At 35.6% G+C, this 144,179-nt stretch overlaps 1 protein-coding gene across 4 annotated transcripts; it reads left to right on the forward strand.

Annotated features, from left to right (window-relative positions):
- The first annotated feature begins 13,203 nt into the window (after positions 1-13,203).
- On the forward strand, positions 13,204-96,791 carry LOC131154455 (MAP3K epsilon protein kinase 1-like). 4 transcript variants are annotated; one of them, XM_058107248.1, is made up of 26 exons: positions 13,204-13,306; positions 13,461-13,669; positions 14,456-14,590; positions 17,918-17,938; positions 18,502-18,575; positions 18,689-18,779; positions 18,859-18,942; positions 20,725-20,826; positions 21,480-21,611; positions 21,895-21,966; positions 27,338-27,441; positions 40,404-40,518; positions 40,678-40,852; positions 40,925-41,091; positions 53,156-53,485; positions 53,577-53,621; positions 58,409-58,588; positions 58,728-58,811; positions 60,204-60,295; positions 60,376-60,459; positions 74,039-74,913; positions 75,279-75,667; positions 75,806-75,940; positions 76,842-77,248; positions 77,715-77,829; positions 96,271-96,791. In XM_058107248.1, the coding sequence occupies exons 2-26, from the start codon at positions 13,610-13,612 to the stop codon at positions 96,445-96,447; spliced, it is 4,245 nt and encodes a 1,414-aa protein (XP_057963231.1). In that variant the 5' UTR covers positions 13,204-13,306; positions 13,461-13,609; the 3' UTR covers positions 96,448-96,791. The 4 variants fall into 4 exon arrangements, with proteins under 4 accessions (XP_057963231.1, XP_057963232.1, XP_057963229.1 ...); XM_058107249.1 differs by having other exon boundaries at positions 13,205-13,306; positions 40,931-41,091; XM_058107246.1 differs by having other exon boundaries at positions 13,214-13,306; positions 40,678-41,091.
- The last annotated feature ends 47,388 nt before the right edge of the window (positions 96,792-144,179 follow it).

The following is a 144,179-nucleotide window of genomic DNA, read 5'->3' on the forward strand; positions in this document are numbered from 1 at the left end:
AAATAAAAATAATTATAGTAAAGTAAAAATAAAATAAAGAAAATAATAATAATAAAAATGATAATAAAAATACTAGCAAAATAATAGTAAAGTACTAATAATGTACGAAAATAATACTAATAAAATAATAATAATAATAATAAATAAAAATAAGAAAATAATAAGAATGGACCCCTTGTTTTATTTAGTTATGGCAAAAATAGGGTGTCTACACACTCGTCGACGAATCCCTATATTCGTCGATGAGTCCTTGAAATTTCTTGAGTTTCTTTTATTCTCCAAAATACAATGTCGTCGACGAACGCAGAGCGTTTGTTGACGAAGTCTACAGCCTCCTTCTGTTTCTATATCTATTTTCCTCTCTCTTTAATATTTGAATATCAATATTTTCTGGGTCGTTACACTGATTTACAGAAGAACAACAGATATATTATATTCTTATCAACATGAATAAATAGAAAACTCAGATAATACAATTGTATTTTAAGCCATGTAGGTGTGAGTTGCACAGTATTTACATGATATCTCAGTTTAGTTATTTATCAGTAAATTATTTATGTAGACTTAGTTGTCACACACTAGTAATAGCATGTTTCTTTTTACTGAGGGTTGTCTCATGCCAGTAAATTAACATTTTTCAAATGATCCAGTTAGACCAGCAGATCAGGCTCACAGGTAGAGAGGTCGTTTACACTACCCTGTCTAAATGGTAAGTGTTATCAGAGGATAGTATTTTGAGTAGTATTCAGGAGTGTTGGGTAGAAGGTACTGGGATGATGTATAATTATGTATGTATGCTTTGGGTCAATACTAGATTCTGGTATTGTAATTATGGATGTATGATTTTATGCTTTCTGCTGCATAGGTGATTTCAGGGGTATTAGAGTAAAATGATTATCAATATATTTTATATATTATTCTAAAAAAAATGGTATGGAATTTCAAGTCGTTACATTTTGGTATCAGAGCTTAGGTTGATAGGTTCTGCAAGCTTTAGTAAACAGCGGAATACAATACTAGAGTATAGGAATGGATTGTGAGAAGAATAGGAAATGGGTAGATTGAGATATGAGTCAACTGTTGTTAGAGGATGAGATTGGAATTTAGGGTTCTATCTTGCATCTTGGAGGTAGGAAAGTCCATAATTGTTTCTGTGATTTTCCTAGGGTGACGACTTTAGGAAAATCATAGTAAACTATTGTTGGGTTTGTTTCTGAGGGGTAGGACTGAATCCTAAATTGGGATTGAGGATGATAAAGTGAATGGTCATAGGAGATTATTTTTGGATCCTATTGTGTTAAGTGTATTAGTGGTATTACGTAGAGTTACCCAGTAGGTGATGGTAGAAATGACTACGAGTTTAGGGGAACGGAGCTGCACGATTGAATAGTTCACGTGTATAAAGCCCTGTCGTTTTTTGGAGGGGCCGACTCATTAGTGGCTGAGAATTGGGTTCAAGATATTGAGGACATATTTGCAGTGCTCCCTTTTATTGAGGAGCATAAAGTGTCCTTTGTTGCATTTAAGTCGACTGGGGAAGCAAATGCTAGTGGAGATCAGAGAGACTAGTAGAGGAGCAGAGGCCTGAGCCTGTAGCGGTGACCTGGAGCTGCTTCAAGGAGTTGTTTTTTTAGCAATACTTCCCCGCTACCATTGGAAATGCAAAGGTGGCAGACTTTTGCATTTGACGCAGGGGCATATGACGATATAGCAGCATGAAGCTGGATTTATCGAGCTGTTCTGGTTTGCCTCGTATTTAGTGTCAGATAAGGAAAGAAAGCGAGGAAGTTTGGGGAGGGCTTGAGTCAGGGATTTTATGAGCAAGTATTGTGCGGAACTTTAGGTGACAGAATTGCCCACTAGTTGACCTGGGCTACTTTATCGAGCAATTTACTTATATAAATCCTCTGACTTTTACTAGAGGAGCCAATGCAATCGTTGCGAAGGAATGGATCCAAGAGATGGAGGATATATTGGCAAGTTTTCCTCTATACAGACGAGCAGAAGGTTTTGTATGATGTTTTTAAAATGACTGGGGAGGCCAAGCATTGGTGGATGTCGGTGAAGTTACTTGAAGAACAAAGGCCTGATTCAGCAACCCTGACATAGAACCGTTTTAAAGAAATTTTCTATGATCGATACATTCACTATCCCACCAGAGATGCCCAGGCAGAGGAGTTTATGAACTTGAAACAGAGGAAGAGGCCTATGCCTCCTGGATTTCGGGCAAGTACCAGTTAGGGGCCTTGGAGAAGGCATGGGGGCAGTGGAGGTTAGAGACAAAGAATGGGAGATCGAGCTAAACAGAGTAATCCATTGTACTCTCCTTTTCCAAGGTGTTATTGGAGACATTCAAGGGAATGCCGAGTTGGAAAGAATGTCTGTTGCTGGTGCGGTAGACCTGGTCACATCGCACGAACCTGTTTGGTGCCACTTAAATACACCTGCAAAAGACCAGTTTCGGGGAACATCTAGGCACCCCGTGGTAGTCAACAGAGGAATACTGGCGGGTGCAGGACTATGCATTGACACAGGGAGATGCTAAGGCCGCGGGTGATTTCGTACCAAGAACTATCCAGTTTGAATTCAGGGGAGATCTTTACTAGCTAATTTGGTAATTTTAGATATATATGAGTTCGAGGTAATTTTGGGGGGATGGACAAGCTAGTTGTTATCTATGCCAGCATGGACTATTATCAAAGAGAGGTAGTATTGAGACCTCTAGGAGGACAAGAGTATAGGTTTGTGGGATCACATATGCAGACCCCACAACAATTGTTACCCACCATTTAGGAGAAGGTGTTGTTGCTAAAGGATTGCCAGGGATATTTGGATTGTGTGAAGGCGGTAGCAGAAGGAGAGTTGAGGATAAAGGATATCCCAGTAGTGAGAAATTTTCCTAATGTGTTCCTCGAGGATTTGCCGAGAATACCTCTTAAACGTGAGGTAGAATTTGCTATTGATCTAATTCTAGGGACAGCGTCGAATTCTATAGCGTTTTATAGAATGACACTGACAGAACTAAAAGAGTTGAAGGAACAGTTGCAGGAATTGTTGGATAAGGAGTTTATCGGGCCCAGCGTGTCACCCTGGGGGGTGCCGAAATTGTTTGGGGAAGAGAAAGATGGGTTGATGAGAATGTGCATCGGCTACATATTTTCATATTTCCATAAGTCAGTCATAATAGTGGAGACAGTTTAATCCTAAAATTAAGATACCTATAAGAATGTAAGATACTAAGTGGGCAACAAGTGGACTCCTATGTTCTGTGGAAATTCTTTATTCCCTGGGAAGTGATGTTATAACTGTAACCTAAAAACAAACATGAGAATAAGATGTCATGGGCATCACATTGCCAAGTAACTCGAAGGATCCTATGAACCAAATAACACCTAACAGAATCATCTTTTGCAACTTATTTAGAAAAAAAAATTATAATGATACTCGGATCTTTAACAGTCTTCTATCCAAAAGGAAAACCATGTATGCTAGGACCTGAAGTTTTATTTATTCGCTCTATCCGTGTGAATCCTACTTGACAATGGGACCAATTTAACCGCGTAGGCATCGGCTCGGTTGGGATTTAACTTGTAAACAACTTCATGTGAAATATTCTATGGTTATTTGCAGTTGATTATGTCTTTTGAAGCCATCTTCAAAATCTAATCATTCTACCATTGGCAACTCTCTAGTATAAATAAATGTCACCATTTCCTTCTTAGTCTATTTTACACAACATTTATGCTGCTAGACAATGTTCGATTACTGGTCATAGCTAACTAAACAAATTCAGTAGTATTGTATTCTGTACCAAAAACCAAGACACATGTGTATTGCATATTTGTCCAGCCATTGGAGCAAGATCAGGGTTGGCTTGAGTCAGTATACTGGGACTTAGACTTGCCATAATTGCAGTCCATGTTTTTTATTAAGGATATTTTCTGACTATGTTTTGATATTCAACGTGTGCTACCATAGGTTAGAAGTTGAGTCTTAAAAAAAAAAAGAATTTAGGAACCAATTTGGTAGGAAAATGATACTTTACCCTGATTTAAAAGTGTAAGTCTGTGTATTAGTTTGACATTAAAAAGGAATTGGATAATTACAATTTTAGAGAATGTTTAGAAGCTTATATAATTTTTACTCAAATGAATCACAAGTTATGATGAGAGTTTGAAGTGCTTTTATACAATTGATCTAACTGGTAAATGATTACACATTCTGGGCTAAGATGTCCCAGCAGGTATGGTACTTGATGAGTATGAGTCATTATTAAAAGTTCTCTGTTTAAAGACAAGGCTAACCATTGGTGGTTATCTATTGATCATACACCTAGTTGTTAGTTTTTAAAAGAAAATAGTATTCAGAAATCCAAATGGAGTGAGGATTTTTTTTCCAACTAATAAGCTCTCATATTTGACATCTTGAGTACTTATGAAAGGACAGAATTTGGGCACATGTCTGGGGTTGTAACATCAATGAAAGAAATATACGAGTTAACGAATTCCAAACTTCTTTAACCTTGCGAGATGAATTTCTAGATATTTTCCCCAGATGATTTATCAAAGCTATCTCCAATAGGAGATTGAATTTAATATTGATTTGATGCTAGAGGCGGAGCCTATGCCAACTGCTTCATATAGAATGACATTAACTTAACTAAAGCAACTAGAAAATTTCCTCGACAAGGAATTTGTTCGATCTAGTACATCATCATAGGTTGCACTTGTGCTCTTCACTAAGAAACATAATGGGGCCTTGAGGTTATGTCGGTGTTAGATTTTTAGAAGACTCGAGATGAAAATTGAAGTTGTTGAGTGTTAGTGCTGAAGTAAAGTGCATTAGAATAGGATATATAATCCATCAATTTATGTTAGTTATCAGTTCTAATGGACTTATTTAAAAGATTAATTCAAAACTTATTAGGTTACTGATGAATTTTACTTGGAGTTATATTCAACAAATTTTGAGGATGAAATTTTTGTAAGTAGGGGAGAATATAATGACCCTAAAAATTGTGCGCATGGAAATGTAAATAATAATAATAATAATAATTATTATTATTATTAATTATTAATTAAGTAATTAATTAATTAAATATTCTTAAACTAGATTAATTAATTAAATATTATTAAATTGAACTTATTAAATAATTAAAATGATAAGATATACAGATATACATATACATATATATATATATATATATATTATATGTATAAGGAAGATTGAATCTTCTTGAAGAAGGAAAGAAATTTCCATTCCTAAACTTACAGAGAACTCACACCCTCTACGCTCAACTCTCGTCTTTCTCACTCCTTATTCCCCTTCCCTCTCTCCTTAATTTCTTCTCTAATATTCGGCCTATCGGAAAACCAAATATACCATTAGATTCCTAACTCCACCACCGATATTTCTACTCGAGCGGATTTGTCGTGAGGGCTGCGTAGGCCCACTTCTGGGGAAAGGTATACCCTCAGTTTTTACTCAAATTTTCCTTAGATCTTCAGTTAAGTCAACGATCGGGCACCACCACGGGGTCCTAGTCTCGATCGTCGTCATTTTGGCCGGAGTAAAATTTCAATTTGGGTATCCTAAGCACCACTCCAAAGCGAGAGTGAGATTTGGGGAATTAAGTAAATTTGTTATATTTAAAAGTTTAAATGTTTACTAGGAATTTATGGGCTTTGGAAATGTTAAAATAGTATTTTATTTATGGTTGATTTGATTAAATTAGGGTTATTGAATTCAGGATTCGGGTGAGCGCTACGGGTATAATTTTGGGATCCCTGCAGGCGTAGTTCAGGAAACTAGGTAAGGGTGTTATTTGGGTATTTTTGGATTGATTATTAATTTATTTAAGGTATAAGCTGAGATATGAATGTATTTATGAGGTTAAATTGAGAAATTGGGATTTTATACAATTCATGGTTGGTATATACACGGTAGGCACACTAGGTTTTTAGTGGGTGTTCCCAGGAATCCAGGTAAGAAAATGAAGAGTTTATAATTCGGGAAATGTGAGTATGAGATTATTATGTGAATTTAGTTATTTGAAAGGAATATATATGATATTTTCAAGGAAATGGAATTATGAACGTCGTGGGCGTGAGTTAGAATTCCTAGACGAGTTCAATTAGCCAAGGTAAGGGAAATATGTTATGCTAGGAATTTCAGAAATATTATCAATAATGTATGTGCGTTTTTGGGATATGCTTTATGGGGTATAAATTATCTTTATTATCAGAAAATACAGATTTCAGTACAGGGAGTTTTTATTTAGTTGTGTGGCATGAGTTAATATCAGGACAGTTCAGGATTTATGCAGTCTTTCAGAATACTATGATTTACAATATTTTTTGCACAAAAATATGTTGTACCAGATTTTACAGAATTATAAATTATAGTGTATATATATAGATAGATATTTTACAGACATATATTTTACAGACATATATTTTACAACATTTACAGAATTCCATGATTAACACTCAGACATTACAGATTATTCAGTTAGATATTACAGATTATTCAGTCAGATATTATAGTTATTTCAGTCAGATATTTCAGTACTTCATATCAAATTTATAGTGTTATGGTTATTTTGGAATCATGATGAAACAACAAGATAATTATATATATTTGTATTATACAGTATCAGATCTCTGATGAATTATTTCAAACAGATTCAGTCAGTAGAGTACGGTACCGTTGCTATTTTCATATTAGAGTACAACCACATATCCCGGAAAGTGTGTGGATTCCATCAACCGTGCCTATAGAGAGATTACAGTCTCCTTAATATTCTGGGTTGAGGAGGCCGATTCGACGAGGCAGATACCAATATCGTGCCTTTTGAGAGATTGTAGTGAAGGCCAGACTGAGGATTGGTAGAATATTTAGGTGAGTTATCCTGGTAGGCCAACTAGAGTTAAGTCTAGCCTACGGGCCGCACAACCCTGTCATGATGGGTTAAATCATGACATATAGATTTTCAGGGATATTTCTTCGTTATTTATATATATATAGATTTACAAAAGAACAACATATATATTATATTCTTATCAGTATGGATAAATAGAAAACTCAGATAATACAATTGTATTTTAAGCCATGTAGGTGTGAGTTGCACAATATTTACATGATATCTTAGCTCAGTTATTTATTAGTAAATTATTTATGTAGACTCAGTTGCCACACACTAGTTATAGCATATTTCTTCTTACTGAACGTTGTCTAATCCCATTAAATTAACATTTTCAAGTGATCCAGCTAGATCAGGCTCACAGGTAGAGAGGTCGTCTATACTACCCTGTCTGAAGGGTAAGTGTTATCAAGGTATTGTATTTTGCGTAGTATTCGCGAGTGTTGGGTAGAAGGTACTGGGATGATGTATAATTATGTATGTATGCTTTGGGTTAATACTAGATTCTAGTATTGTAATTATGGATGTATGACCGTATGCTTTCCGCTGCATAGGTGATTTCAGGGGTATTAGAGTAAAATGATTATCAGTATATTTTATATATTATTCCAAAAAAATGGTATGAAATTTCAGGTCGTTACAAATATTAATAGGGTTTAATTAAAATTAACACATTTTATCCGCATTGAAATTTTGCCAACTCGAGAGGTTCGGTCGCCCAACACTTAGGGTCGGTTGCCCGAACACTCACAATAGTTCACAAACAATTTTCCAGTTCAGTTGGTCGTGGCCAATGGCCAGTCGATTGGGCCAAGAGATTTCCCAAAAGCTACGTGGTTTTGGTTTCTCGGTAAGGGTTCGGTTTGCCAAGATTGAGATTCAGTTGACTAGGGTCAATTTGAACTAACAGTTTGGTTGACTGAGGAAGGTGGAGATGGTCACATCTAAGGTTCGGTCGATCGTGGGCAATATGTTCAAACCATGTTCAATCGGCCGAGGCTAGGTATGTTGACTTCTAACCTATTCGATTGACCAAGGAATTTATAATGCAAAGTGTTCGGTCGCCCGAGTCTACACAAAAATGGCATTTATGTCTTGTTTGGTCTCCTTGCAATTTCAACCCTGGGGAAAAAGCATGTGGCATTTAAGTTTGAGGGTCATGGTTCCTATTGGTCATTCTGTGGCCTCTTTGAGCATACATGTCTACTATGCATGAGATGCAATTATTATAGACCATAATAATTATTACATACCCAAAAATCAAATGTAATTACAATAAAGTTAATTGTTTTCTTCTTTCTTCTTTTGCTCATCTGTCATTCTTGGAAAGACGCCACATGATATAAGCTTTAAAACCCGTCTTGGCTTGCATTTTCATGTCCCTTATGTGCGAATTGAGATATGAACCTGTTTACATGCTAAATACACACATAGGTAGCTTTTGCTTTGTTGGCATCAAAACAGAGATCGGATTCAAAAAGTCAACAAAACTAGTGTAAGAGAACTAGGTGGTGGAACTTAAAGACAAAAAATATAATAAGTTTTAAAGATAAAATGTTCCAAGATGGTGATTGAACTATAAAGGATGGGACAGATACAAATACTCTTTGGAGTAAGATAGACTCTATTAAATAGGCAGCAACAAAGATTTTAGGTGAATCAAAGGGAAGAATCTCAAATATTAAAGAAAGTTGGTGGGGGTATGAAGATGTCCAAAAAGTCGTAAAGATGAAAAGAAACTGTTAATTTAGGTGTAATCCCAAGAGGGGGGGGTGAATTGAGTATTTAAAAATATTTTGGTACTTCAATCCTTAATTGAAAACCCAAACTTACAAGTACAAGTTTGGATACGCATAGATTTCAGTATTATACAACTCAATTGATTTAATTCGTGGATATCTCAATTAATTAAGTATTACCCAATTATTCTCACATAATTTAGAAATTCATATATATCAATATTTAACACATACACTGCAGATATAATATGAATATAAGTGCCGAAATATAAAGAGAGATAGAGAGATAGAGCGCAGACACCGAGTTTTTAACGAGGTTCGACCAAACCCGGCCTACGTCCTTGCCTTGGGCAAAACCCCCAAGGATTGCGCTAATCCGCTTCTTTAACTAGGACAGAGCTTCCTGTTACAAACCTGCTGCTTACAAGAGGCACAACTTCCTTCTACTCTGTTGTTTACAAGAGGCGTAGCTTCCTCCTACTCCGCTGCTTACACGAGACACAACTTCTTCCTTCCCTGTTCACAACCAGAACCGTCAATACAATAGATAGATGAAATTCCTGAACGCTTAGATGCTTTTGAACAAGCTAATGAGTACAATAAAAATTCCTAACACATATTTATATGATAAAACTTGAAGCTCAATCTGTATGTAACGATAAGATCGTTATACGAATGATATGCTTCACAAATTTACCTTTTAAATCAATATCTCCCAAAAATGATTTTATAAATAAATGTTCTGAAGAAACGTATGATTCGATTCCAAAATACTTTATGCAAGATTAGAAAATAAGATCCTTTAAAAAATAATCTTTAATAATACACAGATCTATGTTTTTTCTATCAATAATTTTTCAAGTTTAACCTTTGAATAAATATACGACCTTGAATATTGGAAAGATTTAAACACTATATTTCAAAATAATATCCTTCAAGGATATGTATTTAGAGGCTCTTAGTATTTGCAATCAAATGATTCTAATCTCTCAAAATGAATATTCAAGAATAAGTTTGTGAGATGAAAAAATCTTTGAGTATTATGCAGATCTAAGTTCTTGCTATAAAATAACTCGTACGATTAAATATTCGAATTAAAATGTAACTTTGAATATTTCAAAGATTTAAATAATATTTTTCAAATAATTTTTGCACCAATAAGATAGATCTCTTTGAATAAAAATACAACTTTTAATATCACCAGGATTCAAACTTCAGAAAGTTATTCCCAAAAGTTTTTTCAAATAAATATCTATGGGAAAATAAGTTTCTTACTCCCAACAAGATTTTTCAATAAATGAATAATGAAGAAGATGATTGATTAATAAAAAATTGAAAGCTCAATAAATTATTTTTCCAAACCTCAAGATCAAATCTAAATTTAACAGAAGTTGCGCGTGTATTTGCTTAGATCTTGAATATGTGAATGCCCAAGTAAAAGTGTGTTCTTTGTAGTGTAGGCAATGATTCTTAGCAAGAGTATTCAAAACTTCTAAAAAAGATGTGCAAGAATGTTCAAGTCTCTCGATATTATGCAAAAAGTGAGACATTAGGGTTTCTAGGTTAATTTTATGAGAGTTCTTGGCCTTAGATGAATTTCTGGCCGTGGGATCAATTTATTTAAAGGAAATTTCGTGCGTAACCGCGCTGAACCGATGTTGTGCGCGAGCAACCTTCAGTGTTTTGAACATAACCTTTACTATATAACTCCAAATTGGACATTTTTTATGTTAACATAAATCTAAGAGAAAATCCCACAACTTTTATGTTAAACACAATTTAAGATAAGAAGTTATGAATTAAGAAAAATGCCCATCAATGTGACATAAGAAACATGAAGGGAATTTTTCTGTTACGTACATCTTTCAATGTTTTAACCATAACTTTTTCTATATAACTCCAATTTAGATGTTCTTATTATAAACAGAAAGCTAAGAGAAAATTACATAACTTTTATGTTGAGCACTTTTTAAGATAATAACTAATTGATCAATAAAATGGCTCATCTTTACTGTTTGGTCGACTAGCCGGTTAACTGACCCATTTGTAAAAATTAGTTTTTGCCTTATTTTAACTTCAAAACCATTTTAAAACCTTTGTATAAGTTAAGTGTTTTATGAAAAAGATTTTTCATGTTATTTGGAGGTCCTATGATCAATCTAAGGTCATATTTTAATTTCAAATTTCTTCATACGACATATGTAAATACATTCAATTTTTAAATACCCATTCCCATGAAGATCTTGGACTTGATGCTTGCATCTTCATTCTTATATACTTCTAGTTCCATGAATTGAGCCAGATGGTATGTTCTTTAGGTTTCTTATGACTTCCATATCATGCTTACCATTCGTATCATTCGTGCGTGCTAAATAATGATCCTGCTAAAAAGGCTCAATGCACAAATGAGAAAATTGTGTTTTGTCATTATCAAAACGGGATTGGACTCAAAAAGTCAACAAAAACATATATAACTTTGAAAAGTATAAAGAGGCGAGAAAATATGCAAAAAAGGTTGTTAATGCAGCTAAATATAAATCATTTAATAATTTATATGGTAGATTAGATACAACAGAAGGGAAAATAGATATATTTAAACTTGCAAGAGCTAGAGGAAGAAAGAGTAAAAACTTAGGTAATATAAAATGTATAAAAAGTGAGAACGATTGTCTTGGTTAAAGAAGAAGACATACAAAAAAATTGGCAAAGTTACTTTAGAAAGCTATTTAATAAAAACCAAATAGAAAACTTAAACTTAGAATTGACAAATGAGGAAAATACTAAAAATATGAGATTTATTTGCAAAATTAGATTAACAAAGTTAAGTTTGCACTCAAAAAATGAAAAATGGAAAGGCTATAAGACTGGATAATATCATAATTGAAGTTTGAAAATACTTAGGTGATAACGAAATTATATGATTGACTACTTTATTTAACACAAGTATAAAAACTAAGAAAATGACATATGAATTGAGGAAAAACGCTACCATATACAAAAATAAATGAGATATTCAAAATTGTAATAACTATCATGGAATTAAACTTGTGAGTCATACGATGAAACTGAGGGAAAGGGTAGTTGAACAAAGATTAAAGTTATAAATGAAAGTCTCAAAAAATCAATTGGTTTATGCCTAGGAGATCTATTATAGAAATTATATATCTTTTACGAAGATTAATGAAAAAGTTTAGGGAAAATAAGAGAGACTTGCATATGATATTTATTAACTTAGGGAAGTTTTATGATGAGTTTTAGAAAGAGAGAAAAAAAAAAGGTGTATATAGTTGGTATATTGATGTCATTAAGGATATGTACAATAGAGTAATGACTAGTGTAAGGATAGATATGGAGAGACCATTAATGATTTGTTTTGAGCCCTTATCTTTTTTACTTTAGTAATGAATCAATCAATTAAGAGTATCCAAAATAAGGTTCCATAGTGTATGTTGTTTGCAGATAATATTGTATTAATTGATGAAACTAGGGACAGAGTAGATGTTAAGTTAGAATTATGAAGAGAGACTTTGGAATCTAAAGACTTTATAATAAGTAGAAATAAGACATAATATATGAAATGTAATTTCAGTAATAGTAAGGGGAATATTAGAAAAAAAGTTAAAATTGATGATGAAGAAATAAATAACATTTATAGATTTTGATACCTCAGATCTATTATGCAAGATGAAGGAGAAATTGAAGAGAATGTAATGCATGAAATTAGAGTAGGTTGGGTAAATGAAAGAAGTGTTTCAAGTGTGTTTTGTGATCGTAAAATACTCTTAAAATTAAAATGAAAATTTTATAAGAGGACAAAAAGACTAACTATACTATATGAATCAAAATGTCAGGCAGCGAATAAATAAAATATCCAAAAAGTTAATGTGGCTAAGATGAGAGTGCTTAAATTGATGAGTGATATAATACTAAAAAATAAATTAAGAAATGAGCATATTCGTGGTAAGTTAGATGTAAACTCCTATACAAGATAAGATAAATGAGAGAAGATTAAAATGATTTGGATATTTGTAACGTAGGCCACATAAAACATTAGTGAAGAAGAGTGAGTTAGTTCCTGTGAGGAGTAATAGAAGAGATATAGGTAAACTTAAATAACTTGGAATGAGGCAGTGACTAAGAAATTAATAACTTTGAATTTTTCCAAAAAAAAAAAGTTCATGATCTTATAAATTAGCGGAAAATGATTCATTATAACCGATCTTACCTAGTAAGACTTAAGACTTTTATTATCGTTTATTAAACTTATATATAAAATAAATATTTTGATCTACAAAAATTTGATATTAAAGTAATGTATGAACATATTATAAAAATAATTAAAAATCATAAAATTTAATTTTTAGTATTTTCAGAAAATTTTAAATTAATAATAAAAACAAAAAAATTAATAACATAAACAAATTTATAGTCACAATCTATTTTATCATTGTACAGAAACTAAAAATAATATCAAACAATCCCTCAAATACATGACGTCCTCCTCCGACATTAAATATTTACGATTCTACATACATTCCAGTCCATTATAATATGTTTTTATACTATTATTTTAAGAACTGCGGCGCACAAGGCGGCACATCATCCACGCACGCCGGCATTCCTTCCCCGGTGGGCACCATTTTTTGTGAGCTCGAGCCCTCTGCTGCCCGTTGATTTTACTCTTTGCGCTCTCCATTTTTTGTTCCTTCCTTTCTTCTTGTTTTAATACGTTGTAGATTGTTTTTTATCAGCTGAAACTGTTGTTTATATATTTATTTATTTATTTTTTGGGTCAAAAGAGCTGAAATTGTGTTCCTCGGAGCTCTCTCTCTTTCTCTATCTCGGGTTGGGAGATCTTTCCGTGGGGATCAAGGGGAACTTCCCTGGCTTCGGACAATGGGATAATTCTAGGGTGTATCCAACCCTATGCTATTGTAAAGTGAGAACCATGTCTCGCCAAGCAACCTCTTCCCATTTCCACAAATCCAAGACCCTCGACAACAAATATGTAAGTCACATTCTTCTCTCTCGGTGCGTGTGTTCTTGGTGTTCCGAATTTAATTTAGTGCATTATCCGTTGCCCTCTGTTGATTGCTGAGAAACGAAAAGATATGGGAAGAAATGAAAATTTGGCGATGTTTGAGTCGCAAGGAAACAATGGAATGTTCCTGGTGCAGAACTATTGCGTAGGGATACCTAATTTTCTTGTTTCCCAAACTGGGGTTGACGGTTTGTGATTATTCTTTTTTTTTTTGGGTGTGTTTTGGTTTCTTTTTTCCCCGTGACTGAATGCTGGGACGCTCAGGATTCAAAAAATAACCAAAATCTAGAATTTAAAATTTAAATAAATTTTCAAGATATGAAAAACTTGGAACTCAGCCTTGCAAAATGATTGTTACTCGGTAATAGGTTCAGTTGCGAGCGGGGTTTTGTTTTCTCTGGTCGGAGACAATGAAATATTTTCTTCTAATTACTAACACATCCTTGGTAGCCAGACAAAACATAAATGTTCCAGTCTTTCTTTTGTTTTAAGCTGGTCAAAAGGGAAGAAAATAAGAGATGAAAAGGAGAAATTCAAATCTGTTGAACAGTTGTCCGAACTTCAACTTAATTGCAGTTTTTGTTCTCGTAGCTTCTCAATAATGTAAAATATAGGTTTTTATTTTATTTTTAAATTTATTTGTATTCTTGCGTATTCTTGGTTACCAAATGAATTATTTATTTTAATTTGTGGATTTGCAAGTTTATGATTTTGAATGTGCGGTTTTGGTTTGTATTTGGAAATATGGTGTAGATGCTTGGAGATGAGATTGGGAAAGGTGCATATGGACGAGTTTACAAAGGTTTAGACTTGGAGAATGGAGACTTTGTTGCCATTAAACAAGTTTCTTTGGAGAATATTGCTCAGGAGGATCTCAACATTATAATGGTTTGCCTTTTATTTTGTTTATTTGCTTGTTTGATGTGTAATTCTAACTGTTGGACTAATAAATGAAATCCCACTGTGGGGAAAGCTCTGTTGCTTTTTGTTTGGCTGTTGGAGATCATGTGCCCCAGCTTAGCTATTTTTTTTTTTTTAAATTTAAAATAAATCCCTTGACTTGTGCAATTCTTAAAATCTTAAATAATGCTGGACAGAAAATACAAACAAAATAAAGAAAGGCAGCACACAATTGTCATGTGGAATTTATGTCTTTCAAGTTTCAACCTTGGGAACTATGGCGAAACGCAGCAATCCTTTTCATAAAACTCCAGCAAAAAAATTATCCTTGTAGTGTCATTGCGGCTGGTTGCTCTGCTGTATCATTGATTATCAAATTGGTTATTGTCTATTGACATTTGTTTTGTCTACGTAAATCAGTGCAGCCTTAGCCTCTTTTCAGCTGATTTTTGTGCGTGTTTTTTTACACTTGGTGTGGAGACAAAAATGCTTTCTATTGCTTTGCATTATTGCTCTTGTTTAACACATTCTATATTTTATTTTTTGGATGACGAAAATTCCATTAAAGACTAAAAGAGTACAAAAGATGGCATTATACATTTTAGATTTCCTTTATATTTATGACTTCTTAATTTAAATTTCACTTATAATCAATAAAGTATTGAAAAGTAGTAAAAATACATGCTTCTTCTTGCCAATATCTCTAAAGCAACCAATATGACATCCAATACTTATAGTATATAATATATTATATATTTAAATTGATTAAAATTTACTAAAAATCATTTAAAGCATTATTATCTTTGATTCTAGAATCAAAACATGTGAATCTATATGTTTCTAAGAAGTTTGCTATTGCAAAAATGAATTCATGGATGTGGTGTCCGTTACCCTTGTGTGATGTTTGCGGTCACAACCATCACATTGCCGTTACCATACATGACCTGTTGCCATTATTTAAAGCCATGATAAGGATTGTAAATCCTACTCCCTCGATCTCTCTTTCGTTTGTTTTGTATGTTTCTAAATCCCCCTTCAAATCTCATGTTTGAGATTATGAAGTCACTAAATTGTTTTGTAACCTTCTTTCGTAATTCCATTGTCAAGATGTGAAGATGATGAAGACTTTTGACACATGATGTGAGGCTATAGGACTTTACTACTTTGGTTCACTCTTTCCTTTTATTGCTAGTGATGCTACTACACCACTTCCAATCCATTGTCACTTGGGTCAACCTTCGTTGAACGAGTTAAAATAGCTAGTTCCTACTTTGATTTCTGTGTCCAATCTTGAGTGTGAGTCTTGTTAATTGGGAAAGCATCATGTTCCCTTTGCTTATTGAGTCAATAAATGGGTGGTCAACCCTTCATGTTAGTCCATTTTGATGTTTGGGGTCCTAGTCACGTCATGTCAAAGTTGGGATGCTTTATTACATTCGTCAATGATTGCTCTGAGATGACTTGATTGTATTTAATGAAAGATTGCTTTGAATTGTTTAATATGTTTTGTGCCTTATGTTCTCAAATGAGAACTTAGTTTGATGCACTAGTAATGCTGGGTTTCTAGAAATGAGGAACTAGCAGACAACGCACACACACACACACACACACACAAGGTGGACTTAGAAGCCCAAGATCTTTTGGATAAGTTGGATTTAAAATTGAGTGATATCGTTGAGAATGAAGTTCACTTCGATGGGGACAAAATTCATAAATTGAAGGGTCAAAGAGAATTAGCTAATTTGAAGAGCTCAGTAAATTATAATGGAAAGGGTTTGAAAAGGAGTTTTCTTGGTTTAATTTTATCTAGTTTCTTGGCGTGGTCTTGGTTTCTTTTTTTGTTCTTTCCTTTCTTTCTTTTCTATTTATTTTGGTGGACTCCTTGCCCCTGCATGTTTTACCTTCTTTTCTCCCTATCTAATATACTTTATTTTATTATAAAAGAAAACATATAGTTGTCTGACCCACAACCTAACAACTTAAGCTTCTAGGTAAAGTGGTTGTTTGACATGGTATCAAAGCTAGGTTGTCAGGAAATACTGGGTTCTAGTATTGTTACCTGCGTTATTATTTGTTTGTTAAGAGTTATTTTATTCCCTCTAATGGGTGGTGTTTATCATTTGTTTATCTCTCCACGTGTTGTCAGACTACAGGTGCAGGGAGTGTTAAAGGCCTGATATACATTGTTGGCCCTTAACCTAATAGCTTAAGCTTTTAGGTGAAGTGATTGTCTAACATTTATATAGGGAATACAAATAAACACATAAAAAGCTTAAATTGGCAGACTACACACTAAAATTCAAACAATCATAACTTCTAGTAGACAACTTCAGTTGGTGTCTAATTTAATCCATTGAAAAAGGCACTTCTTCAACTTTAATTCCATAGATGATGTGCATATTTTTAAGCTCTAGAACATTAACAGAAAGGGGCTCTCAAAATTGGGCCAAAACTTGCCGGTCCACTTAACTGTATTTGTTTGCATCATTAAGTCATCTTCCAATAACCCAAATTGAACTCATTGAGCACACTCCTATGTCAACCATTTTAGATACTTCGTACTGATAATGCTAAGGAGTACTTCAATACCTAATTCACTACCTATATAATTAACTCTAGACTCTAGTATGGTCCATCAATTGTCCGATCCATCAATCATCTCGTGCACATATTCCAAATCAAAATGGTGTTGCAAAGTGGAAAAAAAAAAGAGATAATTCGAAGTCACTCGTACTCTATAGTATAAAATGAGTAGCCCCAAAGTTTTTTGGAGTGATGATGTGCTCATTGTTTGCTATCTCATCAATAAAAAGCCATTCTTTGTCCTTGGTGGTGAAATCCTATATTTAGTTATCTTCCCAAATAGGTTTCTAGTTTTTAGTTTTAGTCTCTTTTTGTGGCTTTTATTTTTGTTTTGATTTTCATTTTTTTTAATTATTTGATGCCAAATGAACCTTAAAGCACAATTCCTGTCAGTATTATCTACACTGCAAAATATGCTATGAAATATGTCTTCCCCATGTTAGATTCCATTGCAGCTATATTTAGTGAAATTGGAATCACAATTATTGTGCATGTTTATGTTTATATTTTTTATTATGAGCTATTTTTTTTTTCCAGAATTAGTTTTGTGCCTTATTAGTAGCATTATTGACCAAAAAATTCAAATTAAAACTTTCATATAATTACTTGTGTATTAGATACTAGATCTTTGCATGGCAAATAATTTTCAGTCTCTGCAATGTAAATCTTCCTGACTAGTTGCTTCTTTCCTTTTGGCTTACTCCTCCGTTGGTGGAATACAATAACGTACAGCAAGAGATTGATTTACTCAAGGTACCTTTTCTCCTTCTGTATTTTTTTGGCCATTTATTTTTTGAAATCCTACACAGTTTTTGAGTGGATCCCTTAAGTATGTTTCGTTAGTGCATGCTAGTGCCATGTATTAGGGGTTGGGGTTTGCAGTAATTTGAGTGCTCTTTTGAGATTCATCTAACTTATTTACTAAAATTTTGGTCTGGCTAAATTATTTATCCATTTTTCGCTTTTCATTATTCCTTTTAATTTTTGGAGAAAGTTGAATTATTCTAAATTCTATAAAACCATGGTTTTTCAAGTTCTTATTGGTTATAATTTTTTCAATTATTAAATGGCATGTTTATGTGCCAAGATCTCATTTGTTTCATGTGTTCTATTGTGCTTGCTTGCTTCTAGCATCTATGATCTGGGGCAGCCTTTCAACTTTTTGTTTGTTAGTTTGTTCAGTTGTTTTTATTTTTTTCTTCTTGATAAAAGGGGTGTCCCTTTGTTTTTGCCTATGTTACATTGTTTACAATTAACAGCAAATAGTTTGTATTTCTAGTTTTTAATTTTTATCATTTGAATTGCTATTCTTACAGAATTTGAATCACAAAAACATTGTGAAGTATCTTGGGTCTTTAAAGACTAAAACTCACCTTCACATAATTCTTGAGTAAGTATAATTCGAACTTCCTTGCTATGCAATGATCTGTGCATGAATTTTGATGGAAAATTTGCACCATCTATTTATGTAGAATTTTCTGTTGCTGAATGTTGTTTACATAGATATATGGAGAATGGCTCATTAGCCAACATTATTAAGCCAAATAAATTTGGAGCCTTTCCAGAATCATTGGCAGCTGTTTACATTGCTCAGGTTTGCTTATGTCCTTGGAGTTCATTGCCATTTTCTTGAGTAAGTTTTCTTGACTTCATACCTATTTCTTTTTGACAAGGTCCTGGAAGGCCTGGTTTATCTGCATGAGCAGGGTGTTATTCATCGGGATATTAAGGGTGCAAATATATTGACAACCAAAGAGGTAACTCTGTCTAAACATATATTTTATAATTTAAAAACATTATATTTTTAGCAGTTTTATAAATCACAATTTACGTGTTTTATGACTATAGGGTTCTATGCAAATGACCATTTAAATTGCACATGCACACAGACATGCTGTCACTTTTTCTTCCACCCGTTCTCATTCATAACTCATTTTTTTCTTCTCGTTATGAATTATTATAATTTGAAATTATTTTTTTCTCATACTTAAGAAAAGGTCTAAACTTGTTTGTCTGAGACGTACTCCTTTGATACGCATTTGTACATTTATTTCCTTTATTTCGAACGTGAATGCTTTTGTGTGTAGCTACCTTTACAATTTTATACATTGTTTAGGTGTACAACTTTATACGTTGTTTAGGGATTCAATTTTATGCTGCCTATTCCTTAGCTTTGAAAGCTAATAAATTTTTATTAATTAATTGTAAGCAATTGTGTTTGTAAACTTCTTTTTATGATCCTGCTACTCAAGTTGGGGATTTGTAGTTTAACAAGGTAAACACCATGGTGTCATTTGGTAAAATTAATTGATGAGTTCTGAACACTGAATTCAAATTTGAGTAGGCAAACTGTATCTGTATATAAACTTGAACCAGAATGTCAAATTATTTTTTGTGTTCAACCCAAAAAAAACCTCTAAACTGTCCATAGAAAAATAGTTTGGTAAAAATTATGTGGTAATTGCATAAATAATTTTTTTTTCTTTTCTAATTTAGTGTTTTTCCTTTTTGTTTTTGATAGAAATGTGTCCTTTGCTGCCCCCAATTTTTTTAACCCTCTGAACTGTCCATAGGAAAATTGTTGGTGAAAATTAACTGGTGATTGCATAATTATTTTTTTTTCTTACTTAAGTATAGATAAGACTTCTCATGCAATATTTTTTCTTACAATTATAGAAGTTAAAATATAATTTATTGTTATATTCAGCCAAGTCCAAGAAACGGGCCTTCAGTATTTTTGAGGGAGATGCCCAAGTGGTCCATGTTTTTTTGATCTTCCTGCTGCTTGCTTAAGGGAAATAGACAGCATCATCTTTGACACTTGAAATCTCTTAAGTTTAATGGCCAGTGGAAAGTGGCTCTCTCTCCTAGAGCTTCAGTCGGTGCGTTTCACATATTAGGCTGGTCTCTTATTAACTCTGGGGCTCTTGATGATGCCAACTTGATGGCTTGGTTTTTGTAGCTGTCAGTCATGATTTGTTTCCTTTGTTGAGGTCTTTTTCTTTTTGGCTCTTTGTTTCATCTGCTGTTTTGTTCCTTTGGCAAGCTTGGTAACCCACTTCAGTCATAGAGTATGTTAATCTAACCCCTGTATCTAATATATACAATTACAAATTATAAATATAATAATAAAATAGTAAATTATGAAAATTAGCTACAAAGGTTCAAAATACATAATAGTTGCTAAATTTTTTGATAAAATAATAGAACACTTGGAGTGCATTTCATTTATCGCTATCAATATATATATAAAATGAGGAATTATGGATATTGAAATCAATTGTATAAATCCTTAAATTAAAATTTATAATTAAAACAATAAGGTGCTTGAGTTAATGAACACCGGGCACTTTTTTCCTGACATGGGACCAGGGTGGTAAGCTAGGTCATGCATTGCTGTCTTAACTTCCTATATGCTCCAATTGTTATCTTATTTCTTTTTGATGGTTGCTTGTGTGCTATTTTCACTTTTGTGCTTGACGTGGGAATGTTTTAGCAATTTTATGAAATATTTGCCTTGAATTAGTTTATGCTTTCAGGGTCTTGTCAAACTTGCTGATTTTGGGGTTGCAACCAAGCTGACTGAGGCAGATGTTAATACCCATTCTGTTGTTGGAACACCATATTGGATGGCCCCTGAGGTACTACTTTAGTCATCATTCATTGTCCCAGTTGTCTATCTTTAGTTGCCATTTATCTGTATAGTAAGGATGGTTCATTCTTAATGGTAGAAGAGCGTTCTCTCTACTTGCATATTTTGTTGTTTGTTAAGTTAGTGGCTATTGATGGTTTTAGGAATTTTTATTCATGCATTGAACAAAGCACAGCTTGCTGTATGTGTCTGGATTTCATCTTTAGTCTATGGTAGCAGTATTCAACTAATGGCGTTATCTACCTAACTGACACATATCTTCCATCTCATCTCTCCTTCTCTGTTTTGTTTTAGTTCATTCATTCATTACTAATGTATAAATATATATATACATATCTTTTTTGGGGGTCGGGTCAAGCCTGTACTCTGTGCAATTAGGAATCCTGTTTGTAGGAAATTAGGATTTTATGCACTCAGTTAATGTACTAAGTAGTATGAGTCGGTGGATTCCAAAAAATATGATTCTGCTGGCCTTGGTTTCCATATGAACGACTCAAAAAGTCTTTGCTTTTTTAATTAGTTGGATATCATGCATGCCTGCAGCATGCAGATTGAATGATTGAGACATTGGAAAACCTAAGTGGCTGATATTTATGGACTTCGAAGGTGTATATGGTTTTCATATTTTGAATTATGTTTCAGGTGATTGAAATGTCGGGAGTTTGTGCTGCATCTGACATTTGGAGTGTAGGCTGCACAGTTATTGAGCTTCTTACTTGTGTACCTCCTTACTATGATCTCCAGCCTATGCCAGCTCTCTTCCGTATTGTGCAGGTTTTTGCTGAAGCCTTCCATTATTGTTATTGTTGTTAGTTTATTATGATTAGTTAATTTAATTTGTGAGTCCTATGCCGCTTTATCGCTGACTTGCTGTTCTTTTCCCCTTTTTGCTATTTTCTGTTACTGAAAGTTGTTTTTATGTCTTATTTTTGTTTAAACTATGATACTGAATCATAATCTAAGAGTTTGTACCTCTGGATAATGACATTAATGGACATTTTTTTTATTATGTTTGTTTTTTTTTTTTGGCCTCTCCCTTCCCCCCAAAAATAAACAGGATAGTCATCCTCCAATACCAGATAGCCTATCTGCCGAGACCACTGATTTTTTGCGCCAGTGCTTTAAGAAGGTGAGTTGGAGAAGGTTTTAGGCTGTTACTCATGAACATTTATAATTATTGTTTTGAAATTTAGTTTTTCTATGGTATTCCCTAAAATTTGGTTTCAAGAGTTTCCACATGTGGTTTCCACACACTCAGGAGACATACAACCTGCACACACATGCGCCATACACACATGCTTAGAGAGGGATATATATTTGTGTGTTTTCTTTTTTATTTGCTCGTGTAACTTTGAGTACCTATAATGAACATTTATGACTTTTGGACATGGGCATTGGGGTTGGTGTCTCCCAGTCTCTCTTTGTGAGCGTGGAGTCTCTGGACACAACAGCGCTTGTAAATTTCTTGCATGAGTAAATATGTGTATACTATTCAACTTTACAAACTGATGCATTTTAATAGTAGTAAGAACAACAACTAGGTAAGGTTAGTTACATGAATCCTTTTATGCCAATTTACGCAATCTTGGGCAATATCATTTGACGAATGGAGGGCTGTTAAATTCTTACTCACTATCTCATTCCATGTCATTCTAAGTCTATCTCTACCCCTTCTATTACCTCTAATATTAACTAGCTCATGCCTCCCTAGTGATGCATTATTTGACCTACATTGCATGTTATCAAACCATCTTGCTGCCACTTCCTTTTTTATTGACCTTGAGAAAGCATATGATAGGATACCTATGGAAGTTCTATGGTGGGTTTTAGAAAAAAAGGGTGTATGTTGTAGGTATACCGATGTCATTAAAGATATGTACGATGGAGTAATGACTAGTGTAAGGACTATAGATGGAGAAACTAGAGAATTTCTAATTACCATAAGTGTACATCAAGGATCTGTTTTGAGTCCTTATCTTTTTGCTTTAGTGATGGACCAATTGACTAAGAGTATTCAAAAGGAGGTTCCATGGTATATGTTGTTTGCAAATGGTATTGTATTAATTGACAAAACTAGGGACGGAGTAGAGGTTGAGTTAGAATTATGGAGAGAAACTTTGGAATCTAGAGGCTTTAGGAAAAGTAGAAATAAAACGGAATATATGAAATGTAATTTTAGTAATGACAGGAGGAATATTGGAGACAAAGTTAAACTTGATGATGAAGAAATAAATAACACTTGTAGATTTTGATACCTTGGATCTATTATGCTGAAGGAGAAATTGAAGATGATGTAATGCATAGAGTTAAAGCAGGTTGGGTGAAATGGAGAAGTGCTTCAAGTGTGCTATGTGATCGTAGAATACCTTTAAAATTGAAGGTGAAGTTTTATAGGACAGCTATAAGACCAGCTATGCTATATGGATCGGAATGTTGGGCGACGAAGAAATATAATATCCAAAAAGTAAAAGTTGCCGAGATGAGAATGCTTAGATGGGTGAGTGGTATAATATTGAAAGATAAAATTAAGGAATAAACATATTTGTGGTAAGTTAGGTGTAACTCCTATAGAAGATAAGATGAGGGAGGGACGACTCAGATGGTATGGATACTTGCAACGTAGGCCACATAGTGCACCTGTGAGGAAGAGTGACTTAGTTATTGTGGGGGCAGTAGAAGGAGTAGAGGTAGGCCTAAAATAATTTGGAAGGAGATAGTGAGTAAGGATTTAATATCCTTAAATCTATCAAAAGAAATGGTCCATGGTCACATAAATTGGCGGAAAATGATTCGTATAGCCGACCCCACTTAGTGGGACTAAGGCTTGGTTTTGTTGTTTCTTTTTTGCTCAATATTATGATACATGTCGTATAGAGTCTTGTAGCCATCTTGTAGAACTTTATTTTTAATTTTTTTTTATTTGCAAATGAAATTTCTTAGAGAAAAATTAGGTGTCAAGAAGATGCCTTTCAATTACAACGCAAACAACAAAAAACTAAAACAAACACAAGGTACATCCAGAAAATCAAGAATAAGAGGGAAGTCCCTCTCGGGCATCTCACTATGCCAACTAGATATCATAGAAATCTAGTTATCTTTGACAGCCTGCAAAGAAGAGGCTATCCCATCGAAAGTCCTTTTGCTCCTTTCTTTCTAGACTGCCCAAAAAATAGCAAGGGGAATAAGAGAAGGGCTCTCCTTTTGAGCTGGTTGGCGCAGATCCCTTTCCAAGCCCAAATCTCACTCTCCCATTTTTGATTGACCAAGGAAATGGCCAAGCTCTAGAGATTCCTGGTCTAGGGGCAGTGAAGAAGGATGCGATCCATAGATTCTGCTTCTTCGAGGCATAGGAAACGCCTATTTATGGTAGGGATGCCTTTTCTTTGAAGGTTGTCAAGGGTGAGAGGGAAGTCTCCAAGGTGAAAAAGCAACCTTGGAAGAGGCTGCTGTTTTACAAATGGGCTTCCAAGGAAAAGATCTGATGCACTCCATTGGGCAGCTAAGGTGGTTAAAAACTTAAAATAGGACTTGACTGTCAATGTTCCCTACTTGGTCAGGACCACTCGGGACTGTTGGAGGAGCCCAAGCTTTGAACATTGTAAAGGCTGTCGTAAAAATCAGTATGAGTATCAATCTCCTAGTCATGTTCGATCAGGGGAACGTTCAAAATGGTCCCATGGGTTGAGCATTCCTGTTGTTGGCAAATGAGGGCATTTTTATTGTAGGCAAGTCTGTAAATTGAAGGGAATGAAGCTCGTAGAGAATGTTTTCCAATCATTCTTGTGTGCATCGAGACTATCCAACTTTGTAATAATCTTCCTGCTGCGAGTAGAGATTTTTACCAATGGAAGCTTTGACCAACTTGCTGGAACTCAAGTTGGGGAAAGTTAAGGAATTTGATTTAGGATCACGGGTTCGAGGTGTGGAAACAGCCTCGTGCAAAAATGCAAGATAAGGCTGCGTACTATAGACCCATTGTGGTTCACTCCTTTCCTGGACTCCGCATAAGCGGGAGCTTTATGCACTGGGTTGCCCTTTATCTATGAAAAAAATTGTGAAATAAGTAAAATTAGGCAAAAGTAGAGATTCAACTCTAGTTCAGTGGCAATTATTTTAAGCAAAGGATATAAGATAGCACAAAACTCTTAGCATTGACATTCACACTAATAGGTTCAAGGAATCACTTAGCAAAGTCTCTCACTTTCTAGGGTTCAATCGTTTGCAACAGTTGTAGACAAATTTTTTTAGTTATCTTGAGAAAGTTTTTTATATGCCCCTTTTCGTAGGATAACTCTAACAGTGATGGATCTTGACTGTCTGAACTAAACTAATTTTGGAAATAAAAATGAACTAGAGGAAATAAACTAAAACTCTAGAAATAACTAAAAATAAAACCCATAAGACCTTTAGAAGATGATCTATGGAGAAACATAAAAAAATCCCAAAATACCCTTGTAAGCAGTACTTGTACACAAAATTCATGCTGCGTTATCCTTTTGATGGTAGTTGTTAGACCCTTGAGTAGCTTGACATTGCCAAGGCACATGGCATGGGTAAACCATGTGCCAAGGTAGTAGCTTAAGATGGCCTATCATGGGCTGTCTTGGCACTTGGTGGTTGGTTAATCTAAGTTGCTAAACGGGGAGTACATAGATGTTAAGTTGCCTACTTGACATGTCAGGGATGGACATGGTTGGGGCTATGGTCCTTGAGAAGGTTGTTTATGGTGATTGGTTTCGGTTGGATGGATAATTTGGTTATGTCAAGTGCCTCATTGACATTTGCTACTGTTGGGGCGTAGAACAAGTGATGGTTAAGGGGAAACCATGCTTGATACAAGTGTTGACAAGTGGGAGTTTATAGTGTCAATGTCAATTGCTTTCAGTGTTGACATGTTGACCAGACAGGGCAATTACTGGGCAGTTTATCCTTGTATGGCTGGCAGACAGACTTAGAATGTGGGTAAATTTGTTGGATGACATTTGGGCATGTTTTTAGCCATTTACTTGTGAGCATAACTTGTTTTGGCCTTGTTGGCAAATGCTGGCGTCCAACACAACCTAGGGAGTTGGGGTTGTCAACTGCAGACCTTAGGTAGTTGGGGGTGTCAGCTGCAGACCCTTGGTAGCTGGTGATGTCAATTGTGTATCAATTTAACATGTGGGTGGCATGGGGCATAGGGGGATTTCGTGTTGTGTTCCTGCATATGTTAAGAGTGTATGTTCCTTGTCTTTGAATAAAAGAAAAGCTTGGGAGGCGTTACTCTTGTAAATGTTGTTGCTTGTGAATGTTGTTTCATTTGATATACACTTGCAGGACCTGACTGACATATCTGTGTGTGTGACATTGGCTTAACCAAGTGTGTTGCTTGGTGCCATCGCAGTGTCAAGTTGTGTGCTGTGAACTTAGATCCTGTGACAATAGTCCACTTCAAAACTCAATTAATCAATTTGATTCGCAAGTCAAACTTCCTTCCCCATCATCCCGATAAATCAGTGCTTGTGGTTGATAATTTTGCTTTCTCTTGCTTCTTTCATAGACTTTGAATGACTGATTTTTATCAAACCCAAACATTCTTACCTTCCACCACTCCCAAAACAGGGAAACTTTCCTGCTGAATATATTATCTCTGTAATCTGGGCTTAATACTGTTCATGGTTTTTTAATTATTTATGGTTGGAACCTAGTGAATAGAGGCTTTATAATTTTAAACATTGTTTTTTTCAAAGGTGAAGGCACGAGGTGAGGCGTAAGCATTTTGAGAATTTTAGTTTTTAGATAAAATATGTAATTTATTATTACATGTATTTTTAAAAACATAAAAAAACTTAAGGAAAAAATTACAAGTAAAGTTTAAAAAATGAAAAATAATTTATAAATTACTTGTACTATCTTGAATTCATTAGCTAAATCACGTCAAGAGATAGTTGCAACAATACAAAGTACAAACTATTTTCATGGCCTAAGGTGCACCTCTCGATTCCTTGGTAGGATTGAGGTTCAAGAGTTTTGCATCAATGCATATTTGGACATTCGTTTTCATATGAGTATGTGTTTTAAATTTTCTTGCCAAACGTAACTTGAGATTCACACACTGTGTAAACCTGAACTGAAAAGGTGCAAAAATCATGTCTTTTGTACAAATGTGTAAGCTAAGCCGTAGTGTATGATCTGTTGTCTTTTTGTGATTCTAGACTGAACCTCACGGTGTTTTGGGCATGCCTCGTCTTGAGGTGTTCCTCAAGGGAAGCCTTGATTGTGCCATTTAAAACATTAATTTTAAATATCATCATGAGAATTTATATTACTGATGATGTAAAATTAAATATTAAATTCTGATTTGAGGCATTTGAAGTAGTTAGGGGAGTAATCAATTTTATATGAGAATCAAATTTATATAAGGATCAAACTAGACGTGATGTGATGGATAAGCTCTTGATTTTTAAAATCAGAGCCAATGCCCTGTGATGTATTAATGATACATTTATACCATATCCCAGGATGCTAGACAGAGGCCTGATGCAAAGACATTGCTTTCGCACCCGTGGATACAGAAATGTAGGCGTGCTTTGCAGCCCTCTCTCCGGCATGGTGGAGCAATGAGGTAGGTGTAATGAACAGTGCAATATTTTTTGAAGCTTCTGTTTTGATTATATTTAAGTTGTGATTGTCAACAATATGCTGCTATAATTGTTCTCAATCATCTTTGTTTTGGCAGGCCAAGGCTTTGACTGACCAAAAAATAAACATAAAACTGAAACATGAAATATTCATTTTTTAAATTTTATAAAAAGTAAGATTTCTAAAAATGTGGAATTTTTGGATGAGGTATGATTTTGGATCCCTTTGACTATATCCTTTATTGGAGAAAAGATTAAATTTGATGGTCAAGAAATTAATAACACTAGTAGATTTTGATGCCTTGGATCTATTATGCAAGCTGAAGGAGAAATTGAAGGAGATGTAATACATAGAGTTGCGTTATGTGATCGTAGAATACCCTTAAAAATTTAAAGTGAAGTTCTATACCAGCTATGCTATGTGGATCAGAATATTGGGCAACTAAGAAACAACATATTCAAAAAGTAGAAGCTGCCAAGATGAGAATGCTAAGGTGGATGAGTGGTATAATGTTAAAAGATAAGGAATGAACATATTTGCGGTAAGTTAGGCATAGCTCTTACATAAGATAAGATAAGGGAGTGGCGGCTTAGATGGCATGTGCAATGTAGGTCAAATAGTGCACTAGTAAGGAAGGGTGTGCTAGTTATCTTGAGGGGCAGTAGAAGGGGTGGGGTTAGATCTAAAATAACTTGGAAGGAGATAGTAAGGATTTAAAAGCCTTGAATTTGTCGAAGGAAATTGTCAATGATCGTGTAAATTGGCTTTAAAGGATTCATATATCTGACCCCACCTAGAGGGACTTATGGCTTCTTGTTGTTTTGTTGGGATTCTTAACATCACATTTCATATGGCCCAATTATTGGGTAATAAGCCAGTAGCATTTGATGGAGATCTGGCCCATTTGCAATTCATTGGGTTGTTAAGGGAGCTTTTAAGGATTTTTGACATCTCTAATGCACAAGAGATTTTATCAGGCCAGAATGGGACTGCTGCTTTTTCACAGGCCCATGTTCCCGGGGCTCAATGTCCAAGTGAAGAGGCTGTACAGTTGAGTACGCCTTAAGCCCAATAGTTATTTTGATAGATTGGGTGTGACATTTTGGGCTTTGAAAAGTAGGGGAATAGCTGGTCTGATTTTGGGCACATCAGCAGGTGGAGGACATAGCTTTGTGGTACATCCTCTCCATCTAGAGGGGTTTGTGGTTGGGCTGCATGTGTCTTCTCATGGTAGGCCAGCTGGGGGAAGGGAATTTTTGAAAACTGATGAGCCTTTTGGAGGGATGTCTTTGGAGGATGCATGCCACAATGTGTAGATGTAGGATAATATCATTGCTGATCAGGCTGTGAATCGTGATAGTGTGACTAGTAACAGCAAGGTGGGGATGGATGGGGAGACAAAATCTCAGATTACCGGAAAGTCACCATTATCACAGGTTTATGATCCTTGGTTGATCAGTGCATGGTAAGAAGGGACTTATCTATTTAGAGGGATTTTAGCGCAGATGCAATGAAATTTAAGTTTTTGAAAGACATACCAAAGGCTGATTTTACATCGAGGATAATTCTATTGAGAAGAAGAAATGGGTTGATGTTTCAGACGAGGTGGATGAGGTGTGCAGTGATTCTGATTATGATGGAGGGGTGTTATTAATGGGGTTTGTGAACAACTCAGGTTGGGTAAAGTTAAACTTGATGATGAAGAAATAAATGGCACTTGAAGATTTCGATACCTTGGATCTATTATGCAAGCTGAAGGAGAAATTGAAGATGATGTAATGCATAGAGTTAAAGCAGGTTGAGTAAAATGGAGAAGTGCTTCAAGTGTGCTCTGTGATTGTAGAATACCATTAAAATTGAAAGGGAAGTTTTATAGGACAGCTATAAGACCAGCTATGCTATATGGATTGAAATGTTGGGCGACGAAGAGACATAATATCCAAAAAGTAAAATTTGCCAAGATGAGAATGCTTAGATGGATGAGTGGTATAACATTGAAAGATAAATTAAGGAATGAACATATTCGCTGTAAGTTAGGTGTAGCTCCTATAGAAGATAAGATAAGGGAGGGACGACTCAGATGGTATGAACACTTGCAACGTAGGCCATATAGTGCACCTGTGAGGAAGAGTGAGTTAGTTATTGTGAGGGGTTGTAGAAGGGTAAGGGTAGACCTAAAATAACTTGGGAGGAGATAGTGAGTAAGGATTTAATATCCTTGAATCTATCAAAAGAAATGGTCCATGATCGCATAAATTGGCGGAAAAGGATTCATATAGCTGATCCCACCTAATGGGACTAAGGCTTGGTTTTGTTGTTGTTGTATTCTTCTAATGTATTGGGCAAGTTTTCCTTTAAGCCTCCATTTTTGTTCGAGGTCAAAGAGAGAGTTTCTGGTTTTGAGAAGGATGGAATAGGCGAGGAAAGAGACAAATTTTAGCAGACTGAGTCTGTTCCTTGCTCTTGTTTACAACATTTGCTGGATAAAATGGGTTTGCGGTTAGCCAATTGATAGGGAAAGCAAGTCTGCTTGGATTGTGTTAAAAGTAAGGCTTAGAAGGGACGGCGGGATTTGGCAAAATTGTAGTGCTCTGTTAACTATGATGGAAAGGCACTGAAAAGGGGTTTTCTTGGTAGTGTTCGTTAAGTTTTTTGGTTCGTGGGCGGTTCTGTTTGGTGTTGTCCTTCATTATTTGTATTTAGATTTCTTTTTTGAGGACTCCTTGCCCTCTTTTGTTTGCATTTTCTTTCTCTCTTAATATATCTCATTTTTTTATTTAAAAACAATTTTCTTTACTGGTTTTGGGAAATGTAAGGACAAAAAGAGGTTGTGGAGTTGCTGTCTGTGCCGTGTTATGGGGATTATGGCTGGAAAGGAATGCTATATTTTTGCTGGAAATAGATTATCGATAGGTGTTCTTTGGGATAGGTTGGGGTATTTGGTTTCTTTTTGGGCTTACAGCGTAGGATGTTTTTAGGAATGCTGTTTTCAATATGACAACTGAGACTTGGTGGCTTTATTAAATTGATTTTTTTTTTAATTTTCTTTTTGCATGTTTTCATGAGTGAGGACATCTTTTTCTCCTTCATTGCATCTATTTTTCCTTTCTAATTCAATAAAGCTTCTTGTTTTTATTTTTTAATTTTTTAATTTTAATTTTAATTTTAAAGATTGGAAAAAAGATATACAAAGTGTGATGGAGAATACAAGCAAAAGATGGCAAGAAATCATAAAAAAAGAATGCTAAAAACATAGAATAAAGGATAACCCCTAATCGAACAGCCCACCATCCAAAAACCTAACAAGCACTAATGAAGAAAACCCCTTTCCAATCTCTTTCCATCACAGTTTATAGAGCACTGCAAATTTGCCAATTCCTGTTGTACGTTCTTCACTTTTTAACATCATAAAAACAGAGTTCCTTTCCTTCGAAATTAGCTAACCCCATCCCTGTTTTATTCAACTGATGTCGAAAATGAGAGCCAGGAGCAAGCTTTATCTAATCAGGCTTGTCTATATCCTTGCATATTCCAACATTCTCCGAAACCTGAAACTCCCCCTAAGACCTCTAATGGAGATCTAGGATTAACACAGAAGTCGCTTGAAGAGTCTGATTCAAAACCTGGTTGTTCATAAACATCATGCGTGAGTAGCCTTCATCATAATCAAAATCACTATCCAGCTAACCTTCCTCTTCTGAAACATAATCCCGTTTCTTCTTCTCAATAGAATATTCCTCACTAACCACCTGTGTCTAATCTATATATGGCTTTAGCGGAAGGCTCCTCGATATAAAAACTGCCATTACTGTGTCATTTCAAATACTTAACTTTCCTAGTCTGAGGAGTCCTTTGGTTCCATGCTTTTCTGCCCCTGACGGGTATAAACCTGTGGTGATGCTGACATTCCTGCAATCTGAGATTGTCGCCCCATCCATCCCCATTTTCTTGTTACTAGAAAACTCGCAGTATCGATTTCTGGGCTGATCAGCTATTATTCTATATTTACAAATTGTGGCAGTCATCCTCCATAGGAACCCCTCGGGAATGCTCATCAGTTTTAAAAGCATCCCTTCCCTTTGAACTCTGCTCACTAGGCAAAGACTTATGCTGCTCACTTAGACATACCACTCCTGCCAAAGTGGATGTACTACGAAGCTGTCTCCTCTCCACCTGCTTGCTTTGCCCAAAACTTAACCGGCTAATCGATTCATCCCCTCCTTTTTGAAGCCCACCATGCATGAGCCTCACTACTCCTGGACTGTGAAATAATGTTGGGCTTTAGATGTATTCAACTGTACAGCCTCTTCAATTGTATGTTTGGGCCCCCTGGAACATGGACCTGTGATGAAGAAGCAGTCCCACTCTGGCCTGATGAAGTCACTTTGTATTAGAGATATAAAAAACCCTTAATAGATCCCTTAAAAGCACAATGACTGGGCCATATGTATTGTGATGTTAGTAGTGTCTGGCCGAGTCCATTCGAAGCATACTCCACTCTTTGGTGCATTCGTGATCATCCCTTTCACTTCACCACCCTACTTTCTTAAAAAATACCTGGACCACCAGCTGCCGCCACCCCAGTGCTCACCATTTGGGAACCTCCTCAATTTCTGCATTGCCACCACCCACTCTTCTCCAAATTCACAATTGCCTGCAACTCTTGCAAAAACTTTTGCCAACCCTCCCCTTCCTGAACTCTAGGGATGAAGATTGAATAACCCTTGCCATCCGATTGTAGACCCACCCAACTCCAAAAAATTGTGATTTGATATTGTTGCCACCCAAAATTTTACCTTGCCAAACTTCTTGTAATGAGCGACCTTCAATTTCAATAAAAGCAAATGAGAACGTTTGCGTACCCATCTAACAGCTCTTAAATAATTCTAATCCGTAACATTCTGAGCTCTTTTCTTCCAAGAAAACAAAACCTGATACTGCAACCGTTTCCAGTTGCAAATTTATGGATTTCTTTCAATCTATTCTGATTTGCGTAGGTTCTCTTCCATACCTGTTTATGAACAAATCCATCAAAATGAACAAAAACTAGAGAGAACCAGAATTAGAGGGAGAGTTGCCATCCTCTTAAAGAGAAAGAGGGCTTTATTCGTTTTTATATATTTATATATTTTTTTAAATAAAAAAGGTAAGCTACTGTGGCTATATTGAATTAGTCAAGTGACATAAAGTCAGCAACCCAGAGATACATGTTGAAAGAAGGCATTTGTTGAGGGAAACGCAGCTCTGCTTCAAAGCAAGTTAATAGAAGTGGCAACTCCCTTAAATATTCTAGCATTTCTCTCCAACCAAATACAAGTAATAAGCCAGAATGGTGGGCAGCCACAAAGCTTCCCTCACTCTCCCTTCACCAAACTCGAAACATAGTAGTGCAGAAATCCTCCAAACAAGAGGGGCATGCTCAATTTTCCCCAAAATACCAAACGAATTATTCCAAAGACTTTAAATGAAGGGACGATGTAAAAACAAATATGAGCAAGTCTCCGCACTCCTAAAGCAAAGGACACACACTTCTAAAGCAAGTCATTTTTATTGATTTTCCACGAGGATCCCATGCCTAGATTCAGTTAAGGCATCTCAAATAATAGACATATAATCATCTAATTAAAGCATAATAAATAACAAATGTATAAACCAAATAGGCTTTTAGGATCAAAGCATAAACTAAGTTTAAATAACAAATAAATGGAGGAACAATTAAACAAGGAAAATAACGGAATGATCATATACCATTGATGGAAATAACTCAACTAGCATCAAACACTGATTCAACATCTAATCATAAATTAAATAAGAAATGAAGAAACAACATTTAACTAATAATGTAATCTAAAAACATGCAAGAGGGTTTTGGTTGTATGGTTTGGGATGCATGCTGCCTATTCATCCCTGTCTTGAATGGGTATCAATTCGTAGAAGGCTGTAATATGTTCAGTTTGGTTTAGGGCAAAATGGAACACAAACCATTAGGCTAACAGTTCAGCTTGGTTTTTTTATAGGTTAAACCAAACTTTTTCTTTTAGATGGCAAAAGAAATTCATTAGATAGAAAGAGGATGTACAATCAGGAGAAGAGACACCTCCTTAACAAAGTCTGGGAAACCCCTGGGAGAACTAAAATAAAAAAAGAAAACCAAAAGATTTAAAAAACAACCAAAACCAAAAGAATTAAAAAACAACCTGAGAAATCAGGCACATTCTAAGAAGTCAACGGAGCAAGCCAATCCCGCCTAATATCTGAGAAGCATATCCCCTTGAAATTACCATTACCCACGCACCACAGAGAAGCCAGAAAATGAATGTTCTCCCACACCAACAAAAATGCTAATTACTTCCCTAAAAATACACGCGAGTTATGTTCCTTCCATAAACCTCGAAATACTGCAAATAAAACACTAATCCATAGTGCTTTTCCTTCCCTATTCCTCCCAAACCCAACAAAAGATATTGTCAAAAACTCCTCCATTCTCCCTGGATAAACCCAACTTTCTCCAAAATAACTGAATAACTTGTTCCAAACTTTCCATGCAAAATTACAATGCAAAAAAAGATATAAAGCAGATTCTGTGCAGTTAAAACAAAGCACGCAGATATTTGGAGAGCGAGCCTTTAAAGGCCATCTAATCTACAATATGTTATTAGCATTTATTCTATTAAGCACAACAAACCAAATAAAAGCTTTGATTTTAGGGGGGTTTTCGGCCTTCCAAATAGTTTTATAGAGAGGGAATAGAGCTGACCAAGAATTCACAAAAAAGATTTGCAAGAATAGACCTATGAGGGGTCCAAAAGCCAAGATCTATTAGCTTTTGAAGATACCCGACAATTATTCAACAACACCAACAATGAAGATAACTCATTTGTTTTCCTATCATTCAAAGATCTCCTAAAATATAAATTCCAAGAAGGTAAAGGACCATTCAAATCAACAAGGAAAGAAGAAATGAAATCATTTTGTCTTGAGCTCAATTGGAATAGGTGAGGAAAAGAGGTGGATAAGACAATATTCCCCTCCAATGGGGACAAGTAGGGAGAAAGCTCAAAATGAAATCTGAAAGGCTTTCATGTAGGATCATTGAACCATTTTGAACTGTTGTTTAATCTCAAAAGTATAGGCTTAACCTAAAAGGAAGCTAGGCATCAGGTGCTATAGGAGGATTGAGGGGAGAGTGTTGCTTTTAATGGTAGAAGGGATGGATTCCCTTTTGCTAAATAGTTGATATGGGACAAGTTGAAATGCACAGCAGGCAAGCAGTGTGATATTTGTCCCACATCAGCTGGGGAGAAAGATAGGAGCGTCTTGTTTTTCTATAAAGCGTTCAATAATCCCACTTTCATTACAATTTATGCCTAAAAAAATTATAAGATAATTAAGATAAAATATAAACGTATTTGTACTATAAATCTGTAATTATAAGGCTAAATTGAATAATAAATACATCTTTAGGTTTTTTTGGTTGGGATTCCTTATAAAATCAAAACTGAAACCAAAACCAATTTTTAAAAAAATTTTAAAGCCAAAACTTAAAACCAAAACTGAAAATCACACCAAAAAGTGAAATGCTGGAACACTGTACAACAGTAATTATCTATTCCCATCTCCATATAAAACTAATACATGGGATGGGGGCCTTCTATAGGGTTACAATGCCTGAAAGATAAGGAAACTAATTAAAAAGCCTAGTTAAGCCAAAATACTAGTTTCTAAATGACAATACCTTAGAATCTTGCTTCTTAAATAATCATATCCTAGAATCTTGAAGATATGACCCTAATAAAAAGAAATGAAAATAAATAAAGGTTATGGAACTTAATTAGCTTTTGTTTTCAGGCTAGCTTTTGATTTCTCATTGATATTTGTACACCCCTATATTCGTAGTAGTTCAAAATGACTTGAAGAAAGGGCGGCCATAATACCAACATGCACATGCACACACACATATGAGAACCATGCATTCATCATGTGATGAAGTCATGCATAATAAAGATGCAGAGAATAACATAACATGATTGCCATAAAATAATTAGCATGCTTCTCTCTATTAATTAATGATAAACATATTTCTTAAACGTATCTCTAATGAAAAAAAATTCAAAACATTAGATATAAATGCATCAAAATCATGCTTTGAATGAAACAAACTGAATCCTAATCATGCTTTTCATTAAAGAAAGTAAATCCTAAATATACTTTTCTTAGCAATAAGTGGAATTCCTAATCATGCTTTTAATAGCAAGAAAATAGCCCTAATCTTGTTTCATTTTAATCATGCAAATGAATTGAAAGAAATAACATATCATTAAGAAAATGGGAACATCCTAACACATACTCCTAATCGTGGATTGTTTGAAAAAATTATACCATTACAACAACAACAACAAAACCAAGCCTTAGTCTCACTAAGTGGGGTCGGCTATATGAGTCCTTTTCCGCCAATTTATGCAATCATGGACCATTTCTTTTGATAGATTCAAGGATATTAAATCCTTACTCACTATCTCCTCCCAAGTTATTTTCGATCTACCCCTTCTACTGCCCCCCATGGTAACTAAGTCACTCTTCCTTACAGGTGCACTATGTGGCCTACGTTGCAAGTGTCCATACCATCTGAGTCGTCCCTCCCATATCTTATCTTCTATAGGAGCTAAATCTAACTTACCCCAAATATGTTCATTCCTTAATTTATCTTTCAATGTTATACCACTCATCCATCTAAGCATTCTCTTCTTGGTAACTTTTACTTTTTGGATATTATGTTTTTTCGTCGCCCAACATTCCGATCCATATAGCATAACTAGTCTTATAGTTGTCCTATAAAACTTCCCTTTCAATTTTAAAGGTATTCTACGATCACATAGCACACTTGAAGCACTTCTCTATTATACCCAATCTGCTTTAACTCTATGCATTACATCATCTTCAATTTCTCCTTCATCGAAACTACGAGTGCTATTTATTTCTTCATCATCAAATTTAACTTTGTCTCCAATATTCCTCCTATCATTACTAAAATTACATTTCATATATTGTGTTTTATTTCTACTTATCCTAAAGCCTCTAGATTCCAAAGGTTCTCTTCATAATTCTAACTCAGCCTCTACTCCGTCCCTAGTTTCGTCAATTAATACAATATCATCTGCAAAAAACATACACCATGGAACCTCCTTTTGAATACTCCTAGTCAATTGGTCCATCACTAGAGCAAAAAGATAAGGACTCAAAGCATATCCTTGATGTACACCTATGATAATTGGAAATTCTCTAGTTTCTCCATCTATAGTCCTTACACTAGTCATTACTCCATCGTACATATCCTTAATGACATCGATATACCTACAACATACACCCTTTTTTTCTAAAACCCACCATAAAACTTCCATAGGTATCCTATCATATGCTTTCTCAAGGTCAATAATTATCATATGCAAGTCCCTCTTCTTTTCCCTAAACTTTTCCATTAATCTTCTTAAAAGATAAATAGCTTCTGTGGTAGACCTCCCAGGCATAAAACCAAATTGATTTTCTGAGATCTTCATTTCTAACCTTAATCTTTGTTCAACTACCCTTTCCCATAGTTTCATCGTATGATTCATAAGTTTAATTCCACGATAGTTATTACAATTTTGAATATTTCCTTTATTTTTGTATATAGGTATTAAAGTGCTTTTGCTCCATTCATCTGACATTTTCTTAGTTTTTACAATTGTATTAAATAAATTAGTTGACCATATAATTCCGTTATCACCCAAGCATTTCCAAACTTCAATTGGGATGTTATCTGGTCCCATAGCTTTCCCATTTTTCATCTTTTTTAGTGCAAATTTAATTTCGTTAACTCTAATTTTATGAATAAATCTTATATTTTTTATCTTTTCCTCATTTGACAATTCTAAGTTTAAGCCTTTATTTGGTTTTGTTAAACAACTTACTAAAGTAACTTCGCCATCTTTCTTTAATATCTTCGTCCTTAATCAAGACAATATCATCCTCACTTTTTATACATTTTACATTTCCTAAGTCCTTGCTCTTCCTTTCTCTAGATTTAGCAAGTTTAAATATATCTCTTTCCCCTTCTTTTGTATCTAATCTATCATACAAACTATTAAAAGATCTATATTTAGCTTCACTAACGGCCCTTTTTGCATCTTTTCTTGCCTCCATAATTTTTTAAAGTTATCTCTATTTTTACATTTTTGCCATGTTTTATACCAAATTCTTTTTGTCTTTATGATTTTTTGTAAATCTTTATCCCACCACCAACTCTCTTTGCTATTCGAGAATCTTCCCCTTAATTCACCTAAAATCTTTTTTGTTATCTTTTTAATAGAGCTAGCTAATCTATTCCAAAGAGTATTTGTATCTATCCCATCCTCTATGGTCCAATTCCCATCTTTGATCATTTTATCTTTAAATTTTATTATATTTTCTCCTTTTAGGTTCCACCATCTAGTTCTCCTACACTGGTTTATTTTATCCTTTTTCTTCCATTTTTTAATACATATATCTAACACTAAGACTCTATGTTGTGGTTAGGCTTTCACCTGGAATAACTTTACAATCCTTGCATGATAAATGATCTACCCTCCTAGTTTAAAAAAAAATCTATTTGACTTCTATTTTGTCCGCTTTTAAAGGTTATTAAGTGTTCTTCTCTCTTCTTAAAGCAAGTATTCATTATACTAAAATCATATGACATAGCAAAGTCTAAGATTATCTCCCCAGACTCATTTTTGTCTCCATATCCCTATCCTTTATGTATCCCCTCATAATTTTTATTATCTCTTCTAACGTGTCCGTTCATATCTCCTCCTATAAATATTTTATCAGTCCCTGGTATGTCTTGTATAATACTATCCATATCTTCCCAAAATTGTCTATTAAGATTTTCTTCTAATGATATTTATTATCTCTTGTCCTAATACCATCTTGATTTTTATAATTTTATCCCTTACTCTAGTTACATCTACGACGCTATCTTTTAGGTTAATGTCTATAATAATGCCTACTCCATTCTATTGTTTTTCTTTTCCAGTGTACCAAAGTTTAAATCTTGATTTATCGATTTCTATAGCTTTCTTCCCCACCCACTTAGTTTCTTGAAGGCAAATTATATTAATTCTTCTAGTCATTGTATCCACAATTTCCATACTTTTACCCGTAAGTGTCCCTATATTTCAAGTTGCTAATCTAATCCTAGTTTCTTGAACTAACGTCTTTACCTGCCCACGTCCAGAATGATGCAGGAACCCTCGCATATTTGATACCGTACCTGGGCGCCAACACGGCGCATCGCTTCGTGGCGACGACCTAGCCCACCCTCGCCCACTTTTCGCTACACCCCTTGCGAATATTAGGTAAGAATTCATATCATAGTGATCTGACAAATTTTACGCTAGCTGTCAGCTACCTAACGCAACCCTCCTCCTTTACCTGGGCTTGGGACCGACTGTGTGTGAAAAAATTAGGACATTAAGTGCATCACAGGCGGAGTTAAAAAATTATACCGTTACGAAAATGAAAAATCTTAACCATGTTCCTATTCATGCAAAATAAACTAAACGGCATATCATTTATTAAAAATTGTAAGTGTGCTCCTAATCATATGAATTAATTAGAATACATTCACACATTTGGAAAGCATACCTCTAAGTGGGAGTGGAGAGAGTCCCAATTATATGAGAAAGATTCAACCTATAAAGGAACGAAAATCTGACAGGGTTCAGGGACTTGCCTCAGGGAATGTTCGCTGACGCTTTCTTTGAGAATCCCTCTCATTGTATATGTGTGTGTGTGTGTGCGTGCGCACGCATGCGTACCCCGTCTGAAAGGCAACCCATAAGTGTCCTATTTATTGACATGGCGGGAGGCGGGGGAGGAGCTCTCTGGATAAGACTTTTTATCTCTTGGGGCTGATAAGACCCGAACTTGGGGATAGAGTCCTCCTAGGAGAAGATGATATCCAGTGATCCAAGTTTCTATGGCCAGAGATTTGGCATTAAGTTGTAAGAGCTCAAGAAGAGTGGTAATAAAATAAAGGGGAAGATTGAAAAAGACAAAAAAAAAAAAAAGAAAAAAGAAAAAAATAAGTGAAGCTGAAAAATGCAGGTGGGCTGTGGGTCCCTAGTGCCATCCCTCCTTTAGTGCTAGAGTGGCAGTTGAGGCACCTAAGTGGCAGCAGTGCCTAGAGCCTCTTTCTTGGTGCCTTTCTTCTCTTTTTTTTTTTTTTTTTTTTCCTTTTATGATTTCTTCTGTTTTTCCTACTCTTAAGGTTTTCTTGAAGCTTTATACCTCTTCTACATGAATTAACTTGGAATAAAGGTGGGATTAGTTTCTCTATTTTTTCTATCCTCAAAATGCCCTTAGACGAATGGTCTAATTTCCTAGATGTACTTTGCATTCCCAAAATACCATCATGAAGGAGAAGTAGTTATAAAATGACGTAACTCGTTTTATTCCTAAAGCACCCTCAAGAACGCAATTTATTTTTTTGGGTAACAAAAGAAGATTATTTCATTAAGGAAGAAAGGAAAAATTAGTGCTAGTAAAAAATTTCACAAAAACCATTGCAAGAATAAACCCCCAAGAATCCAGAGGAAACACAGAAATTATCCAACACCGACAACAAAGATGAGAGCTCATCTGTCCCCTTATTATTAAGAGGTCTGCTGAAATGGAAATCTTAAGAGAATAAGACCGCAATATTTTATTACCAGTAGTTTTATTCTTTTTGTTTTAATTTTTTTTTGGTTTTTTTTTTCTTTCAAATTCATGTAACTAAATGTGGGTTTTCAAATTTAAGGATCTTTGAACAAAATGTGCCTACACTACCGCTTTCATTCAGACTAGTGGCTCTTTCTGGGTTAGTGTTAGTCCCAGATCTTTGAGGAAACTTCTCACCTTAGACTATGCTAATTTGTTCTTTGGCAGAAATATACAGAAGGATGTTTCTGTGCATGCTGAGATGCCAAATGGAGATGAGCAGAGCATTGTTGGAAGCCCTGTTGTAGAGAAAGTTGAAATGGTTGACTCCGAATTAGGAACTGTGAGAGCTTTGTAACTGGAGCATTTTTCATTGTGTGAATTGCAGCCATTTATATTCCTCTATTCCTGTGCCTGTTTAGATTTTTTTTTTTATATATATCCAGATTAAAACTATTTGTTTCTATTTTATGTTCTTAATGTTGAGTTCTCTTAATTTCAGGACTCCAGAAAAGAGTTATCACTAACAGAGGTGGATTTGACCAAATCTGACAAGGATCACAGTTTCAACTGTAATATTGTGGAGGAAAGAGCAGACAATTCAGAAGATGATGCTTTGTCAGATCAAGTTCTGACTTTAGCCATCCATGAAAAATCATCCATGCAAACTAATTCTGGTAGACTATCTTCTTGTGATAGGGATGGCGCTTTTATGCCCCCTTATCCAACTGGGCTTAATGATGTGTCAGATGCAGGTGACCAGGAAGAAGCGCTAGTGAATGGCGAAATGGGATCTCCTGAGTGGGGTAGGAAAGTGATTGTCAGTAGGAAACATGAAGGAAATGGAAGTTCTGTCCATGTTGAGAATAGATTACTCAGTTTCAGATCAGGGAACCAAGATGCTAGTGATCAAAAGGTATTTTTATGTTGATATCTGTTGGATTTTCCCATTTGCTTACTGCACAAGTGGTGTTGTTGCAAATGCATAAAATGCCTCTCTTTATCTTCGAAAGATTTGTTGACTATTATGTTATTTGCGGACATGCATGTGTGGGAGCGCATGTGGACGCTATGGCCATTTTGAATGAAGGAAATGGAAGTTCTGTCCATGTTGAGGATTGATTACTCAGTTTCAGATAAAAGGACCCAGACTGTAGTTGTCAAAAAGTATTTTTGTGCTGATTTTGTTGAATTTTTTCAATTTCCCTGCTGCAAAAAATGATATCGCTGTGAATGCATGCAATACCTCTATTTATCCTCAAAATGCTCGCTTGACTATCATTTTATGTGGATATGCGCTGGCGGCTGTGCATGTACATATGCATAGACAATGAACGCTGCGTTTGTGTCCTAGAGAGAAATTTTCTGTTGTCGACAGTTAGGATTTTAATTTATTTGTTCAAAATTTTAAAATTTATTTTTCTTTATTTTTTAAAGTTTGAGCTATTATTTATATACCAAAAAGTTTGTAAGTCTACCTGGCTGTATGCTGAATTTTGAGAGAAATTGGAACTCTTGACCTTGATAAAAAATATATATGTTGAGATTTTGATTACAATGAATGATCTAACTTGAAGATAGGTCTCTCCCACTATTTATAATACAAATCAAATATATTCTAATGACAATACTACCTTTACTCTCACTAATTAACATACTAGTACACTTAATAATAATAATACTAAAAGACATAAATAACCTCTAACACTCCCCCTCAAGCTGGAGCATAAATGTCATATGCTCCTAGCTTGTTACAAATAAATTTAACATGATCATCCCCAAAGCTTTGGTAAACAAATCAGCAAGATGCATATGAGACTTCACATAAGAAGTAGTAATGAGCTTTTGAACAAGTTTCTCCTAGACAAAGGACAATCAACTTCAATGTGTTTCGTCTTCTAATGAAAGATCGGGTTGGAGGCAATATTAAGAGCAGCTTGATTGTCACACATCAACTTCATAGGCTAAGAATGTGCAAAACCCAATTCTTCTAACATGTTCTTCAGCTAGACAAATTCACAAGTAGTGTGAGCCATAGCTCTATATTTTGATTCAACACTTGACCTGGCCACCACAATTTTCTTCTTACTCTTCCAAGAAACCAAATTACCACTAACCAAGATACACTACCCGATTGTGGATCTCGATTGGAGGGCGACTGAGCCCAATCTGCATATGTGTATCCATGAATACAAGTGTGACCTTGATCACGATATAAAAGATCTCTTCTAGGTGCACCTTTGAGATATCTCAAGATGCGAATTACTGCGTCACAATGACTTGTTCTCGGAGAATCTTGAAATTGAATTACAACACTTGTTGCAAAAGATATATTCGATTGAGTGACTGTGAGATAATTCAACTTTTCAACAAGTCTCTGGTATTGTCCAGGATTAGGCAGCAAATTACCCATATCCGACACTAACTTGCTGTTAGGATCCATGGGTGTATCAATTGGTTTGGATCCCAACAATCTAATTTCACCCAACAGATCAAGAACATACTTCCTCAATGACAAAACAATTTCCATACCAAATCTAGATACTTCTATTACCAAGAAGTATTTCAATGGTCTCAAATCTTTAGTTTGAAACTTAGTATGTAGAAAAAGTTTGAGACTTTGAATACCTTTATCATCATCACTTGTAATAACAATATCATCCACATAAACAACCTGAAGGATCATACCTGATGAAGTATGAGGATAACACACAAAATTATCCACTGCACACCGTCAAAGATCAAACTTAAGTACTACAACACTGAAATGACCAAACCATGCTTTGGGAAACTGTTTTGAACCATATAGTGCCTTCTTGAGCAAACACACTAAGCCTAACTCCCCATGAGCAACAAACCCAGATGGTTGCTCCGTATAGACCTCCTCCTCAAGATTACCATGCAAGAAGTCATTCTTCACATCTAACTGACGTAGAGGCCAATGACAATAGTAGCCAAGGAGATTCCGGTGAGGGTTGCTAGCAAGCTCGAGAGGATTATGAGAGAGTTTTTGTGGCCTGATAGTGTGGAGTCATAGGGCCCATATAGTGAGTTGGAATGAGGTTTGTAGATATAAAAAGGAGGTGGGGTATTTGTCTTGGCAAGTTGGTGTCTAAAAACAATGGTCTTCTAACTAAATGGCCATGGCACTTCCCTCTAAAAGAATTGCCCCTTTGGTATAAAGTAATAAGAAATAAATCTAGGATGGATGAGAATGGGTGGGATACCAATGCTAATTTAAGATGGTCTGGGGAGTTTGTGGAGATCCATTTCTCAAATTTATCCTTCTTTCATCCCTCACACTAAACTTGAGGTGGGGAGGGGTTCTCATATTTGTTTTTGGAAAGACTCTTGGCTGGGAAATGCACCATTTTCAACTTCTTTCCCTCTATTTCATCTAAGTTTCGAACAAAATAAAGTCATTTCTTTTTTTGTTGGTGAATTGAGTAGTCCTTTGGTTTCCTAGAGTCTTCATTATAGGAGACCTCTGAATGATAGGGAGATGGTGGAATTGTCATCTTTATTATCTTAATTGAGTGGGAGTAATCTTTCTTCAGCGAGGGACATTTGTTCTTGGTCTTTGGATCAGTCAAGTGTATTTTCTTGCAGATCTTTATTTGAATTTTTAATTTTTTCCAACTCTTCTTTCTTGCTATACTCTACTATTTGGAAGGCTAAGGTTCCCCCTAAAATAAAGGCTTTAATTGGTTGGTTGTGCTTAATAAGATAAATGCTAATAACATGTTGCGAATAAGGAAACCTATGAAGGCTCTCTCTCCCGAAGTATGTATGCTCAGTTACAAGAACTCTAAGACAACTTCTCACCTTCTTTTGCAATGTGGATTTGCATGGGGTATTTGGAATATGCTTTTTGGCGTTATGGGAGAAAGTTAGGTTTGCCCTCCCTTGGTGGAAGAATTTTTAGAAATATCATTTGCAGGTTTTGGTCAAAGAAGGGACAGGGCAACTTTATGGAGGTGTGGCTTTTTTATTGGTATTATGGGGTTTATGGATGGACCATAATACTCAGATATTTTCTAGGAAAAAGTTAAATCAGATGTTGGTCTGGGAAAGTATAAAGTATTTGACGTCTTTGTGGTGTGTTAGTGTCAATTTTTCAAAGAGGCAAGCTTTTAGGAGCTGCAAAGAGATTGGAGGAACACATTGACTGGATTATTTTTTTCTTGGGCATTTTAAATGTTTTTGGTTTAGTCTTGAATTGTCTCAGGTTATCACGGGGTATTTCTCATTCTCCCTCTTGTAAATTCTCTTTCTATTAATGATATCTTCTTTTGTTATTAAAAAAAAAAGAATATTATGCTCTCTGCAACCACATGCAAATGCAGATATGCTCGCTAGCTCAGTGCTGTTATGATTTCCTTAGCGTTATCCTTCTTGCTACTTAAAGAGTCAGGAAGATCACTCATGTGGGAGAGCTAATATGAGCCCTGTGACATTATTAATTTGAGCCCAAGAGTATCAATCATGCAACCACAACTATTAACAAAACAATCCACCAATACAATGTGTGAGGCACAGCAAAACTGTCTTTGTCCATGGCATATTGTTCAAGCAAGTCAAATCCTATTAGGATCCAGACCCTAACACTAGTTTGGACGTTGGAGTACACCTCATGTTCCTGGTTAGTAGATCAGCTGCCATCAAACTAGTTGAGATATGCCTAAGCACAATATCTCATTGCCTAATAATATCTCAAATGTAGTGGTAGGTCTTGATGTGCTTGATCCTCCATTGGGACTTAAGATCCTTTGCACTCTGACTGCCACGTTGTTACTGTAGCCTAATTATAGCAGTGCAGCTATCATTGGCTTTGTCTTGTTTCTTTGTTTAATTGCAGTTCTTGGGAGGTTCAGTTGGATTGGGTGTGACATGCGTGTGACACCAAGGTGCATGGAAGATGATGATGTGAATATTAGATGCATGTTTGTAAAGCTTACAAATCCAAAAATGCTTATCTTGGTGGTGTTGGAAAGCTCTTTCAACAAAGAATCTAGGTGTATATATTTTGTTGATTGAAGAATAAACTTAAGAATGGAAAAATGGGTTTAAGTTTACGGATTCCCAAGCAGCTGGAAATTAGAATTTGCAGTATCTTTTAAGGCACTTATCCCTTTGACATTGTACATTTTTGTTTGGGGGTGGGGAAGGGATGGTATTTTATGCCCCATGAGAAACATTGTCCATAAAAAAAAAATACTAGGAAACACTCATAGCATTGGTTCCGGTGAGTGAAAGGCAAGTGGAACTTACCTTGAGCAGTATCGAGATCCGTATACTTGAAAGGCATAAATTTGAAGATGCTGTTTGATCTCAAGAGAGAGGAAGAAGTAAGAGAATGTATGGGAATGATGGGGAACGTGAGGAATCTATGGATTCTCTATTATTCAGCCTCTTATTGTCCTATCTGTCCTATTTATTAGCATGGGAATCCCAGTTGCAATCAAACAAGGTTTTTGAGATCATAATCTTAAATTTTCCTAAATTTGGGTCAGAATTCTGATTTCAGGAGGGTTCAAAAGGAAATTCGATCTCAATTTCTATTTAACAAAATTTTGGCTGAGATTTTTGGTATTTTTGAAATTACAGCCAACATGCCTTAAATTTTCGGCAAATAATGCTGAAATTTTGAACAAATTGGCAGAAATTTCAAAAATTCAAGAGAAAATTTGGAAAAAAGTGGAAAATTAAGTTTTTTTTTTGTTATGTTTCTAATTATTCGCAGTCTTCCTTCCTTAATTCAAATGGGTCTACTTCTTGGAATTTCACTTTTGTAGGCCTCTAAATGATAGGGAGTTGGAGGAACTATGTTCTTTGTTGGTTCTATTGAAGGGCTGTCTCTTTTCATCTGAGAGGGGTAGTTGGGGTTGGAGGTTGGATTCCTCAAGTTTCTAGTCTTCTATATCTTTGATTGAGCATTTGGTCAAATCTTTTAAATTCTTTCCCCATCATCAATTCATCTGTGAAGCTAAAGTCCCCTCTAAGATCCAGGCTTTTACTACTTGTTCTCAATAGAATTAGCACCAACAATCTACCCTACTGTAGGAGGCCTTTGAAGGCGTTATCTCCGAATGTTTGTTTCTTGTGTTTTGGCAGCTCATAGTCTGTTTCACTTCTATTTTTGCATTGCCCTTTCGCTTGGGGGATTTGTAATAAGTTATTTGCTGATTTTGGGGAGAATTGGCTTTGCCTGGTTTTGGAGGAGAAATATTACATATCTCTTTTATAGATTTTGGGAATAGTGGTGGTTTAGTCTTGTAGACTTGTGGCATCTTTGCATTTTTATGGGGAATTTAGATGGAAAGGAATGCCTGTACATTTTTCTGGAAAGAGGAATTCTGGAACTTTGCATTGGGATAGGATTTGGTTCTTGGCTTTTCTCTAGCCTTTTGCTGGCGGTTTTAAAGGGATGCCTTCCTCAGATCTTCAAAGAGATTGGAAGGTGGTTTGTTTTGATTGTTTCCTTGTTTATTTTGGTTTCTTTTGTTTATAGAAGGATATTTTTCTTTTCTTTGCTCGTTCTTCCCTCTTCAATGAATCTATCTTCCCTCTTCAATAAAACTTTTGTCAAGCTTAAAAAAATATTAGTCTTTATTCAATACTTTTTTGGAAAATCTCTCTTGGATAAGGTTTATCCAATGTAAGGATTGTCATAATCTATGTTTTAAAAGGTTCAATCGAGGCTCCCCTCATGGCAAGTCGGGCCTAAAATGCCTTGATGCTCAATCCTGAATAATAAATCCCAGAAAGGCTAATGCTTTACGTGCTGAGGCTTACATGTTTGTACAAAATCCATGACTTATGCGCATTTTTAGTTGAGGCTTATGCATTTTGGATGAGTAATTTTCAAGGTAGATTTGGCTTGAAAATTTGAACTCCATGTTTATACAAAAGGGATGTCATAATATGAGTTGACTTTAAAAACTCTTGAACCTCAACCTTTCCAAAATAATTGAGGGCTGTATCTTAAATTTTAAAAATAATTTGAAATTTGTAATGTTATAGCTATCTCTTGTCATCATTTACATAATTCATTCAATTTAGCAAATTTTGAATGGCCGACAAGTTGTTTGGAAATATATTTGATTTTTTTTTACATTATATTATGATTTTCTTTTCATTATTTAAAAATATGTGTAATTTATTACATTTTTTTGTCCAAAAATAAAATTCTCAAAAGGCTTATGCCGAAATGCCTCGCCTCTTTAAGGGTTAAAATACCTAGCCTACGCCTTTGACTTTTAAAACATTAGTCCTAATTCATGTATTGCTAAGACATTCCATACAGAGCATCGCCAACTCATGTGGTGCCCTAATATGTCAGTCCAATGGCTCAGTCCAGTTCATGCATAAATAAATAAATAAATATATCATGTGTACTTGTGCACAAATGCACACACACATTGTTGAAGTGTTTATTGTGAGCATGGTATCGAAGTTATAATTATGAGTGACCAAATGTCTTTGACAGTGTTTTCATTTGGAAGAATGGGAAGCAGCTTCCTTGTAATTTTTGTTTTCTTTAGTTTGTTGGACATCTTGTTCTCTAGCTTTTGTACCTTTTGCTTTTTCTTCATATGTATGTATATGTGTGCATCTGGATGCATGTATGGGAAAAAAAGGTTTGTTTCCTTGCAAATGGTCAAATATTTTCTATATCCCATGTTTTAGCATGAAATAATTTTCGACAAAGTATTGTTATTATTTCTTCCTTGACTGATTGGAAATTGTTCACTTTTTTTTTTCCCCATTATTCTTTAGACTGATGCTGTCGCTTGCAAATTTTTTCATTGTCACCAGGATAAAGGATTCTATTTTTAACTTTCTTGTTGAAAATGTTTCCTAATAGGATACTTTTCTGTTGAAATGAAAAGAATTTTGAAAATCATAATTCACAAGTTTTGAATGACTTGTGCTGGACTGGGAATATACATCTTTTTTAATTGAACTCTTAGTAGTTGGGAAGTATTAGCCAGGTGAAGACGAAACATTTATTTTCAGAGAATCTAAAGTAAACTGACCTTCTAAAATTCAATTAGCTAATTGAGGTTCTGAGGTTTTGAGTTGGCATTGTACTAAGTTTGTGTGTTTGTTTGTATTTAATTGCAGCCATAAAAGAAGTTTTTCCTTGAATTATTAGTGACTTATTCTGTTGTTATGGGTTTAGCCGTGTGATGCAGGATCATCCATGTCTAGAAGTAAGGCCAAATATGCCAGATCCCGAGTTACTGTAGCAATTATTATTTACTCACTATAGCAATATTGTTCATTCGATTGTAGCAGTTCATTACTTTAGGGGCTTTTATGTCTTTTGAGTCTTTTTATTTGCGGATGTTCTTGCCCTAGCCTTTCATAATAAACTAGAGGGCTACGATTACTAGCTCTTGTGGGAGATTAAGGTCTGGGATATTAGGGTTTTTAACTTTGTATAAATCCTCTCCTAAAGGTGTCAATTTTTTTCCCTCTGAATTTAGTAATAAAATTTCAGATGTGAGTTCTCTCTTATTGTCATAAACCCTACTCACTCGTCTATTTTTTTGTTCCACTTCGATTTCCTACCATTATTTGGCCTTTTTTTTTGTGTTTGTAATGCTGCTGGAACTCTGTGTTCAGACACCAGAATGCAATTTTTGTGGCTCAACACTGCATCACTGACTGGTAATGATCAGTAGTAGCCTTTTCTCTCTTTTTGTGTGCATGTGCTTATGTGCATTTGATCATCCGCCTCTCTCTTTCACTCTCCCCCCCTTTTCTGAGTGTGTGTTTTTATGCTACTTAACCTCATTCAACTTGAATCATTCCCTTTTTACTTCATGGGATTTCATCCATAGTCACTGTAAGGTTCCTGCCAATCTTTTTATTTATTTATTTTTATAAACTTAATTTGTTTTTGAAGCTTCTTGTTGTTTCTGTTAAAGGCTTGCGACCCCCTCTTCTTGGCAAGGTTGGTTTCTTGAATCCATGGGCATCAATATATTTGCTAAGTGTTGTTTGTTAAGTAGTGAGGGAATGATCTCTCTTCTTCACCATGCGATTCTCCCTCTCCACTATCTTTTTTCTGTGCTTTAGTGTTTTCTCTCATCCTTTGTCATGTTGATGCTCTTTGGTTGCTATAATGGAACATAATCTTTGGCAAATGATTCTACTAGAAGGGAGAGGGATTGGTTGTTTTGTGGTTTTGATTGAGGAGAATGTTTCCAAGAATCAGTTGCTGAGGGCACCTGTCATTTTCCTCTTTTTGGTATGTGACCGGTTGCGACTCCGTCCAAAGCCCAATGGTGGCATGAGGCCTAGTGTCATGGGCAGAACACTTCACACCTTGTGAAGGCCGTGCTACTAGCTAAAGCACTCTTGCTTAACTAGTTAGCAAAAAGTATACAGAGGTTTACCACAAGAACACATTCACAAGCAATGAATGCAGAGTTAGCGGAAGCAGTTTTCTCTCTCTTCGTTCCCCTCTATCTCCCTCTAGAACTAAGATTTACTGAAAACTTTTATTTTTCTTGTGTTGCTGCTCTGTATGACTGGAAATGGATAAGGACAACAGTTACTTGCTGCCATCTGTCTGCCCAGTGTCCCTTCTAGCCTGGAAACCTGGCAGGAAGCAGCGGTAGCTGGCAACAAGGGCCCTGCAGGGCTGCCACCTGTTTACAAGTGTCCCGTCCTGGTTTCACCATGCCAATTTTTTTTTTAAACCCCTATTTCATTGTCAAAACATAATAACATAGGAGTTGGGTAACATACAGAGGTTGGCTTCAGCTGAGGGCAATAATACTCCTGGTAGGGCAAGGAATTTCGAAAAGGTTTAGGTTCGCTGGGTGGATGAGCAAGATAATTCTTCTAAGAAAACCAGGAAAAATGTAATAAACAATGTTGTAAGCACTTCATGTGTTGTGAAGTCCTAGAACTTTCAAAAGGGTGTTACAAATGAGGGGAGTATGAAGGGTACGGAATAGGAAAAATGGGGTGATGTGTCAGATAATCATAGAAATGATATTAGTGACTTTGCAGATGAGGGTGGTTTGCTCTTGGATCTGGTTTGAGATTGGTGTGGCTATGCTTCTGGTTCATCTGATTTACTTGGGGATTTATCATATGTGGCGCTGTCTCTGATGGAAAAGTTTAAAGGGCACTTTTATATTTGAGGAGGATGGTTTGGGTAAGGAGCAATAGTGTAAGGGATTCTGCCCACTCCAGTTGTTGAGGTTGATCGAAGAGACTTAGAAGCTCAACAATTAGTGGATGAGATGGTTCTCTGGTTTTTTGGTCCTGGAAGTAATGATTTTTTATTGGATGGAGATGAGAAGAAATTGAAGTAACGGGCACAGTGAACTAACAAACTTGAAGTTCTTGGTGAACAATGAGGGCTAGGGTTTAAAGAGGGGGTTTCTTACGTGACTTGTTACTTAGGTCCTTTTATTTATTTTATTTTATCATTATTTATTTTATTTTATTTTTGAGGATTGATTGTCCTCTTTATCATTGTATTCTTCTTTTTCTTTCTTAATATATCTTCTTTTAATATCAAAAAAGAATTTTCCAATGCCAATTGACATTACTTAATTAATGCACTACATGGTCAGTATCACTGTCAACTCATTAAATATAAAGTTAAAGCAACAACCATGAAAATTTATGAAAGTAATTTAAATTTACCATGGCTTAAGGGGTATGGTTACTGCGGCGCACTTATCAGCACTACAGTGGATGGTAATTAATATGAACTAGTTGTGATTTCATGACTTTCTTTTGAATAGATTTGTTTTGAGGAGAAGATTTGATTGTCTCAAGTTTGTGGTGGTGATTGGCCAGTATTGATGTATTTCCTGAGGTGGGTGTTAGCCATATCCATTTGATTTTTATTCCTGGAGGTTTGATGGGAGATAACTGGAGACTTTTGTGAAGGGTTTCAAGATCTATTGCTGTGACTGGATCTGTATTCAACAGGGACAGACCCTCAGAAAAAAAAATATAAAGGTTAACTGTCCATAAAGTGATGTTGTCAATGGTGTCATGGTGAAGATTGTAAGACTGGTGGGGCAAGTGTGGACTTGGTTGGGCCTGGGATGATTCAAGTTATTGTGGATTTTGGTGCTTTATTAGGCTAGTTTGGCTGCGATCTGGGCAGAGAAGGAGACTTCAATGTGAATGTTTTACCCTATAATCAACTAAGAAGTGCAATAAGAAGGATGAGGTAAGACTCTGTTCCTCTGGGGGGCCAAATATCAATGCCACAAAAGGAGGTCAGATTTTAGAAGTCTGTAAGAAGTTGGCTGTTTGTTCTGGTAGGCCTGGTATTCAAATGGACCACTTACATAAAAATGCCAAGCTCAGAACTTTATTTGCAGTACATATGCAAATGGAGATGTGTCAAGCAATGGGGTCTTGTTTGGTAGGTACTGGTGGAAGATAATTCTCAACAAGCTGAGAAGAAGGTACTGCAGAGGTATCGGTAAGATTAAATCAGGATACTACTTGAATAAGTGACAAAGTGCAGCGAAAACAGATTGAAAATGGTGTAAATTCTGATGGGGGGTGATTTTTAATGCTGATCAAATTTATAAGGTGGAAAATTACAGTGGGAGTCATCCAGCTAGTGGGGATAAACAATGTTCAGTTCCTGGGACAGAGTATGGAACATGCACATCGTAAGGCTATGGAGGGCTGATTTAGCATGGCACAGGGTTTTAGAGGAAAACCGATATAATTGGCAGGTTTGTACAAAGAAAATATTAAAAAGGAAGGATGATGGATGTTTTACACTTTGGAGATCCTAACTGAGATGTGAGACAGATAAGGGAGAAGGTTGGTAAGGGCAGTCTCTCAATGGCAAATAGTGTTTGGGGTGATTGAGTGATAAATTTTGTGAGTAATGCGGTTTGCATGTGCTAGCATCTCCTTTAGATCTTGCAGATATTCCTTACTTCGGGGATGATGGGGTGGATAAATATTTTCAGAAATATGGTTCTAACAGTATTTCTTATGCTTACTGCTGTCTGTCCAGCAGATGAGATGAATGAGAAGGATATTGAAGCCCAACAACTAATGGATGAGATGTGATTATGACTGTCTGCGCCTGAGGGACATGAAGTTATGGGATTGTGGTATGAACCGTATGAGAAAATGGCCTACTGAATAAGCTAATTTATTGTGTTATATACATTATGATAGAAAGGTGTTGGGATGGGATTTTTGAATTATTTTGGATTAGGTTTTTCATTTCTTTCTTGTTTTGAGTTTCTTTCGTCTTTCTAGTAAAAATGTTCTATATTATTGCATTAGCAAGTCTCATTCTCATATTTTTCTGCAATGTTCTGTAGCTTGGTCATGGTGTATTTGGTGTAAGCGGTTTGGTTGTTTTTGGTGGAATTTGTTCTATCAAGATTCTTTGGAGGCTCTTCTTTTAATGGTTTTTGGGGGGATAAGTCAGTTAAATGCTTGTGGAACCATCCTTTTTTTGTACTGGTTTGGTTCTTGTAGTTGGAGAGGAATGTTTGTTTTGAAGGGCCAAGTTTTTTTCCCATTGATGGAGGACAGTGTGTCCACTAATTTCCCCTTCAAAATAGGACGCTTTAGAAGTGAGCTTTTTTTCCATTGTTTTTTTATTTTTGTTTTTGTTTTTTTTTTTTTTTTAAATTTTGTTTTGCTATTTGTTCATCTCTCTCACTTCTTTCCTCTGCTGTCGTAGTTTTCTCTCTTAGGATAATTTCTTTTCTATTAAAAATGGTGATACTATGATTTTCTGAGGCTCATCTGTACATGTTATTTAAATTAGATAGAGAAATTATCATGATATATGATGTCTATTTTGACTATTCTTTCCTGCACCTGACTTGTCCTTCTTCCTATTAATTCATTATGTTGTGTTTTTCATTCATAATTTCTGGAATATATTTAAGTGTTGGGAGTGGTTTTGCAATATCAGCGATTGATTTTGATCTCATGAAATGGCCGTTTTGAAGGCTACAAAGATGCCAAGCATTTTGGGAGCAAACGAGTTAAGTAGATTTAGTGATAGTCCAGGAGATGCTTCCCTAGATGATTTATTCCATCCACTGGATAAACATCCAGAGGATGGGGCAGCTGAGGCTTCAACATCTGCATCTTCATCGCATGTGAACCAAGGAAATGCTGTTGCAACTGATGCTGGAAAAAATGACCTAGCAACAAAGTTAAGGGATGCAATTGCTCAAAAACAAATGGAAAATGAAATGGGGCAGAGAACTGGTGGTGACCTTTTACGGCTAATGATGGGCATTTTGAAAGAGGACGTGATTGATATTGACGGTTTGGTATGTTTAATGTGATAGGTATGCTTGGTTGATGTTTCATTCACTCACTGCATAACAATTTTTTTGCATTATTTTTCTTTTTGTTCGTCAGGTTTTTGATGAAAAATTGCCTGGAGAAAACCTTTTTCCCCTACAGGTACTCATCATTCTTTTCAACATAAGTGTGCTGTTGCAATTTCTTTGTGTAGGGTGTGCTCCTTACTTTACCCGTGGCCCTCTGTGGTTTTGATGTTCATCTTGCATATTGTTTTCCACTTGGTTTTGAAAAGAATTCTAATATTTGCTTGACTTTAGTTGACAGTTAGATTTTGTAAACAAGTTTGTTAAGAGGGTAGTTTTGAGATTGTGAAACTACACACGTCTGTAGATTCCTAATGCTTTGTATATCTTGTTGCATTGTGCTCTTTGTTTAGGAAATCTATGTGTGCCCTCCTATCTAAATGCTAGTTGGGCATACATACTTTAGTTGTGTTGAAATATATTTCAGTCTTTGGCATATTTTAATTCATTGGTTACCCTCAGTTCTCAAAATATAATCTAGCGGCAGTTGGAAAGTTTTCTAATGCCCAACATTAATCTTCCAAATTGGGACTGGCTTCTCATGTAAAAACAGTCTTGCCCTATGCTATTTTCATATGATTTGGAGAACATATATTACTGGGAGTAGGAGGTTTATAGGTCAAAGTTAAGCCTTACAATTTTGTTTGGAATTATATTATTTAATTATTTATTTTGCATTGAGGTAGTGTTTGGGAGTATGAATTTCGGACCTTGGATTTGGATTTGGATTTGAGTGGATTTTGAAAAATTTTAATACAATTTTATATTACATTTTATTCAAATCGAATACAAATCCAAATCCAAGGGCTCCCCAAACAAGGGTGAGTGTTTTTGTTCCTGCCGTTTCTATTGTTGCCTGATGAGGTAATTGATGTTTCAATTCATCTATTCTGGCAGCTGGCTATTTTTGACATTTATTCTTTTACATTGTGTTCTTGTGTCATCCTTTATGTAGAAAGTGTCTTGCTCCTTTATGCTATTTTGCTGTGACTTAGAAAACAGTTATTACTGGGATCAGGAGGATATATAGGTCAAAAACAAGGTTTAAAATTTGGTATAAATTGGTTTTTTTGGGCATTGCATTGAGTGTTCTTGTGCCAGTCTTTATGTTGTGGCCTGATGAAGTGATTTATGTTTGAATTCATTTACATTAGCACTTGGCCTTGAATGTATCCAATATAAACTAGGAAAGTTGGTGGCTTTGTGTCTCATCTCAAAAATGAATTCATAGGTGATGCTGACCTGAGGCAGTATCTCTGTATAGTGACCTGAGGCAGTAACTGTAAGCGTAGCCTCATAAGTTTTTAACCTTTTTCATTCTTTCTTTCACCCGTTTTGTAACACTATCTCTTTTGCTCTTGTGAGTTGTAGTTGGAAAACCTTTTGCCTTCATTGGAAGTTTTGAGATATTTGTCTCACCTGTTGATTATTCTTGTTTTATCAAATGATGTAGGTCCCTTTGGGTAATCTATTTCAAAATTGTCTTCTGGAGCAAGTTTTTGTTTATAATGGCAATCTTGCTTAGACAGGTGCTTTAGATGCTTGTGAAACTATAAAAAATAAGATGAAACTGGTGAATGGAAAATTCTTAGAAATTGCAGGATTGGAGGAGGAAAAAGAAGGAGATAGAAAAATAGAGGCTACATTTGTAAACCTGAAGTTATCTAAGAAGAACAACTCATAAAACAATTTTGATTCATTATAGAAATCTAATCCAAGGTTTTGCATTTTGATTTTGACTAAAGTTTTGAGGCTTGAAAAGTACTTAATTTTCGAAGTTGATGTCAATTTTGTTTCAGTTTTTAAAAATTATTGAAATTTAGTGAGGCATATAATTTTTTTTTAGTGGAAATTACAATACAATTAATAAATATAGTAATTAGAGATAAGCTCGTGATTTGTGGCAGAGTGAATAAAACTTAGATGCTGTTTAATAAATTTATGAAGTTTGATATAATAATGATTTACAATTGAAACTGCATTGATGATTAGGAAGGAGTTTGTTTACACCGAGTCATTATTATTAATGGGCACAATACGAAAATATTGATAATGATCTCAATTAATGTTTTCTTCTTAATCTCAACTCGTTAGATTACTTGTAAATCATGTAATGTTCTAAGGCTTATGAAAAAAGAATAAGGTGAATAGATTAATAATTTTGAAGGGTATTTTCATGCTAATTGAAGATTTGTTAAAACTTAAAAGCAACACAATAGCCAAAAATATTAAGAAAGTATATAAAACAAAATTATTATTATTATTATTATTTTTATTAACTGAACGGGCATGCGTATTTGTTTTGTGTGATGCATTTATTTTATTCACCTAAGGAAAATATATGACATTAATTTATTATGCTTTGTTCACAGATACCCATTTGCAGCCTGCTAATTAATTGGATAGACATGGGAATTTGTCTATTACCTGTTTATAAATGGGTTAATTTAAATTCAAACCTGTTTAACACTGACCCAGATCTGTTTTTCTACCTTTATGGAAGAGAGATTAAAACTTGGAAAAGTTTTTTTTGAATAAAATTCCTAAAATATATGGACACATGGAAAGAGAGTAAAATGAAAAAAATTGACATGGGGCTGAATTGCACCTAAACTCACTTCTAATATCAATGTAAATGCATGATTTGGAACCACAATTTTGTAAATAAAATACATTAATTACCAGTATGTGGTGTGTATGGCTATAATAATCGCATTAAACATATTTAATTAATATAACTGAAATCCATTAGTAAATTAAAAGTTATTATGCAAAATACAGCTAATTCGGACATAAAACATCGAATAGAATGTTGTGGGTAGTATCAACATTCAATTTTGCATAAAATTCCAGTAAAATTTGTCATTCATATCCTTCTTGTATTTATCTCTACTTTTGGGGATAGTGTTGTTTCTAAAGAAGAACTGAAGGTAAAAGATGAAATTCTGCCCAATCCAGTTCAATAATCTGCTGAGAAAGGCATTCAAACTCAGAATCTGTTGGACAGCTTGGGCCTCATGTTTTCTGATCATGGAGGAAATGAAGTCAGGCTTGGTGGTGGTAAATCTAAGGCAAAGAAGGATCAGAGGGAATTAGCAAATTTGAAGTGTTTGGTGAACTATGATAGGAAGGGATTAAAGAGGGGCTTTCTTGAATAAGTTCAGTGTTTTTTTTTTTCTATTGGAGGATTTAGTATCCTTGCTGTGAATGTACATTCTCTATCTTAATATATCTTCTATTGTTATAAAAAAATCTCTACTTTTGATTAAAAACAGAAGATTTATTAAGAGAGAATTTTAAATTTTGGAGTCTGATTCTCAAATTTCAGTTTCAAGGAAATTTTGCTCCATAGTCAAATTTTTGAAATTTTTTGTATAAATTTCAATGGAAATTTTGAAAGATGAAAATGGACTGCCATTTGATTTGGAGGGCATTGTAAAATGGAAATTTGGATGGAAATTTTGAGAATTTTGTGAAAATTAAGACCATGGGTTATTGACTAGTGGGTTACCGTAATGGTATGGATATTCTTTTGCTTTAGGTGGACTTAAAAAGGCATTGTTATGGTTAATTCCAAATACACTGTAATGCTGCATTTGTGAGAAAGGATTTCAGACCTTGGATTTGGATTTTGGTTGATTTGGACAAAATTCAATATAATTCTGTGTTTCATTTTGTGCAGATCTACACAGATCCAAATCCAAGGCCTCTCCCAACCATGGTTATATAGCTTCTGTTACTCTGTATGAAAGTAGTCTGAATCTCACGATTCTCACTGATTTGTTAGTTTTTTATTCATCATCTTTATTTTATGATGAGTTATCACACTACATGCATGAGCATATTGCCTGACAGAAAAATGTGCCCAGTGATTAAATTGTTCCCTTATGGAAAAAAGAAAGTTTATTAAGAGAAAAGGATAATTAGAGGAGGAGAATATGGCATCCTCCTTGGAGAAAACAGATGAAAAGGAGAAGAGGAAAAAAGAGAATAAGTACACACATCAAGACAATCAAGCTAAAAACATGAGGCAATCCTGCCGACAATCGGAAAACAAATTTCTGACAACAATCTGATGAAATGGTCCATGGGGAAGCTAGAATAATAATTCTCTCCCATAGAAATTGCGAAGGCTGCCCCATTAAATGTAGTAGCATTTAGCTTTTACCAAATGCCCCAAACCACTGCAAATATCCTTACTCTTGAAAAGAACCTTGGTGTCAACACTTCCATTGTTAAAGATGAAAATTGGCATGATTAGGTGGTTTTCAACTGTATGAAGTTTTGTGTTGTTTTGGTTGAAATGTCTAACTGGCTCAAAGCTCATTATGTGGTGGATCTGTATGATCAAAGGATGACTCCTTATGGTGCTTGAGAACACATGCTTGTAGTCAAAGACTAAAAATGAAATAATTCCTTTTAATGTCAGTTTTACAGTAGTTTTTCTTGATGTATTTTATTAATAAATTAGTGTATTTTTATTGATCCTTTCTTCAATTTTATATTGTTCTATTTGTGTGTTCTATGGTAGCCCTTTAGATTTCACTTTGTAATTTATTGATTTTAGGTTACACTTTCAGCCCACTTGTGTCCTTTTCTCTTTGTTCCTCCTCTGCTTTCTACTGTTGCTATCGTTCTATAGAATCAGAACTTTTGGATTGAAATTTGAAATCTTACCTTATCTTGAGTGGCAAGTTTTATCCAATCCTTATATTCTGTAACTCATCTGCAGCTGTTATGTTTTATTGGCTGATGCAGGCAAGTGAAATTGAAATGCTATTTGTATGCTTAAATAAATAAACTTTTGTATTGTTATCTCTTTTGGTTGGGTAATTTTTGTGGCCTTTCTATGTTTGCTTGCAGGCTGTTGAGTTTAGCAGATTAGTTGGGTCATTGAGGCCTGAGGAATCAGAAGATGTGATTGTGTCCTCCTGTCAGAAACTGACTGCTTTCTTTCACCAACGACCTGAGCAGAAAATTGTATTTGTTAGCCAGCATGGTTTGCTTCCTTTGATGGAATTACTTGAAGTTCCTAAAAATCGTGTATGTGAGCTATTACATTGCTTTTCCGAATGTATTAATGTTCTAACATTTATTGGATTTTTTAATGCTCTAAGATTATTTTATTTATACTATTTTTAAGAGTTAATGTTAAGGACCAGAAGATTTTCTTTGACTGCAGATTATATGTTCTGTGCTTCAAATTATTAATCAGATAATAAGAGATAACACTGATTTCCAGGAGAATGCTTGTCTTGTTGGCTTGGTAAGTGCTTTCCTCTTCTATATTTTATTTTGCTTTAGTTTCATGTCTTCTTCTTGGAAAGGCCTTTTAAAATTTCTGATGGGCCTGTTGCTTGAGGAGGCTTAAGAGCAGAATTTTGATTCTATATTGGGCCAGGTTAGAGAGGAGAAAATTCAGCAGGATAAATCGTAGCTGGGCCATTCGAATGGGCAGGCCCAAATGCTTAGTCAGGTGTCCAGTCAAAAAGAAGGCCTTCTTATGAAAACCTGCGAGGATATGGGAATTAATCTCTCTTCAGAGCAGAAGGAAGATGTGTCAGGTTTAGTGCTTTGATTATCTTCAAACATGAACTATGGTGGTTATGTCGAAAACAAAAGGGAAAAGGAGGTGGAATCAGATAGGTGGGTTGCTAAAAATTCTTCTAATTTTCTAGGGAGTGGTGCATCTATTCTGGAGAAAATTATAGTAGGCAGGATTCCAGGATTGAGTTCGGAGGATCTTCTTGTAAGGATTTTAATTCTTGTGGAGGTGAAAATCAGGACTTTATTGTTGGTTTGGAAAGGAATTCAGGTGATAAGGGAGTGAATTTAGATAATTTGAAGAGTCAAAATGTTTTTTCTTGTCCTAAGGAAGTGCTGTTGGGTTTTGAAAGGAGAAAGCATTTTGAAGATAATTGGGATTTGTCTGGTGAAAAAAAAAAAAAAAAATCTCAAGAGAGATTCTAAAGGTGTTTTAAATATAGTGTAGGAGCCAATCATTGAGAGGGTTAATACAAGCAAGGATAGTAAGAGATGGGGGGAGGAGGGTGTTTCAGAGGATGATAGTGTAGTAGTGATTTTGAATCTGATGAGGGTTTACTTTGGGATCGAATTTTGGGGCAGGAAGGATATTCTTCCAACTCTTCTTCTGATTGTCTCCTGGATTTATCTTTTATGTGCCACCTCCTCTAGAAGGTTTAGATGGAATTAATATTTTTCAGGATGATCTTTTTAAAGAAGAACTGAAGTTAAAAGGTGGAATGTTGCCTACTCCAGGTCAAGAATCTGCTGAGAAAGACATTCAAACGCAGAATTTTTTTTATTGCTTGGGCCTCGTGTTGTCTGATCATGGATGAAATCTAAGGGGAAGAAAGGTCAGATGCGATTAGTGAATTTGGAGTGTTCGGTGAATTATGAGGGGAGGAGATTAAAGAGGGGTTTTCTTGGATAAGTTTAGCCTTTTATTTTATTTTATATCTTTGTATTTTAATTTTTTCTTTTTGGTGTTTGCTTTTGTTTTTCCCTTTTTCCTTTTTAAGGAATTAGTATCCTCTCTATGATTGTACATGCTCTTTAATATATTTTCTTGTATTATAAAAAAATTATTTTATTTTATTGTCTACCTAGTTCTAATTATTGTTAAGTTACATGGCAGATCCCTGTTGTGATGAGCTTTGCCGTGCCTGATCAGCCTCCTGAGATTCGTATGGAAGCGGCATATTTCTTGCAACAGCTTTGTCAGTCCAGGTATAAGATTCTTCGTGGTCTAGCTGTTGTAAACTTGAATTAGGGGTGTTGGATTAAGCATGGAAACTTCTTTCATGCAGCTCCTTGACCCTTCAAATGTTCATTGCTTGCCGTGGAATACCTGTTTTGGTGGGCTTTCTAGAAGCTGATTATGCGAAGTACAGGTTTGCAGTTCCCTATGCTATGAATATAATAGTTATGTTTTTGAAATGCAAGGTATTAAATGTTGTTTAACCTTTTGATTGTCACACTAGTTGCTAGCGATGGAACTTGGAAGTGTTTTGGAAATGGGGTGAAAATTTCATGAAAAATTTGATACACTCAGAAACATGATGGTAGTTGTATGCAGATGTTCGCCAAATAATATGAATGTTCAATTTAATAGGTTTGTGGTCCTTGTGCTAAAATCATATTCTAGCCACTAGTGCAGAAGCTGAGAGAATAAACTACCGCAAAGTGAAACCATCGGAAATGACGGATAGAACTCCTTATATTTTATTTGATTTATTCTGATAGCAAAAGAAGGGATCCGTTAAGAGATTAAGAATTTACAAAAAGGAGAATAAGACATCTCCCTTTAAAGTCTGAAACAAACCAGAGTGAATTAAAACAAAAGACTGAAAAAGTATGCAATCAAAGGCACAACTCCCAAAAACTAACCAACAAGTTACTTCAATCTCAATGAACATCCAAAAAGCTCATTCCCTTGAAATACTTAAAACCAACACACCATAGTGATGTGAAGTAATGAATCTTTTCCCAAACCAACAGCCAATTCAACTTCTTTCTCAAGAATATACGGGAATTATGTTCCAACTATAATGCCCACAGGCCACAACAGAAAAGATTCAGTTCTTGACTTCTATATGGTGTATCGGGTTTGGAATTTTTAGAGAAGCTAGCTTTCTGAATTTAAATAGGCATTAGAGGAATTGGTTGGATTGATTTCGGGTTTTTGATGTTTTTGTTTTCCTCTGGTTTGTTCCAGATTTTTTTCGGGAGATGCCTTTTCTCCCCTTTGTAAATTCTCTTCCTATTAATGAATTTCTTTTGCTGTAGGAAAAAACCATAATGTCCACAACACTGCGAAACAATCACATTTCCATAGCTCTGCCCTGTCCTTTCTCCTTCCAAAACCCATTAATGAAGTGGCCAAAATATTCCTTGACAGAATCGGGACAAACTCAACTTTCCCTCAAAACCCCAAATAATTTATTCCATATTTTCCTAGCCAAATCACAATGCAGAAAGAGATGAAAAGCTGTATCTGAATTATTATTAAAGCAAAGCATGTACACATCTAGAGAAATTGCCGTCAGTGGTCTCTTAATCTGCAACAAGTTATTGGTATTGATTCTTTTAAGAATAACTTTTTAGAGTACTTTGGCCTTCCAAATACCATAATAAACGGGAAAAGAGGACTTAAATTGTTTAAGAATTCACAAAATTTTTACAAGAAAATACCCCCGAATGATGCAAGGACCAAGAGCGAACATCCATTCTGAAAGAAAAATGATAATTATTCAATAAAATCAATAAAGAGGACCACTCAGCCATCTCCCTATTATAAGTGTTCTCCTAAAATAAAAATCTTTAAAAGCCAAACGACTACCCGAATCAACAGCAACGAAAGAGATGACATTATTCTGCCCTAAGCACAAATGGAAGAGATGAGGGAAATAGGTGGATAAAAAAACATTCCCAAGCCCAATATCTTTCAAAAAAACGAATCCGAAAACCTGTTTTCACCAAAAATTTAGTGTTTAGAATGAATAAGGAATAAATATGAGAAATAGATCTCCACAGTCTCTTCGAAGAACATCTAAAACTAACATTGATATCCCACCCATTTCACTGAACCCAAACTTGTTCTAGAAACTCTATGCCAGAGGGAAGATTCCTCTAAGGGGAAATTCCAAAGCCATTTAGCTAAGAGAGCACTGTTTTTGGACTCTTTAACTTTCCAAGATACAACCCACCCTCCAATTTTGGCTTGCACACATCCTAGCTACCAAATGGTCCCAATGATCTCCGGCCCACTGGAAATCTTTCATAATTTTCTCAATCTTGCTAGCAATCTCCACTAGAATCTTAAAAATAGACAAAGTGATACAACGGGATACCAGATAGATAAGTGCGATTCTACCCCCAAGAGAGAAAAGGGTCCCCTTCCAACCATCTAAACTCTCACCCCTTCCACAACTGGATTCCAAAAATTCACAGATTTGGGATTATCCCCCAAAGGGATCCCAGCAATGTCAAAGGCCAATCTAGCACACCACACCCTACATCAGATGGCCACTCCCTAGCGGGTTCATCAAGCACATTAATAGCAATTAAACTGCTTTTACCCATATTAATTTTAAGCCCAGACACCCTCTCAAAAACATAAAGAATACCCAAAACACTCCTTGAAAGAACGATTATTATCATCTAAAAAGAAAATGGTGTCATCGGCAAACTGAAGATGAGAAACCACCACTCCCCCTTTCCCCACTTCCAGCCCTTTAATCAGACCTCTATCCACTGCCCTATCCACCATTCTATTCAAAACATCAGCCACTAAGGCAAACAGAAAGGGGGAAAGAGGGTCACCTTGTCTAATACCCCTCGAGACACTAAACCAAGGCGTAGATTCACCATTCACTACGACTGAAGAAAACACATTAGCCATTATCCACCGTTGTCTCTCAACAAATCCTTCGTCATAAAGACTTTATCCAGGAACTCCAACTAACTTTGTCATAAGATTTCTCAAAGGGCACCTTGGTGCAAAAAGTTCCTGCATATGCAGGGTCTGGGGAAGGGGCGGACCACAATGGGTCTATATACGCAACCTTACCTTGCATTTTTGGAAGAGGCTGTTTCCATGCCTTGAACCCGTGACCTCTAGGTCACACAGCGACAACTTTATTATTACGCCTAGGCTCCCCTTCTCATAAGCTTTCTCAAAGTCTAAATAAAAAATGAAACCACTCTTCTTTCTCCTTTAAATATCCTCAAACCACCTCTTTATCCACCAAAATGGCATTCACTATTTGTTTGCTCTCCTAACAAACTCTCTTGAGCATTTGAAATGGTCTTATCAAGCATCACACTTAGTCTATTAGCTAATACTTAGTGATAATCTTACATGCTAGGAACTAGACTAATAGGTTTGAAATTTGCCATCTTGATAGATCCACTCTTCTTAGGCACCAAAGCAATGAATGTGGAGTGTACTCACGATCCCATTCCGAGAACTTTAAAGAAGACTAAGCAAATCTTCCTTAGTCACATAGTCACATCCCAACAATCTTGAAAAGAAGCCATAGTAAAGCCATCCGATCTCGGAGCCTTATCCCTCTCTATCCCAAATAGAACACCCCTCACTTCCTTCTCCTTGAAAGGTCTCCCCAAGTGGGATATTTGATCTCTAGAAATGGGGTTTCACTCTAACTCCTCAATCATTGGTCTACTTACATCCTTGTTAGAGTACATGTTAGAAAAGAATTCACTGATCTCACAGGCAATACAACCAGGGTCAGAAATAATAGACCCCCTTCCCATGTCCAACTCCCCAATCAAATTTTTTCTAATTTCCCCCCTTCTCACGTCCAACTCCCTAATCAAATTCTTTCTAATTTCCCCCCTTCCCACGTCCAACTCCCTAATAAAAGTCTTTCTAAATTTCCTATTTGCTAGCCTATGTTAAAAAAACTAGAATTGCAATTACCATCTTTGACCCACTTAAACTTGGTCTTTGTCTCCAACTTCTCATTACCTTAGAAAGCACCTCTTCCAACTCACTCTTCAAAGGAACCATTTTTACCTACTCTCCGGGAGGTTAACATCATCTTCCTTCCCATCTAATGAATCCAACTTACCTAAGATTCTGGATTTTCTAATCCTAATATCACCAAACACGTCCCTATTCCAATTTTTCGACTTCTCCTTCAATCTCTTCAATTTTCTCATAAATTTAAAACTTTCCCATCCCCTCTCCATATCCTCTCCCCCAAGAGATCACCAGTGGCTTAAAAGTATCATAGTCCAACCACATATTTTCAAACCTAAAAGAAGTAGGACTCCTAAGATATTTTTATAGATTCAAACATAATAGGGAAATGGTTAGAAGTTGGCCACAGGAGAACAGTTTGGGAGAGAATAGGAAATTCATGCCCCCCACCCCACCCCACCCCACCCCAGGGAGGGGGGGCTTTATCCCTCCCCTTTGTGAAACAAGTAAAGATATCATTACCCAAAGGAGATCTCTCAACCCACACTCCATAATAAGGGAGTCAAAATGCTGCATGCTAGTAGTGACTGTGCTGCCCCCATTTTTCTCCTCTTAAAACCTTACTGCGTTATAGTCACCACCCGCAATCCACCTAGGGGAACAAATGCCATAAATATAATAAGAGCATCCCAAAAAAAAATCCTAAGAGTTGGTCTAGAAGGGCCATACACTAAGGAAATTTCACCATTGACTCCTCCCTCTTTTTCAACTGAAACAAAAAGGAAAAAATCCCTTCAAACTATCCAGTCTAGTGATAGAGTGAGTGTCCCACAAGTAGTAAACCCCCCGACGCACCTGTAGAAGGTAAAAAAATCCAATCCCTACAATGACCATCCCATATGCTCTTGAACCCTCCAATCTATCATCTCCAATTTTGTTTCTTGAATAAGAACAACATTGGGGGAGTGTCTTGTCAAAATCTCTCTAATCAAACTTCTCTTCCTAAAGTCCCCTAAATGTCTCATGTACCAAGTAATAATCTTCGTAAGTTAACACGTTACCACTCTTCCCCACACCCTTACTACCCTATAATTAATAGATGTTAGGTTCTTTAGAACTTTCTAAGCTTGCTTTTTTTTTCCCGTCTCACAAGTTCTAGGACTCAAACCTAACCTCACCTCATTGCCTATTGATATACTAATTTCTAACCCAGGCTATCAAGGAGTTTACGTGGGTATTTGCAGTCTGATCCACTAATTTCAAACCCAGGTTGTCAAGGAGTTTACGTGGGTCTTTGCAGTCTCTCTCTTCTCCCCCAAAGCTAAACCCAGAGACATCCCTCCCAGAAAAATCCTCCTTTGGCAAGGAATATTAGAAGAAAGGGTAGAACTCCTTTATAGCTCAACTCAAATGCAACTATATTGTTATCCCAACTACTTGGAGTTAGCTAGGCAAATTCAGTTTCACTCTTGCAAATGCTAAAATTTCTAGAAGTCCTTCATAATCGTGTCTTGTATTTTTTTTGTGCTAGATTCCCAGGTATGTGAATCATTTGACACTAGGAGCTTTTTTGATTGAAAATGAAGAATAGTATTAATAGTGAAAGAATATTTAAGACCAGAGAATAAGAAATCCTCCAATAAAAAGCATAAGAGTTAGAATAACCAAAAATTGTCTTTTCAGATTTTCTGCTAAGCCTATTTGGGGAGCATACGCACTAATGAAGTTCATTGTCTCTAGGCTAAAACTATCCTAATTTCAATGATCCTAATTTTAACACAAATTCTTTGTATACACAGCCGGTCCCAAGCCCGAATAAAGGAGTAGGGTTGTGTTAGGTAGTTAATAGCCAACGTAAAACTTTGTCAGATCTTATTATCTTGAATTCTTACCAAATTCACCTAGATCAAGGACCAGGTCAATATAAAAGGGAGAGGGTTAATAAGTTAGCACAAGAAACTAAGATAAGATTAGCAACTTGGAATATAGGGACTCTTACGGGAAAAAGTATGGAAATAGTGGAAATAATGTTTAGAAGGAAAATTAACTTAATCTACCTTCAAGAGACGAAATAGGTAGGAGAGAGCTAGAGAAATTGAAAAATTAGGATTTAAACTTTGGTACACTGGTAAAGAAAAACATAAAATCGGGGTGGGTATTATTGTAGATAGAGAGTAGATAGAGACCTAAAAGATAATGTAATAGATGTTAAAAGAATGGTGATGGGATCAATAAAATTATGATAATTTTAGGCCCAGAGATAGTGAACGTCATTAGTGCGTATGCTCCCCAAATAGGCTTAGTAGAAAATCTGAAAAGACAATTTTGGGAAGATATGGATCATATTTTATAAGGGATACCAATGTATGAAAAGTCATTCAAAGGAACTGATTTGAATGGTTACATTGCTAAGGATAATATAGGATATCAGAGGATACATGGAGGCCATGGATATGGAAATAAAAATGAGGCCAGTGATACAATCTTAGATTTTGCCATGTCTTACGATTTGGTTATAATACTTGCTTTATAAGAAGAGAAGAACACTTAATAACTTTCAATAGTGGGTACAATAAAAGCCAAATAGATTTCTTCTTAACTAAGAACAAGGACCGTCTATCTTGTAAGGATTATAAAGTTATTCTAGGTGAAAGTTTGGCTACACAACGTAGAGTCTTAGTATTAGATATACATATAAAAAAATGGAAGAGAAGGAGTAGCATAAATCAACACAGGAGGACTAGATGGTGGAAAATGAAGGGAGATAATATAGTAAAATTCAGCGATAAAATGAATAAAGAGGGTGATTTGATAGTAGGGGATAAGGTTGGTGTAAATGCTATTTGGAATAAAATGGCAAATTCTATCGTAAGGATAGTAAAAGAGGTTTTAGATGAGTCCAAAGGAAAACACTTGGGTAGTAAAGAAAGTTTGTGGTGGGATCAAGAAGTCCAAAAGGCCATTAAGACAAAAAGTAATTGGTATAAAATATGGCAAAATTGTAGAATTATAGAAAATTTTGTAAAATATAAAGAAGCGATAAAAAATGCAAAAAAGACTGTCAATGAAGTTAAACATAGAGCTTATGATACTTTATATACTAAACTAGATACAAAAGACGGAAAAAAAGACATTTATAAACTTGCTAGAGCTAGAGAAAGAAAATGCAAAGATTTAGGTAATGTAAAATGTATAAAGGACAAGAATGATGATGTCTTAATTAGAGAAGAAGACATAAAAGAGAGGTGGCTGAGATACTTTGATAAGTTGTTAAATGAAGACCGAAATGAAAGATTGAACTTGGAATTTGGAAGTGAGAATTGAAAAGAAGATTAAAAATAGGAGATTTTTTCGCAAAATTAGAGTCCTTGAAGTTAAGATGACATTTAAAAAATGAAAAGTGGGAAATTTATAATAGGACTAGATAAAATACCAATTGAAGTTTGGACATTTTTAGGGGATAAAGGAATTATTTGGTTAACTAATCTATTCAATAATATTATAAAAACCAAGAAAATGCTAGAAGAATGGAGGAAAAGTACTTTAGTACTTTATATAAAAACAAAAGTGATATTCAAAACTGTAATAACTCTCGTGGAATTAAGATTATGAGTCATACGATGAAATTATGGTAAAAGATAATTGAGCATAGAATAAGATTAGAAACACAGATTTCAGAAAATCAATTTGGTTTTATGCCTGCGAGATCAACAATAGAAGATATTTATCTTTTAAGAAGTTTAATGGAAAAGTTTAGGAAAAAGAAGGAAGACTTGCATATGGTTTTTATTGACCTAGAGAAAGCTTATGATAGAGTACCTAGTGAAGTGCTTTGGTAGATATTAGAAAAGAAGGGAGTTTGCAGTAGATATACGGAGGTCATTAAGGATATGTATGATAGAGTAGTGACTAGTGTTAGGACTGTAGGAGGAGATTCTAGAGAATTTTCAATCACAATAGGAGTACATCAAGGTTCTGTTTTGAGCCCTTATCTTTTTACTTTAGTAATTGATGAAATTACTAGAAATATCCAAAATAAGATCCCTAGGTGTATGTTGTTTGTAGATGATATCGTGTTGATTAATGGTAGTAGGAGTGGAGCAGAGTCTAAGCTAGAACTTTGGAGAGCTACATTAGAGTCTAAAGGGTTTAGGATAAGTAGGAATAAGGCAAAATATATGAAATGTAATTTCAGTAATGTAAGGAGTAGCAATAGAGAGAAGATTAAATTGGATAATCAAGAGATAAATAACATTGATAGATTTAGATATCTTGGGTATGTTATGCAAGGTAAAGGGGAAATTGATGAAGATGTAGTACATAGAATTATGATAGGTTGGGTAAAATGGAGGAGTGCGTCATATGTGTTCTGGGATCATAGAATACCCTTAAAATTAAAAGGAAAGTTTTATAAGACGGCTATAAGGCCAGCTATGCTTTATGGTTCAGAATATTGGGCAACTAAGAAACATGTACAAAAAATGAAAGTTGCCGAGATGCGTATGTTAAGGTGGATGAGTGGTTTAACATTAAAAGGTAAAGTATGAAATGAACATATACAAACTAATTTAGGCATAGCACCGGTTGAAAACAAGATAAGGGAGGAACAACGTAGATGGTTTGGGCATTTGAAATGTAGACATAGTAGAGCATCTATGAGGAGGAGTGAGTTTGCTATGATTTTTGGCATGAAAATGGGTAGGAGGTAGGCCTAAAATAACTTGGAATTAGGTAATGAGGAAGGATTTAATAGCTCTTAATCTAATAGAGGAAAATGCTTTGGATTGGGTGACTTAGCGGAAAAGGATTCATGTAACCGACCCCAGTTGGACTTGAGGCTTATTGTTTTTGTTAGAATAACCAAAAATTAAGAACAAAACATCGACCAATTTCACTGATCCTCAAAAGAGAAACCCTTAAAACAACCAGTAGCAATAGCCCATATTGAAGCCAAATATTGAAACCTGTCCAAAACCAAAAGACCATGAAGTCTTCTTCCCTTGAATGTACGAGTGTCCTTTCCATTCAGATATCCCACAACACAGCATGCAACACTCATTTGAACACAGCTTTCGCTAATAAAACCAAAGAACCTATTCCAAATCTTCTAGGAGAAAGAACAATGTTAAAATATATGAGATAGATTCAAAACCATCAAAACGAAAACACACATCTAGGGTAAAGCCTTAAAATGCTTAACTCTATTATGACGATCAACCAAATAAAAGCCTTAATTTTAGAGGGAATTTTGGCCTTCCAAATACTATGATAGAAAAAGACAAGTTCTCTTGGATAAAAAATCCAAAGTAAGATTTGCTAGATAAATCCCCCAAAGACTCCAACAAATACTTTCTCACACCCTCACCTCTTTGTCATTCAAAGCTCTATGGAAATGGAAATCCTGAGGAAATTCTCTCCATTAGAAATCAAGAAAAAGAAAAAACAGCTCATAGCGTAACAAATAAAGTTAATACAACAAGGAAGCCTCTGATGATTCTCAAGACCCAATTCCCTTCCTCTTTGATTAACACACCACCTCCCACCTAATCAAATGATCCTTCTTCTTCCCCACCCCTAACCAAAGAAAGCCTTTCATGATTCTCTCTATAAGACTTATCGAACCCCATACAAACTTTAAAAATAGACAAAACATAAAGTGAAATTCTAGAAAGATGCTGAAGAATGACATGACCACCCAAACAAAAAACAGCACCCTTCCACCCATTTAGATAGTCACCTTTTCTACCACAGGAGCCCAAAAACCCACTGACCTAGTATTGCTACCCTCAGGGACCCCTAGATACGACAAAGGCTAGTCAGAAGTAGTACACCATGCTGAAGGAGCTAGCTCAAAGATCTATCAACACGCAAATTGGTACCAGCTATTCCACTCTTTCCTAAATTAACTTTTACCTTGAAACACACTCAAGAAACTGTAAAATTGTAAGCACATTTGACAAAGACTCCCTATGATCCTATACAAAAAAGATAGCGTATTGAAGATGAGGCACTATGACACTCTCACTATGCACTCCAATACCTTTTACTGCATCAATCATCCTATCTAAATCATTCTACTCAAACAATCAACTACTAAGACAAACAAGAACAAGGACAAAGGATCTGCTTCCCTAACACCCCTCGTAGCCTTAAATCACAATTTAGATTTCCCATTAATAGTATAAAAGGAAGCATTAGACAAACAATCCCTCATCCAAGTCCTCCACCTAAACCTAAGACCTTTCCTCCCCAAAACCTTATCTAGAAAATTCCAACTAACTTGATCATAAGCCTTTTCAAAGTCCAATTTGAACACAGTATTCCTCCCTCCACTCCTCCCTACATCCTCCTCCACCTAACTAGCCATTTAAATGGCATGCACTTGAGAAATCATATCTCCTATTACTAAACTCAGCGTATTCACTTGCACCCTTGTAGTAATCTTACACACACTATAACCAAACTAATAGGCCAAAAATCAGCAACATTAATTGATCAAATTTTCTCAGACTCCAAAGTAATGTAAGTCAAGTATTTAGCACTCTTACATAAAACTCTATTAAAGAAAAACACCTTAAAAATATTAGTTATATCCACTCTTACCACATCCCAACAATCTTGAAAAAACAGTCTTATTAAAACCATCAGGACCCGGTGCTTATTCCTTCCAAACACTACCTGCCTAATCTCACTTTGCTCAAAAGTTTTCACTAAACAAGACTGCTGAGTGAAATGGGATTCCATTCCAACCCCTTTATCTTAGGTTTACACTTGACCTCTATTGAAAAAAGATTTGCTTACAAATCAGTGAGCTCCCTTGCTATGACAACAGGGTCAGAAACCCATCCCTCCCTTCCTCACCTAGTCCCTTACAATACTCTTTCTCCTCTTATCATTAGCCAATGTATGAAAGAATTTGACGTCACGATACAATCACCCTCCCTATAACTCACTTAAATCTTGCCTTATGCTTCCAACTCTTCATTTCCGTAAAAGTACCTCTTCAGACTCATCTTTCAAGCACCCACCCTTTTAGTCCTGTCCTCGAATCCTTGTCCTCCACTAGACCTCTCCTCTTCTTTCCTGTCCAACAACTACAAATTTCCCTAAATGCATTTAAAAAAAAAAAAATGATTTGGTCCTGCCATAAACTTCAATAATTCTCTTCTTCACACACCCTTCTACTTTTTGAGTTTTCTCATAGAAGTAAAACCCTCCCAACCCCTTTTGGCCTCTTCATTCCAATTATCCCTCAGCAATGGAAAAAGGTCTTATTATCCAGCCACATATTTTTGAACCTAAAAGGAGTAGGACCCCATCTTATCTTCCTAGGCTCTAATAAAATAGGAAAATAATCAGACACATCTTGGACAAAATCTTTTGAGAAGGGCTCGGAAACTTCTCTTCCCAGTCTCCACGAAATAAGAACCTATCTAGTCTACTGCAAACCACTCTCTTCCCACTAACTGACCAAGAAAAGAGAGCATTATCCATTTGAAATTCTCTCAACCTGCATTCCCTAATAAAAATATCAAAATTAATCATGCTAGAAGAAAACCTCTCCCCCTTTCTTTTATCCAGAAACGTCACCACATTAAATAAACAATCATGCTAGAAGAAACTTCCCTCCCCATTTATTTTCTCCAGGAAACATCACCACAAATATTCCCCATCTCCCTTCAATAACCATCTAGGAGAACAAAATCCAAGACTGGTTAAAGCTCTTCTAAAAAATATGACCAAAATGCTGTACTAGTTGGACCGTGCACAGACATCCCACCAATGAACCCAACCCAACCCCTCCCCCCTTTAGGCCCAAAAGACCATCTTTTCAAGTTCAGTATTCTGAATAAAAACAATATCTGGGGCGCTTCAATTCAAAATTTCCTTAATGAGCCCTCTCTTCCTCACATATGCTAAATCTTTCACTTCCCAACTAATTATCTTCATATTTTAACAATTTTATCCCCTTTAGCTATTGCCTTACCAAGTCAAACACCCGCTCTCCCTGAAAGAGAGATGTATGACCACCATCATACTATGGATGAAGAATTGTACATAAGGAGCGAGAAAGAAAACTTGGTTATGGGAAGAAAGTTAGGCCAATAGAGCTACTGAACTCCTTCTCCGCCCGCATTTACTCTCATAGGTCCTAGGAGTGACAACCACATTCAATTCCTTCCCTAAAGGATTGAAAATCTTTAAACCCATCACCTGAAGGATTTCTTGTGGGTCATGGTTGTCCCTCTTTACTCCCTGAGCTAATGGCTAAGATCCCCCCCTTAAGATTCCCTCTCTTTGGCTTGTGCTATTATTAGTATTTTGGGTGTGGTAGCTTAAAAATGACATGTTAAGAATAACTGAAGTTATTTCATGATAAATGCACAGATTATTTTTTTAAAACCCAGACTGGTACTTAATCCTGGGTGCTGGTTTGGTTCAGCCAGTGACCTGGTTGTTGGACTGGTAGATTAATAATTTAATGTATTTGATGTATTTTTCTTGCTTTGCTCTTAGAGAAATCCTGCATGTTTCATGTGAGTTTTTTATCCTTGATTTTTTTAAAATATATATATTTAAAATTTTGTTGCTTAGTGCTTTTAACCCATAATCTTTTAATAGTAGATTTATCCTTCTGCATCCCCATGTATCCATACATACATTGATACATGCATATATTAGTTGTTAGGATCATACCATTCTTGATTGGAATTGTTTGATTTTACGATTCTTATCGAGAAAGGCATGAATTGGTTCGAATTGCATGGGAGAATTGCAGAAGGCTGTGAATCAAAACAATTCACCAGGTGAATCAGTGAATCGAATCAAATTGTATGAGTCATAAGATTTAGATCCAACTCCTTTAATAGCCAATTTAAAGATTTTTGAACTTTTTCCATTTTTGATGATGACCTTCTATTTGCTATATGCACGAGTTCTGTCCTCCAAGAGAGAAGAATGAAGTACATTGGCCATCTCATTCTGCACCTTTCTTTTCTGCCATTACATAAGGTTAGAAGGAAACCAGAGTCAGAAGGAAACCAGTCTTGAGAAGAAAACCAAAATCAACTAGGTGGGTTGGTTGGCACGTTGCCTTCTCCACTTTCGAGATTTAAAGTTCTGATTTTTATTAGTTGTTATATTTTAACTATTTCTTTTTTTGTTTTATCTACTTTTTCTTCTTTTAGTTGTTAGAGCAAGCCCATGCATTAAAAATGACTAATTTTTTTATTAAACGTAATGAAGTTCAAATTTTTATTGTTCTCTATTGACTCATTCCCTAAAAATCCATAAAGTTCAATTTTTCATTTAGTTTTTCTTGATTCCCCTCCTTCCATTTTTAAAGAAAGCATATGCATGAATTTTTTATTGTTAAACATGTAAACTTACACCATATACATAAATTTTAACATTTTAAAATTTTCATGGGTCCTTATCTATTTTTATTTTATTTTATTTTATTTTATCTTTTGTGTATCTTGAGCTCTTAGACTTATTGCTTTAGTATTGAGTCACGACGCTTGTATTAGTTTCATAGAAACTGGCTTAGCTTGATACTTGATAGAGGTGGAATGGTCATGATATATCTTGTTTATATGGTCAGTTTTCCCTTTTGCATCAATATATGTATGAGTTAAATATATCATGGTAGGATTTTAGGATTTGGACCTACAAAACTTGCTTCAAAGGCTAGCGCCGTTGCAATTACCAACATGGTTGATCCATATTTGTTGAAACTTGAATGTATTTTACTGTTTTAGTTGTATGTATATGCAAGCCAATTGGGAATTGATTTTTCAAATTTTCTATTGAATCTTATGATTTAGTTCACTTTGGTTCTCAATTCTTGATTCATGAAATTGGAATTTTGATTCACAATGTACATAGGATGATGTTAGGAATTTTCTTGCTCTGCTAGTCCCTACACATGCTTGCACTCCCCCGTGCTTGTGTGCGCAGAATTGGTGTTGGGTGCTACATGATTTTCAAAATGAAATGCATTGATCCAGTTTATTTATGTCTAGGGAAATGGTTCATCTAGCCATTGATGGCATGTGGCAGATCTTCAAGCTTCAGCGATCAACGCCTAGAAATGATTTTTGTCGCATAGCTGCAAAGAATGGGATATTAATTAGGCTTATCAACACACTTTATAGCTTGAATGAGGCAACTCGGCTAGCTTCCATATCTGGCGGTGGTAAACTTCCTTTAGATTCTTCAGCTCCGAGACCACGTTCTGGTCCATTAGATTCTAGCCATCCCTCTTTCATTCCGAATGAGACACCAGTTTCTATAACTGATCAGCCTGATCTTCTTAAGGTTAGGCATGGTGGCATTGACCTTACCCCACCATCTGGCACACAGGACCCCTCACGTTTTTTGGCTCCGCATACCCAAAGATTAGATGCCAACAAATTAGAATCCAGATACTCTCCAGTGGATGCTGATAGACCTCTAGTAAGCAATGTCACATTGGAAACTTCTGCTGTTTCTAAATTTCCAGACTCAACATCTTTAGAGAAAGTTGCAAATATAGCAGCCAAGGAAACTTCACCAACTAATTCTAAAGAACGAGAAAACTTTGATCGATGGAAAGGTGATTTTTCTCAAGCAGATGTTGACATTAGACATCGACGTTTTTCTCATTCTACTAGGATCTCCACTGATAAGCCTCCAAGATTGGCAGAAGGTGCGTCAAATGGTTTTCCTCCGCAAGAGCAAGTTCGGCCTCTTCTTAGCTTGCTGGAAACGGAGCCTCCTCGAAATTTCTCTGGTCAGCTGGAGTATGTTCGCCACCTTTCTGGGTTGGAGAGACATGAAAGCGTACTGCCTTTATTACATGCATCTACTGATAAGAAAACGAATGGTGAACTGGATTTTCTGATGGCAGAATTTGCAGGTAACTTGTATTTATCTGCCTTATAATTCATTTCTTTAAACTTGTTAAGGTGTAAACATATAGCTTATAGCCGTAGAACAGCTGTATCTTGTGTTAACCTAACAACTTGGCATGGACCTTTATGTGCCACTTGGGCCATGAGAGTACACCTGCCTTGTCATCCCTTTGGTTTTATTGCCCCATTCCTGATGTTCTTGGTCACTACGTAAGGAGGAACAGGGACCAGGCCATGGCCTTTAGTCTCCCAAATCCAAAAAGAAAGGAGAAAGATAAAAAAATCCGAACCATCTTCTTCTGTAGCATGATTTTTTTGGAACCTTTATATAATCAACTGATCTCACACGATTTATTTATTGCTCTTGCAGATGTCTCTAGGCGTGGCAGAGAAAATGGAAATCTTGACTCAACTACTAGAATTTCGCATAAAACAGTAAACAAGAAAGTAGGTCCCGTGGCTTCTACTGATGGACCTGCATCAACATCTGGTATTACATCTCAGACAGCATCAGGTGTGCTGTCTGGTTCTGGCGTTCTTAGTGCTCGGCCTGGGAGTGCAACATCATCTGGGTTACTTTCCCATATGGTGTCAACACTGAATGCTGATGTTGCCAGGGAATATCTGGGAAAGGTGTCTGACCTGCTGCTTGAATTCGCCCAAGCGGACACCACTGTAAAGTCCTATATGTGTAGCCAAAGCTTGCTGAGCCGTCTTTTCCAGATGTTCAATAAAATAGAGCCCCCTATTCTTTTGAAGGTATGTAGAAACTTCACTCGTAACATATGCTTAAGCTCTGCTAAGTTCAGTTTACATTGATATGTCTGTGTATGTGTGTATGGATAGTACTTCTTTAAATCTAAAAACTGTTATATTGCGGCTCGTGTTTCCGTACAGTTACTGAAGTGTATCAATTGTTTGTCAACCGACCCAAATTGCTTAGAAAATCTTCAGCGGGCCGATGCGATCAAATATTTGATTCCAAATCTTGAACTAAAAGAAGGGCCCCTTATATCTCAAATACATAGCGAGGTGAGCCTTTCTGATTTGAAAGAATTGTTTTTAATGATAATGAGGGATGGATAGGGCATGGTAACAGTTCTTATCAAAGCTGCAGTTATATTGAAAGCTTGTTAAATTATTGAATTTATTACTTATCTGTACTGGGTTACATATTCAATTCTAATCTTCTTACCGTCATTTTCTTATTCTTTATTTCTTATTTTGTTTTTGCTTTTGCAATCTTTGCTTGATTTTGTCAAAAGTTGTTTATACTCAGGAGATGATTTATTATGATAAATCAATGTTCAACGCCCCGCACTCTCCCTTTGGAGGCCATCCTTAGCTTTCAAAAAAGTATTGTGGGTCCAAACTATTTGACATTTGACAAGCAGAGTTCCTTTTGAAGTTGTATTTCTTTAATAATACACCAGCATACCGAATAGTTTTTGCATACTTTTGAAGCACTAATTTGACAGAGTTATAAGGTTTGGGTGGAAGTGTTCTTCTATTAAATTGAAAAAAAAAAAAAAATTGAAATTGAGTGTTTGTAATTCTATTTTGGGTAAATAAATAAATAAGGAAGTCCCTGTCATTTGCCAATGATAATGGCTATACTTGAGCAGACAGTTTTAGCTGCAGTGTTCTACAGAATTGTGGGTTTTCTTTTCTTCGGCACCAACCAACAGTTTAGCATTGTGTTTATTTGGAGGTGGTTTTTAATTTTATGTTCAATGAATACTTTTTATGATATTCAGTTTCATTGTAGGGTAAAACTGAATGTGGTTGCAAAATATTTGAAGAAAGATATGGTTAGGGGTTAGCATAGAATATGTTTTTGCACCTTTTTTTTTTTTTTGAAGGGGGGCGGGGGGCTCAAGTTTTTGAAACTGACTAAAATTTTCTTGCTTTTTCGGCTGATTTTATTCTGTAGGTCCTCTATGCTCTATTCAACCTATGCAAGATAAATAAGAGAAGACAGGAACAGGCTGCTGAAAATGGAATCATTCCACACTTGATGAATTTTATCATGTCAGATTCTCCTTTGAAGCCGCATGCACTGCCTTTGTTGTGCGATATGGCCCATGCATCACGTAACTCGAGGGAGCAACTAAGGGCCCATGGTGGTTTGGATGTTTACTTGAGTCTACTTGATGATGAGCTTTGGTCTGTGACGGCATTAGATTCAATTGCTGTTTGCTTGGCTCATGATAATGACGACCGGAAAGTTGAACAAGCATTACTGAAGAAGGATGCAGTTCAGAAATTGGTTAAGTTCTTCCACTGCTGTCCAGAGCAACATTTTGTTCACATATTGGAACCCTTCTTGAAAATTATCACGTATGTGATCTTCCTTCTGCCCTGTTTTTTTTAGTTTTTCCCATCCCTCTTTGTTCTAGGCTGAAACTGTTTTTTGATGTCAGTTATTGAACATCTTGTCTGTATGTGGTTGGTTTAATTGACAATACATTGTTAAACTGAGTGCACTTTGTATGAGGCATTCGTTCACATCTTAGCTGCTGGTCCTACATATGTGTTGGAATTAAAATTGAATCAACTGAATAATTGCTTCTATTACTGTCTTCTTTCTTTTTCTGGTTGAAAAAAAGACGGTCCGTGCACCTATCACTTATTTTTGGTTATCATATGATTGTGTCATCAGTTGGATACCTTCTTGGGGATGTGTATAAGCTGTTAGATGACCCTTTTATATGATTAGATTCAATCCTTCATTGTAGCTCATGAGAGAGCACATCCCCTTTTGTTCAAAATTGTGAAATTTTTGGTCTTTCACTTTGGAATGCAGGAAATCATCTCGAATAAATACGACACTAGCTGTTAATGGCTTGACACCATTGCTTATTGCAAGGCTTGACCATCAGGATGCAATTGCTCGTCTCAATCTGTTGAAATTAATCAAGGTGGGAAGTTCAGTTTATTTTCTTCATGTGTTCTTTGATTTGCAGATTTACATAGTTCATGTTATCCGCAACATGTTCTTTTTAGTGGATGAAATGTTGATGGAACTATTATTTTGACTAATTTTGATGCATTATTTGGATTTGACCATCAGATTTTCCATTTGAGGCCATTTTTGGTGTTACCCATGTCTGAGCCTTAATAGTTTTTTTAAGAGGGCAAACAAGTAATACTGAAGAGGAAAATTTGAAGAATGTGTTAGGTGAAAGAATGGAGTGTGACCATACAAAAGGAATAGTTTCAGGAGCATCAAATCATTACCACATTAAACCCAACATATCTTATCCCCTTAATGAGCAATATTAGACCTCTCGTTGATGCATTCATTGTTATGATTCTATTGAAAATTGAATCTTGACACAATAACTTGAGTGAATCAAAAATCATGAGTGTGATATCTAATGAGTTTTCCTTAGATCCTCATGTTATTCCATCTCAGCTTAGATGCTTTTATGGTCATGATTGCCTAGATTGTATGTATCATTACCTATGGATTGTACTAAGCTAGCAACATCAAGCCCCAACTTCATGATGTGGTTGTAAATCTGAAAAGGTACCAAATTATGATGTTTGTGGGGCTCACAAAACCATTCCATCACTCCCTATGTTGGTTCTATCTTAAAGCAGATAGAGTTTCTTGTATATGCTATGATGGAGCTCCCACTCAATGGGCCATGTCACTCTCCAACGTCATATGAATTTAGGGTTAGGTGCTGCAAAAGCCCTAACCTGACTCACTTCAATTTGGCAGCTCTCTAAGTGCTAAATAAATCTGGTGGTCATATTTGTAAACTTCTTTTACACCCTCTCTGATCTTTCCTCTTTGGCGCTTGTATGTCCATCATGGTTGAATACTTGGTAGCGAAGCCTTGGTACCTTAACTCACTTTCTTCCTATTTCTCCATCCATTCTTAATATATTGTTATCTTCTACACTTTGAAAGAAAGTATGCCCTGTGGTTGCCTTTAAGGTGGTCCTTACAAAAATGTAAATATAAAAAACTCCTAACAAGGCTCCAACACCATCAGGATCCGAGGATGGCAGGATTTATGTAGTCTTTACCTCCATGCTTGGAGACACCATTTCCATGAAGTGGAGGATTCTCCACATCAGAAATCTAATTATCTTAGATCAGAGTTATATATCTTCCGGATTTCCTTGTCTCAACCAATTTAGACAGAGTAGGGGCAGTCAAAGGCTTAAACGTAATGCGATATACGCGGCCTTTCACGTAGAAAATTCCTTGCCCATGTCTTTTGCATGGGCTGCTGCTCGATCGATGGAATCAAAGTGTTGGCTATTGAGTTTTATCTGAACTACATATATCTGCCCACTATTGTGTTGTATAATTTCTTGTTGCTCTCTCTCGTCAAATTGGCATGTAAGTATGTAACTGTAAGTTCTGAAAGCTCTTGGGATTGCATCTCAACATCCTCCCTAGCATAGTTAGTACAAATTTTGGACTATAATTACCCTCATTAGATTCTAACAAGTTATAAGCCCTTTCAGACATACGTATAGTGTGACTATTTTCCCTGCCTTAGCTAAATTTACTGTCTTCATTCCTAACATTTCAATAAACTAAAATATTTTCCAGTTGGTTAAACCAATCATACAAATCATGCACTCACTCCCTTGATTAGAATCACATAAAGTGAACTTAATACAGTAGTTGGGTCAAGAAGTAAGTTGGAAGATGATACTTGGATGGAATGTTGGTATATGTTTAGTCTTGGTGGTAACAGAACCAAAAGTGTCATTTGCCTCTACAATCTCCTTTACTTTTATGAGCATACCTCATAAGAATGTACATGTTTTTATTGTAGAGAAATTGGGGAAATTGAAAGGATGGAAAATAGAAAGAAAAAATATGGTTGATCTCTTCGAGGAGATCTGCCTCCAAACTAGCCAAATGCTGTGAATTATGTTATTGCTTGAATGAAAAAGCATGGTGGGTTTATATGTATATACATACATATATATAGGGTAGGGAACCCTAATGCTATTAGGAATGTGAAATATCCTAGTCCAAGTCCTTAATGGACTCGATCCTAATTAATTTGGGAATCCTAACACATGAATTAGAAAATCCAAATTGATTTGGGATTGATAAGTTTCCCAAGTTGCATCTTTAGTTGGTGAGTGAGACTAGTGAACTAAAACTTTTATGATGTCTCAACTTCTACGTTTGATCACTTAGCAATCTAGAATTGATTGTGGCTGCACTTGAACCTCATCAGTAGGTGCAATATCAGGCAAGTGGTAACTTGCTCTAATAACTTTATTTTTTAAGGCAAGAGACTTGAAAAACTAGATGTACCTTAGAACCTTTTGTAAGTCAAGGCGATAGCAACTGGGCCTATATGTTCCAGGATCTTATAAGGCCCATAGAACTAAGGAGACAACTTCATTGAAGAATGAACAATAATAGATATTTGTCTTATAGATCTTGAGAAAAACCCAATGTCCCACTGAGAATTCCCTTTCACTATGGTGCTTATTAACTACTTGTTTCATACGAGCTTGAGTTGCAACAAGATTTTCCTTAAGGAGTTGAAACACTTTGTCTTGATCAATTCTAGATGATCCAACTGAATATCTAGAAAGAACAGGAGGAGCTTGACCATAAATGGGCTCGAATGGAGTCAAATTGATAGAGGATTGGCAAGTGGTACTGTACCACCATTCGACCCATGGAAGCCATCGCACCCAATCCTTTAGTTTATCGCTAACAAAACAACGTACAAAGATAAGTCTCCAAGCACCTGTTGACAACTTTAATTTGCCTATCAAACTTGTGGATGATATACAATGCTCATATTCAATTGTGTTCCTTGCAAACGGAAAAAATCCTTTCAAAAGTTGTTGGTAAAGACTTTGCCATGACCACTGACAATAGATTGAGGAATTCCATGAAACTTTGACAATGTTCTCAATAAAAGTACAAGATACATTTGTAGCAATATAAGGGTGGGTTATAGCACAAAAATGAGTATATTTTGTGAAACGTCCACAACAACAAAAATAGTAGATTTATGATGAGAAGATGGTAGTCTCTCAATGAAATCCAAGGAGATATCAGTTCAAGCTTCTTCTAGAAAAGGAAGAAGTTGTAGACCACTGTGTCCCCTTTTTTGTTATTGATGAACATCACATTTTGCCACAAATTTTTGATTTCACCCTTCATTCCCTTCTAGTAAAATTCTTTAGAAATGCGCTTGTAGCTTCTAAGAAATCCAGTGTGACCTGCAGCTCATGATCTATGTAATTCTTGCAGTATGGTTTTCTTGTGGGCAATACTCCCCTTATGCATCTAGTTTAAAGAGTCCTGAAAGTAAGGAGGGGTTGAAGTTGGCTCTTCTTGTAGCGCTTGGATAATACCTCTAGTCTCCAGATATTGCTATCATTCCTTCCTGATTTGTTCAGGAGTAGTACATGTAGGTAAAGAAAGAGCTACAAGTTCAACTTGTTTAAGAAGTCATGAGAGTGCATTTGCCACCATATTCTCCGCCCCTTTCTTGTAAGTAATCTCATAGTCATAGCCCAACAACTTAGTGGCCTACTTCTCGTGTGGAATGGAGAAAGAGCTTTCCTGGTAAAAGCAATGGGACGTCCACCTTGCATTAAAACCGTACCAATGCCTATTCTTGATGCATCAAACTCAATGATGAACACTTAGTTGAAACCTGACGAGGCAAGAACTGGTGTGGTAGACATTTCCATGCTTAAGCTTGAAAAAGGCTTGTTCAGCTTCCTCACTCCATTTGAATGCTTCCTTTTTCTATAGAGTGATTAGTGGAGCTCTAATATTTTGTTTTTTGGTTACTGGGATCGATTAGAATTGCATTGAATAGTAATTTTTTTAAAAAAAGTAAAAGACCATTTGAATCAATTCTTCCTTGTTCTCTAGTCTTGTTGCCCACATTTATTATGTGGTGTTTAAAAAAATTATTGTATTCCCTATAGTGGGTGTTATCTATCATGTGTTTATCTCTCCACGTGCTGTCGTGTTGCACGTGCGAGGGAGAGTGAAAGGTTAATTTACATTGTTGGCCCACAACTTAATAATTTAAACTTTTAGGTAAAGTCGTATTCTAATAGATTTCTTGACAAACAAATGATGCTTACGAAGAATGGTGAGTATAGTTTGCAAATGACATAAATGATCTTCGGGAAATGAGCTATATGCCAAGATATCATCAAAAAAATATGAGAACAAGTTTGCTTAAGTAAGGTTGGAAAGTGTCATTTGTGAGACTTTGGAAGGTGGAAGGCGCATTGTTAACCCAAAAGGCTCAATGAAGCATTCATAATGGCCATCGTGAGTTATAAATGCAATCTTCTGATTGTCATTCTCATGTACCCAAATTTGGTGATAGCCTAATCTCAAGTTGAGTTTGGTGAACTACTAGGCACCTCCCACTCATCTAACAACTCATCCATGATGGGGTTAGGATATTTATCCTTCACAATGTTCTTGTTTAGTGCTCGATAATCATCACACTTCTGCCAAGAACCATCCTTCTTATTTATCAAGAAGATAGGAGAAGAATATGGATTGACACTTGTTGAATTATGCTAGCATCTAACATTTCTCTCACTATCTTTTCTATTTTTTTTTTTTTCTAAAAATAAGGATAGCAATAAGGATAGACGTTAGTAGGAATACTACTTGACAATAGAGGAATGCGGTGATCATGTGTTCGTTGAGGTGGCAAGCCTTGGGGATCCACAAATAGTTCAGAAAGTTCTGAGATAATAGATTCTAGCCCTTCAGCCTGGCTAGATTGATGTTGTAACTTCTCTTGTGCTCCAAGTTGTACAAGCAGCCATGTCGCTCTCTTTTAAGGAGCTTCTCCATATGATGGCTTGAAACTATAGTAACATTATCACAATGCAACATTTGCCTTTAAGAGCCACTCTTTGATTGTTCATGGTGAACTTCATAACTAGTTAAGAAAAATTTCATGCTATATCATCACCTAAAGTCTATAAGCATTCAATATGTAAAACTGCTTCAAAGTTGTATTCTAGTGGCAACAAAAAGAAATCAACATACAAACTCATGATTTTGCATTGTAAGTTTTAACCTTTGTACACTTGCTCTGACATGTCAAGGTCTTTCCATCTACAACCTTCACATCAAACTTGTTACATTGCTCCACAACATATGCTGGCCATTTAAAAATTTTAGTGTCCATGAAATTATTAGTGTTACTCGTATCAATTAAGATAGTGACAAGCTGGCATTTTAGAAAGCCTTTAATTTTCATGGTTTGAGGATTAACATACCCAGCTGAAGCATGAACTAAAGAAGTGATTGATTCATCATTATCATCAAATTTCATACCTTTTTTTTATTATCTAAATTAGCATAGTCATCCTCAACTTCTTTTGGCCCCTACACTAGTTCAATCATCAAGAGTCATCTTTTTTGCAACGATTTTCTCTATGCCACTTCTCATCAGAATGCAAACCCTTTTGTCATTTGTTCTTTAAGTTTCTCCTGAGTCAATCGTTTGGTAGGAGGATTGCAAAGAGTAGGTGGTGTGATAGTGCTACTGGCATTTTTCTTTGTAATCATCTTGTTGGAGCAACGTCGTTCTTCTTCTAACTTCTCTTCTTCTAATAGTGCGAAGGAAATTGCAGCGATCAGAGTCCACGACTGACACACTTCGACCTCACGGATCACGCCGAATGTCATGTAGGAGACCTTCAATAAAAGTACCAACAAGTTGGCTTTCATTCCAATCTTTAGTTCTTTGATGGCCATCCAAATCGTGTCTAGTAGTCCAAGACACTGCTAGTTTGGCATAATTTGGCAAACTTTCCATCAATATTCTCATATCTAGTGGGCGCAAATTGGACAAGTAATTCAAAACCAAATTTTGCCCTTCAAGGCATTCCATAACAAGTTTCAAACCAGTCATTGAATATCATTGCCTTCCAAACTATAGCAACAATCTCAACTTTAAATGTTTTTGGAGTGCAGTGGAGGCAAAATATTTTTCAGCACTAGAAACCCAACTACTAGGGTCATCTCTGTCCCACCAAGGAAATTCCACCTTAATACAAGAAGGACCATGATCATGCTCTTCTTGGTAACCTCTTTCGTGCTGCTCCGTACAATTAGTTGAAGTGGAGGCATCATCTTTTCTCTATTCATAGAAAGATGTAATGAGTAGTTTAGAGGGCGATGCCTAGATCTCTTCAAATTGAGGCTTAAAACATATTACTAAGTTAAGCCTTTAACCGAGCTACCATCTGGGACTTTGTTGATTTTTTTGAGGCCATTGCATATGAGTGAAGATCAATAATTTGAAGATCTTGCTTTTTCAGTGAGTTAATGGCATCCATGAAAACGCAACTCTGATACCAAATGGTAAGACCCTAGGTTATTATCATAGAGAAATTGGGGAAATTGAAAGGCTGGAAAATAGAAAGTCTAAATAAGGTTAATCACTTCGAAGGGATGTTCCTCCAAATTAGCTGAAGGCTAATTATGTTTTTGCTTGAATGAAATATCATTGTAGGGTTACATATATTGGGTAGGGAACCCTATTCCTATTAGGAATGGAAAAAATATCCCAATCCAAGTCCTTAATGGACTAAATCCTAATTGATTTGGGAATCCTAACACATAATAAAACTCCCAATTGATTTGCGAATCATAACATTAAATAGAAATCCCAATTGACTTGGGAATCATAAGAATAAATAGAAATCCCTATTGATTCGGGAATCCTAACAAATCCAATCGGGAGATGTAACAATGTGCAACTGTTTGCTCAATTCTTCAGTTGTGAGTCCTAACTGCAGTTAATTTCTCCTTCATGATATGCATATGATCCATCAATTCGTTGAGTTTGTTCAATCACAATGTATACGAGAAATTGGTTTTTAGTGACCGTGTTTTTCTGCACTAAATTTCTTCATCATGGCATTCATATGATCCTCCTGTCCTTGAGGTTAGCAACATTTGTTGTAGGTTCAAACTGGTCACTGGTAACCATGTTTTTTCTTGTGTCTGTTTTGCCATTTTCATTTTGTTTGTGAAGTTCAAACTAGTGCTCTTCAGTTAAACCACTCAGGTCAGCGTTAGGTTGGTGGTTCAGATCTGAACCGCTTTAGAGGATGAGTCATGTGAAAGAAAATCCTTATTTTTTGTTCTGTAATCTCCCAAAAATTTTGCATGCCATCTTCGAACCACTGAGGAAGTTGGTGATGGTTGTCAACAGTGAGAAAAGATGAAGCTGACTGGCAAGAAAAGACACTGATGATTACTGAGAATTTTTGTGGAGTGAAGGTGGTCAAGCTTTGACGTTGGGGAATCTTGCTGTTTGTGATGGCGGTTGTAGCAAAGAAGCTTGAAAAACGCTGGGTTTGTCAATAGTGAAATTTTATGACCATGACCATGTAGCAAGTCTACTCATCCCTTGGATGGCGATGGTTGGGGGTATAGTATGTATTGACTTGAGACTGCAAAAGGTTTGCTGTGGCAAAGCAATAGTGGTCTGGTACCATGGTGGACAGCGGCGTGGTTGATGATGGGTGACCTCTAATACCCATTGACAGCAGTGGACATCAGAGGTAAAAATCCTAAGATTCAAATAGTCAATTTGTTCCAATTCCAAGAACCAATTTTAGCATTATTATTCCCGTGTATATAGTCCTAAGATCTATTTTCCAGATGTTAATGAAATATGCTTTTCTAAAATAAATAACTGAAAACAAAATCAGTCAGGTTCCTGAATTTCTTAAATGATAAATATGGCTTCAGGACTAATCCCCCCTCCAAGGTGGGATACTACTCCCTCCATAAGTTCGTGTGGAATCATTAATTCCTGCATTTTTTTTTTTTTGGGTTTTGCAAAAAGTTAATTTTTAAGGAAAATATTGTGAATAATGGTCTAATAAAGGATGCACAGCGGAATAATAATGCAACAAGCAAATCAATCACAACTAGTAAATAAGAAATAACAAGCACAACAACAAGATTTACATGGTTCAGCAAAGTCTATATCCACGGAAGCAATGGCACAAGAATTTTACTAAGGAAATATCAAAGTACACAATACACTTCACAAATGATCACTCTCTGTCAATATACACCTAGAATGACATATATAACAGTCCCTCGGAGGTTTCCCTCCAATTACCCAACCACCTCAACATTCAAATTTAAAACTCAAAAAAACTGCTCGTAGCCCAGAACTACTCGTTGATGAGAACAGGGGATTCGTCGACGAGACAAAGAAGGACACTTGTCGACTTATTGTAGCACACTGTTCACACGCACACACGCAATGATGGTTTAAAACATTTGTTGCCCTTACCAAATAACTTAGTTACTCGAACTGGGATGCACAAGTTCATGCTTCAAAAAAATTTCACGGCCGTTACACCCGCTTCCCGTTATGTAACATCCGCTACTCCTGCTTCCCGTTACACCTGTTACCGTTACGTTACGCTACCCGCTACCGCGATTTAAAACCATGGACAGGGCACTTGTCGGTGAGTCCCTGCTGCTGTTTTGCACCAAGAACACATCCACATTTTTTTTTTTTTTGGTTTATAAACCCATGAAGTATAAGAGCCATACCATAAACAACGATCTCCACCTTGGAGATTATATGCCCCTTAGGAGAATCCCAAAAAACATGTCTAACTACTCCAGTTTGAACTTGAACTGCTCGGTTGGGTTTGTCTCCCTTCTATCAATTGGAGACATGTAACAAGTCCAAACAATGCTTGAACTTCTCAGAAGTAACCGATTTCGTCAACATATCCGCTGTATTTCTAGGAGTGTGAACTTTCTCCAATACAATTTCACCTGAAGTAATTAAATCTTGAACCTTGTGGAACCTCACATCAATATGTTTAGTTCTAGCATGGTATACTTGATTCTTCGCCAAGTAAATGACACTCTCATTGTCACAATGCAGCACCACCATCTTGCTGTAATCCCAGCTCTTTGACCAAACCGGTAACCGGTAAGCCATAAGACTTCCTTTGTAGCTTCAGAAACTGCCATATATTCTGCCTCAGTTGTGGACAACGCTACCAGAGATTGAACCATGGATCTTCAACGTATAGGTCCTCTTACAAGGGTAAAACATAACCTGTTGTAGACCTTTTGTCATCCATATCTCTTGCATAGTTAGCATCAACAAACCCCATAACTGAAGGACAACCCTGTTGCTTGCCGAACATAATGCCATATCCCGATGTACCTCTTAAGTATCTGAAAATCCATTTGATGGTTTCCCAATGATGTCTTCCTGGATTAGAGAAAAACTTACTTACCATGCTCACAACATGTGCCAAGTTTGACCTCGTACACACCATGACATGCATTGAACTCCCCACTGCACTAGCATAGGGGACCTTTGACATGTCCCGGATTTCCTCTTTTGAACTTGGGCAATTTGCAGTAGACAATTTAAAATGACTCGCTAGAGGTGTACACACCGGTTCTGCATCGGCTATGCTAAACCTCTCCAACACCTTATGCACATAACCGCCCTGAGATAGCCATAATTGAAATTAGGAATAGCTTCCCAAGAGGGGGGGTGAATTGGATTTTTTTTTATTTGAATTATTTTTTAAGCTTTTGCTTATGATACCAAGAGAACACAATTAATAACTAATAATCACACTTGAAAATACTAAAATTTAAATTCACAAGCCAATTAATGAAATCAAAACAATTCAATCACTCAACCAAGAATATTAGTGCTTTGTTAATTTCCTTGTAAATGTTTACCACCTTCTTTGAATAAGCTCTTAGTATGCACTTCTCTTGATCAAGATTTCCGCAGATTAACCAACGTACTCCCTTTTTGGGTTTCCGCAAACGGTTAATCAAAACGCACTTTCTAATTATCAAGAGTCTTTGTTTCTTTCTCACTTTAAAACCTGCAACCTGCACTTTTAAATCATACAACAACAGCAAGTACAGAATATAAAGTAAAGCATAGAGAAAGACACAATATTTTTACGAGGTTCGGCTTCAACACAGCCTACGTCCTCACCCTTGGCAAAACACCGAAGGGTTCCACTATAGTAGTTCCGTTATCGGGTGGAACAACGCTTGTTTACAACCACTCCTTGGCCAAGGCTAGAGCCCGCCTTCTCCAAACAATATACCCTTGTTTGGTCAATGATCCAATAGCTTGGAATCGTTCAAAATCTACAAGAGAGATATCAAAAAGCTGGTGTACAAGAGAAGCTCACACAAAGAACAGATTAGTACAAATTTAAACTATGTACTTCAAAGATAAATATCAAGAAAGAAATAAACTTTTGAAGCTTGACAAGGATTTCACCAAATTCCTTTTCTTCAGATGAGAAATCAGTAATCTTTCTTCAGGAATTGATGAGCAAGAGTATCAGAACAACAATACTTTCAGCTTGCAAGAGATTGATCAAAGAGAGATTTTGAAAGCAAGAGAGCTTGAGAGATTTTCAATGCTTGGTGTATATTTTTGATTCACAAGAACCATGTATTTATAGGCTTCCAAGCAAGTTTCCTTCTTGTAAAAGTTTCCTTAAAGAGTTTCCCAAGCTGTTAGAAAATTTGAGGTTCAAACGGCTATAATTTAAAAAATAAGGTTTTTAAAATTTTCCCTTTGAACAATGTTCAGATGTCCGAGGATTCGAGTTCAGACGTCTAAAGTTCCTGAAACCCTTTAAAAATAGAACTAGATACAGGGTCAGACATCTGAAGATAAGGTTCAGACGTCTGAGGTGCCAGGTTCAGATGTTTGAAGTCGCGAGTTCAGACGTCTGAACTGCTACTGCCTCTTTCTGTTTTGATCCATAAAATCTTCAGACGTCTGCACTTAATCTTCAGACGTCTGAAGTATTTCTTCAGATGTCTGAACATGAAGTTCAGTCATCTGAAGTTGCTACTTTAGTCATCTAAACTGAAAAGTTCAGTCATCTGATCTGCTAAAAACCTGTTTTAAAAAATATTTTACTTTAAAAACTGATTTGCTCTCTTATGATTTTTACAAGACTTGATTCAATATACTTTAAATAAGTCCTTAAGTCCTCATAATCTCTTGGAAGAGCTTCAAAACATATTTCAAACGATATTTTAGCTTTTGAAATACTTGCAACATATCTCCTAAAACTTTGTATGACAAGCTTGATATCCTCCTCAATCTGGCTTTTGAAATTCTTTACTTGAGCTACAAATGTCTTAGTTTCTCCTTGTATCATTGATTAATTGACCCACACTTGATTCATTCTTGAGCTTTACTTCAACCATACTTGATCCATTTTTCCTGAAACACAAAAACTCAACCTTTCCAAGTTAAATAGTCCTTTGTTTGTTATCACCAAAACCGATTGAAAGACCTTGTTAGGCCAACAATAACCTTCCTGCAGTTCTATCCCCACGAATCTCCATCCCAAGTATTTTCTTGGCTGAATCAAGATCCTTCATGTTAAATTCCTTATGCAACAGTTCCTTTAACTAATTCACCTCAGTTAAATCTTTTGCAGCTATCAACATGTCATCGACGTACAATAACAAGAAAATAAGAGAATCATCATCAAGTTTATTCACATATACGTAGTAGTCATACTCACACCTTTTGTAGCCAATCTCAATCATGTAAGAATCAAATCTTTTATACCATTCCCTTGGAGACTGTTTCAACCCGTAGAGAGATTTCTTCAATTTACAAACTAAGTTTTCTTTCCCTGGTTCATTAAATCCCTCTGGCTGTGCCATATAAATCTGTTCCTCTAAGTCACCGTGAAGAAACGCCGTCTTCACATTCATTTGTTCCAAATGAAGATCATAATGGCCTACCAACCCCAACACAATCCTAATAGAAGTATGTCGGACCACATGTGAAAAGATCTTATCATAGTCTATCCTTTTCTTTTGTGAGTATCCTTTTGCCACCAACCATACCTTGAATTTCTCTCCTTCCTTTTCTAAAATTGCCTCCTTCTTCCTATATACCTATTTGCAACCTATCGGTCTCTTCCCATCTGGAAGCTCCACCAAATCCCATGTTTGATTTTTATGTGGTGATTCCATTTCCTCAATTATTGCTCCCATCTACCTACCTTTCTCTTAGCCGTGCACTGCCTCTTGAAATGTAGTTGGATCGTTGTAATTGGTAAGAAAAGCATAAGACACTAACTCTTCAAATTCATACCTTGGTAGAGGTCTGATAGTGTGCCTAGATCTCCGTATAGGAATATCGTCGATTTGTTGGTTTCCCGAGTTAGAGCTCCCTGCAACCATAGGACCATGATTATTTCCATTGCCCTAAGCTTCCAACTCCACCTGCACAACATGCTCATCACTATCCTAGCTTTTTGACTCCTGTTTTTGTTCATCACTATCTTGAGCATGTTGACCATAGCCTTCTCATCAAAGACTTCATCCTTGCTGATCACCACCTTGTTTGCCACTGGGTCTCACAGCTTGTACCCCTTTACACCTTTCAGATACCCCAAAAAAATGCAACTACGAGGCTTTAGGTCAAGCTTAGACCTCGCCTCACTAGACACATGAACATAGACTGGACACCCGAATACTTTCAATTCGGAGTAGTCTACTGCACTTCCAGTCCATACCTCTTCTGCCACTTTACCCTCTAGTGAAGCTCTTAGCGATCGGTTTATCAGAAAACAAGTCATACTAACTGTCTTGGCTCAGAAGTTTTTTGGTAGCCCTGCATTAAGTCTGAGACATTGAGCTCTTTCAGCCAGAGTTCGGTTTATCCTTTCAGCCACACCGTTTTGTTGAGGTGTTCGGCGGACAATAAAATGTCTCTTAAAGCACTGCTGCTTACAAAACTCTATAATCCGAAAATCAGCGTACTCGGTCCCATTGTCCGACCTCAAATATTTGATTCTCCTCCCCGTCTGGTTTTCCACTTCAGCCTTCCAAATCTTGAACTTGGCAAACGTATCAAACTTATGCCGCATGAAGTATACCCAGACTTTCCATGAGTAATCATCAATAAAATTCACATAATACACATGTCCACCCTTTGATGCAAGTCTAACTGGGCCCCAAACATCGGAATGCACATAATCAACCTTTTGTCTTGTGAACAGTTGACTTGAATTTTGCCCTATTTTGTTTTCCAAGTACACAAATTTTGCAAAAATCAAGCTGACATGATTTCAAACCCTTTAAGAGTTTTCTCTTGTGTAATTCTTTTATACCATGTTCCCCGACGAATATGCCACAAGATGGTCTCATTAGATTTAGCATCTACGACTGCAGCTCCACCTACAATTGTAGTTCCTTGCAATGTGTAGATGTTTCCATTTAACTTTCGACCTTTCATCACTGTCAGATTTCCTTTCCAAACTTCCATAACTCCACCTTCGGACTTGTAATTGAAACCATTACAATACAAAGTGCCAAGTGATATCAAACTCTTCCTTAACTTCGGTATATGTTTTACATTGTTCAAGGTTCTCATAGCACCCTTAAACATTTTTATTTTAACACTTCTTATGCCAGTGATCTTACAAGAAATATCATCACCCATAAGAACTGAACCTGAATTTATTAACCTGTAAGTGTTGAACCACTCCTTGTTTGGAGTCATATGGTAAGAACAAGCAGAGTCAAGTATCCAAGAGTCCGTAAGGTTATCCGACCCCGATGAAACTAAAAGAACATCACCATTGCTGCAAACTGAACCTCCTTCTTGAACCACGTTCATTGATTTCGAAATCCCCTCATGCTTTTCGGCATTTCCCTTCTTCCATTTCGGACACTCCGGTTTTACATGCCCCTTTATACCGCATTTATAACACTGGATTTCCTTTTTCTTCTTGGATTGATTGCGAGATTTCTGACTTGACCCACTTTTGAACTTTCCTTTGCCATGCTCATTATGACCTTTTCACTACAAGTCCTTCTCCTTCATCACATATTTTCAGTCTTTGATAAAAATTCAGTAATGTACTTGTTTCATCTTCTAGATCAAGAGTCTCTTTTCCCCACGTAAGAGTGGTAACTAGATTTTCATAGGTATGAGTCAACGACAAGGAGTTCAACAACATCAAAGCTTTGTCATCTTCATCAAACTTAACATCAACTCTCATCAAATCACTTTTGATTTGATTGAAGGCATTGATATGTTGATCTAAGTTTGATCCTTCGACCATCTGAAGCCAATAAAGATGCTGCTTAAGAAAAAGTTTATTGTTGAGTGATTTAGACATGTACTGGCTTTCCAACTTTCGCCATATAGCCGCTGGAGAATCTTCCTCCATCACACGATAGAGCACTTCGTCGGCCAAACACAAGCGTATTGTAGAAGCGGCCTTTGCTTTCAAATCTCCCCATGTTGCCTCATCCATTTCATCCGATTGAACATAAAATAGAGCCTTAGCCATTCCTTGTTGCACAAGAATATCCTTGACTCTCCTCTGCCATGAACCAAAATTTTCGATTTCATCAAATTTTTCAATGTCAAATCATGCAGAAGATGATCCCGATGTCATAACAACAATCTCTTTGATACCAATTTGTTGTGAATAATGATCGGATAAAGGATGCACAGCGGAATAATAACGCAACAAGCAAATCAATCACAACCAATAAACAAGAAATAACAAGCATAACAACAAGATTTACGTGGTTCGGCAAAGCCTACATCCACGAAAGCAATGACACAAGAATTTCACTAAGGAAATATCAAAGTACACAATACACTTCACAAATGATCACACTCTTTGTCAATATACGCCCAGAATGACATATATAACAGTCTCTCGGAGGTTTCCCTCCAATTACCCAACCTCCCCAACATTCAAATTCAAAATTCAAAAAAACTGCTCGCAGCCCAGAACTACTCGTCGACGAGAACAGGGGATTCATTGACGAGACAAAGGACACTCGTCAACTAGTTTGTCTACTCGTTGACGAGCCCATTTTTCTGCTCTCGGTATCTCAGAAACTTTGAGTTTTTCTTGCTCTCTGGATCTCCTCATCGATGAGGACAGGGCACTCGTCGACGAGTCCCTGCTGCTGCTCTACACCAAGAACACATCCACATGTTTTTTTTTTTGGCTTATAAACCCATGAAGTATAAGAGCCATACCATAAACAATAGAAAATAATGTATGAAATAGTGGAAAGTTAAAAAATCAGTTGATTTGTGTCCCTAAATAATATTTTATCTTAGTGGGGTCACTTGCAAACATGTGCGCCAGTGGGACCCACATTGAATGCCTCCATATTATCTCACATGCTGAAGCAAAAAAAAGAGAAAATTTGGTCACGCACCATAGATATAGGTGCCGCTTTGCCATTTACAAATGATGGTGGTGTTGCCAGTTGCCACCCTGGAATTCAATATTTCTCAGTCCAATTTTTATAGGTTGCAAAAAGTGTGTTGGCATGAAGAAATGGCTCCAAAGTTTGGGTTCTTCAAGGTCTGAAAATTAGGGTTTTTAATATCTTGCAAAACCACGTGTCTATTTCCCATGAAATTTTAGCATTTATTCTATGATCCATGGGCAACACTTCTATCAAAAAACAGTGTCACTTCACGTATAAATTTAAAGATATTAAAGCAACCCTAAACACAACAGCCAAGCAATAAATCTCACTAGGTGAGTTGGCTACGTGAATCATTTTCTACCATTCTACAAGTCTAGGCCCATATCCCTAACCATAAACTGTTAGAAGAGAATAAGTTATTTTAAAAATTTGGTTGTGTTAACGGGTATTTTTTGTCCTTACGACTTTATTATTATTAATTATATATAATAGGGTAGACTTGGAGTTGTATGTAGACTCCAGGAAATTGCCGCTCATTTTTTTTTTCTCTCCTTTTCTCTTCTTTTCCATTTCTTCTATCCTTTTCTTCTTCTCTCCTTTATCTCTGACTTTACAACATGATATCAGAACTGGTTTCCTGAAGGTTCTAGGTTGTAGTCTCATTGCCAGCATTTATTGTGTGGTGTTTAAAATTATTGTGTTCCCTTAATGGGCGTTATTTATCGTTTGTTTATCTCTCCACGTGCTATTGGGCTGCACGTATGTGGGGGAATGTTAAAGCTTGATATGCATTGTTGGCTTACAACCTAACAACTTAAGCTTTTAGGTAAAGTGGTAATTCATCCCTTTCCTATACCTTTAGGGTTTAAGGGTTTAGGGTGTACAATCTTAATACCAAGAAAGCAACACGTGATACCCAAGTTCTTACAAATTTTGCTTGAAGCCACTGCTTAATGTCTGCAATTCCACTATGGTTGTAGTCTCATTGCCAACATTTATTGTGTGGTGTGTAAAAATTATTGTGTTCCTTGTAATGGGCGTTATTTTTCATTTGTACATCTCTCCACATGCTTGTTGGCTTACAACCTAACAGCTTAAGCTTTTAGGTGAAGTGGTAATTCATCCCTTTCCTATATGTTGGCTTACAACCTAATAGTTTAAGCTTTTAGGTGAAGTGGTATTTCATCCCTTTCCTATACCTTTAGGGTTTAAAGGTTTAGGGTGTACATTCTTGATACCAAGAAAGCAATACAGGATACCCAAGTTCCTACAAATTTTTCTTGAAGCCACTGCTTAATGTCTGCAATTCCACTATGGTTGTAGTCTCATTGCCAACATTTATTGTGTGGTGTTTAAAAATTATTGTGTTCCCTATAATGGGCGTAATTTATTGTTTGTTTATTTCTCCACATGCTTGTTGGCTTACAACCTAACAGCTTAAGCTTTTAGGTGAAGTTGTAATTCAGCCCCTTTCCTACACCATACAATCTCAATACCAAGAAAGCAATGCAGAATACCCAAGTTCTTCCAAATTTTGCTTGAAGAGCCACTACACATCTGCAATCCTACTATGGTCATTACCATTGATAAGAAATGAATGATCAAAGTAGCACCAGATAAAACCAAATGTAGACACAACAACACTAATTTGTCAAACCAGGCTCAAGGAGATTGTTTAAGACCATAAATGGCCTTATGCAACCTGCATGCTTTATCATCCTCCCCCTAAGCAACATGCCAAGGAGGTTGCTCCATATATACACCTCTTCTTGCAAATCTCTAGACGAAGAAGAGGATGCTGGACCAGTTGATACTCCTATGGATCCCAATGTGAAGAAGTTTATGGATGTTGGACAGAACTTTGAAGACAAACGTTGATATAGGCAGTTGTTTGGCAAGTTGATCTACTTGACTCTTACTAGATCTAACATATCTTTTGGACAAGCAACTACATTGTGATATTATTTAGGATTTTGAGGTATCTCAAAGCCTTTTTTTTTAAATTATATTTTTTAAGTCACATGGCCATTTTATTTCAATTTAATTGAAAAAATTATTAAGTGAATTATTTAATCCGTAAAAGTTGATTCTGGATATTAAAGAATTGTGGCAAACAATGGAAAACCATTAGATCCAGCTTATATCTTTTATGAAAATAGCTGAAACCTGCAACAGAAACAGAACATTGGCAATGTAAGCAAATGCATTGGCATAATCTATTTCTTCGTTATACAGCAACAAAACAGAAAACAGAAAACAAAAATGATACTTACTGTCCTAAGTCTTCAATGTATTTGGAAACTCTCCCTGGATCCATACTAAATCTTAACAATAGGACCATCCTAATCCTGGCCTACCTAGGAGACCCCATGTGGAGGACCTGCAACCCAATGTTGAACTGGAAGGAATATGACTGGGATATCACTTTCTGCAAGGAGCTTTTGGATTCCCGAAAAAATTTACAGAGTCTAAAAATTTGTGCTGTTTGGTACATATTGTGTGAGATTGCTGGTTAATTTTCAAATGGCAGCAATGCACTACAATGGGTAATGTAACTTGAAATTGTATTGGAAGTTCTACAAGGAGAAATTAGTGAGGAACTTAGGTTTTGCAAGGATAACTCATTGATAGAAACTTGGTAGTTTTGTCTTTTGGGAATCCCATTTCACTGTCTGGATATTGTATTCTTGAGAACTTTTTGAAGTGCTTGTCTGTAATTTGATTTAAAAACTTATGATAACCTTGCCTGCTTTTACTCTTTAAAAAGAAAAGGGAAAGGGGAGGAAAAATCAGAAGTATCTAGCTCATTCCAACCATTGTAAGACAGCTTACATACTCATGGAAGTCTTACCATTTTTTTTCCAACTGCATTTTTATCAAAACAGGGATATGGTGATTTGATAGTAGAGGTATGTCATTTATAAGCTTGCCTCCCTATATTTGAAAATCGAATAACAAAAAATGAGGAAAGAGAGGAAAAGGAGAGGGAAGTGGGCATGGAACTTATTACATTAATCTAGTTTCCCATCAAAGTTTGTTGCAGAAGCTACCCTGTCTACTCTCTCATTATTATCATAATTTCTCATGATATGCTTTATTGATGCAGGCTGTTTATGAACACCATCCACGGCCAAAGCAACTAATAGTGGAGAATGATCTACCTCAAAAACTTCAGAATCTGATTGAGGAGCGCAGAGATGGGCAGCGCTCTGGAGGTCAAGTTCTGGTCAAACAGATGGCTACTTCACTGCTTAAAGCACTACATATCAACACCGTTCTGTAAATTCGCGTCTTTAATTTTCTTCCTGCCAAATTTTTGGTCATTTAGGGAATATAGTTTGCAACCCCACTCCCCCAACACAGAACTCTTCTCCCTTTTTGTTCTTGCTTGTTTCCTTCTCTCAATTCTGCAATCGCGTTGGGAAATTAGATGTCATTTTCTGGGATATCTTCTAAATCCTAAGGCCTGCTTTTCTTCTCTTTTCCTTTTTTGTTATGGTTTACTGAGCTGTCAAGGTTACTGTTTCTATTCTATCCTCATTTTGCTGGGTTTCTCTGAACTTGCTCAGCTGTGTATAATGTATACTTCTGTGCTGAAAATGAAATATAAATACATTTAATTTGTTTTTCATGGTCGGTGTACTTGTTGCTAGATTATTAAACCAAGGGCAAAATATACTGAACCTATTTTTGAAGATATCCACAGCTTTTTACCTACCTATTTTTGGTTGCAAATGACGGGATAGAACTAGGTCACTTTTTATTTTTAATAAAAATACTCCATTAAATAACACCCCTTTATGGATCCACCTCTTGATATCTGTTTGTAATTCAGATCTATGGTATTCTCTTTTTATGTGTTTATATTTTATGACAGATCTACATTTTTTAGCGTAAGACATAAATATGAGGAACTACTGCCGAAAAAAAAACAACAAGAGGTAAGATTTAGCGGCATGAATGGTTAGTTCACCAGTGGGGAGCAGAATATTTTATCATGTTCATTTAGGTGGAATTTAGTAATTGGCTCTAAGAATGATGATTTCTGCTTTGTTTAGGTTGTGTATGGTAATCAAAAATTAATTTCAAGAACCAGAATGTTAATGGTCAATTTTAATTGATGATGTATTAAGTGCATGATTTCATTTTGATTCCCATTCCCAATCAAGATCAGATGCTATATCTATCTTATTTGTTGATCTGAACCTAATTCTGATTTGGGCCAACTTTGCAAAAAAAAAAAAATAAAAAAAAAAAAATTCAATACTTAATTTTGATTGAGTATTTTCATTCCTATTTGGCATCAAAATTAGTTCTCAATTTGCCTTCAGAGGTGGTTCAAGTGGTAAACTCAAGACTTTCCTAATTAAATGATTAGGATTTGAGCATTGTGGGCTACGACTTTTTATTTGAGATGATACATTGATATTGAAATAGAGAGGATCGAGAAGTACACCTATATCTCAATAAATTAATCGAGTTTCGTCTCAAACATAATTGTTTCAAAAGAAAAAAAAATGGTTCAATTTCATCTTCTGTGTATAGGAACACTTGATGCACATCCATACATCTGCATGAGGTGTTCATATATACATGTGCACACAAATACATGCATATTTAATATTGTTTGAACTCACTTTTAACGGTCAAGGATCATACTTTGGGTCTTTTTTTTTGTGAAACTTTCATTTAGTTCTCTTTTTGAAAGTTTATGATTTTTTTAAATCGTTTTATTTTATTTTATTTTTCTTATTTTCTTAGGTATTCTTTTGCCCTATTCATAGTCTCTCAAGGCTGATCTCTCTCAATTGTGCGTCTGGATTTTCAATCTCTCGCCTCCCACCTCAATTCGATGTTTGTTGCAAACTATAGTGGAGTCCATTTATTACAACATAATTGAATGTCTGGGTCTTCTCTTCAAACTTTGTCTAGGTGGTTAGCTTTCTTTCTTGGGATTGGCAGCCATAGTGGGGTGTTATGTTGCTCCAAAGGAATTTTTATCTCTCTCTCTTTCTCTCTCTCTCTCTCTCTCTCAGGAATCACTTGTCATTGGACAATATGGCACCCTCATACCACCATGCAAATGGAAGGGCAAAACTAGAAATTAAGGAAAAGATACTCAACACATACAATATGGGTAAATTGGTAATTTCACATCAAACATTGCATGATGTGAGCTCTCTAGGGGGTAGAAATAGGATTTGTGAGTGAGTGTGTGGATGGATCTTCTTCTTCTTCTTCTTCTTCTTCTTCTTTACCCCACATGCACAAGTTCCCAACTAATTCCCATGTTCTTCAATTTTTAAATTTTTACTTTTTAGCATGCAGTTGTAGCAAGTTGTTTTGGGAATGATAGTGAGATGGTGTTTTGTGTGCACTAGTGGACTAAGGAATGGTAGGATATGGAGACCCAACAAAAAAAATTATATGTAATTTACCAAATTGCCCTATTGTGTAAAATGGGGAAAATAGTGGGGAAGGAATATATGTTTGATTAGGAAGTCGGAATTGAACCTAATCCTGCTCTTGTTGTGGCAAGTACCATTCCAGTGAATCAAGAGGTATATGGTGGGAAACAATTCAAATTTTATATATAACCATAATTTAAAAATTTTTCTTTTAAAAAACATAAAATTAGTATGATTAGCTATCCAATCGGTCCGGCCATAAAAATTGAAAACTGCCAGCATTCCGATTCGCTTTTCGGTCCAGTTTTAAAAACATTGGGTATTCAAGAGATGTCGGAGAAAGACAAATTTGTTCTATTTTCTTAAGGGGTTGGAACTGTGGGTAAGGACAAAACTTCATCAACAAAGAGGTCAAGACTTGCCTACTGCACAAGCTACTGCAAAACACTTGATTGACTATATTGGAGAGAATTCCACAACATTCAAAGAAGTTTCATCATCTCGATAATTCAATAACCCAATGGTAAGGGTAGGATGGCATGCTTCTTATGTTGAGGGCCTCACAAAGTTTTCGAGTGTCCTTACAAATCATCATTTAATGCCTTACAAGATTCCATTGTATAAGGGGCATTGCAAGATGATGAGGACGAGGAGGAAACCCTAAGAACGGGTGTAATTTAGTTAATTAATGTGTTAAAGAAGCAGACAAAAAAGATGAAAATGGTAAACTTTGTAGCTCAGCCTGCTTTAGAGTAGCCAAGCAAGTGACTATAAAGCTTGGACAATGGGTTGGAGATGCAAAATTTACAACTATGTTGTTGGATGATTTTCAAGTGATTTTTGGAATGGAGTTCTTGAAAGAGATGAAGGCGGTAGTGATGTCATTTTCTAGTTTTATTTGTCTAATGGGAGACCACCTTGTTTACGAAGAAAGGGAACGATGAGAAATTCCTTTCTATCATGCAACTCAAGAAAGTTTTGAGAAGGGATGAGCAAACATACCTTGCCACGTTGGAGGTAGTTGCAAACATAAGCAAGAGCAAGTGCCTATTACTTTCCAAGTAGTGTTGGATGAGTACAAAGTGGTTATGCCATACAACCTACCTCATAAGTTGCTTCCATGACGGGGGTGTGGAGCATGACATAGAGTTGTTACCTGGAGTGAAGCCGCTTGCTAAAGGGTCATATAAGATGGTGCTTCTTGAGTTTGCAGTGTTGAGGAAATAGCTTGATGCGTTGTTGACGATGGGCTATATACATCCTTTCGAAGCACTGGTTTTAGTTCAAGGGATAAACCTTGATGACTTTGTTGTCTACAGTTCTACTATGGAGGAACATAAAGAGCATCTACGGAAGGTGTTTGACAAGTTGAAGGAGAATGATCTATATGTGAAGAGAGAGAAGAGCTCTTTCATATAGTAAGGCATAAAATTCTTTGGTCATGTGATCGAGTAGGGTCATATCTAGATGGATATAAAGAAGGTAAGGGATATTCAAGACTAAAAGATTCGAATCGTAGTGAAGGAATTGATTACTTTCTTAGACTTGCCAATTACTAACGAAAAGTTCATAGAGGTGTACACAAGGAGAATTGCTCCATTAACAAAACTACTAAAAAAGAGTCATGGGTGGAACTGTATAAAGAAGGACTAGGGAGTCTTTGACAACTTGAAGGATGCCACAATGAGAGATTCGATTCTTGCTTTTATTGACATTATGAAACCTTTCAAGGTATAGACAAATGCATCAAATTGTGCGCTTGGGGGAGTCTTGTTATAAGACGACATCCTATTGTGTATAAGAATTGTAAGCTTAGTGAACCTAAATGAAGGTACACAACTCAAGAGAAAGTGATGCTAACAATGATACATTGTCTTCGCGTATGATGACATTACCTACTTGGGTCAAAGTTTGTATTGAAAATAGATAATTTGACTTGCCAGTCACTTCTTTAAAAGCCAAAGTTAATACCCAAGTATGCCTGTTTGAAAGAATTCCTTGTGGGGTTTGATTTCTTATTTGAGCACAAGGCAGGACGAATGAACCAAGTTATAGATGCGCTAAGCAAGAAGGTCGAACTCATGGCCTTAAATCACTTGATAGGAAGTAAGGTTACCATGATGATGGGAGAGTGCATAAAGTATAACCTTTACAAAGATCCAATTGCCCAAAAGATCATAAAGTTGACGAAAAAAGCATGTCAATTCTTGTTAAAAGACGGATCGCTGATGACACATGATTACCAACTCTTTGTGCCTAAAGTTAAAGATCTGGGGAAGACACTATAGAGAGTGCATCATGACACTATATAAACATGTCATCCAGAATGGAATTGCACTTTAGCATTGTTAAAGTAGAGGTATTACTAGCCATAGATACGTGACGATGTGGTCGAGTATACTAGAATATTTTTCACCCGCCAACAAAACAAGGTGGAGTAGAAGAAGATTGAAGGAGTGTTAAAGCCCCAACTAATACCAACCAAATTAGGGAGACTGTCTCTCTTGACTTCATCACCAGCCTACCCAGAGTGGAAGATACAGGGTTTATATTTGTGGTTATAGGCTGGTTTTTGAAATACTATACTTCCCCATACTTGCACTAAAGTACTATTCGGTAGAGAAGAGAGCACAATTGTTCTTCAAACATGTTGTGAAGTATTAAGATGTTCCCCATGATATTATTAGTGATTGAGACACAAAATTCACTAAAAACTTCTAGATAAAACTTTTTAAAATCCTTGGTTCATAGCTTGGCTTCTCTTTGATTACCACCCATAGACAAATGAATAGACAGAGAGATTCAACAGGCTATTGGAGGAGTACATGTGCCATTTCGTCACTGTCAATTAGAAAACTAGGTGCAAGTAATCAATATGACTTAGTTATATTTCAATGCCCAATAAAGCTCAACAACCAATAGGAGTCCTTTTGAGCTTGTTACAATTCAACAACCGCCTAAAAGCATACATCTTTACCAAAGAGTTTGAGATAGAATGCAAAGATTGCCCAAGCCTAAACGGAGAAAGCTTCCAAGAAAATGAAGAAATGGATAGAATATCATTGCACTTAAACATGGATGACTTGGTGCTTGTTATGCTCCATCTTAAAAAAATTAGATCACTATAGGGTTAAAATAGGAGATTACTTCTCAAATATGAAGGACTAGTCCCCATCTTGGCTAAAGTCAAGAAGACCTCTTACAAGGTTGATCCTTTGGCTTGGATGAAAGGCCTTAGAGATGAAGAAATCAATTAGATTTCATTGGAAGAAATGTAACCATTTGTGGACCAAGTTGAAGACTACCTAGTGTCAAAGTTTATGAGGACATCCCGTATAGCTAGGGGAGAATGTCATGAGCAAAGCTTGGTCAAGGCATTATGTTTGCTTGTAACCATTTGCCTTGTGTGCAAAGGATGCGTTACCATTATGTAAATACTAGCATAGGTTTTTTTGCTTTAAGTTTGTTCATGTTTTCGTGTAAAGTGGGAGCATGATTCCTCAGACAAATAATATATAAAGCTCTTTAGGGGAGGGTGAGTGTTCATTAGTCTTGCAAAACTTAGTAGCATTTGTTAATCATGTTTAGCCTACTTACCACCCTTGCTAAACACATGTTGCTTATGGAGGTGTTTGTTAATGAATTACATTGCTTCAATATCTACTGCTTGTTTGCCATTTGTTTTCATGAATTGCTTACTACTTCCACTTACCTTGCTTCAACTTTCGTAAATATGTTCTTGTGGTAAATTGTGGTAATGTTTAGCTAACTACTTAAACAAGAGTTCTTTAGCTAGTTTCATCCCTTCACAAGGTGTGAAATATATAGCCCATGACATGGAGTGTAGGTACGTGTTAGGAAGGAGTGATAGGGTGTATTAGGGAAGGTACATAGTAGGTAGCTTTGGCACTAAAAGGGGTGGAAGCTAGCCTATAAAAATTGTCTCTCGACCATTTGAAGGAGGAGGATAATTAGAATTAAAAAAGGGGAAATCAAAGAGACAAGGGGCAATATTAGAGTGGTCAAGAATTAAAGAAGGAAAATCATAGGAGAAGAGAATTTGCGAAAGAAGAGATAGATTACCAAAATAAGAGACTAAGCACATCAAAGCTTAAGTTTCTTTTAATCTTTTCATATGTTTTTCTTTTTAGCATCGGAGCATGATTTGAATGCATAAATTATTATAGAATTAAATGTTGGCCTAACAAGGCTTACGACTCTTATTTTGATGATAACAAAACAAGGGAATTTAATATGTTTTTAAAGTGGTGATGTTTCAGGAATCAAGTATTAGAAAGTTCAAGATTAAGTAATCACAAGAGTACATTGTACACCTACAAACAAGTGATTCAAAGAAAGCTCAGATCAAAGTTTGACAAATATTATGAAAGCTCAAAGAATGTTGAAGTTCAAGACAAGATGAACTCAAAGCAAGGACATACGTGAAGACTTCAAGAATTGAAAGTTTTAGAGTCTTAAGGAAGTCTTATGTAAGTACTTCAATTTAAAGTTCAATATGAATGCATTGAAGCTCTTTAGGAATAATAAAGACCTAGAGACCTATTTTTAAGACCTTGAAAAATATTTTTCAAAGTTATAAATTAAAAGGCCTAAAGAATAAAAAGAGTATTTGAAATAAAAGTTTTAAAAAACAAGTTTTTCAAATGCTCAGGCACCTGACCTAAAACAGACAAGCGACTGACCTTTTTATGTTTTTTTAAGATTGGCAGACAAAAGGGTGCCAGGCACCTCAACTTACCCTAGTAAGCGCCTAACCTTGACAACTAAGGCGTCTGACCTTGTTTTGCCAGGCGACTGACTATACACTGACTTTTTAAATAAAACTGGATTTGAACTAGACAGACGCCTAACCCTTTTAAGACAGATGACTGCCATTCGGAACTTTTTAAAAGTTTTGTGTGGGAAAGTTTCTAAATTTGGTTTCTTGGGCTCCAAACTTCATGCAAACTTGGGAAACACTTCAAGTAAACTTGGGGAACAAGGAATACTCTTTTAAAACTCTATATATAGCCCCCAAGGCAAAGATTTTAAAATACCAAGAAATTATTCATAAATTAAATACTCTCAAGTGCTCTAAATTCTCAAAGGCTATCTTTCTCACATCTTGCTGATATTCTCTATTGAGTTTTTGATGAAATTCTCACATTGAAATTGAGCATAAATTCTGAATCTCTCAATCATTGAAAGATCATACCGGTGATAAGTTTACTTTGAGCTTCAATTTCATTGCATATTGATATTTACTTTGAAGTATACTTTGTGCTTAAACTTGTAATAACTTACTCTTTCTGAGAGTGCTTCTTGTACACAAGAATTCCTTCTTGTCATTTGTTTTGGATCGTTGTAACCAAGTGTGGGGTATCGCTTAGAGAGGGGGCTCTATCCTAATTGAAGGAGGGATTGTAATCGGTTTGTTCCGCCCAAAAAGGAACGAATTAGTGGAATCCTTTGGTGGTCTTGCCTAAGGTGAGGATGTAGGTTGGGGATAAGCCGAACCTCGTAAAAAATCTCGGTCTCACTCTCTCTACCCTTTTCTATTTAAATTTCAGCATATATACAAATTGTGTTTCAAAGTGCAGGGTTGCTAAAAATTGAGATTGAGAAGACCTTTTAATCTAAGAAAGTAGTTAATATTTTGTGGATACCTTTAAGGGAGTACGTTGATTAACCGCTTGCGGAAATCTTGATTAAAAGAGGTGCTTAAAAATCATACATACAAGGCTATAAGCTAAACGCTGAAAATAAAGAAAGTACTGCAAAGCTTTCTCAAATTTTGGTTAAGTATTGTTGTTGATTGATTGATTACTATTTGTGTTTGTGATTGGTATTTGGTTTATGTTTGGATTGTGGTTGATTTAAAATTAAGTAATTCTTGTGTGTTTGCTTAAATATACAAAAAGCTGAAAATTTGTAACAACACTTAAAAGAATTTTTATAAACCCAATTCACCCCCATCTTGGGATAACACCTTGACTTTCATTAAAAGAGTGCATGAGCTAGTGTTGGAATGAGAACATGATTTGAATGTATTAAAACTTGATTCAAAGAAGGAATTGTAAACTAAAACATGATTGTGTGAGTGACATGTTTTTGTATCAAAGCATGATTAAGTGTATAAATATGTTTAGATTCAAATATGATTATAATCGATTGAGTAACTAGTTTAGATATCAAATTTAATCATATATTTGAATATAAGCCCTAAATCCATGTATTTAATAATCATCTAAGTTTATGGTAACAATAGGTTCAGAATCTAAGAAGATTGAGCGATGAAGGATAAGATTGATTAAGAATTTGTTTGTTGTAAACTTTGATCAAGTTAAGGAAATAAGTTTTGATAAGGATTAGAGTTTGTTTGTTAGAAATGAGTACAAACACAATCTTTTAAGATGATGTGGATGGTTTGCAGTTAGGATGCCCAATGTGGATGAAAAGGATTGTTATACTTGCTACCACTAGAGGTATTTGGATCGACACCTAATTTCAAAAGGGATATGCTAATGATAAGGATATTGGGAGAATGGAATTGTGGAAATCGTAGAAGATTGTAGGAGGGAGAAAAGAAGGAGATGAAAAAACTTAAATTAGAAGAGGGGGAGAGGGTAGATTAAAGATAAATGGAGATAAATAAAAGAAGATTAGAGGGATAAAATATATTGTCCCTATTTAGCTCTAGGTAATTGTATTATCTATAAAATTGAATGAAAGGTCCTTTACAAGATAGATTGGACACCTATTTACACCTATCTCTTAGTCAACTTGAAGAGTTACAAAAACATCCCTATAATTACTCCTAATTATTTTCTAAACAAAACAATCATACGCTTGAAAGACTCCCTCATGTAGGATGGGAATGGTCGACCTATGTCCTACGATTCAACCCTCACACAAGCACATACACTTAAACACTTTAATTTAAGAATTTAATTATCCGAATATAAACACAATAAATCATGCTTTATTTCACATGTTCAAGGATTTTCAAAAGGTGTATGACTTGTCTAGCAATTAAGTCCCAGTTGGTTCTTTCACAAAGGAATCAAGTTATATGTTGAAAAGTTGCTATTTGAAAGATTTTAGAATAAAAGTTCTATGTTAGTAAACTAATATTCATACAATTGATTTTAACTAGCAAGTACCAATATTGCAATCTATGGATCAAATGGGTTATTCAAAGATGTGATTTTAATATACTAGCAAGGGTACACAAGATATACCAAAAGATTCAAACACAAGTACTGAAGTTACCAAGGGATTGTTTTGGATGACTTAACGTTGTTCCACACGTAGTTAGGTCACACTGTAAGTCCATACAAGCTTTGAATCACAAGATGAGCGCAGGAATGAAGTGTAGATGATGATCATCATGTGGGTGTATGAGGATGCTGGCCATGTGGTGTTGTTGGGGGCAGTGCGAGTATTAGATGGAGGAGGGATTGATGGAGTCGTTGGATAGTTTAGTGGTCTCTCACCACTTGATCTCTGGAGAGAACGCCATAGCTTCACACTACTTACTCACAAGGAGAGAAACAAGCTTTACAAGCTCAAGTAAAGAGATGCTTATTCAATATTCAACTTCAACTTCATGTCTCTTGTTCTTACAATAAGAAGGCTATTTATAGGCATAGCCTAGGAGATAAAGTACTAAACACTCAACAACTTTTAACAACTCTCAACAACTTTCAACAACTATTAACCTGACACAATTAATACTTACTAAAAAAATAAGGAACTCCAACTTATAAGCACACAACTCAAGCTTACTTGTCTTGCGTTATTACAATTCAAATTTGACATTTAAACATATTCCAAAAGAAAGGCCAAAACCGTGTGGGATCCATTGGAGCCATGTGGGGCCCACATGGGTTTTGAGTTGGACTTTGCTTCGATACTTCACTTGGGTCTTCAAGAATGGTCTTCAAGAATGGTCTTCAAGCACCTAATAATCTTGAAATAACATATCCACGAAAAATATAAATTAACACAATAACAAAGTCTTCACATAAAAAAAAGTCTTCCATAAAAGAAGTAGAAGATCTTCAATTAATCCCATGTGTTCCTGCAAAATAGATATAACAATAGTGGACATTTGGAGTTCGTCCACGTGTCACCATGTCAACAAAGGAGTGGACATCGGGAGTTCGTCCATGTGTCATCATATCAGTAAAAGGGATACATAAGGCATGTTAATCCCCATCACTCCCTAATAGTGAAACGGCTTTTCAGTGTTGGTATTTATTGTAGTTGGCTATTTATAACTTTTTTTTTTAATTACTCCTTCCTTCTAGAAGCTTTAAATTGATCAGAATCAGATGCTTAGGTTTGTCAATTAAGGTCGTGTGAATTTTCCCCCAAGTCGACCCTTTTTATCCCAATGACAATTAACTTGCTAAACCTGGGCAATTCCATATTTTGGTACCTCAAGCAATTGCCTTCTCTAGTCAATATTTGACTTGAGCATCACCTAGCAATATTTGACTTGTGCCTCATCTAGGAGATCCTTCATTCAATTGCTAAGGTTACTAGGTGACAACCTAAAAAAGGCAACTAGGTGTATGGATGATTGCCTTGTGCCTAGGTGATGTTCATCATTTGCCTCACTTAGGCGACTTCCCTTGCCACTTCGATTATCATCATATTCCAAAGGAGGGCACAAAGATTCCATAAACATTCACATATTTATATTTCTTGTCCTCCAAGTCAAACTTGGAGTTACAATAAATCCTCTAATATTAGCCTTTGAGTGGAACAAACTATTCAATTACCCCATAGTAAACAAAATAATCCTAGCTAAAACGGAATTCCTTGATTTTGGATCTTTATTTAGTTGACTTTTGATTATTTCCTTCTTTCTTGGGTGAGCTCTTTTTTGGTAAATCTCTAGGTCAACTTCACAGACAATCTGAGTGATTGATTAAAGTCGATGAATGCATGGCTCACCTTAGTTTCTTGTTGTTCCAGTACGTATTTATTCGACTTCTAAATTAAGGTAACCCTTTGTAAGTGAATTTGGTCTAGATGCACAAACTCAAACAAGGTTAGGGACTCCTTTAGTGACCTAGCCGTCTTGCCATCTTTGTGCTTTCATTTGATTTTATAGGGGGGATATTGGGCAGATGGGGCTTAGGTGAAGAGCCTAGCATTTGCGTTTCTTCTCCCTACTTTTGGAGTCTTTCCAAGGAACTTTGTATCTATATGGGAAATTGCACAAATATTGCACAAACAGAGTTCGAATTACCTTATTGTGAGCAACTCCTCTATGCTAAAGTGCATAAAAGATTCTAATAGTGGTCAAATGCTGCTGTAATCAATGGTCATAAGGAAGTGGAGTGGATCACTGTGGCATGTGTAGGATTAGGTTTTAGTAATTGAGTTTGAGTTCTTCACACATGCTGACATTAGGTTTTGAGGACCCATTTGGGTTGCCAACATTTTGGCGACCTTTTGCAAACTAAGGAAGTATAGATAACCAAACTATTGGTTCTCTAACTTGTTCTTTTTTATTTCAGAAAATTGAGTCACCACTTTTTAAATTTTGAAAAGGAAAAATAAAGGAAACTTTTTTGAAAAGATATTAGTTCTGTAACGCCTTGAACCCACCAAGTGAGGCCTAAAGGTTACGTGTCTCATTTACCTGTTACTGATACCATACACTACAATCATGTAGCGGAAATAAATATAAAAATCCAATTTAAATACCAGAGTCTAACTATAAACCTTGAAAAACAACTGCACTCATTTGTTAATATTACATCCCAGCATTTAAGAAACATAAACTATACATAAAAAATTCTTACATTCACCCCAAAATTTTACCTAAATTTCTACCCTACCCGGAGCTTTAAGTTCAATCACCTGATGGACTTGAAAATATCATCATTTGCTAGGGTGAGACACATCTCAGTAAAGAAGAATAAATCATAGCAGTGTGTGACAGAGTGTCTAAATAATACAAAATATATATTCATTTGTAATTCACTATCAATAGCAGTTGAGAAAACGCATCATTAATAGCAACACTAGCATCTGATATCATACACACATACATAATTATTTTTAGTGATAATTCCAAAGAATAGGGAAGATTACCCGCCCATATAAGTAGCTTCCCTCTACTCTAATACTAATATCAGGGCACTTATCTTACTCAGTAAGTCCTTGGGTTATGTATCTAGGCAAAGTCACCAAGAATAGGGAAGATTACCCGCTTATACAAGTAGCTTCCCGCTGCTTTGGTTCCAACTAAAAATTACCAGGGCACTTGCCTTCCTTAGCAAGCCCTCGGGTGGAGAACTTTACTTTGCCATAAATACTTTTGTAATTACATTTACACACATCCAATGCTATTCATTTCACAATCAAAGATCCTCGCATATATGCATATCATAATCAATCCACACTGGATACCCACCCACCTCATTCACACCCACACAGGGTCCATATCCACACAAGAAATACATGGTCCACACAAAACTCATATCCACACAGGATACACGATCCACACAAGACTAATTCCAGCTTCCGCATCACATGGTTCACACAGACACCACTATTCACCAGTATCCAATCCCCATGACCTACCCATAGTATATAAGTAGAACAACCTCCTTAGGCCCGCCAATGCTCTACCCCAATATATAATGACAATATACGAACTCCTTAGGCCTGTCAATGTATATCGTGATTATATCTAGGCAATATAACAAACTCCTCAAGCCTACCAATGTTATATTGTGATACACACAAATAACCACAAAAAATGACCAATTCACACACATCACACTGTTCATCATACAGTAATCTCAGGCAGCCAGTATTAACAACCAATCTTTATTCACAAATAGTATGATAGTATATTTCATCATTAAATACTCACAACATCCAATTAAATTATGAAAGTTGTATTCCTGCCACATAATTTTATCCCATATACATATATTATATAACAAAAGTCATCATTTTTACAAATGCTGAGCCGTTCAGATAAATCATACCCAAATATATATATATATATATATATATATATATATATATATATATATATACACATATACTTGCATTAACCTGTTTAAAATTAATAAAAACCTACGATAATTAATTCCCCTTACCCGGTTTCCTAGATTACGCCCGTAAAGACCCCAAACGATGTCCATTACACTCATTCGATCCCTAATTCAAAAACTCGAGTTTATGAACTCAAATATCAATAAAACTCTATTTTGTCATTCCCGAGGCCCTATATACTCCATATTAACAATAAAAATTAAAAATACCCTACTTACCCTGATTTTGGGATGGTGTCCCGAAACCTCAAACTGAAAATCTGCTCCACGTAGGTTGTAGAAAATCTTCCCAGGAATCCCGTGGTGGTTCTTGATCATCAATTCGGGATTTAACGAAGTTGGAATCGAAGAGAGAAGGGAGAGTGTCGTGGATTTGGAAGAGAGAGAGAGAGATTTTTTTTTTTAAGAACTATGTCTCACAGGATCTCCTTAATATCTCCTCTGCCCAGAAAACCGTTGCTGATATTCTCTGGCCTCCAAAAAATCGTCGCCGGTTTTCTATTTTAACTGGTCCATTTTTCACCGTTTACCTTTTACCGTTTCGTGGTAAATCCAAAACCGTTGTTGATTTTCTGTTTCCTCTAGAAAATCGTCGCCGATTTTCTCCCTAAGAGGCCCAAAAACTTCTTTTTCCCATTTCTTTTATTATTTTATTTTTTTGGGTCTCTACAAGTTCGAGTATATATTTGTGAATAAGGAAGGTAATGTTTTAAATTCTTTTAATTGCAATTCAAAACATTAGCATCCTAAAACACCCATTTCTTTGAATGGTTACCATGCTTACCTATCTCCCACTATTTGAAAATAAATTTTTGAAAGGAAACATTTATACTATGGAAAATGTCTAAAATGATTTTTGAAAACTAGGCGGTCAACCGTCTGTAGAGGTTGGTTAGTCGTCCTCTACAATTTTTCATTTCCTTTGTTTGCTCATTTTAGAAGACTTTCTACCCTTAATCCTTTAAAAAAGGATTTCTTAGGATCAACGTAGAGTATTGACCTCATAATAATCCTACTACTTGAGTGCCTAATCAAAACAAACACACAAAACATACAAATAAACATAAAAATGAAGAATAGAAAAAAAATTGATTTTTAGGTTTATGTTTGGTATGGCTGGATCTACAAAGTAGATTGCCACATATCCTCAAAAGAGGAATCAAGTCATTTGTAGTTTTAAAAAAAATTAATTTCAAATATGAAAAAAAATTTTGGACTATTTTCATGAAAACTCTTGACTTTGTATAATTTCGGTTTCTTTGGGATGAAAACCATAAAACCCAACTTGAAAATCCATTATTATCTTTTAGAAAAGAGGCTTTTTAATCCATTCAACAGTCACATCATGAATGGTTTGTAAAGAAGCTAAATTTTCTAAAAACCATAAAACCTATTTTTAAAATTGTGGATTTTTTTAGGGAGAACCACAAACTTGCATTGATGTTGTTGAAAAAGATTAAAGAACGTCCAAATGCTGCTTCATGGATGTATGACTCCAAATATTTTTGGAAACTCTGTGAAAATTTGGAAGTTTTTCTGAGAACACATACAAATTCATTTGCTTTGAATGAAAAGTTGATTTTTTTTTTTTTATAGAGAAATGACGAATAACTCTAACAAAGGTTAATGAAACTTAACCAAAAGTGCTCTACCAAGTGTAGAGACTTCGAAATCTTGAAGGAAATCAAAAGAAAGTGCAGAAAATAGCACTTTGGAGATAGTGGTCGACTGTGTGCAGGGGCCGGTTGACCACCTATAACCAAAGGCTACATTTTTGGCATTCAAGCGTGTTTTTTTCCTATGCATTTGAGATACAAACATGTCGTACTACTCTTACATTGCATTTTTATCATAGATCAATGGAGAAACCATGAAGTATAAACCAAAATATTCAAAAAGACAACAATATGCTTCAACATGCCAAAACTGATCAAATTAATGGAAATAAACAAAATAAAGGGTTAGACATTGACCTCTTTGAACAAATGGAAGACACCCTCACTTTGAAACACCCCCAACATCCATTTTCAAAAAGAGGAGAAGTGTGGTTTCCCTTTTTTTTTTTTTTTCTTCTTCTTCTTCTTCTTCAATATAGATCCCCTTTCAACCCCACGAAATACTTAAAAATTCTTACCTTACTCCCACTTGGACATTTCCTAAATTCTTCCACGTGAGGTCCTTTTATAGGTTTCCCATGTAGTGGAGGAAAAATCCATTTTGAATTTTAAAAATTCAAATTCAAAAATGACTATAAAAAACTACCAACAATTGACTTCCATTGTCGAAAGTTAACATGTGACAAAAAAAAAAAAGCACAAAATAACCCCCAAATCCCTAGCCAATTAGGGGAGAACAACTTAAAAATTCAAATAGTTGCAAGGTTGGTCAACCACCAACAAAGGCTGGTCAATCACTTGTGGATGACGCCAATGATTAAAACTAGAAGGAAGGCTGATCAACTGCCTAGTGAAGAATTTTTACTTTTCCCTTTATGTTTCTTTACTTTTTGATGTCTTCCTTTGGGTTAAAATTTTTTTGGTAAAAAAATAACTATTGACAACACAGAATCATAGTGAAATCCATAAAACATTCATTTATGCAATTTCAAGCCATGCAAAATTGGACTGCAGTACTTGTGCAATTGATATTTCGCCATGTGATCAGATCTAGGGTGATTATATTTCAATGGTTGTGATCAAACCACATGGAAATATTTGGGTTATCCAATTTTCAATGGCCCAAAGTATGACATATGTTGGAATGATGTGTGTGTTTGATAAAGAATTTTTGACGATTTTCAAAACACTAAAAGGAATGAAAGATATTTAAGATATTTGTTAAACACATTTTAGATGCATCCTTGGACACATCTTTAGATGTATCCTTATATGCTATATGTCTATTTTGATGCATCAAAAGATATTTCCTTCTCTAAGTTACTTTGTCAAAAGTTGTTGAGCTCAAACTTAGTTGGTTAATCCATTATTTTCTCAAGTATAATTAATTCTTAGTATCATTCAAACTTTTTGGAATATATATGACTATTACCTAGTTTGAAGCATTTTTCTACTCTAAAAATTATAGCTACAATTTTTATGAGCTTTATTTTTATTTTAAAAGCATCTTGGAATTGAAACAAACTTCTTAAAAATAAAATTTGTTGAAAATCATTGTTCTTATATTAACTATTGACATTCCTCACATTATATTTACTTGTAATTGTAAGAACATTTATTGGTTGTAGTTGGCTATCCAAACGTTCTATTTACTTCACTTCTATAAATAGTATGGCTCATACATGAAGAAAATACTAGAGTTTGAGAGAACATGCTATGGAAAAAAATCAAACGTGATAGTTTCTCTTTGACACTGACCTTCACTATGTTATTCCCATTCAATTTCTCTTCAATATCGACCTTCACTATGTTATTCCCATTCTAATTGTTTAGTAGTTTGTTGATCATCAAGTTATGGAATATTTTTCATTATCCTCTATTTATAACTAAAAAACATTAGAAATAATTTAAAATTTCAAAAAAAAGTGCAAAAAAATTTAGGAAAATTTTGGGACTTACAAGATTAATAAATTAAAGATTTCATAAAAATTAAAACTTAAAATAGAGAAAATTTGAGAAAGATACTTTAAAAAATTATAAAATGGTATAAAGATTTTTTAAAAAAAGCCTATAAAAATCTGGAAAAAATCTAGATGATTCATTGATAATTTTCAATGCATTTTTTTTTCTTTTAATCTTTGATTAATTGTTATTATATGAGTTCTTATTAATTAGACATATTAGCTTGTTATCTTGCATGTGCTTGTGTGTGAGTGTGTCCCCTATGATGGGAAACTAATAATTAGGATATTTAAACCTCACTTACACTTTAAGGGGTAATTAGTTTCACAAAATCATCTTGAGTTCACTCGGTGATCTTGTTAGAATTTCTCACTTTGCATGCATGTTCTTTTATTTACTCTGCTTACCTTGTTTCCCTTTGCATGTTTTCTACATATTGTTTGCATGTTTGAATTTATCTTGCTTGTGCATATGGGTTCATGTGTCCTCTATGATGGGATACACTTATTGTATGAACACCTCATTTTTCACTCTAAGGGGTGATTAGTTTAGAAGAATCACTTTCAATTTCCTCGGTGATTGTATTATACTTTCTTTTTTTTCATGTGATGTTATTTCTTTGTTATTCGTTTTATATACATTTTTCATCATCAATATCTACAAATAATCTTATAACAGACCTTGGGGACTATGTTCGTGCATGCTTTTGGGGATTTTAAGGTGATGATGGTTTGTATCATGTGTAGGTCTCCATCTAATATTCAAGGGTTAGGTAATTTCAATAAATTGGAAACAATAATGATTAAAACAATATTATGAATTACATTGGGGGTTATGTTCATGGATGCCTGTAGGGATATTTAGGTAACATGGTCTTTGTCTAGAGCAGGTCCAACCAATATTAAAATGATGGTAAATGAATAAAAAGAAAGAACCAAAACTTGATAAGTTGAAATTGAAGGTAATCTTATACTAATCAACTATCGTTCATGGAATGTGTATGTAGAGGGTGCTAATAACTTCCCCTAACATAGCCATGTCCTCAAACCCAATTCTAGTGATGCAAACCTCAACTACTAGTTTCATTGGTCTTAGGTTTAACTTAAAGATCATTAATTAGTAGTAATTAATGATCACCTAATTAATGATCACCTAATTACTACTAATTAATGATCTTTAAGTTAAACCTAAGACCAACGAAACTAGTAGTTGTGGTTTGCATCACTAGAATTGGGTTTGAGGACATGGCTATGTTAGGGGAAGTTATTAGCACCCTCTACATACACATTCCATAAACGATAGTTGATTAGTATAAGATTACCTTCAATTTCAACTTATCAAGTTTTGGTTCTTTCTTTTTATTCATTTACCATCATTTTAATATTGGTTGGACCTGCTCTAGACAAAGACCATGTTACCTAAATATCCCTACAGGCATCCATGTGTGTGTGTGTGTGTGTGTTAATGTAGATGCACAGAAATACACATAAGATAGTGTTTGGGAGAATAGATTCAAGGCTTGGATTTGGATTTGTATGAATTTGGAGTAAATGTAGAACAAAATATAAAAACATAATATGCATTTTATGACATACAGAAAACCAAGTATAAAAATATTTTTAGTATTTATCATTAAATATATAAATATAAATGCTATAAATAACTATTAGGGCAAAAGACACTAAACTCCCTTGAGGTTTAGCGAAAAAACAATGACCTCCCTTGAGGTTTCAAAATTTTCAGGGACCTCTCCTAAGGTTTTAAGAATTCCAAAGACATTCCTTGAAGTTTTTGCCAAAAAGACACAAGTCTCCCCTTGTATTTTGCAAAAAGACAAGTTTTTAGGGGGAGGTCTATGTTTTTTTGACAAACTTCAAGCGAGACACACAATTTTGAAACCTCAAGGGAGGTTTGTGGCATTTTTGAAACCTCAAGGGAGCTCTCTATCTTTTTGTCAAACCTCAAGAGGAGTGAGTGTCTTTTGCCACTTTGCATATTTATAATATTATTGAATTGTATTCATATATTTTTTACACTTGCTGATAGTAATTTTGTTGTTATTGTATAATTAAATATAATTTTGTATTCTGTTACGATTATTGATTCATTATATATAACAAAAAAAACACATAGAAGTAGCCCCCACGGGCATGACACGGTGGAAAGGCATCAACACGTAAGCAGGAGCATCGGGGGTTCAATTCCAAGTAGATTCACTCATGAAGCCAGTGGTACCTGTGGATGTTGAAAATTTACTCTGTGAGCCAGCGGGAATCGTGGATGGTGAGAGTTCTCTCTGTAAGCCAACGGGGACAGTGGATGGTGAGAGTTTTTTGTGAGACAGCAAAGACTGTGGATGGTAATGGAGATTTGTCTTGGGGGTCGGGTTGGCCGAACGTCCAATTGATGCACGAAAGTCGTGTCCGCATTTCAGACTTTACCTGATTAGCGAGACCTAGGGGGAGGACGCTGATCCGTAGGTTTGGTGCCGCACCAGGGGGTCCGAAGGGCTTGTTGGTGGTTGGAGTTCCTATGTAATAAAAAAAATAAAAAATAAAAAAAGCATAGAAGTATAATAAATATAAAATATTTATGAAAGTAAGAAAGTAATGCCAAAATATAATGATAACACAAAAATGAAGGTTGTATAAAAAATTTTTTCATCTTCTTATGAAGAAAAAAGTAGAATTCAATGATCAACAGGAAAATAAAAGGAAAAAATATGTATTTGGGCATAAAGAGATAAAAGTACCAATTATATAAAAGTTAAATTAACAATCATCCAAGAAATAGAATGACTTCCCTATTTTTTTTTTTTATTACGTCTAAGGTTTTAAGGACAAAACACTACTGCAATTCCACCATCATATTCCTCCCGCCGCCAACTTCCTGTTGGCCACCACTCCTTCCTCCATCATTAGCTTCTCCTATCGTCACCATTGTCAATCTTTACTCCTGTCGTTATTCTTCTTTCCTTCTTCTTCTTCTTCTTGTTCTTCAAGCATGACTATCTCTCTCTACTTTTCCAACCATGGGAATACTCAGTTGTTGGATTTTGCCCTTTGCCTAGTCGTTGGCGTCCAATTGTCATCGGATGCTACTAGAGCTCCTTTTGCCACCAACTTATGCTTCTGCCTAATCATAAATGACTCTCTATTCACTCTCTCTTCTTCTATTTTTCCTTTTTGTTACTTTGAGTTTCTTTCTTTATTTATGTGGCCCTCTTTCTCTTCCTTTGGCCCTTCACTTTCTTAGTGTCAACCTCCCAATAGTGCAACAACAATAGGAAAAGAAGAAGATGATGATATGATGTTGATATTATGATGATGATGATGTTAATAAGAACGTAAATAATGAAAAAATGTTGTTGATGATGATGGCAATGTTGATGATGATAAAGATGGTGATGTTACTGTCTTAAAAGTAATAAAAGTCATAGAAATGAGAGAAAAGGAAAAGAAGATGAACAACAAAGATTAAAAGGAGAAATAAGTAAGAGAAGAAGTAGATTAAAGGTATAGAGAGAGAGAGAGAGAGAGAGAGAGAGAGAGAGAGAGAGAGAGAGAGAGAGAGAGAGAGATCTTACCACAATAGGAAGTGCACATTTTTATCCCCCTTCTAAGTCAAATATGACAACCCGAAAATTTTACTACTTTTTTTTTTTTTTATTGCATGAAACTCTGATACCATATATATATATAAACCACTCGACTCCCCAAGTGGGTTATTGGATACGACTGTCCATAAGCTATATTACAATACAGCGGAAGCATAATATACATACATCTCATATACAATACATACTAGAGTACTAATACCATCATAATACAAAAGCATCTCTCTCTCAAAACCACTTATACAATCCAAGGCACATAAGCATATCTATACATAGATAAAACAATAGTGTCTCACTGACACTAACTTCAATCCCCAAAACCTCTAATCCTGCCCGAAGCTCTCTAAGCTTGTCTCTCTAGATTTCCTGAAATGTTAAAATATTAAGGAGTGAGACACCTCCCACTAAGATGGAATAAATTAATGTTAGTGTGTGGTAACATGAGTTTGAATGAATCAAAACACATTCATTTAATAAATATTCTAACCGAGTAAACATGAAATCTGCACTCATATCCATATACATATACATACATACATTTGCAACCATGTATTTTTTTTAAATATGTATGTGCTCAATAGGTTTTCCTGGGTTCGAAACCCAATATGTCAGTAAAAGTAGTTTCATCACTTCTGTAATGAGGAACCAACCTGAGTGAACTTCCATATATCACCGTAATGTAATTACCCTACATGACGAGGTTGTGCGGCCCGAATGCAGGACTTACTATGGTTGGCCCAGTAGGATAAGTCAAAATAATTCTCTTTTGTAGTACGATTGGCCCACCGCAACTAGGTCCAGACTCAGGGGCAGTCAACAACTCTTTGCAGGCCTAATCAACTTCCAATACCAACACTCTCCTCGATAAGTGTGGTTGCACTGACTCATTTCTTAGCAACGTTACCGTACTCTCAAGTGCATCACTGGTCCATCAGGGTTCCCATTTCAACAATTTCCACGGTAATCACAATATAAAAAATATTATGTCTATATAAATCACATTCTATCATAAAATATTCCCACATATTAAATATAAAATCATATTCTACCATTTCGTAATATTTGCCAGTATAAATCACATTCTATCATAAAATATTCTCACATGGTAAATATATGGTAACAAAACCAATACTCATGCCACACAAATTTTTAAGTAATATTTCATAAATTAATAATTGCCCAAATAAATATATGATATTCCAAAACCAATATTTTCAAATGTCGGGTACGTTAGAAAATCCTTTATATTATTATTATTATTATTATTATTATTATTATTATTATTATTATTATTATTATTATTACCATTTTCTCATGCTTTAAATTAATCAAATGTTTGACATAATTTATTCCACTTACCCGTTTCTTGAAGAAATGCCTGTATGGATCCTAGAACAATGCCTGTGGCATTCACGTAACACCTGTATCCATATACCCTAATTTAATCAGCTCATGTAATGACTCCAAAAGTTATATGCATGGAAATGTAAATAATAATAATAATAATAATAATAATAATAATAATAATAATAATAATAAATAAATAAATAAATAAATAAATAAATAAAGCGGGTTACCGGCAGCAGTGCCTCACTGGCACTAACTTCAATCCCCAAAACTACTAATCTTGCCCGGAGCTCTCTAAGCTCGTCTCTCTGGATTTCCTGAAATGTTAAAATATTAAGGAGTGAGACACCTTCCACTAAGATGGAATAAATTATTGTCAATGTGTGGTAACATGAGTTTGAATGAATCAAAACACGTTCATTTAATAAATATTCTAACCGAGTAATCATGAAATCTGTACTCATATCCATATACATATATATATATATATATATATATATATATATAGACACACACACACACACACACATTTGCAACCATGTATTTTTTCAAAAATATGTATGTGCTCAATACATTTTCCTGAGTTCGAAACCCAACATGTTAGTAAACGTAGTTTCATCACGTCTGTAATGAGGAACCAACTTGAGTGGACATCCATATATCACCGTCATGTAATCATCCCACACGATCAAGTTGTGCGGCTCGAAGGTAGGTCTTAGCCATGGTTGGCCTAGTAGGGTAAGTCAAAATAATTCTCATTTGTAGTACGATTGGCCCACCGCAGCCAGTTCTAGACCCATGGGCGGTCAACAACTCTCCGTAGGTCCAATCAACTCCCAATACCAACACTCTCCCCAATAAGTGTGGTTGCACTGACTCATTTCCTAACAATGGTACCGTGCTCTCAAGTACATCACTGGTCCATTAGGGTTCTCATTTCCAAAATTCCATAGTAATCACAATATCAAAAATATTATGTCTATATAAATCACATTCTACATAAAATATTCCCCTATATTAAATATAAAATCATATTCTTTCATTTCGTAATATTTGCCAGTATAAATCACATTCTATCATAAAATATTCTCACATGATAAATATACGGTAACAAAACCAATACTCATGCCACACAAATTTTTAAGTAATATTTCATAAATTAATAATTACCCAGATAAATATATGATATTCCAAAACCAGTATTTTCAAATGCCGAGTACATTAGAAAATCATTTATATTATTATTATTATTATTATTATTATTATTATTATTATTATTATTATTATTATTTTCTCATGCTTTATATTAGTCAAATGATTCCCAAAATGCCTGACATAATTTATTCTACTTACCCGTTTCCTGAAGAAATGCCTGTAGGGTTCCTAGAACAATGCCTGCGACATTCACGCAACACCCTGTATCCATATACCCTAATTTAATCAGCTCATGCAATGACTCCAAAAGCTGTATACATGGAAATGTAAAATAATAATAATAATAAATAAATAAATAAATAAATAAATAACTAAATAAATAAATAAATAAAAATAAAAAATAAAGATTTAATTAATTAATAATAATTATTAATTAAGTAATATAATATTATAATATATTAATATAATTAAATAATATTTTATATATATATAATAAGGAATGATCAAGAAGCATCTTGAAATTTTGGATTTCAAAGGAGAGGCACACCCCCCCCCCCCCGAGCGTCTCTCACTCTCGTCCCTCTCTTCGTCTCTTCTCCCACTCTCCTTGATTTTATTGGTTTATCGGGCATTGATCGGAAATTGAAAAATACCACTGGGCTTCATTCTCTGTCACCGACATTTCTACCAGAGTGGATTTGTCGTAAGAGCGACGTTGGCATATCTCCTTGGGTAAGGCGAATTCTCACTCTTACCTCAATTTTTCTTAAATCTTAAGCCAAATTGATGATTGGACACCACCATAAGAATCTGAGGATGATTCTCTACAAGTCTAGCGGAGCGGATTTCTCGTGGGGTCATTGTAGGCATAGTCCCAAAACTAGGATAATGGGTTTATTTAGAGATTAACTGTTATTTAATTAATGTAGATTTGGAAATGTTAGAATATTGAGCATTCTGAGGTTGAATTATGGTTATTGAATTCAGGCTTCAAGTGAGCGCCGCGGGTATGACTTCGGGATGCCTGCAGGCGTAGTTCAGGAAACCAGGTAAGGGGAATAAATTATGACAGTATTTGTTGAGAATCATTGAGTGAGAAATTATGTGAAAATGAAATATGATATTTTGCCTGAAATTATTATGATATAATTATCAGATAATAATTGTGTGGCATATGAGTTATACTGAGAACATGTTTGAATTGGGTTGTGTGATTTGCATGAAGAAAATGGAAATATAATATAAACATATATATATATATATATATATATATATATATATATATATATATATACTGTAAGGTTTTGTGCAGAGATGATTTAAAAGAAACCCAGTGCTATGTATATATTGAACTGAAACAAAATTAGAATTGTTTTATTGAGAAACAATGAAAATAATATATGTATATGTATTTTGAAGAGTTTTTTGAGAAATGATGAAAAGAGAAACATTGATATGTATATTGGAAAAATAATGAAATGCTTTATTAAGAAATGCTGAAATGTGTGAAATGATATATATATATATATATATATATATATATTAGTATGAGATGGAATGTGAATATTAAAAATGGGAATATTGCAATGTAAATTCTGCAATATGAATATTGAAATGTGGAAATTGAAATTTGATTTTTTAAATGTGAATACTGAATTGAAAATGATAAATGTAATTACTGGGAAATGTGAACATTGCAAAGTGCGAAAGTTGTAATGGGATCATTGAAATGTGATTGATGAAATGCCAATACCGCATAATGATTGTAGGTATGTGGCAATGATAACCCTGACGGATGGATATGGAAACCATAATTATGGGTAATGATATTGAACATGGTACCGTTGTTGGTGGGGATAGTGCAATCACATGGACTCTTGGAGCATGTGGCATGGCAGTCGACTGAGCCATTTAGTAGAATTGTTGTGCCCCCTGAGTCTGGATCGGGGCTATAGGCCAGTCAGTTGTATTACAGACACGGGATATGTGATATGATATTTTGATCTAACCAGGTCGGCCAACCATGGTTAGATCCAGCTTTCGGACCGCACAACCCTGACCTTATGAAGTTGTGAGCAAATTAAGTATCGAAATTTGAGTTAGAGTTTTATTCAATTGCTCTACAATACTATAACCAAGATCTTGAGTTGTTGTAGAAATAACCTCCTCAACACTGATTTCTTTATTCTTCTTTGTATTAACTTCATTTTCTCTCTCTTACCTATCCTGTCTTTGCCCTCCCTCTTTCTTTCTAGTTCTTTAGAAGTGTAATAACAACCACTTCTCACCATACCACCAACACCAATTAGATTAGCCACCTTAGCTAACTCATCTGAGTTCACTGTCTTTGTTTCAAACTTCTAAGACACAACTCAATTTAAGGAATATGAATTGGAGTATGTGACTTGAAAATCAAAGGTTTGGTATTACATATGGACACTAGATTATATTTGATAAAAGTTGGTGTGGAATTGATGGTAATGGAAGATGTTGATTGATTGATGCCATGGACTTTACATAATTCAAGAGATGGATGTGCTTCCATGATTTAAGGATATTAATATCAATAAGGTCTTGGATTTGATGTTTAAGTTTGTTGGTAGCATGACTAGGTACATTCATATGATATTCACTATTTAGATTTAGTTCATAAAATATTATATTTTGCCTCAATTTTCTGGGTACCAATACAATCTTCTCTTGTGTGAACAACTAATTATGTAAGTCAACTAAGGGACTTGGAAGAGTGGTAAATTCTCTACTTGGTTTTGAGTTAGGATTAATTGGCTAGATATAGGCATTTGATAAGCTAGGCATGTTAGCTTGTGAGATGACATGTTGGGTAGTATAGAGGCAAACTACTTGAGTTGAAATTTGGCTCTATGTGTTACCCTAAGAAACTGCATTCACCTCATCTTCACTTTTCTCATTTTTAACAAAAATCTTCTTTTGACAACTTGTTTAGTGAACTTAAAAGTAGTATAATCAATCAATTTCCCATATTTTCGTCCATTTTAAATTCTTTCCCCAATAGCCACGACTATTACAAAGTTGAATAAACTTTGTGGGATCATCTTGTCATAGCCCTTTTCAGTGTACCCACAAAGGTGCTAATTATCTTTGTGTCCAATAATGGTGGATTTACTTGAGCAACAAACATCCTCCATCTTTGAGCATAGTCTTTGAAAGTTTCTAAACTCTTCTTGTCTATGTTATGAAGACTCATTTGGTCTATATCAATGTCGGCATTGAACTAATATAATTTCAAAAACGTGTTAGCCAAGTCCTGCCATTTTTTAACTCGATTCTTGTCCAGTGAAGCATACCACTTCAAAATTGGACTCACTAGGCTTTCATGGAATATGTGCATCAACAAATTTTGGTTCTTAGCATAAAGAGCCAAATTACGAGCATACATCATGAGCATACTTCTAAAGATGAATCTTAGGACATCTCATCCCATTATACTTATCAAATTTAGGTACTTCAATCTTTTTTATATGTCCACATCAATAAGAAGACATGAACCTTCAAAATCTCCAACTCGGCCAACCTATATGCCTTGAATTGGATTTAGTTGACATAGTTGGTTCAAACTTAGCTGGTTTAGAATTCGTTGTTTATCTAGTTATGTTAATGAAAATGAGTTCCTGAGAAACTAGTGGTGCAGTTGATGGTTGAGCTTTATCAACTATAGGTGGATTTCCTTTTATGAGCTGGATTAGATCCGCTACAAACTTTTCCAATGCCTCAATTCTATTATCAAATGAAGATTCTCTAATTATATTCTCTTCATTTTGACTAGATTCTAGTAATTACATGCTTTGTGACTAGGCTTTAGTAATGATTGGGTTATGGGTAGTTGGATATGTTTTCCTTCTTTTTGAAATTTTGACAACCTTTTGAAGATTATATGAATAAAGATGTGCATAAAGAGAAAAACAAATATTCCACAAGGCATATGCATAGGCAACAAAGAAAGTAGAATTTAATGACATACCCAATACAATGTATCAAAATTGTATTGATATAGAATTTAATGACATAACCCAATACAATATATGAAAATAGTCTTGATATCAATTCAGCTCAAAAGCCTCTTTAATCAATCCAAGTTACAAGTTATCCTCCTTATGTGACCAAATTATACAAAGCTAAGGACAAAAGCACATGATGAAAGATTGACACGCCCTTAAAGATAAGATCTATATATCCATGTATCTTAATTTGTTGATCTCCACACACTAGGTAAAAGCTTTAATCCTAAATAGGTACGGGTAGAGTTGTCTAGTGCATAGTTAGGCTCTAATCAATATTGTATCCAAAGGCTCTCGGATTGTCTACAAAGAGAACAAACTAAGTAAGGGATTTTCATGAGACTTATACAAAGGATGAAACCTTAAGAAAGGCCGCAATACTTCTTCCCTCTCCTATGTCCAAAAGGGTGAGAGCCTGGACATAAGACTTGTACAAAAGTAATGACACGTGCGAGGGCTAGTACAAAATGAAATGAAAATGCATGAGCATGGAAAAACATAAAATTCATGGCATGGTATAAAATAACTTACTGTTGTGCAAAGATTACCAATGTGCAGTGAAAACACAAATTGAATTAGATCATCTATTGCAGTAATCAACGATGAATAATACGAAAATAATTAATCACATAGATAATAAAGGAAAGCAAATAATCAATGACATAAGAGATTACGTGGTTCAGAAATGTGCAGCTGATTTTTCACTATCTTCAATCAAACAAGGGTTACAATATTGTTTATATGCTAACCCTATGTGTACAGAAGGTTTAGAAAGTTCCTAAAGTGCCCATGTAGCAATCCTCAGAGGAAAATCCTTTGAAATCCTCAATCTACTGATCTTCTTGATTCAAATTTCGTAATCAACATCAAATAAGACCATTGACAGTTTGATGAAACTGTCAACAATCGTTGACAGTTTAATGCCAAGAATGAAGTATGCAGACTAAAACCATCGATGGGTTTAGGAAAACCATCGACCAATTGTCGAAGGTTTCTTCCTGTAGCCTAGATTCCTTGTTCTTGCTTCACCATGCTTCCCACATGCATGTATTCCACTTAATATGAGCCACACACTCCAACAATCTCCACCTTGGCGAATATTCACCCTTTAGGAGAAACACGAAAGCATAACCCGCAACTCCACCTAGGACAGTAGATTGGGACGCCTCCCATCTAGCACCTAGAGACGTTAATCAAGTCCAAGCAATGCTTGAACTTGTTCGTTGTAACAGACTTTATCACCATATCAGCTACATCCTCAGACATGTGAACTCTCTCAAGTAGTAGTTCACCAGAAGCAACCAGTTCCCTGACCTTGTGAAACCACACATCTATGTGCTTGATCTTCTTATGATACACTTGGTTCTTCACCAAAAAGATGGCACTCTGACTATTACACTACAGCTGAACTCCACCTTACTGGATACCCAGTTCCTTGACCAATCGTGTAAGCCACAACGCTTCCTTAATAGCCTCAACCACTGCCATGTATTCCGATTTAGTAGTAGATAAAGCAACAAGTGATTGCACCATGGACCTCCAACAAATAGGCCCTCCCACAAGTATGAACACATACCTTATGGTAGAACTCCTGTCATCCAAGTCCCCTGCAAAGTCTGCATCCACTTAACCTACCACTGAAGGATCACCCTATTGTCTACTAAACATAATGTCATTTCTTGTTGTACTGCTAAAGTATCTAAGAATCCACTTGACTACATCCCAATGCTATCAACCCAGATTCAAAAAGAACTTGCTTACCATATGGGTAGCTTGTGCCAGGTTTAGCCTTGTACATACAATGACATACATCAGACACCCCACTACACTGGCATAGAGAACCTTTAACATGTCATGAATGTCATCATCCGTATTTGGGCACTGGGTGGTAGACAACCTAAAATAATTCGCTAACAATGTACTCACCAATTTAGAATTAACCATGTTAAACCTCTCTAACACCTTCTCCATATAATTGTCTCAAGATAACCACAATCTCCCTGCAGCTCTGCCCATACGAATCTCCATCCTAAGAATCTTCTTGGCCGCACCCAAGTCTTTCATGTCAAACTCTTTATTCAACAGAATCTTCAGCTAATTTACCTCAGTCATATTCATTACACCAATTAGCATGTCATCAACATAAAGCAATGGAAATATAATTGAACCATCCTCAAGACTCCTCATATAGACGCAGCAATCAGCCTCACACCTCCTGTACCTAATCTGGATCATGTAGGAGTCGAAGTGTTTGTACCAATGTCTTAGAGACTGCTTTAGCTCGTAAAGTGATTTCTTTAGTTTACAGTCCAAGTGCTCCTGTCTATGTTGACTGAACCCTTATGGTTGTACCATCTAATTCAACTTCTCCAAATCACAATGGATGAATGTTGTTTTTACATCCATCTACTCCAACTGCATGTCATAATGCGCCACCAATCCCAACACTACCTTGATGGAATTATGTTTGACCAAAGGGGAGAATATTTCATTATAATCAACTCCTTTCCTTTGTAAGTAATCCTTTACTACTAATTGAGCCTTGAAATTCCCTTTTTCTTATTCTAAAACCGCTTCTTTCTTTCTATAAACCCACTTGCATCCTATCGCCATCTTCCCTGTTGGAAGGTCTATCGACTCCCACATTTGGTTCGTATGTAAGGACTCCATCTCCTCTATTATAGCGCTCATCCATATACTTTTCTCCTGACTATGCACCACCTCCTAAAAGGTAGTAGGATCCCCGCTACTAGTGATAAGTGCATAAGACACTAGATCATCAAATCTGTATTTGGGCGGTGGCCTGATAGTTCGTCTGGGGTTTTTCTATAACTATAATGTGATGCTACTAGTCTTCTAAGCTTGAACTCTCTAAACTTTGAACAATGCCATCTATACATTGAGTCTTAACTCCACCTACACTGCATGCTCATTGCCGCTGTAGTTTTCTAGCACCTGTTTCTCCTCTTCTTCCTGAGTACACCGCAACATGGCTTTCTCATAAAAAATCATGTCTCTACTAATCACCACTTTATTGCCCTTCAGATTCCAAAACTTGAACCCTTTCACCCCTTTCTGATAACCTAGAAATATGCACCGTCTAGACATTGCCTCAAGCCTTGATCTCTTCTCACTAGGAACGTGCACATAGGCTGGATGCTCAAATACTCTCAAACCGGAGTAATATACCTTAATGCATGTCCATACCTCCTCTGAAACTTTCCCTTCTAGACCTTCCCTTGGTAATCTATTAACCAGGAAACACGCCATATCTACTGTCTCTACCTAGAAGTTCTTTGCAAGCCTTGCATTCAACCTGAGACACCGGACCCTTTCAGCTATGGTTCGGTTCATCCTTTTTGCCACACCATTTTGTTGTGGTATCTTGTGTACTATGAAATGACTCCTTATGCCATGCTACTTGCACAACTCCATGAACCTCGAATCAGTGTGCTCAACTTCATTGTCTATCCTAAGGCACTTCATCTTCCTCCCGATTTGGTTTTCCACCTCAGCTTTCGACAATTTAAACTTAGAAAACGTTTCTGACTTGTGCTACATGAAGTACAACCAGACCTTTCGTGAGTAATCATAAATAAAACTCATGAAATACTTATACCCGCTCGTGATGCTACTCTCGTTGGCCCCCAAACATTTGAATGAATGTAGTCAAGGACCCCCTCCGTCTTATGCATGGCTGCTATGAACTGTACCCTATTCTATTTCCCAAGCACACTGTACCTGCAGAAATCCAATTTGCATGATTTGACCCCCTTCAAAAATATTTCTCTTATGAAGCTTCATCATTCCATGCTCACCCATATGCCCTAATTGCATTTGCCACAAGACAGTACTATCCAGCTCAGTCTCTGTAGCTGCAGCTCCTACAATTGTGGTGCGCAGTGTATAAATATTCTTTGGTACTTTTTACCCCTTCATCATAGTTAGAACTCCTTTACTCACCTTCATTACCCCACTTTCAGACTTGTAACTAAACCCGTTATAATCTAAAGTGCCCAGTGAAATCAAATTCTTCTTTAACTTTGGTATATGCCTAAAATCACATAACGTCCTCACCACACCAGCATACATTTTGATTCTAATGTTCCCTATTCTGACAATTTTGCATAAAGCATCATTCCTCATCATAACAGAACCCAAGTTTAACAATTTGTAAGTGGTGAACTAGTGTTTTTTGGGTGTCATTTGATAGAAGCACACCAAATCTAAGATCCAAGAATTCAAGAGACCATCTGAACTGGATGAGACTGAAAGCATATCACCATCACCACTCCCTCAGTCTCCTTCCACTACATTCGTTGAGTTTGATGAACCTTTTTATTTTTTATATTCCCATTCTTCCTTTCTAGAAAACCCAATTTTATGTGCCCCTTTTTCCCACACTTAAAACACCGTATGTCCTTCCTCATCGTGGGATTGAACCAAACCTTATTCTTACTCGGTCCACTCCAGAACTTGCTTCTCCCACAGTCCTGATTACCTTTCACCACAAGCCCTTCACTTTGAGAATTTTCATTGCTAGCTTTCTTTCTCTAATGAAAACCCAACAGGGCACTTGTGATATCCTCACCCTCTAGAGTTTTTTTTTCCCTACGTCAGAGTCATAACCAGATTCTTATACGTAGGAGACATAGGTAGGGAATTCAGCAGCATCAACATCTTGTCTTTATCCTCGAACTTCACATAAACCTTCTTCAGATCGTTGATGATTTGATTGAATATGTTGATGTGTTGATTCAGATATGAACTCTATGCCATTTTAAGCCCATACAACTTTTTCTTAATATACAACTTGTTCGTCAATGATTTGGACATATACCGACTCTCCAGTTTCAGCCAAAGTGCCGCTGGCGATTCCTTATCCATGAAATGATACATCACATCATCGGCTACACAAAGCCTGATAGTCGCCACAACCATTGCTTCCAACTCCTTCCAACTCTTGTCATCCATGCTTTTCAACTTCCTCCTGTATAATGCCTTCACTATACCTTGCTGAACCAATAAGCCCTTAGAACTCCTCTGCCAAAGTCTGAAATTTTCCAATCCTTCAAACTTGAGAATGTCAAAATTTGCATAAGAAATCCCAGCCATTGCAACCTGGCTCTAATACAACTTTATTGTGCAAAGATTACTAATGTGCAGTGGAAACAAAAATTGAATCGGATCGTGTAATGCAACAAACAACGATGAATAATACAGAAACAATTAATCACACAGATAATAAAGGAAATCAAATAATTAATGACATGAGATTATGTGGTTCGGAAATGTGCCTATGTCCATGAGAGCAAACAAATGATTTTTCATTATCTTCAATCAAACAAGGGTTACAATATTCTTTATATGCTAACCCTATGCATACAGAAGGCATATAAAGTTTCTAAAGTACCCTTATAGCAATCCCCTGAGGAAAATCCTTTGGAATCCCCAATATACTAATCTTCCAATTCAAATTCCCTAATCAACGCCAAATAAGACCATCGACAATTTTAGAAAATTGTAGATAATTTAATGCCAAGAATGAAGTATGCAGACTAAAACCGTCGACGATTATCTCCCAAGACCAAGCTGTCAACCAATTGTCGACGGTTTCCTCCTGTAACCTAGTTTCCTATTTCTTGCTTCACTATGCTTTTTCCATGCATATATTCCACTCAATATGAGCCACACACTCCAACATTTACATACACAACACACACACACACACACACACACACACACACACATATATATATATATATATATATATATTTAAAAAAAACATGTAAACATACTAAAAAGAAATGCAAACAAGCACATAAGAGGCGACTTGACTCTCACAAGTCCCTAATGTAGCCACCAAAGTTATCAATACCAAACTTGGATGACCCATTTAGTTGGCAACAAATTTAGTGACCGTTTATAAACCAAGTGTAGATAACCAAACCATTGGTTCTCTAACTTGCCCCTTTTATTTTAGAAAATAGAGTCGCCACTTCACTTCAAATTTTTGAAAAGGAAAATTAAAGAAAAAAAAAATTCAAAAGAGTCTTAGGTTCAGGAGTACCTTTGTGAATAAGGAAGGTAATTCATTAATTCTTTAAATAAAGAATTAATCAGCTAGCGCCCTAAAGCATCCGATCCAAGAATGGCTACCACACTTATATTATCTCCCATAAATAGATATTTTTTCCAAAGAATTTCATTTGAAAATAACAAAAAATAAAGAGAAGGCATGAATAATTGACGGCTCCTTATTAGGTGATCAACCGCCTATAAAAGTTTGGCACCTCTTTTTTTAATTTTTCAATAAAATGTTATATTATCCAAAACCCTTTTGAAAGGCTTTCATAAGGCTTATGTAGAGGACTTAACCTCATGGAAACCTTACTACTCAATACCTTTCCAAAATCACAAAAGAAAAAGAAAACATATGAACATGCATAAAAAAAAAAAAGAATAGAAATTTTTGATTTTTTGTTTGTTATGGTTGGATCTATAAAGTGCCTATATATCCTCTGAAAGAGAAATCAAATCGTGTGTAAATTCCCAAAAACATTTTCAAACTTTAATTTAAAAATGTTTGTGGGTTTATTTGAGAAATTCTTAAATTTTGAAAGTTTTGGTTTCTTTGGGGGGGAAACTATAAAATTCAACTTGAAATCCCTGATTTTGATTTTTAGATAAAAGGCTTTTTAATTTGTCCAACAGCCACATTATGGATAGTTTATTAAAAAAGTAAATTTTCTAAAACGGGCATTTTAGTTTTGAACTGAGAAAACCATAAAACTTGAAAATGATGATTTTTGATTATTTGAAATGAAAATCCATAAAACTGACGCCAACATTACTAGAAGACTTGACCAATCTCATCACATAATATATAAGCATTACAATATTTCAAGAGAACTAGAGGAGAATGCTATTAAAAAAAAAAAAAAGGAAATGAAAATTTCATAATTTTGGCCAGGCCAGTCGACTAGCCTATAAGGGGCGGTCAACCGCTTGTATGCATACTCTACAATATGCAAGTTTTTTGGTGCAAATTCTTATGAATCTAGAATACAATCCTATTTTAAATGATCCTAGATTACATTATATCACTTAAAACCAATGTGCATATGTAGGAATCATACAAATTCAGTTGAGCCAACTCACATTATTAAATATGCATTAAAGCAAATATGACATGCTAATGAATTCAAAGTGGATAATGTAGGACTCAATTGAATATTGCTTTCCAATGTAAGACAGAAGGGGAAAAACTCTCACTCAAAAGAAATATGAAAGTATAGGATGAATAGAAGTATGGAAAAAAATAGGAAAATGATAGAAATTCAATAATAAGAGACCTCCTCTAAACATGCATAATTTTTTTTTTAAGTGTAGAGACCCAAAAATAATAATAATAAAGAAAATGGGAAATCGGTTTGGTGCACGACCAAACCGTCAACGGTTTGTGGAGTCTCAGGAAAATCGTCGACTTTTTTGTGTGTGTATGGTTTGGTGAGCCCAAACTGTCAATGGTTTTAGTGAGCTCAGGAAAACAGTCGACAGTTTCAATTTACCGAGGCTTGTCAAAGGTAAAAACGCGGTAAAACGGTTGGGTTAAAGACCAAACCGTTGATGGTTTCAGGAAAACCGTCGACAATTTTGGCTGGGATAGCAGCCTATAAATGGGATTCTAATTCATTTTTCTTTGAAAAATTTATACTCTCTCTCTCTCTCTCTCTCACACACACACACACTAGGGTTGCAGCTCTCTCACTCTCTATCTCTTCAATTCTCCTTCCAAAACTCAGCCAGATTGATAAATAAACATCATTTTTAAGTCCTGGCTACAATTCTTAGCTGTTTAACCAGGGTGGATTCGTAGTTTGGGGATCCTAGGCACTACTCCAAAGTTAAGGTAAGAAAAATGAATTATGTCTATCGTTTTAGAATTTAACAGGTTAACGGGAACATGTAAGCCTAGAGATGTTAGGATAGTAATTATTCTGGGATTTAGATGCTTGAACTAAAATATATGATTACAGGATTTTGTGTTCCAAACACCGCTGGCGTCAGTTTAGGATCCTTACAGGCATATTCTCAGTAAACAAGTAAGGGGAATAAATTATGTCAGACATTTTCTAAAATTTAACCGATTAAATTATAATATGTGGTTATAGAAATTGATATATATGTTTTCTAGGTATTTAGATATATGGAAATTAGATTTTGGATTATTATTATTATTATTATGAGTTGATTAAACCTAAAGGAAGATGAGTCATTTTATTTTTCGGAAAATGTATGTATATTCTTACAGGCAGTTATTAAACTATGATTTACGTGAGTATATACTGATTTTTAGAAAAGTTGTATAAAAATTATCGAATTATGATATATGGCTATGTGTCGAGATATGATGTACATATGGCTGTGTGCCGAGATATACTATGATATGATTTTATACAGAATAAATTGAGAAAATGTTAGATTTTATACAATTATATTATATGAATTATACTATATGGTAGTAGAGCCTTGATGGACTGTTTCATTGATGTTTGGAGCACAATACCATAGCTATGATAATGATAGTCAGTGCATCCACACTACTCGGGGAGGGTGTTGGTATTGGAAGTTGATTGGGCCTGCGGAGAGATGTTAACCGTCCCTAAGTTTGGACCAGGATGCGGTAGGCCAATTGTACTACAGACGCGTACAATTTGACTTAACCTGGTGGTAGGCCAGCCATGGCTAAGTCCTGCCTTCGGGTCTCACAACCCAATCATGTGGGGTTATTACATGATGATGTATGAACGTCCATCCAGAGGAAAATTTCTTATATATATATATATATATATATATATATATATGTATATGTATGATGATTTAATTATTGCAAAGAATTATGTGTTCAATACGGCGTGTTTTAAAAAGGAAATATGTGTTTTCATATATGTATATATATAGGTGTGAGTTCAAATTACATGTTTTGTCAATTAAATTTAATTAAATAATGGATTTATATTTGGAACACTAAAACTCATATTGTAACACACTGATAATAATTTATTCATTCTTATTGAGAGGTGTCTCACCCCAAGAATCTTAAACATTTTAGGAAATCCAGACAGTCGAGCGGAGCGAGCTTCGAATTAGAGGAAGCCTAGTTATTGTAGTTCAGGGTATGTTTTTTTGGAATTGGGGATATTTTATGGATTTTTTGGGGTTTATATGTATATTTATGGAGACTTTAGAACTCTGGTATTATATATAAGAATCAGGTGTGTTATATTTTCTGCTGGATTGATAGGATATATTTATGGATAGGTGTATCCTTGATACCCCACTTTGGGTTTGGGTTAACTTTGTTGATATTGTTATGGTATCAGAATATTTTTATAGTAGAATTTACAAGGTCATTACAATTGTTGTATTAGAGCCTAGGTTGTTAGGTTTTGTATACTTTAGCGGACAGTGGATAACAATACCAGAGTATATGAATGGATCTTGATGAGGGTAGGAAATGGGTAGACTATGATTTTAGTAAGTTATTATTGGAAATTAAAAATAACAATTTAGGATTTTGTCTCGTGGCTTAGAGACAGGAATTCCATGACGGTTTCCATGATTTTCCTGAAATGGTGGTTTAAGGAAAGCCATGGTAAACTATCATTGCTTCTAGTTTCAAAGTGGTAAGATTGAATCTTAAATTGGGAATAAGGACATTAAGTTGATTGGTTGTAGGAGGATGTCTTATGGTTCTTAGTTACATAAATGCATTAGTCATGTTATGATGTTAGGATTCAAAGACTATTTCTATTCTATTTTTAGGATGGACCTTGGGAATATCAATGTGAATGCTGGAAGAAGTAGTGATGCGGGGCCTTCCAGCATGGGTGGTAGTGATTTTGATACGGTGTTGCGCAATATTACCCAGCAAATCATGGCGGAGATAGCGAGGAACTCGGGGGAACAGGATTGCCCACTGGCTTATCAAGGCTGGACGATAAAGCAGTTTACTTGTATGAATCCCCCATCATTTTCAGGAAGAGCTGACCCACTTGCGGTAGAGAATTGGATACAAAAGATTGAGAAGATCCTAATAGTATTGCATTGCACATACGAGCATAATGTTCTTTACGTAACATTAAGCTGACGGGTGAGGTCGAGCAATGGTGGTTAATGGTGAAGCTCTTGGAGGAGCAGAGGCTAGTACCTATAGTACTGACCTGGGGAAGTCTTAAAGAGATCTTTTTCGACCACTACTTCCCCACCTCCATTAGAGATGTTAAGATGGAGGAGTTTCTGAATCTAACCCAGGGTTATTTGATAGTGCCACAGTATGTTGCTAAACTCGTGGAGTTGTCCCGCTTCACCCCATTTATAATCCCATATGAGTTCATAAAGGCATAGAGGTTCAAGAGAGGGTTGTGACAAGAAATATATGAGGAGGTAGCAATTTTACAGGTGCGAAATTTTTCAGAGCTAGTGGATAAAGCCACCGTAGTAGAGACTAGTCGGTAGAGGAGTACAGGAGGACAAAGTCAGAGAAAGAGGCCCATGCCTCCTGAGTTTCAGGCGAGTATCAGTCATGGGCAATGGAGGATATATGATGTGGGCTAGCAGCAAGTAGTGGGACACCGAGTTCCTCAGGGTAATCCAGCACTCCCTAGTTGCCTTCTGTGTTATAAGAGACATTTAGGGGAGTGACGAATTAGGGAAATTACCTACTATCGATGCAGTCAACCCGGCCACATGGCGCGAGTGTGTCCTGCACCACCGAGTAATGTACCCGCTCCTAGGAAATTTTGGGGAAACAACCAAGCACCGTGAGGCAACCAGTAGAGGAACACTTCTCAGGCACGGGTTTACTCTCTTACACCAAGAGACGCAGAGACTATAGGAGATGTGGTGACAAGTATTATTTTCATGTTTTCAATTAAAGATGTTGTTTTGTTTGATTTAGGGGCAACACACTCGTTTATATCTCGAGAGTATATAAAGTTGGGTGGAATAAAACCTCAGTCATTGAATGTCGAATTATTTGTGGTTACACCGACAGGAGTAGTAGTGGTTTGTAGGAAGGTGCTTAAAGGCTACCCAGTGAATGTTTAGGGGAGAATGCTGCCAATCGATCTCATAGTGTTGGATATGCACAAATTTGACATGATTCTGGGAATGGACTGGTTAACTGCCAACTATGCCAGTATCAATTGTCATCAGAAAGACGTGATATTTAGACCTCCTGAGGACTGGGAGTACAAATTTGTGAGGTCTTGCATGCGCTCCTCACCACATATATTGTCAGCTATTCAAGTAAGGAGACTACTTCTAGATGGATGCCAGGGTACCTGGCTTATGTGAAGGAAGCACCCAAGGGGGAATTAAAGTTGGAAGATATACCAGTGGTGAGGGAATTCTCATATGTTTTTCCAGAAGATTTTACTAGATTGCATTCTGATTGTGAAATTGAGTTTGTTGTAGACTTATTGCCATGGAAGACCCTGATTTCTAAAGCTCCTTATAGAATATCTCTAGCTAAATTGAAAGAGTTAAAGGAGTAGTTACAGGAATTATTAGATAAGGGGCTTATCAGACCTAATGTTTCACCCTGGGGAGCACTGGTTCTATTTGTAAAGAAGAAGACGGGTTAATGAGGATGTGTATCGACTACTGGGAGATAAATAAAGTGACAATTAAGAATAAGTATCCTCTTCCTTGTATTGATGATCTATTTTATCAGCTTCTGGGAACACAGGTTTATTCTAAGATTGATCTTCGATCTGGCTACCATCAAGTGAAAATTAAATTAGAGGATGTTCCAAAGACGGCTTTCCGAACCAGGTATGACCACTATAAGTTTTTGGTTATGTCTTTCGAATTTTCCAATGCTCTTGTGGCATTTATGGATCTAATGAACAAGGTCTTCCATGAATACCTAGATCAGTTTGTCGTGGTTTTCTTTGATGATATCTTGGTTTATTCAAAGAATCACAAGGAACACAAATCATTTGAGAATGGTGCTATAGGTGTTAAAGGAAAGGAAGTTGTATGCTAAATTCAGGAAATGTGAATTCTAGCTGGAGGAAATTACATTCCTTGGACATGTGATATTCAGGGATGGTATTTCTGTAGATCTGAGCAAAATAGAGGCGGTGGTGAATTGGGCGAGACTAAGGAATGTTCAAGAGATCAGAAGTTTCTTGGGTTTAACAGGGTACTACCGGCAGTTTGTGAAAATATTTTCTAGACTATCGGGTCCTCTAACACGGTTGACGAGGAAGAATGTGAAGTTTGAGTGGACCGATGATTGTGAGCAGAGTTTTCAAGAACTAAAACAACGAATCGTTACTGCTCTAGTTTTGATCATTCCCTCAGGAAATGATGGTTTCGTGATTTATAGTGACACATCTTAGAAAGGGTTGGGGTGCGTTCTGATGTAATAGGGAAACGTTGTGGCTTATACTTCTCGGCAACTTAAAGAATATGAGAAGAACTACCCTACGCATGATTTGGAGTTGGCTGCAGTGGTGTATGCATTGAAAATTTGGAGACACTATTTGTACGACAGGAAATGTTAGATCTTTACGGACCATAAGAGTTTGAAGTGTTTCTTCACGTAGAAGGAGTTAAATATGAGGCAGAGGAGGTGGCTGGAATTGATTAAAGATTATGATTGTACTATCAGTTACCACCCAGGAAAGGCTAATGTGGTAGCTGATGCCTTGAGCCGGAAGTCAAGGAGTGTATCAGTATTAGTAGTGGAAGCTCAGTACTAGATCAGGATGGATCTAGAAAGGCTTGGTGTGGAGCTGGTGGAGGGAAATCACCAGGCATTTATTGCCATTCTGGTACTTCAACCAACTTTATTGGAAAGGATTAAGATTGCTCAAATGAAATATATAGAGTTGGTAAAGATTATGTGTAAAGTGTATAGTGGACTGGGAGAAGATTTTAAAATCTTAGATGATGGAACTTTTAGGTTTCGTACCAGGTTATATGTACCTGATGACATTGAGATTAAAAGAACTATTTTGGGATAGGCGCATCATTCCCTATACACAGTACATCCAGGAAGCACTAAGATGTATATGGATTTGTGGGAATCTTTCTAGTGGAATAATATGAAAAGAGAGATTGCTTGATATGTAGAGTAGTGCCTTACATGCCAGCAGGTGAAGACTGAGCATTAGAGACCGGCAGGACCGTTGCAACCACTTCATATTCCAGAATGGAAGTGGGAGCATATCTCCATGGACTTTGTCACGGGATTGCCACTAGCATAGTATAGGCAAAACTCTATATGGGTAATCGTTGATTTTTTGACGAAGATTGCCCATTTTCTTCCAATCATGGCTAACTACTCCATGAATAGGTTGGCTGAGTTTTACATTCAAGAGATAGTTAGACTTCTTGGAGTGCCAGTGTCCATTATATCAGGAAAGGACCCACGGTTTACGTCTCAGTTCTAGAAGAGCTTATAGAGAGCCTTGGGATCCCAGTTGACTTTTAGAATGACATTTCACCCCCAAACTGATGGACAGTCAGAGAGGACCATTCAGATTCTGGAAGATATGCTGCAGGCTTGTCTATTGGACTTTGGGGGCAGCTGGATTTAGTATTTGTTATTGGTGGAGTTTTCTTATAATAATAGCTACCAAGCCAGTATTGAAATGGCACCGTATGAAGCATTATATGGTCAGAGGTTCCAAACTCCACTATATTGGGATGAAGTAGGTGAAAAGGAGATTTTAGGCCCGGAGATTGTACAATAGACTTCTGATAAAATCAGGCTTATTTAGGAAAGAATTAAGATAGCTCGGAGTCGATAGAAAAGCTACGCTGATGCCTACCAACGAGCATTGGAATTTGGTGTGTGAGATAATGTATTTTTGAGAATTGCACCAATGAAAGAAGTTATGAGATTCAAGAAGAAAGGTAAGCTAAAACCTAGGTATATTGGACCGTTTGAGATACTGGAAAGAGTTGATCTAGTTGCCTATAAGTTAGCACTACCCCTGACATTAACTAGGATCCATGATGTGTTCCATGTATCTATGTTGAAAAAGTACATCACGGATCCTTCCCATATGATAAGCTACTAGTCCTTGGAGCTCAAAGATACTCTATCTTATGATGAAGTGACGGTTTAAATCTTAGACCAGAAAGATCAGGAATTGCGCACCAAGAGGATTCCACTGGTAAAACTACTCTGGCGTAATCACGCAGTCAAGGAAGCCTCATAGGAACTAGAAGAGGAAATGCGCCAAAGGTACCCACACTTGTTCAGCGGGGCCCAAGGTTAGACAGATAGTGTAATAATTCAGGTAAGAATTTATAGGTATGTAAGTATATTTTGAGTAGGTTAATTAGTTGAGTGTAATTAATTGTAAATCTAAATGTGATGGTTTTTATGTTAATTGGTTTTGGGAGAGTTTTAATTTGGTTATTGTAATCTCCTAGAGTCGTTTATGTAACCATTGTATTCCTCCGATAAGAGTGAGGATAATTAATAAAATTTCAGCGAATTTCCCAAAAGTTGGTATAAGTGTTAGTCAGTAAATTTTGAGGATGAAATTTTATGAGGGGAGGATGTAGAGACCTGGAAAAATAATAATAAAGAAAATGGGAAATCGGTTTGGCACAAGACCAAACCGTCGACGGTTTGTGGAGTCTTGGGAAAATCGTTGACGGTTTCAATTTACTGAGGCTTGTTAAAGGTAGAAATGCGGTAAAATAGTTGGGTTAAAGACCAAACCATCGGCGGTTTTGGCTAGGACTACAACCTATAAATAGGATTCTAATTCATTTTTCTTTGAAAAATTTATACTCTCTCTCTCACTAGGGCCGCGGCTCTCTCACTGTCTCTCTTTTCAATTCTCCCTCCAAAACTCAGCCAGATTGATAAATAAACATCATTTCGGAGTTCTGACTACGATTGTTAGCTGTTTAATGGTGGATTCGTAGTTTGAGGATCCTAGGCACTACTCCAAAGTTAAGGTAGGAAAAATGAATTATGTCTGTCATTTTAGAATTTAACCGGTTAATGGGAGCGTGTGAGCCTAGAGATGTTAGGATAGTAATTATTCCGAGATTTAGCAGATTAAACTAAAATATACGATTATAGGATTTTGTGCTCCGAATGCCACAGGTGTCGATTTAGGATCCTTGCAAGCACATTCTTAGTAAACAAGTAAGGGGAATAAATTATGTCAGACATTTTCTAAAATTTAACCGATTAAATTATAATATGTGGTTACAAAAATTGATATATATGTTTTCTAGTTATTCGGATATATGGATTTTGGATTTTGGATTATTATTATTATTATTATTATTATTATTATTATTATTATTATTATTATTATTATTATTATTATTATGAGTTGATTAAACCCTGAAGGAAGATGATTCATTTTATTTTTAGGAAAATGTATGTATATTCTTTCAAGCAATTATTAAACTATGATTTAATACTCAAATTGTGTTGCATGAGTATATACTGATTTTTAGAAAAGTTATATAAAAATTATCGAATTATGATATATGGCTGTGTGCTGAGATATGATATATATATATATATATATATATATATATATATATATGGTTGTGTGCTGAGATATGATGTACATATGGTTGTGTGCTGAGATATGCTATCGTATGATTTTATATAGAATAAATTGAGAATATGTTAGATTTTATATGGCTATATTATATGAATTATACTATATGGAATTAGAGCCCTAATGGATTGTTTCATTGATGTTTGGACCACAGAACCGTAGCTATGATAATGATAGTCAATGCAACCACACAACTTGAGGAGGGTATTGGTATTGGAAGTTGATTGGGCCTGCGGAGAGATGTTGACTACCCCTAGGTCTAGAGGAGGTTGCGGTAGGCCAATCGTACTATAGACGCATGCAATTTGACTTAGCTTGGTGGTAGGCCAACCATGGCTAAGTCCTGCCTTCGGGCCGCACAACCTAATCATGTGGGGTTATTACATGATGATGTATGAATGTCCATTCAGAGGAAAATTCCTTATGTATATGTATATGTATGATGATTTAATTATTGCAAAGAATTATGTGCTCAATACGACGCATTTTAAAAAGGAAATATATGTTTTCTTATATATATATATATATATATATATATATATATATATATAGGTGTGAGTTCAAGTTACATGTTTTGTCAGTTAAATTTAAATAAATAATGGATGTATATTTGGAACACTAAAACTCATATTGCCAAACATTGATAATAATTTATTCCTTCTTACTGAGAGGTGTCTCACCCCAAGAATCTTAAACATTTCAGGAAATCCAGACAGCCGAGCAGAGCAAGCTCCAAAGTTGAGGAAGCCTAGCTACTGTAGTTCAGGGTATATGTTTTTGGAATTGGGAATATTTTATGGATTTTTGGGGGTTTATATGTATATTTATGGAGACTTTAGAACTCTGGCATTGTATATAAGGATCAGGTGTGTTATGTTTTCCGCTGCATTGATAAGATGTATTTATGGACAAGTGTATCCTGGTACCTCACTTTGGGTCCGAGTTGACTTTGTTGATATTGTTATGGTATCAAAATATTTTTATAGTAGAATTTACAGGGTCATTACATTAAGTCTCTTTAATTCCCCCCTCTTTCCCCTCTGTAGGCATGCAAGAAAATGGCCTATGGATGGTCTATCTATAAACCATGGAAAATGGAAGGAAACAACTTTGAATTTTGAAAATTAAAATTTAAAATAAAATAACCACCAACTAACAACTACCAACATCCTAATTTGTAGCCTAACATGTGGCAACAATTAGGGCGCATGACACAACAAGAACAACCCCACTAATCAAAAGAAATATATTCAAATTTTGAATTTGCAATAGGTCGGTCGACCACCTGAAAGTTGGTGCTAAAAATCTTTTTATGCATATGCGCAAAAACAAGAAAAAATGAGACTAGTTGACCACCCATAAGTGGCTAGTTGACCGGCCTGTGGGAAGTCTATTACTTCATTTTCTTTGATTTTTTTTTTTCATTTATTTAACTAGGTTTATACTTGTTTGGTCAAAAAATGACTATCGACGCACACCATTCATGCAAAAGCAATGCAATTTTTATATTGTGGCTTAAATTGAAGTGAATTTGATAAAATATCTACTTGTGATACGACTAAAGAAATTTGTCATGCTCTTAAAATGTTATACGAAGGTACATTGATGAAATGCTAACTTGCTTGTTTGACAATATAACATGGTTGAAATGGAGGTAAAAAAGAAGGAAGATGATGAAATTAAAATCATTGCCTTATAGCCATTAAAGACAATAAGAGATAAGGGACAAGAGGAAGATCAAGAAAAAGGTCTTAGTGCGATATGGAAAGATAATGACTTCGACTTTGACTTCAACACCAAAGATGTTAATCCTTGCATCATGACTAATGAGGACTGTCGCGACGTCCCGGAGCACGTGTGCCCCAGGCAGCGAAATAAAAATCAATTTTAATTTCCAATTAAAAATAAGAATATCGGAGTCGCCACTAACCTTTTAGTGTGGTTAGAACACATGATTACTACCCCGTTAGGGGTAGAATGGGTCTATGTTACCAAACCTAGGCTCGGGAGTTCGGTTACGCGAGGGGAAGGTACAAGCACCCCCTACGCGCCCGTTCTTACGAACGATACCTAATTAATTTGAAATTATCCCTAAGTTAATCTAATAAGTCTTTAAATTACTCATTTTTATGAATTTATAAATACACATAAAAAATAAATAAATACAATATATACATATATATATATATATATATATATATATATATTCCCTCAGAACTTAGGGTACGTGATGCCCAAAGGCTCATACCCCCGCAATAAAATCATAGGGATATACCCACACAAAAATACTTACTAAAATAATACCAAAATATTAGAAATAATGGATATCTCAATATAAAATATAAACATAGGATATAGTTGAAAATTCTAGAAATATGTGATAATAATAGCCCTAATATATTACAATGATAATACATTATCTGTAATAATAATACTACTATAATAATAACACATATATAACACATAAACACTAATACAATATTATAGTACCACTTTAATATTTATATATATATATCGTAACACGTAAATATTAATATTATACCATAATAATACTACTAGACTAATAATACACATATATCACAATTTTAATAACTATACAATATGATAATAGTATATCCTAACAAATACAGGCAAAAGCCCTAATTATAAATAATCAAAACTTTGACATAACACTTGACAAACCCTGATATTAACAATAAAGGAAACATGACAATAAATCAAACCCTAAAAGTTAGAGGTAATATAAACAGACATGGAAACAAATAAGACGAAATTATGGAATTAGACAAACCCTAAAATAAATATACAATGTCAATCAACCCGTGATAATATACAATAATATGAAAATAATCAAACGTGCAATAATATGGAAATAAATCAAAAATTTCCAAAAATATGTACTGATAATTTGGAAACATATGAAACCCTAAAAATAAAATGTGATAACAATATGGAAACACTCATAATCCTAACATTAATAAACAATCTATATAGAGGCAATTAAACTCTAAAAATATTAATAACATGGAAACCAATCAAAACCCTAAATATAATAGGCAATATGTATAATAATGGAAACTATCACACAAGTAATATTATGGGAAGCAATTTAAACCCTAGAGTTAACAAATAAAACACGCGGCAATAATTATGGACATAATTTTAAAACCTTACCATTAATATATCATGAAAATATGAGAGACCAATCGAACCCTAAATGAAGCATATGATGAACAAAACCCTAAATATACCATTAAAACCCTAGATACAACATGTAATAATTTAAACCCTAAATACACAATATATACTAAAATAACATACCACAAGATAGTATACAACAACAACATAGATACAATTATTAATTAAAAGCTACAACAAACAATGTACTAATATACACACATACATAGCATAGATATAAATATTACCTAAATATTACAACAAATAATATATTAATATACATGTATACATAGCCTATATACAAATGTTAACTAAATATTACAACAAATAGTATATTAATATACATAGCGCTTATATTAATTAAATATTACAAAAAAAATATCATATTAATATACACACACTAAATACCATAACAAATATTATATTAGTATACTCACATGCAAATAAAAGAAGAATAGAAAAATGAAAACAAAATTTAAAAACTTAAACTTTAAGAAAATAATACTAACACCCACACACACACACACACACACATATGTATATATATATATATGCCTGCAAAAGTAAAGAACCTTCAGTATCTCAGAATATAATATACAAGCATGTACAATAAAATAAAATAAAATAAAAACATGTGTGTGCTGTGTGAGTGCGTGTGTGTGCGTTCACTGTGTGTAGAGCTGTGCAGAGAGCTTTACCGCAGATTTACCGTGGACTGACGGAGAGGAAGCAAGTGGTCGGAGGATGGGCAATGAGGCGGTGACGGCGAAAATGGCGAATGGTGGGACTGACGATGAAGAAGGCGGTTGCTGGGTTGCTGTGCGTGGTCGGAGGCTGGTATGACTGTGGCGGCAATGGTGTCTAGAGTCAACGGCGCGGTTGTGCCGTGAAGCCGTATGACTGCTGCCCGGGAGCAGGAGCCGGCTGAGAAGCAGCTGGGAGCTTCACCGCTGGAGCTAGGTTGCTGCGGGGGCTGCCAGAGCAAGGTGGTCGTGGTATAGTGGAGTGGTGCTGCCGGAGTTGGGTGGGAGGCGGGCCGTGGGAGTTGAGAATGATGGCAGCGAGGGAGGGAGATGACTAGGGGGCTGTGAACGTGAGGGCGATGGTATCGTGAGGTGGTGCGGGTGGATGCCGAAATGGGAACTTGTGGAGAGGTGGCCGTGAACAATGCTCACGGCTGTTTGCAGGTTAGGCAGTGTGCAGGTTTTTTTTTTTGAATGGCTGTGTGCTGCGCCCCCGGCCATGTCCATTGGGAGAGAAGAAGATGGTCTTTTATAAAAGCTTTAAGGAACCCTAGCTCCTCTCCTTCCTTTTTTGGTTTTTTATATATATTTTTTTTATATATTTTTTCTTTTATACCTTTATGAAAATAATATATATGAGCATAATTACTAATATGGTAATAATGATATAATAATAATAATAAGGTAAAAATAATAATAATAATAATAATAATAATAAAGTGAATATAGAAATAATGATAATAATAAATGATAATAATAACAAGAGTAATAAAAATAGCCAAATAATAATAATAATAATAATAATAATAATAATAGTGGTGGTGAATATAGTGGTAAAAATAACAAATAGAAATAATAATAATAATAATAATAATAATAATAATAAATTACTTATAACAATATAGGAAAAATAATAATAATAAAATAATAGTAATAATAATAAATTACTTATATCAATATAGGAAAATAAATAATAATAATAATAATAAAATAATAGTAATAATAATAAATTACTTATAAGGAAATAAATAATAATAATAATAAAATAATAGTATTAATAATAAATTACTTATATCAATGTAGAAAAATAATTAACAATAATAATAATAGTCAAAAAAATAAAAAATAAAAATAAAAATAAAAATAATAGTGTAAATAACAACGATAGAAATCATAGTAATAATGATAATAATAATAATAATAATAACAATCAAATAATAGTAATAATAATAACAAAAATAATAATA

Source organism: Malania oleifera, chromosome 4 (assembly GCF_029873635.1).
Source record: "Malania oleifera isolate guangnan ecotype guangnan chromosome 4, ASM2987363v1, whole genome shotgun sequence".
Lineage (NCBI taxonomy): Eukaryota > Viridiplantae > Streptophyta > Magnoliopsida > Santalales > Ximeniaceae > Malania > Malania oleifera.

Bases quoted from the DNA above. Each gene is read 5' to 3' on its own strand.
- LOC131154455 (XM_058107246.1), top strand. From the start codon at position 13,610: ATGTCTCGCCAAGCAACCTCTTCCCATTTCCACAAATCCAAGACCCTC. The intron at 60,460-74,038 runs GTTTGCAGTTCC...ATTTATGTCTAG, and splicing joins GCTGATTATGCGAAGTACAG to GGAAATGGTTCATCTAGCCA. The intron at 77,249-77,714 runs GTATGTGATCTT...TTTGGAATGCAG, and splicing joins CCCTTCTTGAAAATTATCAC to GAAATCATCTCGAATAAATA.